At 40.3% G+C, this 142,209-nt stretch overlaps 10 protein-coding genes across 13 annotated transcripts; 3 read left to right on the forward strand and 7 right to left on the reverse strand.

Moving 5' to 3' along the window:
- The first annotated feature begins 1,710 nt into the window (after positions 1-1,710).
- Positions 1,711-4,599, forward strand: zbedx (zinc finger BED-type containing X). Its single transcript, XM_004558390.2, has 2 exons — positions 1,711-2,183; positions 2,490-4,599. Exons 1-2 carry the CDS (start codon positions 1,992-1,994, stop codon positions 4,200-4,202), a joined length of 1,905 nt encoding a protein of 634 aa, XP_004558447.1. The 5' UTR covers positions 1,711-1,991; the 3' UTR covers positions 4,203-4,599.
- A 1,194-nt stretch (positions 4,600-5,793) lies between these two features.
- Positions 5,794-9,903, reverse strand: aimp2 (aminoacyl tRNA synthetase complex interacting multifunctional protein 2). 2 transcript variants are annotated; one of them, XM_004558388.2, is made up of 4 exons: positions 9,649-9,903; positions 8,108-8,320; positions 7,562-7,796; positions 5,794-6,665 (listed from the first exon to the last, which is right to left on the reverse strand). In XM_004558388.2, the coding sequence occupies exons 1-4, from the start codon at positions 9,775-9,777 to the stop codon at positions 6,277-6,279; spliced, it is 966 nt and encodes a 321-aa protein (XP_004558445.1). In that variant the 5' UTR covers positions 9,778-9,903; the 3' UTR covers positions 5,794-6,276. The 2 variants fall into 2 exon arrangements, with proteins under 2 accessions (XP_004558445.1, XP_004558446.1); XM_004558389.2 differs by having other exon boundaries at positions 9,763-9,901.
- Positions 9,904-21,773: 11,870 nt separating this feature from the next.
- pvalb8 (parvalbumin 8) lies at positions 21,774-24,410 on the reverse strand. Its single transcript, XM_004558387.5, has 5 exons — positions 24,223-24,410; positions 23,658-23,725; positions 22,966-23,098; positions 22,318-22,427; positions 21,774-22,037 (listed from the first exon to the last, which is right to left on the reverse strand). Exons 2-5 carry the CDS (start codon positions 23,716-23,718, stop codon positions 22,012-22,014), a joined length of 330 nt encoding a protein of 109 aa, XP_004558444.1. The 5' UTR covers positions 23,719-23,725; positions 24,223-24,410; the 3' UTR covers positions 21,774-22,011.
- A 6,369-nt stretch (positions 24,411-30,779) lies between these two features.
- Positions 30,780-32,558, reverse strand: LOC101480798 (parvalbumin beta). Its single transcript, XM_004558386.4, has 5 exons — positions 32,413-32,558; positions 31,873-31,939; positions 31,646-31,778; positions 31,161-31,270; positions 30,780-31,044 (listed from the first exon to the last, which is right to left on the reverse strand). Exons 2-5 carry the CDS (start codon positions 31,931-31,933, stop codon positions 31,004-31,006), a joined length of 345 nt encoding a protein of 114 aa, XP_004558443.1. The 5' UTR covers positions 31,934-31,939; positions 32,413-32,558; the 3' UTR covers positions 30,780-31,003.
- A 1,520-nt stretch (positions 32,559-34,078) lies between these two features.
- Positions 34,079-36,452, reverse strand: LOC101480509 (parvalbumin beta). Its single transcript, XM_004558385.5, has 5 exons — positions 36,318-36,452; positions 35,449-35,517; positions 35,046-35,178; positions 34,619-34,728; positions 34,079-34,373 (listed from the first exon to the last, which is right to left on the reverse strand). The coding sequence occupies exons 2-5, from the start codon at positions 35,507-35,509 to the stop codon at positions 34,348-34,350; spliced, it is 330 nt and encodes a 109-aa protein (XP_004558442.1). The 5' UTR covers positions 35,510-35,517; positions 36,318-36,452; the 3' UTR covers positions 34,079-34,347.
- A 3,684-nt stretch (positions 36,453-40,136) lies between these two features.
- Positions 40,137-42,970, reverse strand: pvalb5 (parvalbumin 5). The gene is made up of 5 exons (XM_004558384.5): positions 42,815-42,970; positions 42,172-42,248; positions 41,131-41,263; positions 40,685-40,794; positions 40,137-40,426 (listed from the first exon to the last, which is right to left on the reverse strand). The coding sequence occupies exons 2-5, from the start codon at positions 42,230-42,232 to the stop codon at positions 40,404-40,406; spliced, it is 327 nt and encodes a 108-aa protein (XP_004558441.1). The 5' UTR covers positions 42,233-42,248; positions 42,815-42,970; the 3' UTR covers positions 40,137-40,403.
- A 958-nt stretch (positions 42,971-43,928) lies between these two features.
- On the forward strand, positions 43,929-77,066 carry lmtk2 (lemur tyrosine kinase 2). The gene is made up of 14 exons (XM_076883131.1): positions 43,929-44,443; positions 55,449-55,582; positions 55,797-55,950; positions 58,824-58,900; positions 59,659-59,774; positions 60,015-60,102; positions 65,041-65,171; positions 67,692-67,776; positions 68,345-68,466; positions 70,509-70,658; positions 70,795-73,828; positions 73,913-74,045; positions 74,123-74,378; positions 74,839-77,066. Exons 1-14 carry the CDS (start codon positions 44,341-44,343, stop codon positions 74,861-74,863), a joined length of 4,608 nt encoding a protein of 1,535 aa, XP_076739246.1. The 5' UTR covers positions 43,929-44,340; the 3' UTR covers positions 74,864-77,066.
- Positions 77,067-78,625: 1,559 nt separating this feature from the next.
- tecpr1b (tectonin beta-propeller repeat containing 1b) lies at positions 78,626-91,247 on the reverse strand. Of its 2 annotated transcripts, XM_004558380.3 has the most exons (26): positions 91,107-91,247; positions 90,815-90,914; positions 88,923-89,155; positions 88,645-88,827; positions 88,367-88,489; positions 88,141-88,263; positions 87,414-87,588; positions 86,742-86,842; positions 86,451-86,552; positions 85,432-85,559; positions 84,720-85,333; positions 84,504-84,619; positions 84,226-84,381; positions 83,974-84,123; positions 83,707-83,864; positions 83,342-83,469; positions 82,919-83,012; positions 82,698-82,794; positions 82,528-82,607; positions 82,389-82,445; positions 82,134-82,308; positions 81,913-82,048; positions 81,632-81,724; positions 81,436-81,542; positions 80,934-81,053; positions 78,626-79,632 (listed from the first exon to the last, which is right to left on the reverse strand). In XM_004558380.3, exons 3-26 carry the CDS (start codon positions 89,145-89,147, stop codon positions 79,492-79,494), a joined length of 3,582 nt encoding a protein of 1,193 aa, XP_004558437.3. In that variant the 5' UTR covers positions 89,148-89,155; positions 90,815-90,914; positions 91,107-91,247; the 3' UTR covers positions 78,626-79,491. The 2 variants fall into 2 exon arrangements, with proteins under 2 accessions (XP_004558437.3, XP_004558438.3); XM_004558381.3 differs by lacking the exons at positions 90,815-90,914; positions 91,107-91,247 and adding an exon at positions 90,403-90,485.
- Positions 91,248-96,416: 5,169 nt separating this feature from the next.
- bri3 (brain protein I3) lies at positions 96,417-101,544 on the forward strand. Its single transcript, XM_004558378.5, has 3 exons — positions 96,417-97,009; positions 98,000-98,108; positions 100,248-101,544. The coding sequence occupies exons 1-3, from the start codon at positions 96,859-96,861 to the stop codon at positions 100,378-100,380; spliced, it is 393 nt and encodes a 130-aa protein (XP_004558435.1). The 5' UTR covers positions 96,417-96,858; the 3' UTR covers positions 100,381-101,544.
- A 96-nt stretch (positions 101,545-101,640) lies between these two features.
- Positions 101,641-128,710, reverse strand: baiap2l1b (BAR/IMD domain containing adaptor protein 2 like 1b). Of its 2 annotated transcripts, none has more exons than XM_004558376.3 (14): positions 128,340-128,710; positions 126,272-126,347; positions 125,943-126,029; positions 120,052-120,113; positions 118,660-118,731; positions 117,676-117,810; positions 113,363-113,515; positions 112,996-113,151; positions 111,927-112,053; positions 110,718-110,934; positions 108,386-108,448; positions 107,313-107,532; positions 102,523-102,569; positions 101,641-102,436 (listed from the first exon to the last, which is right to left on the reverse strand). In XM_004558376.3, the coding sequence occupies exons 1-14, from the start codon at positions 128,388-128,390 to the stop codon at positions 102,364-102,366; spliced, it is 1,539 nt and encodes a 512-aa protein (XP_004558433.2). In that variant the 5' UTR covers positions 128,391-128,710; the 3' UTR covers positions 101,641-102,363. The 2 variants fall into 2 exon arrangements, with proteins under 2 accessions (XP_004558433.2, XP_004558434.2); XM_004558377.3 differs by having other exon boundaries at positions 111,939-112,053; positions 128,340-128,708.
- Between the last annotated feature and the right edge of the window lie 13,499 nt (positions 128,711-142,209).

Raw genomic sequence — 142,209 nt, forward strand, 5'->3', positions numbered from 1 at the left:
TGGATGGCTTGAACTGGCAAGATGCATAGGGCTTATGGGAATGAATGAATGAATGAATGAATGAATGAATGAATGAATGAATGAATGAATGAATGAATGAATGAATGAAACAACTCTTGATGGTGCTGAAATCAAGGCAGGTAAGGCAAGCGCTCACATTTGTTTTAATGAACAATTGTGTTCAGAATAGTTTATTCTCCATATTACACAAACTCGGTACAAGTGTGTCTTTACGTTCCCATATGCTGCTTAATGAATGAATGAAATCAACTTGGGAAAAGCACTGAATAAACTCTGTGGTCATTTCAAAAGACTTATGGCGACAATGGACTGCGCTGCATTATACAGAGAGGAGTTTGTGTTGTTATGCTCAGATAAACGAAAGAATAACAGAAACGCCAGTAAAGAGAGCCGTAACAAACAGCATATTGTCTGATTGTTTGGCCAGGTTGTATATAATTTCCATGTGTGCCAGCAGTGTGTATTATAAAGCAAATGAAGAGTATTTATTTGTGTCATGAGTTGTTTTATTTTATTATGTCACGAAAGTGCTCAATTTCTCTCTCTCTCTCTCTCTTTTTGTATAATGGCAACGTTTTCATTATGTATTGTGACCATGATTTGTGAAAAAATAAATAAATTTAAATTAGAAATTTAAAAATAAATAAATAAATAAAATGCCAACAAATGTTTTAAAAAAAGAAAAGAAAAGAAAAGAAAGTGCTCCATAACCTCGTTAAAACACAGAAAGAAAGTTGATGCATTCCTTAATTTAAAATGTAATGTTTCCTGCTTCTCAGTAAATTTAATACATTTTTTCTATGTTCTCTCAGGGATTAAAGATTTTATATTACATTAACATTACATAGCTGCACACCACAGCCAACTGTAAAGCTAACAATTCAAGTTCATTTATATAGAGCCAATTAGTAACAATAGTCCCCTGAATGTGGTTTATACTATTAGGTAAGACCCCGCAGTATTAGAGCCCCCCACCCCCCCAAGAATCGTGCAACCCTTCTTGGCAAGAGTTTTTTTTAACAGGAAGAAACCTCGAGCAGGACCAAGCTCAGGGAGGACGGCCACCTTTCCAGCTGCTGAAGGAATATGATAAAAACACTAATACAATAGAAAGAAAATGACACTAAAGTATAAACCTGTACAACAAAAATGTACAAATAAAAAAAAAAACAGAAAAGAAAAACTGACCGCTGTTTAGAAATATGCACCTAAAAACTGAAAGTGCGGTGTGGAAACGAATGGGACTCAGTTAAAAGTCAGAACAAAGCGGGCTCAATACCACTTCATACCTTTGCGTTAAATGATGCACGAACATCTGTCTGTCCGCTGAATCTGAACAACTTTAAAGGCTGTCCAGACTAAAACAATCCAACAGTTGTGCTTGTGTTACTGTCGTTTTAGCCTTTCAGATCCCCTGTGTGAAACTTGTGATAGGCTGTAAAAGGAAACTGTTCTAAGCTTCTCTTTTTCCCCCATTAATTTTCTTCGCATGGTTATTTTCTGTAACTGCTTGCTCATTTAATATATTCGGTCTTTGAAACAATGTCTCCATTGATTGCGTCGTTTGTCGTTTCTTACGTCTGCTGCCTGGTGGTGGCGCCAACTCGCAGAAACACAGAGGGGAAAAGGAACTGCTGGTGAAAGCGCCACAGTCAACGCAATCAAACGTACAAGGAGCGGACAGTGACGACACTCTGATGGGACTCGTTTGGGTATGGCGCATGCGTACTTCCGCCAGTGTTCCCATTCTTTGCCGTTGCTGCTCTCAGAGCGCATGTGGGGAAGCTAGCTGACGGTGTTGTCGTCTCCTTCTTCGTTTTCTGGGAAGCATCTGAACAAAGGCCTGCCCCTTTTTCATGAGGATTGCTCTACCGCCATCGTTACTTTACGTGTAATCACGATTACTAAATCGGATTACGATACTTTTATTATATTTCAAGGTACCAGTAACAACAGAGACAGAATTCGAAATGGATGCGGATCACCAAGAAACCAGCGGCGAGACCAAATCGGCCATTAATACTTGGCGTTATCGACACCATTTCACGTACAAGGCAGATCAAGGGAAAAATATCATCGTCCAGTGTAATCTGTGCTTGCCGAGGGTTAATCTGCTGTCCACGTCAAAAACCTCCACTTCAAATCTAAAGAAACATTTAGACGTAAGTCAGTCAGCCTAACAGCCCCGGTACAACTTCCCGTTCCAGTGTTTGTTAATGTTTAAAAGACTCAATGAATGAATAGCCACCCTCGTGATTAATAACGTTACATTGCAGCTGCATGCTACAGGCGCTGGAGGCTCGTAGTGCTCAACTTCTCTGGAAAGAAAAAAAACACAAACAGTCGCTTTACTCTGCAGAAGTGTTCTTAGGAGTGTTTTTCAGTGCAATTAAAGTTTATAAAATGTTGGGAAAGTCTGTTTAAAGAAAAAAAAAACAACTGCCATGAAATCTTTCTTTGTTTTCTAGAGAACACATTTAGGCTGTGAAGCCAGGCCTGATGCCAAGAGAGGACGGAAAAAAGAGGAATACAACGGTGAGGAAAGCAGACACTGCCAGCTCAAAAAGCTCAAAGCGGAAATCATCTCCAAATGCCTGACCCAGGCAAAGATCGATGATCTGATCTTCAACTTCATTGTGGAGGACTGCCAGTCATTTTATGTGCTGGAGCAGCCTGGCTTCAGGAAGCTGATTGCCGGTTTAACTGAAGGGCTCAAATCCATGGACAGGGTGACCCTGTTTACTAAGGTGGACCATGGATTCTCCAAGATGCGGGAAGAGTTGATGTCTAAGCTCAGCAGCGTCCAGTATGTGTGCACCACAGCGGACATCTGGACAGCCCACAACAGGAGCTTCTTTGGGATGACCTGTCACTGGATCGATATGGATTCTTTGGAGAGGAAATCCGCCGCCCTGGCTTTTGCACGGCTGCAGGGCAGGATCACGTATGACACCATCGCCGGCCGCATACACGACGTCCACGTGGCCTACAATATTGAGAGTAAAGTTCAGACAACAGTCACAGATAACGGCAGCCCCTTCATCAGTGTCTTCAGGGAGTTTGCGCTGGACAGCCAAGAAAGTGACGACGACATCGGTTTCTACGAGAACGTGAGCACCGTGCTCGAGGGTGAGCCGGAGCAGGACATGCTGCTGTTTCTGCCCACCGTGCAGCGCTGCGCGTCACACACCTTGGAGCAGATCGTCACTGATGACTTCTGGCAGGCTGTGTCACAGGGGCCCATGTGCCAGCTACATTACAGTGCCATGGCTAAAGTGTTTGCCATATGGAGCAAATGCCACCATCTCCAGGTCGGGATGGACGCGGCAGAGGAGATAGGGAAGATGGCACTCGTCGTCCCCACCGTTATACGCTGGAACGTAGAGTACTGTGCCGTGCAGAAGATTGTCTCTCTCAGCGAGCGGGAGCTGACGGAGCTCTGCGCTCGCCTCGAGGTCCCACGCTTTCAGCCGGAGGAGATGGCCTTCTTGAAGGAATATGTGACTGTGTTTCACCCGCTCGCATTTGCACTCGAACTTTTCCAGGCGGAGCAGAAATGCTACCTGGGCCTGGTCATCCCAACCGTACTCAGTCTGAAGAACAAGCTAAATGAGCAGAAGGATGCCGCAAAATACTTCGGCGATGCCATCAACGCCATTGTAATGGCTATCGACGTGCGGTTCCAGGAGCTGTTTGGCAGCACCGAAGCGAAGATTGCGACCGCGACCACTCCTCAGTTTCGCTTGTGGTGGATGGCGGCCTCCGAGAGGGAGGAGATGTGCGCCCTGCTGGCCTCGGAGGCGTCCCAGATGGATCCCTGCACCGTAACCGAGGCGAACACCAGCCGCAACCTGTCCACCATTGAATCTGAGGATGACTTCTTTAGCTACGGCTCAGTGAAACCGGCCGTCCAGATCCAGCAGCGGGGGGTGTTGGAGGAGATTCGCAAGTATGTAGAAGGAACGGGGAAGAGCCTCGAGTGTCTGCAGGACTTCCCAAGAGTGAAGCAGCTCTTCCTAAAATACAACACCACCCTGCCGTCCACGGCCCCCGTCCAGCGTCTCTTCAGCCAGAAGGGCAACCTGGTGACGTCACAGAGAAACTTTCTGACTGACGACTATTTCGAGCGCATTCAGCTTTTGAGATACAACAGCAACCTGTGCTCTCTGGTCAGCGAGTGAAGGGGTTACCGATGGCTGTCTCAGACTTTTAACCGACACAAAATCAAACCATATTGTTTTGAAGTCATCACAGGAGAACACTGAACAATATCTCATTTCAGGCACTTTAGCCCAAATGTTCTTTCTAATATTTATCCCCCCTGCCTGTTTTGGTTGGCAAAGCATATGTCTCCCACTCCAGAATGGCTTAATAAAACATCTGATTGACAATCATAGACACTGACACTCGGACTGACAAAAAGCATCTTTATCTGTGCTGTTGTTGTGATTTGATGTAGCCACGGGGTTAAACTGAAGTGATTTTTGTCTTTCAGTTTCAGTTTTTTTTCTACAGCTGTTCAGTAAGAATGCATCTCCTGTCTGTATTTTATATCATATATAAAGCGACAAGAAGAGACCCCCCCCCTCTCCTTTTGTTTGTTTGTGTCTCGCCTTTTTTCCCCCCCCTCTCATAAAAACCAATTGCAAGGCACAAGTAATTAGATTAGTTACAGAATGACATCAGCTGCCTTATTTACATGCAGCACCAAACGCGTTCGGCAAACACTCATTGCACTTTCAAATGCGTCCGGGTGTGTTTGTGTGCGAGGAAGATGCAAAGCAGTGGTGCACATTTCCCCAGTGTATTCTTTGCCATGTGCCCGGATGTCAGCTAAGAGCTTTCGTCTTGTCAGACAGCTGCCTGGAGACCAACAGGAGGCTGTCAGAGAATGCAAACACAGGCTCTGTCTGGACCCGAGCTGTCGAAGACCTGACATTTTTGAAAATGCAAAAACCAGCCCGCAGAGAGCCTGAAAAACCTTGGGATTTGCTTTCCCTTCGATATATTATTCCTAAATATATTCTCTGAGTGATTTTCCGTGAGTTTGCCTACAGCAGTCACAGAGGATTAAACGGACTTGAAAACTGAAAACCTATTTCTCTTCTGAATTGGGATTCTGTTCCATAGTGCAGCTTCTGATAGGGAGAAAAAACAGCTTACACAACTGATTGCAGAGAAAGAAGCTGGAGGAGTGTAGATTAAAGAGTAAAGCAACAATTCTTTGCTGCTGCAAAGTAAAATGAAACAGAAGTATCTGGAGTTGCACTGAGTTCAGGGGTCTTTGTTTATGGACTGTAGGAGGAAGCTGGGAGTACCTGTAGAGAACCCAGGAAGAGTGTGTAAATGTACTAAAGGCTCAATCACAGCTTCTGTATCGTTAATATGTGGTTGGATGACGCAAAATATGCACTGATCAATACAGGGTTTAGGGGCCCTAAAATGCAGTCCAGACACATGCATTTTAGGTTAGTTGCTGACTTTAAATTGGTAGTAGGTGTGAATCTATTCCTGTAGCAAAGAAGTGAGTTCTTGTGTGTGTTTTTTTCCGCCCTTTTGGTTCAGTGCACCTCTGTTTGACTGGATATGATAAACATCTGAATAAGCTTGATGAATGACATGCTAGAAAATTATCTTCTATCACTTAATGTCACTCCTGCCACCTGTTAGACACAGATGTGCACTTCAGTAAATGCCAGCCGTTTGTCTACTTGGAGTGAAATGGTTTTTGAAGTGATCAAACAGTGCAACAAATCAAACCTGGGCACAAAGTTTGAAGTAGAAAGTAGAAGTTTTAATGATTTCAGAAAAACAAAACACACAAATGGTACAAAGTATTACTTCTGAAAACAACAAGCAATACCCATCACCACACACATTTTTAACAGGGTCGTGTTAGGCACAAAGTGGGTGGAAGGTGTAGAGTGTGTGTGTGTGTGTGTTTGTCTAATAACCTCTGTTAGTATCACTGATTGAACCCATCACCAAACCCTTGTCCATACCATCTCCTTATTCTTCCTCCCTTGCAAAATGCAGCTTTAGGATCTCTCTATAGCATCATGGCAAAAATAAATACCGTTGAGTCACTTTACCCATCTGCCATAGTGCTTCTACTTCATCTGTGTCAGTTCAGTGTTACGCTAGAGCAAGGAAGGAAGCATCAGGAGGTGTTTCAGACATGGCGGGGATATATTTTATTATTCTAATGCCCTTCTCTCACTTTGCATCTGGTGTCTGGTCCTGGAACAGCCCAAGTCATTTCAGAAGGAGCTTGGCATGGCTGAAGTGGCCCAGGTTCTCGCAAGACTTGATCCAGCGCTGGACGTTAGCCGGAGATGAGGAGGCCGAGCCGCTCTGCAGCACGCAGCAGTAGCAGGCGACATCAGCCAGGGAGAACTCTGGTCCGGCTAGCCAGGGGTTGGAACCCAGAGTTGAGTTTAGGGCCCGCAGAACAGTGGATCGCTCTTTGACACTGCCCTCTGCCAGCTGGAAGAAAGCCGTATCCACCCAGCTGTCCACCAGGGTAGCAACAGCGGGGTCACTGGGATAGGGGGCAAGCAGCTTAAAGAGGAAGCGTGCTATGTTGCCCTCACCCTCAATGGGACACATGTTCTTGATGCTAAACTTCATCTGTGGTTTAGGAACTGTGGATGCAGAAGAGAAATGAGGTCATAACTTTTAGACAAATGGTGTCAATATAAAGATTAAAACATCTGCTTTTGTAGGGCATGGGTCTAAAAAGTGAAACCAACACTTAAGTGCCATAAACCCACATTCTTTCTAATGACCAGGAGGGGGCGGCTGTATAAAAAGATTCTATGAAAAGAGTCTGTGGGAACAAAACTCAACTACTCACTGGATCTTTGACCTCAGTAAACACTTTCCTGATAGATTTATGGGTACAATTTTTGTTTTAATAGGACATGCTTCTAATTTTTCTAGTTCAAGTAAAGAGTCAAATATACAAAACAGCAAAGTATGTTGATGGTAAGTCACAATATGGGCGTGCAGCATTCCCAGACTTCACTGCATTAGAAAACTGAGGTGTTTTTGATAATGAATTCATTATCTGCATCTCATAAATGACGCATTGCTTCCTAATTATACACTAAAGAATAAAGTAGCTGAACGCCTACTCAGAAGACTATGTCTGATTGCAGTTGTTTTTGTTTGTTTTAAAAATACCCTGACGTGGTTATGGTATGATAATTGGTTTCATAGTATTAGAAAAACTAGAATTCTATGAAACAAGCCACCCACATACTTTCACAAGACATTACATCCAAATTAAACTGTATCAGCACTGCCTTGCACCAGCACATTAAAGTGAGCAAGGACACAGGGCCATGTACAATGAACATATGACCACTACTGTTTTAGGTTCTTGACTTTCTAGAACTTCTAAGTAGGATTTCTAAACTGATTCTTTGGAAGAAACCAGAAAAACATCCTCAAGCATGTGTGACTGTTCAAATCTGACACTCAGAACAATCCATTATTATTATTATTATAATGTGCAAAAGTGCCCAGGTGACCTCACCATCTTTCCATATGAGGGTGAAGCCCAGCTGAAACATGTGGCGGGCGTAGCTGTCTGTGTGCCGTGGTCCGAGGCAGGACAGAAGCTGTGGTGGCACACTGGCAACAGAGGAGTGGACGTGGACAGTAGAGAGCACTCGATAGTGCTGACAGAGCAGGCTGTGGAGCACCAGCAAGGTCAGGGGTGGCTGCACCGGGTTGGCGTTTATGACGATATCACGGAGAGCACCGAGATCCTGGTCACATAAAGATAGGCTCTGCTATTATGACACCACTACAGCCTGCACATACAGCTAATATTCAGTCTATACCCTAAGGTAGGCTTAAAAGGTAAACTCAATTATAGCCAGGTTGAGCAGGTTAACAGTATAAAAACCTGGAATGACAGAGGAGATGTGATCAGGAAGATGGATAAGAGATTACTACTACTGGCAAGAAAAGGCAGTAACAGTAAAGCATTCAGTTAAAATTACTGCCAGTGAGTAGTTTGAAAGAAATGTTACCAGTAGCGACAAACAAAAGACAAAAAAAGATTTTTTTTTTATACCTTGCCCAGTACTGTGTCCAGGTCTGTGGTGTTTTTGAAGGTTGTGGAGCACTGGGAGGAGAGGCTGCTGCTGACTGTCAGGTCCAGATCGGCATCAGGGGTCATCACCGTCTTGGCCAAGCCCTCCACAGCTGCTTTCAGCTCATAGAGTTTTCTCATGATCTCATCCTGCCGGGCCTCCAGAGCTTTGACGGCTGGGTCCACCTCGCCATTCTGAAGCAACACAGAAAAAACAAAAAAACAACACTGAATCTGGCTTAAACCACCCAGTCACATGAATAACTAATGTAAAGCAAACAAATACTGGCGACTACCCCTTATCCTCCTATGAGGCACACCTATGGTACCAATTTGAAGCTCCTATGTCATTCCATGTAGTAATTACTAACAGCTGCTTTGACAAAAAAAAAAAAGTAGGAAAAAAATGGCCCATAATTTGCTATACTTTTAGTATGCTTAATTTGTTGTTTTTAAACTAAATTTTGATCAGTTTTACAATCAAAATGTTGTGGAGACTCAACTCTGCAGAGGTAAACAGAGCTGAGTGGTTACTCAGTCAGCTATTTTCAAGATACACAAAGACTACACATCTATCTGAAGTCTGACTACAAGTTTATATGTCTGGTTAATGCATAACACCAGAAATCTCTAAGGACAGATGAAGTTCAAATTCTCTTCATGGCCTCAATCTCATCACATAAACATCATTGAAATGTGCAAAGAAAACATGCTATACATTCATGAAAGCCATGCTGTGAGTCATGAATCAACAGAATCGTTTATGCTCCACTGCAGATGCTGAAAGTGAAAGCAAAAATATTACACTATCAAACCATGGGGGGTTTACAGCTGGTTCTATTGGCCATTTTGGATCTAAACTGGTCCAGCCACTGAAATAGCATGCCTCCATGATGATCAAACAAGAAAAATCTATAATTAACCAACAGTAAAATTAATTAAAATGAAAAATCTCTAATTAAGATGACTATTCAGTAACACGTAAATATGGGTTCAATATTACTTGCTGGTATATAGCTGCCTAGTTAAGTCTATAACGATGAGATAATTACATCTATGATAACATTAAGTTTGTAACCAAACGTGACTGCTGCAATTTCCCCAATACAGTGTCATGAACTTGCAGATGAAACAGTACGGTCGGTGCACCCCCACAAATGAAGAATGGTCTCAAATAAAGACACAATCCTGATCGATTACATTAAAAACAATGTCACAGACTGGAGACGACCTAACCGAACCGTTTCACTACTGCATGCCGTTTAATAATCTTGATGTAAAACAGCGGAGACACGCTGTAGTTGTTGCATCAGCCTAAAACTGAGATTACTCCCTGACAAGCTAAGTTAGCTAGCTCGGCTACAGACAGCTCCAGCTAATATCGCGTCCGAGAAGCGCAACTATGAATGGAAACAACGAACAGGGAGAGGAGCATAGCTCAAGCGAAAGAGTTAATAATCATAATCATAATAATAATGATAATAAAAAGAATAAAATTATAACTTCGAAATGTGATTAGTTACCTGAAGCGCGTGTTCGGGGGTGCAGCTTTTTCCTTGCTGCGCGTGGATATTTGGTACCTTGTACATGCAGGTGGGCAAATCAATCTTTATGTCACCCCCACAGATGGGCTTTACCTGGTACATGGGCATGGTGGTGGAAGACAGAGTGTCACAAAAGGCTAAAAACAAAAACCCGGACACACAAGTCTTGTTGACAGGCAGCAGCAGCGGCAGGGACTACCACAGCTCACGGTGACACGGGAAAGAGGCCGGGGTGACGTCATATCCGGTGAAATCAAAAAGACGTTTTATTTCCGTTTTCTAATTTTATTATTATTATTATTATTATTATTATTATTATTATTATTAGCCATTCATAAGCCAAATTTCCAGTTGTTATAATAAACTTCTGACAATGACTCTACAACTCAAAATTTCAAGCTATTTTCTCAGTTTCACGTTAATTTGTATTTACAATACAGGGAAAAAAGCTTACATATGTTTCAGCTTCTAACAATAGATAAATAAATAAGTCGAATTCAAAATTTCGACTTACTAAGTCAAACATATGAGAAAATAACATCAAAATTGTGAGATAACAACCCACCACTGAATTTTATTTATGAGGGGGTTTTTTTCAGGTTATTTTTCTTATGCTGGATTCCATGAAATAGAAACCAAAGAGCCACTTTCATTATTCATAAAACAAAATTTATATGACAATATTAGATCATGAAGAAAAAAGTTAATGAATTAATGTAGAAAATAATTTTAAGAAAAATCAAATATATATTTTAAAAAAGCTTATGTCAAATTAATTATAATCACTCCATAAAGAAAATATTTTAAAGGATTTTTCAACTACAGGCTTCAGCTGGTTTACTGCAAGGCCAGCCATAAATCTATACAAAACTTGCATTTATGTTAAAAAAAAACAAACAAACAAAAAAAAGCAAAACACTTCCCTAGTAAAACGAAGAGAGTCCAAATTACAATTTTCATCACACATTCAAAATCTGATTGCTTTTGCTGACAAATGTGGTAATTCAATCTTCTTACCAGCTGCACATATTATTCCAGAGAGGCTGCACTGATTCACAATGGAAAACCGTTATTCTAATTTTCAATATCATTTTCACAGAACACATAATTATTCACATCCAAATTAAATCTCAGATATGAGAATTCATTAGATGGGTAAATCTTATTTGGGATATTGAAGCTCGTCTCTTTCACCTAAGGAGGGAGAGAGAGATATATACTTTCTTCTCAGCACTTTAACCTCTTCAACATTAAATTCCTCCATAATACTGTTCTTTCTAAGGAACTAGGATAGATTATAAGTCTGTTGGTATAATTACTATCACATAAGTCAGTTCCTGCTATGCAGAGCTTTCTCAGACCAGGGGAAAACTATTATTGTTGAACTCAAAGAGGGTTGTATGGCTTTAATTAGAGCAGAAATTTCTCACAGGACACCTCATGTTGCAACAGACTGAGCTACATGCAAAAATCCTTTTAGCTCTTTATTCATCTTTGTGCAAAGGTTTATTTGATTGTTTTGCCAAGTAGTGGATGCCTTTAATTTTGTGTTCTGTTAAGATGATCTCACACTGCTTCAATAATGCTCCAGAAAGGACAGTCAGGGACTGATAATGTTCCATTGTGTGGTTTAATTTTAATTGCTGAAAAATGAAACAGTTCCCAATCAGATGCTTTCCAGACGTATTACCTGGCCATGTTTTTATCGCCACTGTTTAATTTTACAGAAGTACAGTTTACTCCTCTTTGAAAATCTTGTTAAATACATCAATGTTTGTCATGTGTACAGAAAATGGTTCATAAACAGGCATTTACTCTGTTTATCACTGGGATAAGTAGTCACAAATGACAAGATGTTTGACTGTTTGACATGATTGTATTAATCCTTTGAGAAACAGTTCTTTTGGCCAGTCTGCATTTATTTAAAACACTGTACCCATCCATATCAGAGAGCACAATACATCGGATATGTTCAAATGTCAGCTAAAAGATGGCTGAATGATAATCAGTTTTGTCACCATTGATTTAAAATTCTATGGTGCACATTTTTCTGCGTGAATAATTCAGTCAGTGTTAAGTTGGCTTAACAAACAAACAAACAAACAAACAAACAAACAAACAAACAAACAAACAAACAAACAAACAAACAAACAAACAAAAAAACAACAAAAAAAAACGGGTCAGGTACAAGGATTGGACCTAAAATGAGTGAAATGTCCAAAGAAAATACTTTGAAGGAGCTTCAGAAAGTATACTTGTAAAAAAAAATTACAAGAAATTCTGGCTCTTTGGAGACGAAATATGAAGAAATAATTAGTGGCTCAAGACTTTTGCATAGTTCTGAATACAAACAAAGGTGGTGATTAGAGGCAACAGTACCTGAAGAGTAGCTCTTCTTCTTCTACATCTAAGAGTTTTACATCAGTTGGGATTTCTTAATGTTTTTGAGTTGCATCATAGGCCCTTTCTGCATAGCCACCCACCATTCTTATTCTTTCCGTAATGCTTTCTGTACAGTTTTAACAAAAGTCCAAATGCTTTTAAATTTTCATGCTTTCTAAAGATCAGCTTCATTCTCTCTACTGATTCCCCACATTGATGCATATTTTGAAACATCCCCTCTTTTTCCCATCTCCCTTCGCCCCTCAAATCATATCTCTTCTTACATCTTTGTATTTTCTGCACAAGATACTGATTAGATTTAATGTTTGTGTTTCCCAAAAATGATAACAGTGTCTCGTGAAAACTGAACTCTTTAAGTGCATCGAGTTCTTAATCTGCTAATAAACATCTGTTCTTTCTTTTTGGATCCCCTGCTTCTTACCTCTTCTACTTTATTTTGTATCCCAGTAACTACTTCCATCTGTAGCCACTGAAAACTTCCTCAGTGTGCTGTGAAGACCATGTTTTCCTCAAATGTTGATGTTGAAGCAACGATGAATTATCAGACAGTATTTCAACAAGCTAAAAATGCTCCCGTTTTAGGTTTTGATAGACCTAGTGAGTTACTATAGGCCTGTATGAGTATTTTCCTTTCTCTTACTTCCACTATGAATTCGAATGTGACCAAATTCACTACAGATTGAAAACATCTGACGTTCTTTGAATCAATGCAGATGACTGGCAATCAATCCACTGTTGAACCTATTAGCTCTGTTTATATATTGTTTGACTCTGTGTATCATTTCTGTCTCCATCATTCCTTTACTTAGGTCTCATTTTATTGCTTAAATTGATGTTACAAAGTTCCAAGTATTTTCAAGCATCTCTACTGATGTTACATTGGTCAGATATTGCTTATTTAAGGTATTTGGTAATAAACATGACTATTATTCTAACCAAAATTGTTATTTAATCTTCTCAATAATCAGTAAATAATCTAGACTGTGCCACATCAGATTAAGTATATTAAATCCACTCGTTTTGATATGCAGTAGAGGGCGCCATGGTATAATTTCTCATAGAAGTTTACTGCAGGTGGTCAGTAGCCAACAGACTAGCTGCTCATAACGTTTTGACTCATTAGGCTACAGAAATATATGCTGCAGAAATATTGTTATGTAGGATATTTCTCTTGTGTTTCTGTTGTCTGATCCTCTAATTTTCTAGGTTTATTGTGCTTTTTTCAGTATTCATAAGTCCTTATTCAAGATAGTTTACACACTTTTTTTTTTGCAAGAGCAATGTGAAAAAGTATCTAAATCAGAGGATGGTTATACTAAGTAAAAAAAATGGGAGCAATGATTTATGCCAAACATTTCTTAACTTTTTAGCTTAAAAATGCATATTTAAAGCTAAAGCATCTATCTATCTATCTATCTATCTATCTATCTATCTATCTATCTATCTATCTATCTATCTATCTATCTATCTATCTATCTATCTATCTATCTATCTATCTATCTATCTATCTATCTATCTATCTATGGTGTAAATTTAATTCATCATTACAGTGATTTTACAGAAAGTTGAATGTATTTCAAAAATATGGTAACATTCTGTTAACAGCAAAGCATTCTGCAATTTGCAGAAGAACGAGAGGATGAGGCTGGGTAGAAAAATTTCTGGGCATCTCTGCCCATTATGTAGGACTTACTGTAGGGGAGACCGGGGATAGTTGTAACGTGGGTCAGTTGTAACACTTCCAGTTTCTCCAATCAGGGCTAAGTTTCAAATGATGTGACTCATCCTGTGCATGCCCAATTCAGTTCTGCTATCACATGTGAAAAATCAGCACATTTTGTCAAACACAGACAATTTAACATGAAAAAAAGTAATTTGTATGCCAAAAAGTAAGTTTTTCTACTTTATTTCAATTTGTAATAGCATTATCCGCTTTGCAGTTAAACTCATCAAACTTAAATGATGTTATTTGAATGTCTATGGGGATATATTCTGTGTAGGTCTTTAGTGCTAATGTTTTAGCCGTTGGCTGTAATGTTGGCTAGTTCATGGCTATAGGAGTCTGGGTCAGTTGTAACAGCAACAGTCTGGGTTAGTTGTAACAATAATGCAGATGTTACAACTTACCACACTATTACTTTAACTTATATTAAACAAGTTGGGGCAACGACATCAGCAGAGAGAGGTTCACTGGTCGCTTTTGTATATGCGGTTAATGCCATTGGCAACACAATTCCTCCACTGTTTGTGTTCCAACACATACATTATGCAGACCACTGTGTCAGAGATGGACCAGTAGGAAGCACTGGTAGTGGAAATAAGTCAGGATGGGTGCAAGAAACAGATTTCCTCATCTTTCTGAAGCACTCTGCAAACCACACCAAGCCATGATAAAAAGTAATGGGATTGCGATGCTGGTGAACAACTACATTTTTTCAGCTTCATTGTTATGTTCAAAATTGGTGCAAGAGTTGTAGGTTATAATGCCCACTGAGCCAATGAGGCCAAACTCAAGGAAGACCAACCAAAATTAATGAAATATTCAGTTGCAGAAAATTCCATAATTTGTCTTTTTTGGGGGGTTGGAATATGTTCAAAAGCTAGATTTCTGCATTCTGTCACACACACACAGCTACATAAATGGATGTAAGTGCATTCATGTGTTGAATAAACAAAGATTACATGTTAATGTTTTGTTAGTACCCTTATTTCATTGTGTTACATTTCACCCCAGGATATGTTACAACTAACCCAGACTATGGGGTTAATTGTAACATTTCACTCTTTGTGTTTGAGGCCATACCATGCAATGGGTAATTGTGCTGCAGAGAAAATAGCTGCACTATTTAATAGCAGAGACATGTAAATACTTTGCATTACATTTTGAATCCACTACCTTAAAAGAGCTCCAATTTACAGACAGAAATGTCAAAAATGTTACAACTATCCCCGGTCTCCCCTAATTCATTCATCTGCCTGTCCTTTCGCTATACCTCTTTGTTCTTTTAAACTCATTGTTGTTGATACTGCTACAGATCAGGACCTGGAGCTGGTGTGCTTTTCGTGTTAAGAAATGTATTGAAGAGATGCACTTTGAGACAAGTTTTTGATGTTTGCCATGTTTGTTTGTTTTTAAAATGTTGGTCACTCTCTCTATTTTGCTTCTTGAATTATTTTAGGGATCTAATGTTTCCTCACCAGTAGGATTGCAGCTGGCTTTGTTAGGGTTTTCCACTAATACACTGCATTTCCGTGGGAAATGCAATCATTGTTTTTAGGAAAACAATATTAAGACTGTTAATATGTCTGTAAATGTAAACATTATCTTTTAAATAAATGTCAACATTTAAAAAAAATGCTACAACACATATGGGACACTTATAGACATGATGAGTATTAAGTATTTGTTATGTCAGCTACTACATTTTCACAAAATAATTTACTGGGGAAATTACACTATTACTGTAAAAATCTGTTGTAAACGTTACAGTAAAACTAGATATATACTGTAAAAGCACAGAATTACGGTAAAAATTGCCTAAAACAAACTCGCTAAATGGATAGTGCAGAATTTAAACTATTATTTCTTTAAATGCTGTAACTAGAACATTGTACTGACAAAAATAAAAAATCCTCCTGTAAAATAAAATAGTATAAAACTGTCAAATAAATTATAGTATGGTGACTACATTTTGCAATATAGTCCTGGCAAAATGATAGGATTTTTACCGTTTTTCTTACAGACTATGTCTCTAGAAATCTTTAACTATTTGTTCAACATTTTTCATTTGTGAATATGTGAGTGCTATGTGTTGTTTCCTTTTTTGTATGTGTCTCATTCGACACCAGGACCTTTGTAATCTCGGGCTAAAAAAACAAAAAACACCCCAGCTTTATTTCTACAGCATCAAACGTGTGACACCAATCAAAATCAATTTGCCAAGTCTAGCCAGTGTCATTCGATCTCAGGTGATCTTTTGCGTCAGTCAAACCTAGCAATACAATCCATTACCAGGAAGCAGTCGAGGAGCCCACGACATTGACGCACACCAAGCTTCTCCTTTGACTTGTCCCCTTGCAGTCACCTTCTTCACTGTCACCTCTCTGTCAGAGGAATCTTCTTAGTACTGTTTCACACGTGAGCAGCATCCTTTCCTCTCCAGCCACTGCCCCCAGAGATGGTTAATGAAAAACAGCACGATTGAGTTTAATGTTGCAACTACTTGTTAATCCTGAATAATTCACTATTCACTGAAGTCTGACAACAGAGAGGGAAGAAGGGGTTGAGTGTTGAGGTGAAGGAGTGGGGTGGTGTTGATGCAAACCTGGCACTAATCCTGATGTAATAGTCAGATCTGATGGCCTATAAGACCTGAGCTCGAAATTGAGACTATAGTCTCTTCTTTTCAGAGGAGGAACTGAAACCTGACAGTTCACAGTGGTTTTTTAAGTCATGTTGAACAAGGGAGTCTGTCAGGCTGTAGATAGTATGAGATTAAGGTAGGTGCTATCATATACTTAGGCCCAGTCCTGCTGAGCAGCTGACAGTGTTAAACAACGAGGGAATGAAGAGTTGGCAATGATTGCTTTGAGATGCTTATAATAACAATTTATAAATGTAGTGCATGCTTCAGAATAAGGGTGCATTTAGGTCAAAGAACAAATTGATCATGTCATAGCATCAGTTCTCACATTAGGATACAGGATACATTTCAGTAAACTAAAGTTTAAAAACTCATGCTTGGTGGTCTTCCCCTCAAAAATCACATGAATTTAATTTAGTTTCACTCAGTGCTTTTCCCCATGGTTGTCCAGGTCCAAGCTGTGGTGAGTATGGCTGTGCGGAGAGGAGGATTTAACCAAGAATCACAGACTTTTAAAAGGACAAAATAATACAAAAGGATCAGCATATAAGCAATAATTTATGGGTGTATACAGTAAGCTGTAAAAAAGTATCCAAATTTCAGTTTCAGATGGAGACATAAGCACCGTCTGAGTTTCTGGATGTCTTTTTTTTTTTTTTTTTTTTTGAAGCTGATTGGTATCTACTGACACTTACGGATGTTGCAATGTGTTTACTAACCAAACTCCTACGCACGAGCGTTCTTTATTGGGCCTCTAGGTTTGTCCTGGATCACAGTCGTCACCTTATCTCATTGTGCCTTCTTACTTGAAAAGGTCTGCAAAGTACCTGTCTACTTCTTCATGACAGCCATTAATCAGTCTGAGGATGCGTCAGCACATGCAACAGCTGCTCGGTGGTTTAAACAGGGTGTGGCTTTTAGTTCAAATTGCACACTTGCCTTATTCTAGCTAACAGACACACACCTTAAACTATATTTTAAATATGATTAACATAACTGCCAACCAGTTATGTGAACTGTGTATGGAAATAAATTCGAAGAAACCACCTTCCTCTAAAGAAGCCTCACAGAGACATCATGAGTAGAGGCTTAGAAATAATGCTTGTTGGGGAACAGAGGCAATGCTGTCATCCCCTGCATTATGGATAGAGTTCCTCCACAGAGCTCACAAAGCCCGTTCAGTCATCCTAACACGGCGGTTAAATCTTTTACGATGCACCTCTTTGCACAAACTATCAGGTAGCAACATCTCTGATACCTTCAAGTTCTAAAAGACTGGGGATGAGTCAAAAATGCGGACAATATTTTTCACAGCAGAAGCTGGACATCCTGAAGATATTTGCAGGGTTTAGTGTCTCTGGTTTGCCCAAGTACATCAGGTTGTTTTCAGTTGAAGATGGGGTGCACATTAAAGTTTCACACAGACTTAATAAGTAAGGTGAGCCTGACACTCCTTTCTTGATATGAGTTTTTGGTGACAATGAAGCGAGGGCATCAATTATTGAGGTGCCATACAGACAAGCAGGCTAAGCCTATGTGTCCATCCCAAAGGGCTAATCCAGGCATAATGCCAGGTACAGTAGTAGCAGACACGCAACGGTTTAAACAGCTAAAGTAACTTTGCTTGCTTACTTTATTTCATCTGGCAGTTATGTCATCTGATTTTGTTTGGTATCTTAATCTTAACGTGTCAGTGGCATGATCATTTCCAGGATTTTTTAAAATTATATCACATTAAAACTGTTTTATATCAAACAACATTTTTTACTATTTTTACTTTTACATAAGTAAAAGCCACAAGTTTAGCATAAAGAACATAAAGTACTCATTATACAAAATGTATATCACTTTAATGTTGCAGCTGGAGAAGGTTTTACTTACTTATATGCTTATATGGTTATATGCTACTTAGGTGCTTGTGGTCAGCTGCTTGTTAAAGCAAATATCTAATCACCCAATCACATGGGTTCAACTAAGTCCATTTAAGCATGTAGTCATGGACAAGACGACCTGCTGAAGTTCAAAGTGAGCATCAGAATGAGGAAGAAGGGTGATTTTAATTATTTGTATAGTGCCAGATGGGCTGGTGTGAGTATTTCAGAGACCACTAATCTGGGATTTTCCCAAATAGCTGTTTCAGAGTTTAAAGAGAATGGTCCAAAAAAAAAAAAGAAAGTATCCAGGTAGAAGCAGTTCTCTGGGTGAAAATGCCCTGTTGATGTCAGAGGAGACCAGACTGGTTCAAGGTGGAAGGGAGCAGTAACAAGTAACTACATCTTTAAGCCAAAGTATGCAACAAAGCATTTCTGAATGCTCAAGACTTGAAGCAGATGGGCTACATCAGCATAAGACCATACCAGGTGCCCCTCCCATCAGCTAAGAACAGGAAACTGAGGCAAGAATTTGGACAGGTTCACCAAAATTGGACAATAGTAGATCAGAAATATGTTGTCTGATCTTATGCACCCAATTTCTGCTGTGACATTCAGATGAAATAGTCATTTGGCATAGACAACATCAGTTTCATGTTGCTTTAAATTATGTTTATTAGTTTGGTGTTTTGTGCTGTTTGCCCATCAACAGATCATGCAGCAAAAGGAGATTTAAATGTGTGTGCGATACATCTGAACATTAGTTTCAATGATAGTGCTGCCAAAAGAACATCAATCTGCTGCCGTTTGACATTTTTTCCTATTCTCCCCTCTCTCTCAGCAAAACACATCTCCATATTTTGCTTTTCATCCCTCTGCCCTTGAGTCCTCGTAATCTGCGTGTCACATTATCTTATAGTGCTGTCCCACACTAGCACATCCAGCAGTCAGCGTCTACCTGTTGGCTCACATTTCCTTCCTGTTTACCACTCGCAGCTCTTGACCTGCAGGGGTCACAGCTTTATTGTGTGTCCCTTGGCTTGTGTTACCTACTGGCTTCCCCAACCTTGTCCTGCAATCAGCCATCATAGTCTGCCCTCCATGCCACCCCCCGTCTGCAGAGATGAGAATTCAAATCTCATAACAGCAGCTAAGGGTAGCCTACATGATAATCTAATCAAGTGCTGTTGTGCTTGTACAGTGCTCGTGTCACAATACAGTATATCTGCTGATGTGTTTGCTTAACACACACAATTGTTCATTTATCCAGTTAAATTCCATATTGGAGTGATGTCAAGGTTATAGTTTTTTAAACTTTGCACAGTTTATAATACTTTTAAATGTTATGTTCAAAAATAAATTTAAAATGACCTTCTCCGATACAAAATTGTGAATAATCAGGCCCCGTCATGTCTTAAAGACCTCATAGGACAATATTATCCTATCAGAGCACTTCACTGTCAGGCTGCAGGAAAAGTTGTGGTTCCTATAGTTTTCAAAAGCCCATGTACTGTAGAGACATCCCCCAGTTTGGATTCAGGAGACAAACACCCTCTCTACTTTTGAAACTCATTTTTGATAAAGCTTATAGTTACGGGTAGATCAGATGACCTTGAACCCTCCCTTAGTTATGCCACAATAGACTTATGCTGCTGGGGGGCTTCTTAGAATGGGTTGGACATTTCTTCTTTACTCATCTGTTTTCACTCCCTGTGTGTTTATGCACCATTACTGCTTTCATTAGTTTATTATTAACATCTGGCTCGTTCTCACTTTTATCCTGTCTCTCTCTGCTCTCTTCTCTTTTCCCTCATCCCCAACCAGTCATAGCATTCTTCCTGTTAAAAGGGGGTTTTTCCTTACCACTGTTGCCAAGGGCTTCTTAATGTGGTTGTTGATGTTTCTTTCTAATATTGTAGTGTTTTTACCGTACATCATTCATGAGGCTACAGTCGCGAGTTGACAGTATACAAACAAAGCTGTATAAAACTGAATTGAATCCAGTGGTTGATTTCTTATTTCCTTCATGTGTATCAGTCTAACCTTCAAATGTTTCCCTTTAGCACACCTTTACCTTTTTGTACTACACATATGCCAAAAAAGTACTGCAGATTATCACATTTAATTCTGGACTTAACTATTTTGTTTATCTCGTTATGTTTTTTTCTTCTCTGCTCTGTACTGATTGGTCTTGCAAGTGTAGTTTTAAATTGCATGGCCTTTATTGGTTTATTCTGATACTGTGTTTATTCCTATTAAACTGTAAGTGTCCCTGACTTTAGAAGAACAGGTCTGTATGAGTCCAGTAGAGAAAGAAGGAATAAAAAGCATTTCGTCCCAAAAAAACCTGTGAATCATGCATCTAAATGTGTGACTGCACGACTACATTTGTGACTGTGACATCAAGCTAATGCCAGAGTAGGCCCCATACTGTGGTTCGGAGTGGCAGGTGTCTGCTCTAATAGTCAGGTTCCTCCTGTAATATACACATAATTAAAATGATACTAATGCGGAAGCCCTGAAAAAAAATTGCTACTCTGTATTTTGGCGCCGCTAGCGGGCCGGAGAATAGTGAGGTGGCTGTTAGTTTTAATCCCCCAAATCCTATAAGTGCAGAGAATGAAAAATCAGTGTGCTATTTAAAGTCTTCAGGGTGTAGGGGTTGTGATGATGGTTGTAAGGTGGCCAGAGTTCTGTCTGAGAGCTTGGCAGGTTGTCCCACATCTAAAGTGACTATTCTCATTACCCATTGGCTTCAAATGAACGTGCACCAATTAATTTGTTTAGCAAATTTCTGTGCTTATTTAAAACTGGTTGTTTTCTTGCTATCTGTGTCTAATCTCTTGATTTTAGCTGATGTATCGCATATTATGTGCAGCATGTGCAGTGTTTTGTTTGCCTAGCCTGAGCAGCACCAAGGTGTAGCTGGGTTTATTTGCAAAGCTGAGGTCAGGTGTCACCCAATCCAACCACGGTGACACTCAGGTGGTCATCAAGGACACCTCTTCTGGTTTCTCCCTGTGTTAGCTCTATGGTTCTAAAACTCTCTCTCTCTGTGACACACACACACACACACACACACACACACACACACACACACACACAAAACTACAGTGGTACTGTACATACAGTGTTTGTGTCAGTTCTCATATACCTGACACTGACACTGTCTGTCTCATTTACTGCTGTGATCAGGGTAAGTAAAGATTTAAAGGGCACCTCCAAACTGTAAATGAAATATTGTAAGTGGGTGTTTACGTGTGTTGTGTCCATACAGGTATGTGTATATGCAGTATAAATCCCCATACAATAAGAGTTAATTAGAGCTCTTCTTGTGCATGTAAAATATTTCAGTGCTTGAACTGCTGTTCTTGCAAATCTGCACTGTGACATCCCAAAGCAGAGGACATACTGAAACACACTGAGATCTGCACTTGTTTATAAATAATGAAAAGAAATGCATGACCTGGATTTATTCTTTTATTTTTCTCTGTAATTTGTTAATTTGCACATTTATTTGAACAATACAGCTTTAGACTCTATCTAGAAGAAAGCTACTTAAAAATAAGAGAAGAACATATCTTTGGACCATTCAGGCTTCATCTAACTAGCGGGACAAAGGTTGACTACAGTAAAAGCCCCTGAAGCAGTTGGATAAGGATGGCAGGAGGAAAAATCTAGATGGAGTCATGGAATCCAGCTGCTTAGGACAAGACCATGGCTTGGAACTCTGTTGAGGAAAAACATGGATCAGTAAGATGTAGCTCAGTGTAACAAAAATATTATTTATATATATATTAAAATATTATTTTCCGTGCAGCAACTATGGCAATCTTATACCAGAAGAGAGAAACAGTTTGATGGCACAGTTGTAATATCAAAGTTAACAGCTTGCAACTGACTCGAGTGTATAGCCAGTTATAAACCTAAAATCACAAATGTTCTAGAAAAACTGTGTGCAAGCATGCAAATTCAGGAATTATATGTCAAATAGGTATGAATTGCCTCACCATCTGCTCCAATCATACCGTCGCTATCATCATCAGCAGCACTCAGGAAAGCCTTGGTCTCCTTATCTGTCAGAACACGAGCCCCGGGACAAAACCTCTGGAGGAAAAACCTGGTAGGCACAAACAGGGACAAACACGATCCAAAGGTAGAGTCACTCCTCAATGACAAGTGGATAAAAGGCAAAGTAAGTGAAAATGTTGCTAATTTTAATGCAAGCGTAGGCCTATCACACTGGCTTCAGTCGTCAGCCTTAGATGCTGCTCTGTGTGGTATCCTGCAACCACAGCACCCACACTTTAAGACCTACCTTATATTAACATTGTCTCGTTGTGCTTTAGGTTTGCTTTTTGCGTCTGTCTTTTACTGAGGGTTGGTAAAAATATGTGACTGCTGTGCTGCATTGTTCAACTTGAATATATTTCCCAGAATATTATAAATTGCTCTTCCAGCTTTCACGTCAGCCTTCCAAAGTCTGATAGATTAATGCTGAGGCGCATCCTCTTCTCTAAATCTCTCATATCTCTAAACGAATAAGTGCACATGAATTTGATTTTGCTTTAAGGAAGCCAGTTGAACTGCTTCTTCTGTTAAATCCTGTCTGCACTAAAGGGGGGGGGGAAAAGTTTATGAACTCTCTTCTCACTCACTTGAGCTCTTCTTCCTCGATGAAGCCACTGGCATCGTTGTCCAGAATCCCAAAAACCTTCTTTATATCCTGAGGGCTCTTCTTGGTGAGGCCACATATCTGGAAAAACTTCTTAGCACAGAAGGAGTCTGGAGCTGGAGAAATAAATCACAGTGAGTTTGATGGATGACTCCAAAGTCTGCCTTCCATTCATTAAACTGACTTAAACAGGTAAATACTAATATATGAATGAGTAATGTCAGGTATTTTTCAATAAACTGGTATTAAAGCAAAGTTGTTATAATACCTGCAAAGCCTCAGACTATTTATGTGACTTTAAATTACAGACACATGATAACATACACCCAACAAGGTATTATTAAGTATGATATAAAACACGTAATCTTCTTATTTAGGGTACACATCATGAAGAAAATCACCGTTTCAAATGTTGTATCTTTATTTTATTTTTTGGACGCTGGGAGGCCAGTTACTGGGATCTTTACCTTTTATATTTTATATATTTTCTGTGCATTTATGTCAAGACTTTTTATGTCTTCCATTTATGGGCTTTACACATAGTTACTTGCACATATAAATATATATGTGTGTCCTTGTATTCTGTTTATGTTTTTATGTGTGTGTGCTTTTAAATGTAAATATATCAGGGGGAGAAAATCTCCATACTGTAAACATATTGGTGGAAAACGATACCTTGGCAGTCCTTGATAGCACTGTCGATGGCATCAGCAGAAAGGATAGATGAGAGCGACATTTTATTCCTGCAGGAGGAACAGCCATGGTGAATTATTAAGATTAAGCCAGGTGCAGTACAAACCTTCTAAGCTGACACTGACTGACAGACAGACTGGCAAACAGATGCCCAAGTGGAAACACTGTTACGGAGAAGTTACTGAAAAGTACGGCATGGAGTTAACGGAACAGCATCCTTACACAATGAAAGACTTCGATCTTAAAGAGTTGTAAAAAAAAAAAAAGCCCGTAAAACTGCGATAGGTTTTCTCTTTGCGACCTTTTTAAGCCACTCAAGCAGCCTACCACAAATTAAAAATGATCAAATGAACGTTACGCTTCTCGCTTTGCCCTTGTTTCCCCGCCACCTACGGCGAGAGTCAGTCACAACTTTTACGGACGCAATTATTTGCCCTGTCACTCAACTAGGCGACCACACAAAAATTAAAAAAAATTATCTCACACAAAACTTTTCAGTTTTTCTAAAAGCAGTTAACTTCCTGCCCGACTTGGCGCAGCAACTCACCGTGTTAAGGGGGTTCTCTCCCAGGTAGACGATCCAGCAGAGAGATGAGGTTATGTGGTGGCTGGTGTCCGTTAAGACGGATTTATATAGGTCTGATTGCCGTGACAATGGGGATTGCTTGGGTTACCCGTCTATGGATCAAATTCTAACTGCCCGCCCCTGATCCAGTTTCTCGGCTAACTAATTAACCTTTACTACTTATAACGCCCAGGCGCAGAGAGACCGGAACGTGAACGTCTGTAACGCCCTCGTAAATAGCATATTAATTTAAGAGCGCTTTCTTCCTCCCATCCTCCACTCCCTCCTTTTATCCCAGCGTCCCTCCTCTAACCTCCGGGATTATACAGTAAATGCTGCTTTTCTCCTTATCCTGCTGTTTCTGAGAGGGTCCCCATCCCACCCTCTCATGCACGTATCCTTTTACTTGCAGCACTCCCCAACCACCGTACTCCTCTGAAAATATGCTCTTTTTATGACATCTGAGTAAGTATGGGAATCCCAACGTTAAAAGTCTGTTTTGCTGTAGTCTTGCGCATGTCTTTTCGTATGTCATCTTAGCTTGTTTAAAGCAAAATAAGATTTCACGGAAAAGATGATTTCAGAGATCAACACCTGAACTTGCTCTGCAGATGATGCTCTGCAGTCTGTCCACATGTATGCCTCATGGGGTCATGCTAAATGGGGCTCACATCATCTCCAGTAATATCTAAAGCGACCTGAAACACATGCTCAGAAGTGAATGTCAGGGACGCCGGTACAGTGTCTCTGAACTGCTTTGTCAACTGTGCTCATTAAGGGACGGGCAGTCATCCCCCTTCTGCCACTATCCCGCGACAATGTAGGCACAGGGGCGTAATAATCAGGGGCCCAATGACAGGAGTGACCCATGCAAGCCATAAAAAGAGTTGTATTTGTCTTAAAAAATATTATTTCTAAAAAAAAGAAAGAAAGAAATGAAGTAAAACAAACTGTGGGAAGTCGGCTGTTAACACATATCTTTAAAAGAAATGTGAGCAGGGCACAACTATCAGATTAAGAATGATTTAGCTGTCAGCAGCTACTAAAGACAGTGAGCCAATGTCAGGTGTGACCCTATATCAGAATGACCCAGCACAACTTAACACCAAATGCATGAGTCTTTCAGAAACAGCCATAGAAGCAGCAGCAGCACATCCCTTTCCAAATGACATAACACAACATGAGCTCACATGGTGGCAACTAAAAGTTATTCCAAGCATTCATTTGTATTGACATCCATACCAAGGTACTGCAATTTTAGTATTGCTGTTTTGTAAACATAAACATGTTTAGACACTTGTTTAACCATTCATGATTACCAAGATAGTATGGTATGCCCTGATGATCTGGCTCAACCTCTCATGTACTTTAGTACCAAACAGGCTGAAAACAGTATGACAGCACGAGGCTGTAAGCAGGTTAATGGGTAAATATCAGTCCTATATACTTTATTCTTCTGGAGGTCTGCCTTTGTAGCAGATAGTGAGCGATAAGATGAGATAATGGCTCAGGGAAGTGAAGAGAGGGAGGAAAATGAAGGTTGCTCTGAGGGTAATGGGGAGGATGGGCACAGAGGAACATGGTTGAAAAACTGAGGGCAAGCAGAAAATGTTTTGCCCAAACACCTCACTAATCAGTAGAGAGGAACAATTTTTTGGAGACTGGCCAACAAGGGTGTAGAAAAAGCAGGTATAACCAAAAAGCAACCAAGATATGGAGGAGAAAACATTACCAAGTTATCTTCAGCATGCCGAGTCAGCCAAAAGGCTATTTAAATTGAGAGTGCACAAGCACTGCACATAAATGCTTCAGTAGTATCAATAAATAAGTACTTAAATAAAAATGAAAAACATAAACTTAAAAATGGTAAATGGTAAATGGCCTGTATTTGTATAGCGCTTTACTAGTCCCTAAGGACCCCAAAGCGCTTTACACATCCAGTCATCCACCCATTCACACACACATTCACACACTGGTGATGGCAAGCTACATTGTAGCCACAGCCACCCTGGGGCGCACTGACAGAGGCCTAAAAATAATCTAGTAATAAAATTATGCAAATGAAATTGTGACATAAAATAATAATGATAACAAATATTAATAATAAAAAAGACACGTAGGGGAAAATTTGTTAAAATTAGTCTGAACTTGAAAAAGTTGATGAGGAGAGCCATGTTTTCTGCTGGGATTTAAATAATGTAAGTGAGGTAGATGACCTAATCTGATGAGGGAGACAATTCCAGAGCTTTGGAATTGCCCCTGAGAAAGCCGAGGTAGGCGCTAAGAGCCAATCGGGATTCTGGAATTACTAAAAAATGCTGATCGCTGGAAGTGAGCGGCTTGAGACAAGGAATTTTAAAAAAATCTGTGTGACACGATAAAAGACCCACACACAGCGTTGTAGGTTCAGTGTTTTTATTGTCAGACTGTCTTCTGCTTCACAGGAAGAAGGGTTAGGGTTATAGAAGCAGCTTATTACCGGCAACATTAATGGTCAGTACAGATTGCTATATACAGTATACACAATAATTTGCTTAAAAAAAAAGATCTGTAATGAGGAAAGGAAGGGGGTCCACAGAGACAGTTAATACACCTTGCCCAGAGTTATTTGCTGCGCCCCTGGTGATGCATAATGTGCAGTGCTTCATTTATAAGAAAAAACAAACAAAAAACACAACAGCGGTAAGCACTAGTTTCATATCAATTACAGTTTAAGAGTTTATTTTTTGTGATTTGCTCAAAGCCAGAGCAGCACATTGGATTTTGTTTCCTGTACGATTTGTCCAGTTGCAAAACGACCAGGTCGGCTTGCCTTTCCGAGGACGTTTGTGTCCTGGTCTGACACACAGACTAATGCAAGGGTCATTAAGCACATCCCTGGGAGATTGGTCACTGCAGCAGGACACGGAAAAGAAGGTTATATCTCTCCATGAGATAAGGGGGAGGTGAAGTTGTACAGATGTAGCAACCAGCACCTGGGTGGTTTGGAGATGAACACTTACAATTTCAAAGCTATCAACGTGGACAGAAAAGCATCAGTTAAAACTCCAAACGACAAATTAATCGAAGATCCCACGGAGAGTTGAAGTCAAATCCCTGGATCCACAACCCTGAGTGCTAACTATTACATCATACAAAACAGTATCCGGCTTTTCCCGATTATTCCCAAGACCTTTGCAACCCGACACCGAGCCTCATTCTTAATTCTAGCCAAACGGTCACAATACCTCGAGGTCACTTTTCACGTTGAAGTTGGATTCTTAACGTACGCGTGCTTGAAGCACGGGGCGAATCTTGGCAGGGATGCGCTCCCTCGCGCATCAGCTGGCGAACGCGAACAGCAGGTAAAGTTGCACTGGAGAGGTATCGCGACATGTGCGTAAAGATCGCATTTAAACATTATTTAAAAGCACGAGGGTGTGAAACTGCTGTCAAATTTGTGGCCCGTGTACTGTGTTTGGTATGACAAAGTACTCCCTCCCCCACCACCTTCTTCCAAACCCAAAGAAAAACATTTTCAGTGGAGAGCGTCGCATTCCCAACATGTGCACAAAAATGATCAGACTTTTATTTGTTCAGACCTTCTTCTTTTTTTATCAAATAAATGAATAAAAACTGAGATGGAAAGGTTGATTTGGTAGATTTTTCATGTGTGGCAAATGAAAGATGTTGATTACATCAGGATGGGCAGGTAGTGATTCTCTGTGTAACATATTGTGTTCCCGTGTGTCGTATAATGCACGGGAAGTCTTAGTGTTTTTATTATATTATTTTAAATGCGTGGTGAACAAAGTTTATACACAGCATGCGCTCAGTGGCTCTTATTCACTTCTTTAGCAGCATCCTAAAAGCTTACCTCCGACGGTTTGTCACCGTCAGCCACCTAATCCAGTTGCCAACTTATTAATGGGGCCTTCTCCTCTCAACAAGTGATGTCCGACTGTCTGCAGTTAGGTTCTAGTGAAGCACAGAAAAGGTAAAGAGAAACTTAATCATCCACTGTGTGTGAAAACGAGACTCGGGACACCGGATTAAAAGCAGTGGTGCGATTTTATCAGCACCCGGTACATGATGTCATACGTCGTACTGATACCTGGCAGACTCTACAGTTACTGGGCAATTATTTATTTATTTACATTTTCTAATATTCTTTCGCGGAGCTAACACAGAGTCACAAACAAACATTTATAGGCTACTCACATTCACGCACTCATTAAATATAGCCAAAAAAAACGTTAATTTGCAGAAAGGCTCCAGCCGAAGGGTGGATTCGAACCAAGGACATTAGTCCTGTGAGCTAACGGTAATTTCTTTAACATCCTACTGCCCCTTGGGCGGGTCTTACGCAATGAAAGTTTACGAAACTACAAGAAAAAGAGGAAAAAATGCAATGCAAAAGGTCGGCTAAACAATGAAAACAACGTCAGTCGGTATTCGTTTTAAACGATGCTATTCTCCAATTAAGAACAAATCAAAAGTTCAATGTACGTTTCATTGCATTAAGCCAATATTTCCTTTAATTGATATATAACTGAAATATATTTATGTAGTACAATTTCACTTTCTAAAATGTGTAAATAAAAGTAGCCAGTAAATACTACAGCACTGCAACTGTAGTTGTTGCTATGTTGCCGCCCCAACCCCACTTTTTTAAATGCTTTGGCTTAGGTTGCTGAAAAAGAACGTATCCCATCTAGCGGCAGTAGGGTGGAACTACATGAACTGTGAACACTACATAGGCTGCACTTGTGTGCTCGCTGTGTGTGCAGTACGTGTTTTACTCACGGACATATACAGTAGCGGTTTTAGATACGGGCGACACGGCGGTTTCCCGGGGCGGCATCACGGGCATCGGCAAAAAAAAAAAAAAAAAAATTGCTCGTACTCATGCTGCCCCGACATCAGCCAGCGCATATTGGGAATGGCATAGGCACCGATCGGTTTTCTATCGTCCATTTGCTGGGAGTAAGGGCGCCTGCTGCTTGCGGCAGAGGGTGGAGGAGCGGGGCGGCGGGGGATTCTCTGGCTGGCTGGAGCAGCATCTAATAACCAGCTTGCAAAATAAAACAAAATAAAAACAAACCAACAAACACGAAAACACCAGCCATTATAATACAAATTTATAATTTGCAACGATGTTTTTTCGAAATTCTATACACGAAAAGTGAGCGCGAGAGCCCTCGATGCGCCTGCTCGCTGCTGAAGTCAAAGTAAACTTTATTGTCATCTCCGCTACATACAGTCCAGTATATAGAGAAACGAGGCTCCAGTTACAGCAGTGCAAGTAAACAAACAATAAATATAAGAAGAGTAAGAAAATAAATATACACTTTAGGACCAGGGGTAAAGGGATCAATAACAATTTAAAATTTATAATTTACAGTTTGATGATTTAAAGTCTCACACACAACCTGCCGAAAGGGGTGGGGGGCCGGCTGCTTCCAAATAGAGCACATTTCATTCATAATGATGTAAATCCAAGCCCATCATGTATTCATGACTTGAATTCTGGGTTGTGCGAAATCCCAGAAATACACCTTAGACAAAGTGAATCTGTGAACTAAGGTGTAGGTCTATTAGATTATGTTGTGGTGATCCTCGGGTTGGGGGATGGGTGTTCATACTGGAGTGCAAAATTAAAACCGATGGAAGATGGACAAGAAAAGTTCAAAGCCATCAGGTGCTCAGTTTAGAAAAAGAGAAAAGAGGAGGAGGAGAAACGAGCAAAAGATACAGGTAAGCAGATGTGTCATTGGATAATGGCAGGTCATCCGTTACTTAGAGGAAGAACCTTATATATATATATAGTATATACATTGGGTGAATGTGCAGTAGTAGCAGCAAGCAGGTGAATTCTGTACATTAATATGAATAGACATCTGACTATTTTACAGAATAGACAATATAAACATATTTAAAATTAAAGGAATTTGAAATGTACATTGTGCCTGGATTTAAGAGTGTCTGGAAGAGAGTCCTGTCTCAGTCAATTATAGATGATGTGAGAGGGTGGGTGTGTGTGTGTTTAGGGCCCGGATGGCTTGGGGATAGAAGGTGGTTGTCCTGGCACCATGATGCCAGATTCTTCACTTCGTCCATGTAGGCCGCCTTTATTAATCCCTAAGGAAATTATGTGGGTTACAGTTGCTCCAAGAAGAAATGGTAAAAAATAGTAACAGTAACAGACTAAACTCCAAACAATACATTATGTTACAGATTTTAATATTAATTAGTCATTGTCAGTTGTTGATTTGTGTTCTCATTGTATGACAAATTATGATGGCTGTTTGGTAGCCGTTTGCATACTATGCATACTCTCTCTCTCTCTTCATATGTGTGTGTTGGGTGGGGGGGGGGGGGGGGGGGGGGCAGAGGGAGTGTTCGCCAGGGCGCCAAACAGGCTAGGACCGCCACTGGATATATATATATATATATATATATATATATATATATATATATATATATATATATATATATACACGAAAGGCCTATTATTATTACACGAACATAATAATAATAATGGGAAGAGGAAACAATAACACCGTAGCAAAAGAATATTTATTCTTTTTGATCGATCGTTCCTGGAAAGAGCATCATCAAAGATTTTACAATAAGCAAAATTCGTATTTAAGACATGAACACAACCGAGCGGCATTTTCATCATTTTGGACAGGTGTTGCATAGAAGAAAACGTCTTTTAAGCAAATGTATAAAAATTAGGGTGACGAGATGGAGTTCGCTGTGGTCATTGTTGTTCCATCCATCACTTGGCACCATTATTTGTCTTAACCAAGACAACGAACTCTGCAAAAAGACAGAAGGAAAAACACCTGTGACATATCCGTTAGCAGGAAAAACAAAACATCCAAAGAGGAATTTCACTGTGGTGCACGTGAATTTTTTTAATTTATTTTTTATACCATCAGCGCCAATCTTGCCGTCACCGTCGGTGTCACCGGCACCGAGGAAAGCCTTGGTCTCGGCGTCGTTCAGGACGCGTGCACCTGACTTGAAGTTCTGGAGGAACAGCCTGCAGACAGAGGTGAGCAGTGAGTTCACAGACCCAAGTTCTCATTGGCTAAGACATGCAATCTGACTGCAGAGAGTACAGTTTGGATACAAGTCAACTAAGGCATAAAAAAGCTGTTTTCTTTAGCTAAATAAATAAAATCAAAGCAAAATATTCATTCAAAAAAACGACCCATACCTAACCGAAATATATCATTCTGGTTATATAAAACCAGTGCATGGGTTAAATATGGCTACACATAGCTTACTGTAGTCTACTGTTAGTGGCTGAATGGTTTTGTGCTTACAGCCTCCTGCCACTCATTATGATGCATCCAAGGTCAAATCAACAACAACAGCAAAACCCTAACAGCGCCTTTTGTATGAACTTTCTTACTTAAGCTCGTCCTCCTCAATGAAACCGCTCTTGTCCTGGTCAATGATGGCGAAGGCCTTCTTGATGTCATCTGCGGACTTGTCATGAAGGCCGCAGGACTTGAAGAACTTCTTGTGGTCGAATGTGCCGCCGTCTGAAAGTAGCGCAGGTTGTTACTGAAATTCGCACAAAGCAAGCGCAGCTGAACAAAAAAGAAGGTGAGTTGTGATCGCAGATGAGGGAATCACCTTTGCACGCATCCAGGGCTGCAGTGATGTTAGCCTCAACTAGTACACCTCCGAATGCCATTGTGAACTGGGAAAATAAAAATAAAATCCATTATTAAGCTTTTAAAGTTGGGCTTAATGTCCATAGGTGACCATCCCAGGTTATTATTATTATTTTATTATTATTAATAATATTATTATCTTTTAGAACATTGGCAGCATCTGAAGAATCACACATCTGTAAGTTTGCTTCTTGCCAAAAATAATCTGAGCCACTCCAAATATGAAAGGGCAAATTATTCATTGCGCCTCTTTCTGAAGCTGCAACTCTAAAGATGCGAGTACGTCTGATCAGTAATCCATGTGGCCAACGATGATGACGCTCCGGCAAGAAAGCGCAAAACTCATCTCCTTCTTCTGATGCTGCCTCGCAGTAAGGAGTCCCGATTTAAAGCGTAATTAACAATAAATTTAAAAAATAAATAAATGTAGTGTTTTCTCAAAGATGCCAGGTGATGATGTGGCTCCCGGGTTTCCCTTCTCCTTTCCATTCAAACTCACCTCTTGTGTCTTTGCTTTGTAGGCTACGAATGACACAGACAAGACCCGAGTCGACTGCAGTGACCATCACGGCGCTCCGGGTGAGCTTTTATATGATCACGCCATCGAAATCTGAAGCATAAGATAACTGACACCGAGAAGAGGGATGCGAAAATGCGTCCCCTTAGCCAGAGAGCCGTCTATTTTAAGTTTCACAAATGAAGACGCTTAAAAGGTGCGTTTGAAGAAGTCTTTCATGTCCACTCAAAGCTAAGAATAGGCCCCAGCACTGCTGAGGAGGACGAATTGGAAGTACTGCGGGCGGGGGCGGGGGACTGAGCATGCATGCATTAGAGCTGGCGTAAGTTGTACTAACTGGTTGTTTCTCCTCTTTTTGACGATTTAGAAGGCGTGGACTATTCACTGCAACAGTATGTGAAATATATTTGGCGACTTTGAGGGAAATTGTGGTTTTGATTTCTTAGCTGGAACAATGAAGGGTACTTCGTAAGATATATATGTATTTCACTCCTTTCAGATTCGCACAGATAGTCTGCCTGCCTAGCACATTGCTAAATACTTTTTAAAAACCCGTCTTACTTGTGCCGCATACGAATTCCAAATATCAGCCACGCCCGGTTTTACTGTCAAGTCCTTTTTGTTCCAAATATTTGTAAAAAGATTTATTAAATAACCAAATTAATTCAAGGGGACTCTCTGACTTTAGAAATATTCTTAAGTTTTCCTTAAAAATTCCATCTGCCATGTGTGATTACGATAGATATTCTAAACCCCTAAAGGCACAAGGGCATGCTCATGCTTTTAGACAAAGCATTAAAAATCAAAATGGGCAAAAAAAAAAGATAATCACAGTCAGCTACTCTTGCTGAAAGAATGTGTTTGACCTGTAGGAGGCAGCAAAGTTCTGTGGCGCAAGCCTGGCAATTGTGAGGAAACGGCAGACTGCTATCACTCAGACTATTTCTGATTCCCCTGCTGTTAGACAATAATAACCTTATGGCGTCATCTGATAGGCTTAAGGTTTACATAATGCTGAATTCTTAGCTTACATTGGGATCGTAATTTGACTTTAATATGGAAACTGAGCTGTTCAAAATTCCATTCCAGGCTTATGCATATAGAATATTTTCTTCCTCAAAATGAGGTACACACCAGGTGCTGATAGAAGTTAAATAATGTATTAAAGACCTTCGGCTGATGTAGATGTGCAACTGTACAGTGGGTTCAGTGTGTTAAAAGTTCCTGCTGATGCAACAGTGACTGTTAATAGAACTCCTGTTGCCACAGCACATCATTTAATTGACTATGCAGCAGTTGGTGGAGGAGGAGACCTTGGAAGAGACAGCGTGGCAGCTATCCATTGCAAACCTCCCTAAGATCCCAGAAGCATGTGAGCAAAGCCCCATGGGCCCATTCCCACAGCATTTCCCAGTCCATGGCCAGAGTCCAGCCACACTCCACTATCTCATTAACCAATTATCCAAACAAATGCTGGGCATGTTGTTTAGACCGTCACTCAACACCTCTGGAGTATTCAAACACCCTGGCAAATCAACAACTAATTTGAAACGGCCACTTCCTCAAACCATTGTGTTGGCATAGCTACGTCTGTGTGAATAGAGAGGGTTTTGGTTGACCATGCAAAAAACGACTGACCTGAACGAGATGACTTTACACCAAAAGAGTATTTATTCCTGGTTTTTCACTCTTCCTCAAAAAGTGCAGATGATGTTGTACAGTTTGCACAAGTCATTTTTTCAGAACATTTAACACATCTGAATAACAGTATCAGTAAAATATGTGCTCCATGTTGAGAAACAGTCCACAGGCAACTCATAAATAAGGTATAAAAAATATTCTTTCAGCTGATGATTAGTGAATCTTGCAAGGAGTTCACAGTTCCATGAAAAGAAATGGATCTTGGTCAATGGAAATTTATGCCTTTACAAGGGCAGCAAACTCTGTGAAAGTAGAATAGAACTGCCATTAGTATTGGGAACAAAGTGGATTCAGGTTAGTGGTATAGTTTAAACTGACAGGAGCCATTCTCTGACTAAGGGTATGTCAATGGATGTTAAAAAAATTAAGCTTGTTTCTAACATCTGATTCATGTAGGCTCTGCGGGTAACACTTCATATATATGATGTGTTCTGCTAAACTGAAAGATCTGTAGGAAAGTGCACCATGCTCCACAAAGAACCCTCACCATCAATTCCGATCTTGCCATCACCATCACTGTCACCAGCGGAGAGGAAAGCCTTGGTCTCCTTGTCAGTGAGTGCTCTGGCACTAGCAGAGAAGTTCTGCAGGAACAGCCTGGCGTGTGGACAATAAAAAGCAGCAGTTATTATTTATTATTTTCTTGTGAACCCTTTGGTTTTCTATGTTTTCATGTGTGAGATTTTAAGACTTAAATTGATGTGTCAACCAAATGATCCATAAGAAAGTCATCAACAGCTTCTTTTTGGGGGCTTCCTTAGCAATAGTTACTATATTATTTGGCTTGTAGACTAAAGCCCAAGTCTATAAATAAATGACACAAATCACACTGATAAGATCGTGAATACTCTGGACCACTTAGGCTTGCAAGTATGAGATTCCAGCATTAAGTGTGAACTGCTGGAATTACTTACTTCAGCTCCTCCTCCTCAATGAAGCCGCTGTTGTCCTGGTCAATGATTTTGAAGGCGTTCTTCACATCATCGGCAGTTTTTGCAGCCAGGCCGCTGGCCTTGAAGAACTTCTTGTAGTCGAAGGAGTCAGCAGCTAGAACACACATTTTAACTCAATTAGCGCCCAGCAAGTCTGCGCAAGCACAAGTCAGGACTTCATTGTTGATGCAATACGATAACTGTGACTGTTTATACGACACAATGTGAAACTGAGACTTTACTGCTTTCTGACTGAAGCCAAGTTGCATCACTTGTTGGTGTTTTGAATCAAATAGCAGTAAAATGTTCAACAAAGTTACATGAATAATGAAAAACTAGAACAGCTTGTTCACTGTCTGATGAAATAATGATAATGAATGCTCACCTGCGCAGCCATCCAGAGCTGCTTTCACTTCAGCATCATTGAGGACACCAGCAAAGGCCATTTTTTAATCTTAGAGAGGGAAAAAAGACAAGATAACTGGATTAGTATGGTCATTATAAGTCCTATGCAGTGGTCATACTATTGGATTATAGATCATTTTTCAATTCTCCAACTTAACTGGACAATTTGACCTATTTTGTTTTGACTACATTACAGTGAACCTAACTATATGATGTGAGTAATCATAAATAAAACACAGGAAGGGTCAAATCAGACATTAGTGGTCAAAAGCTTAAACAAGGATTAATCCACAATAAAGCAAAGCCCCCTTTTACTTTATGTTGGTCACGAATCAACTCTTTTCCTTAATCCAAAGTCTACCATGCAGCTCTACCCGTCCCGATTAATATAAACAACTACTCTTAAGAGCTGCTCTTCGCCTCCGGATGTTTAATCACAACACGGCACTGACTGTGTATCCCAAAGCGTTTTGCTGCTATGGCACGAAATAGATGATGCTTCCACCGAGAGACCAAATCACGGCAACATGAATCACTGACACAAATAAACAAAGCACCAGTGACGTCAAGCGCGCCAATAACCCTAGGTGTGTTATCATAGCATTTCTTTTATCCCGTTAAAAGAGATAATGTAAATAACAATATTCATCCACAAACGGCGCTCTTCTGAAATCTTTTGGCCTCCTTTGCGCGCTAATTGAATTATCCTGTGGTCCATGAAGTTGTTGGCTATGTTTGTTCCAATTCTCTCTATAGTTTATAGTCCACGTGGATCTCCTTGTCTGAATCCCCTTTTCCCCCTTCCAGTGTAGAAGTCGGTGTGGCGTTCGTCCGCATCCCCGCACTCACCTTTGCGCTGAGTTGAGGCGAGTGAAAACCTAGGCGGACTCGAGTGAATGCCACGAATCCCCTTTCCCTCTCTCTTATATATCCTTGAGCAACACCATTTACAGACCTTTGAGTCCCAGTATCAGGTACCAAGATCCATGGGTTTCGAAAAAATGTGTCTAGTAGTCCAGACCTATTTTTAGGTGAACAAATGAGGATGCTACCATGTGTGAGTGAGGCCTATAGCTAGACATGTGTAACTCGAGCATGCCCGCTGCTACCCGACTTCACTGGTCATGTTGCACCTATATGATTTATTGCCAGCATGCTGATTTTGATTCAGAACGTTTCCTCTACGAGCATAAATTAAAGGAACTGATACATGTGAGGGTGCAGGTCATCCTTATTTTGATTTGTGAGAACCATGTAAAGGAACACCAGCCAATTCAACTTCCTACTTTAAACAGGATAACCTTTATTAACGTCACTATAAGCCTTCACTATGAAGAGAAGACCACTGGAAAGGACTGCCTTTTAAAACACCTTTATTTTTGATTTCCATGTCAATATGATCACAGAGCCATTTTCTCCTATGCCTTTTAGACTTCTGATAGTGTTTATTTCTACCGTGTTTTCTCTGGCATCATATACTCCAATCACATGCTATATAAACCCACAGTGAGTCCATACAGTCCATTAACAGAGCTGTTTTATGATAAATCTTTCCAGCAATATTTAATACTCGTGGTTGTAGAGTGGCTGTGGCTCTTGGGCGACTTATAACTAGATTTACACAAATTCCAGGTTATTTTACATAAATGCAATCTTTTTTCCTTATATTATTAAGAGTTTCTTATTTATTGGTGTCAGGCTTTCTATTCTTGCCTCTGAAGTTGCAACACCAGGCAAGATGGTCTCAGATGATAGACATGTGCAGCTTCTGCCTATATGCTGTCCTGTAACATTAACTAGCTATACCTAGTGTATAAGCTACAGCACAGTATACACAAGGTTCATCTGAACTCTTCATGAAGTGTTGAGTTTCAAACTAAACCACCACCTTATCAGGGTTGAGACTTTGAGGCCTATTTTTTTACATGCTGTATGATTGCAAGCATGACAGTTTTCCATGCTATCCTCAGTAGTCACACCAGCATGTGTCTGTGAATAACATCCTTATAAAGCTTAAACCAAAGACTGCTGATCTCAGTCTGGTAGTTCTGTGTAGTCAGTCTTTCTTTTCTTTTCTTTCTGTCTGGTCAAACTGAACTCGTGCTAGTGAGTCTACAGCAGTGACTCAAAATGAGGATATTCTTAACTGTCAGAACCATGGTAGTGGTCTTTGGTTAGATCCCAGTTTTAGGCAAGCAGTTTTAAGTAAAAGCATTGGAAGAAGCAACTTTATCATAAATATTTCATGTTTAATGGAAATACTGGATATCAGTTTAATAAAGTAAAACAGTGGCTCTCTCAGAACCTGCATTATACACACTATTAGGCACACCTTGCTAATACTGGGTTGGACTGCAGAGATATTGGTCCATATTGATATGATAGCATTGCACAGCTGCTGCACATTTGTCTGTTTCACATCCATGATGCAATTCTCTTCATTCACCTTTTTGGATTTTCTCTAAATCTCAATGGGGATGCGGTGACCATTTGAGTAGAGTGAAATCATTGTCATGTTAAAGGAGCCAGTTTCAGATGACAGCAACAGTACTGGCAAGCAGGCTGTGGTGTTTCAACTGATCCTCAGAAAATATCCCCCACAGATTTACACCACCACAACCACTGCTACAAGGAAGGATGGATTCATGTTTTCGTGGCTAATGCCAAATTCTGACAGTATACCATCTAAATGTTACGACACAACTCATCAGACTAGGCAACCTTTTTCCAAACTTCTGTTGTCCAGTTTTGGTAAGCCTGTGTGAATCGTAGCCTCAGTTTCCTGTTTTAGGTGACAGGAGCGGCTCCTCTGTGGTCTTCTGCTTCATCTGCTTCAAGGTTTATGTTCAGAGATGCTCTTCTGCATACTCTGCTGTAGGTTTTTCTGTTGCCTTGCTATCAACTTAAAGCAGTTTGGTCATTTTCCTCTGAAGTCTGACATCAATAAAGCATTTTTACCCAGAGAAGCGCTGCTCACTGGATATTTTTTAGGTCCATGCTCTGTAAAGTCTAGAGATTGTTGCATGGTAAAGTAGATCAGCAGTAGAATTGTTATTTTTAAATATTTTTTTCATTTTCATTTTGGTTTGACTTTTTATTTTTAATTCTGTTTAGTCTAACTTACTGCCCAGATTTGTTTCCCCTTTGAGTTGTTTTTTATTTGAAGATTTTTTTGTTTTTGTTTAGTTTTTTTTATTAGTTTCAATGTTAGTTCTAGATAGTTTCATATTTTTAGTTGATCTTAGTTAGTTTTCCAAGTTCACAAAATAACTTAGAATGATTAATTTTCAACCTATGGCAGTTTCAAAAGTTTTGCCTTTTATTTTTCTCAACTAGTTCCCCTCTTGCAAAACACTTAGCCCTATACTGTTTGGATCAAATAATATAACGGTGACAAATTCACCCTCTCAAGCAGCAGGTAGCTGGTTTGATTCCGACCAGAGACACATAAACCTCTTTGGGATTGTGACAGGGTGTCCGGCATCAAACTGCAAACTCAAACATGCAGAGCGACCCTTTGTGATGAGGGAGACAGCAGAATAAGAACCCTAAATTTCATATATTTCATTTCAATTTTAACCTGAAATTTGGTTACTTTTCTCAAAGTGATCCAAAATATATAAAAATAAAAATGTTTAAAATTGTATGTTGTTCATGGAACATGGGGAAGCTCTAAACAGTATAAATGTGTATAAGGTGCACAAAAGGATGAGAGATGGTGCTCGGTCACAGGATGTGAACTAGAGGAGTGGGGTTTCTGAGCGTTAGTACTATCAGCTTACAGCACGAAGGTTCCTGGTTGAAATCCTGTCTGCAAAGTTTGCATGTTTGACCAACTCCATTGCAATTGGGAGGGGCTGTCTCCTACAGTTCAAATTACTTTGAGCAGTCAGTAAGGCCAGAAAAGTGCTATTTGAATCCAAATACATTGTGTAACTGCCCCTTGTTGGTTGTGCTTCAAGTATCCAGAATGTAAGAAAATAATGAAAATAATTATTCATTATTTTCATTATTCTCATAATCACATTAGAATGCAGCAAACTGAGATTAAAACACAGATCAGAAGAGGGTTGGAGAGTCATAAGATTATAAAGTCATAAAGAGCAAATCCTCCACACACAACATTTCCTTCCACTGCTTTAAATGCACAGGCTAGTTTGCAATACGCAAGTTTTGTGCTCTAAGTGATAATTAATATTGAACTAATGTTGATTAGTAATTGTAATATATATACATATATATATATATATCATATTATAAATCCCAAGAGTTCAGATATTTTGCCATTTTCACTTTTAATAAAGCATAAAACATAATAAAGCAGTGCTACATCTTCTTGACTGAGGTAAAACGCAACATGATATTTTGTGAAAATAGATGTTTTTTTTCTTCTTCTTCTCCCTGACCTCTGAAATATTACCAATTTAGTATTATTTATTAAAGCATTAACATAACAGCAGAATGCAATTCATACATTCTAAATAGATTGTTGTAGATAATTATTATGAAGCAATTTTTGACTCAGTTCTAAACCTGACCTGAGCTATGTGAAGTCATTGAATATGAATGAATAGTATGTAATGCTTAATGCATCTATTTGCATCTATTTAAGTTTACATGTATATATATATATATATATATATAAAAAAAAGACAAGCAAAGAGTAAGTTTACTTCTTTAATTGTTCACATTTATTGATTCAAGGTACCTGATTGATTAAACACAAACATGTTTAACATCCAACTTTGGTCATCTGTCTACTAAACATCTTATACACGTTGCATCACATGAACAGGGAGAGCAGCAGGCAGGTACAGATTTTGTGAGGTTTTTGGTCTTTGCATGAAACAATCCAGAAAGTCAAGATCTCCATTGCAAATCCATTATTCAGAACAAGGGTAGACAGCCTCGGTCGTATGTGTATGTAGTTTCTCTTTACTTCAGGAGATCACAGAACTCTGTGTGGGGGAAAAACAGAGACAGCCAAAAGTTGAATTGTGGTTGTCATGCAGCATTACAGTTAAGCAAGGTGACTCAACAAACAAGAAATCTTTTGTTTTCTTTTTTTTTTAACTTGTTGGAGAGCAGAAGTTTATTTGCATCAGTTTTTTTTAAAGACTAGAATTTCAGCACTAAGTGGTGGACAGCTCCTCAGCACAAATTGCTCTGATTTCACATCTGCTAACAGCTCTTCTAGATGTTTTACAAACACTCACCTTCTATTCCAATCTTGCCATCACCGTCTTTATCCCCAGACGCCATCAGAGCTTTGGTTTCAGCCACAGTCAGCTCTCTGGCCCCCGGAGAGAAATTCTGAAGAAATAGTCTGAAGGGTAGACATAAAAAACAAACAAACATAGAAGCAGTAAGTTCAGACTGTATCTCTGCTGATGCCTTTTCTTCACCTCTAAGCCTTTTTCAGTTGTCCCTGTCCTCCTCACTCACTCAATTCATGTATCAGTCAATTCATGCAAAGCGGAAAGGCTGCTCCATTCATACAGTGACCTCTGCCTGAGGCCCATCATGAGGGACAGTTACGACAAACTGCAGATGTAACACACATGCACAAACAAACACACACACTCCATCTGTACCACCATGTGCTCCTGCTCAAGTCTTTCAGCCACACACACACGTACACACACATGCACTCCATCCTTACTTGAGCTCCTCCTCTTCGATGTATCCACTCTTGTCTTGGTCCAGGACTGTAAACACTTTTCTCCTGTCTGCTTCAGATAAGCCAGTCAGTCCAACTTGTTCAAAGAATGACTTGAAGTTGAATGTGCCTGGAGCTACGTTGGACCACGTACACACACACACCAAACACACATAGTTGAGAGAGGAAGAGAAACAGACACATGGGAATAAGAGGTCAATCACACAATGACAAGAAAGAAAGAAAGAACGACGGGAGACTGAATAGACATGTCGCATTAACTCATTCGCTCAGATGACTTTCATTCTTCAACCAATGACATTTACCAATATACACCCTGTGGCACATCACCGTCTTATACCATTACAGGCTATGTCATTATGCCATTAAAGCAGGCAAAGCACAATGAATATGGCCCATAGGTCTAATGCAAATGTTAAAAGCCTTTTATTTACAGTCATAGTGGAATTCTTCTGGTACAAGCTACCTTCAAATAATTTCAAAGGACTTTTCTGAAAAAGACTTGCACACAGTGCAGTGGAGTTTAAAACTTCTGATTAATAAAACAAAAATCTTCTTAATGCTATTTTGCCTAAAACATTACTAACAGGCGGGTTTGGTTGAATTAAGGGTATGAAAGCACTGACATTTGATTTTCATCAGATCAGTCGAGCTTTGTCTGCCTCGTCATGAGGACATAATTTCTAGAGATAAATATTTAAGTAATTTTGGATGTGAGGACTTTACAGCTTGTGTGATTTGGTGTTCTATGTGTTAATGCTCAACACAACCACTTTGGAAACTACTCTCCTGCCACATGGCTGCCTGGTTACCTGCAGGTACCCTGTCCCCACTGTGAAAATCACATGATACAGATATGCCCTGTGGGAGTGGGTTTAATAAGCACCTCTGTGTGTGCTGTGTATATGTGAATGGACCTATATTCCCTTGCTGTAAAGTACGTGTTCTTATGTTCACAATTAGATGCTTGCAAAGTGTGTATTTTTCTTGGATGTAAGTTTTAGTGTGCGCTGTCTGACTCACCTTGACAAGCCTGGACTGCAGCCTGTATGTCCTCGTTGCTCAACATCCCTGCAAATGCCATGGTCCTCTGTGGCTGCCTGAGGGATACACATACACATGCATGGAAGAAATGCAAAGTGACACTAAATTGAACTGCTGAGGGCGTTTTCTGCCGCCAGATAGCTGCAACTGTCAAAGAAAAGCAGGACTTGTGGATAGGTTAAGCATTATCATCACCTACGTGGGCATTTTTCTGATCAGCACAGTCAAAAAGAGAGCTGAGTGGGACCTTTTATCAGCAGGGCAGGGCTGTACCATTTTAACAATAAAGTAAAATTATTATAGCTATAAACAGCATAGGCTCCACAGTAGGAAAAATGTTCATTGTGTGGTATCATTTTAGCATCGTATGTGAATTGGATTATGGTTTTCTAATGTTAAACACATTCATTTTTCCACAAAGGAAGTTGCAGGTAACTGAAAAGGTAATCACAAATAGGTCCGAACATTTTATTTTTTTTGTCTTCCTACATTTAAACATTTATATCCCCCCTCTCTTAAAGCTAGAGGACTAAAGATTCACAAAACAGTGACACACAGCTATCAGCACACAAAGAATTTGCAGAAAAACTGCACTTGAATTTGCAGAAAAAGTGGTACTCACCGTGCTTTGGGTGAGGTTTGGAGATCTCCGTTGCTCTTGCTTTGTGCTTGTAAGCCACCAACACTCTCTTACAGCTTCGTGATCCTGAGTGCAAGAAGCAACCTGACGTATCTGTCCTCAAACCAAGGGAGATTTCCTTCACGCCACCGACTGCCTCCTCCCCCTTCATCAGTTAATCAGAGCAGATAATTTTCCCATTCATACTGTTTTGTGAACTTGCATCCATGACCAAAGCACAGTAAGAACATATTCACATCCCAACACATCTGATCCTCATAAACATGCATTTTTCTGCAATTTATCTATTTTATTACCACAGTTGCTATGTTGGTGCTGTAGTATTGTAGTACATTTGTAGGGAAATTAATAAGGATTATACAATCAGATACACTCAAGTGAAAATGGTAGTTGTCCTTGATTTTATTACACCTATGTGGCAAGTTTTAAAACATGCAATGAAGTCAGTCTTAACAGAGCATGTGATTTTTATGCGTTCTTGAGCACAACATGCTGAATTAAAAAAAATGAATTAAAATACAGGCGAGATTGTATTACAAATAATTTCATACCAGTATTCCAAGTAATACGCAAAATAACATATATAACCCATCCTATGGATTACATAGGAATTACAGGTTTACAGCAATATCTACATGCATTTAGTCTTGATGCCGTTTTGGGGACAGATTTTTTTTAGGCTATTTCTATGTTTGGTTTTCCATGTAAATCTAACAACGAGCCATATTTATATGAAATTCATACTCACAATAAAACAAAAACAACGAATAAAACCACACATACCCATAATAAAGGTCCTAAAGGTAGCATCACTCGTCAAATACATTCATAAATTTTTGTAGTTTATAACTTGCCGTAAACACAGATATAAACATTTTATATAGAGAGGTCTTCTTTCATAACCACTTTTACGTGCCTCACATGGTTGGCGACTGACTGAATGCAGAAAGCTTTCTTCAGCTTTGATACAAATCACTGGATTTAACTGACTGAGAATAAAGCTCGAACCCGATTGGCTGTGGGAGTTCAACGCGACGGAATTGTCCCTTGTAATTGGTTTAGGCTGCTGTCAATTCCTTGAAGTTTCACGGCCCACTTTCAGTGACGTCACGGTGTACAGGAACATGGCGCTTTGGAGGAGAGGTTCTTCATGATAGTCAGGGGCTATAACGATTGAAATTCCCATTGTGTTCATTTAGACAACACTAAAGTACAGACACTAAATATGAGAGGCCGCGAAAGGTGACCGCCCCCTCTGTCTCCATGGATACCCGACCACTGCGTGTGGTAGCGGCGTTTGCTGTCGTCAGCTGAAACTCTTAGCATCGATAGCTAAAGCTAGTTAGCTGGCGAATAGCCAGACGCAAAAACAGACAAAATGTGCTCGTTTATGTAGCCTAGACTAACGCGAAGCTGCTATTCAATGTTTAAAACACTTAAGCCTTTTTTTAAAATCAGCCATTTATTTGATTTCACGTAGCTAACATTTTGTTAGCTAAGCTATAAGGATGGAGAACCGCCGTGTATATGTTTTGTTGCTGAGCTTTGGGATTTTTCTATCGGCTTTGGGACTGTCTGAAGGCGCCCCTCTTCAGTATGGTCAGAAATCAGGTAAGGCAACCGATTCACAGGTAAAGTGTGTTGTGTTTGTCCACATGAGAGGATGTTTTGCTGAAATTGGTAGCTGGTGCTAATACGAAGCTAAAAGCTAACAACACACTAGCTTGAACTGTATTTCCGGTTATCCAGACAGGAGTGTTTTCAATGGACGGGTTGTCATACTTGTTTGTTTGGTTGATCACAGAGTTATCAGAATATCGGTTCTGGTCTTTCCGTAGTTTGTTTAATAATGATGAATAACTGCAGGTCATTGTCACGACTCGGCCAAATGGCACAGTGATCAACACAGACGTTTCCTTTAACTATTCTCGGAAAAACACTAATTTATTGCTGCAGGTTTATTTCTGATTAATATTTAACAGCAGAAACCAGTGATGTGTGTGTTGTTGCTTCCTGGTACATAGATGTTAACCTTTTACTGGGATTGGTCTAGGTGTTGATGTAAACAAGTTTAAGGCACAACAAGGTGGATGGTGGCCTACCCGCATGGAAATAATGTTTCTGGTTCTAAAGTGAACCTTGATTAACTTGCTTCGATGACTACAGTGTAATATTTCACCCAAATAAAGAGTCCTGTTATGGTTGGGGCCTCATGAATTGTATGTGTTCTTTGAAGAAAAGTTGCTATCTTATTAAAAAATTAAAAACACTTAATGTAGTAATTAAGAGAGTCTCCTGTTCAGGACACAGCTGTAAAAACGGAAGAAAACTGTGTTATTAGGTTACTAATGTGACTATTTCATATTTGCACAGTCACAAATCACCAAAGAAATACAAATGTGAAACAATCATCTTCTTAAATAATCAGTTGAGATGGAATATTCAAGATTCCATAATACTTTGAGCAGTCATTAAACGTTACAGTGCTATGAAAAAAATATTTGCCCCCTTCCTGATTTGTTTTTTCTTTTTGCATATTTTTCACACTTAAATGTTTCAGGTCACCAAATAAAATAACTGAAATAAATAGAAAATATTTTGCAATTGTTAAATTTGGTTTTTCATTTATTAAGGGAAAAGTTTACCTAACCTACAAGGAGCTATGTGAAAAACTAATTGTCTCCCAAACCTTATAACTGGCTGTGTCACTTTTGGCAGCAGAAAATTAAATAACTGGCAATGAGTTTTTAGCATTGTTGTGGAAATTTGGCCCACTCTTTGCTAAATTGTTTTAATTCAGCTACATTAGAAGGTCTTTGAGCATGAACAGCCTGTTTAAGGTCATGCAAATGGCTCTCAATCAGTTTTAAATCTGGACTTTAAATAGGTTACTCCAAAACCATCACCACCTCCTTTTTTTTTCTTGAACTATTCAGAGGTGGACTTGCTGATGTGTTTGAGGTCTTTGTCCCGTCTAAAGTGTGCTTGAGCTTCAGGGCACATATTGTAGGCCAAATTCATGCTTGCATCAATCACAGCAAGCTGCCCTGAAACAGCAAACCAGCCCTAGACCATCACACTACAACCACCATGTTTGAGTCTTAGTATAATGTTTTTTTTATGAAATGCTGTGTTTGATTTACACCAGATGTTACAGGATGCAAAATTTTCAAAAACATCACCTTCTTTTTGGCAAATGTGAAATAATCTTTTGTTTTATTTTTGGTCAGCAATGGTTTTTGCCTCAGAACTCTTTCATGCATGCCATTTGTGCCCATTCTCTTTCTTATTGTTGAATCATGAACTCGAACCTTAGCTGAGCCAAGTGAAGCCTGCACTTTTTTAGATGTTGTTCTAGGTTTTTTTGTAACCTACTGGATGAGTTGTTGATGCGCTCTTGCACTAATTTTGGTAGGCTGGACACTCATCAAAAGGTTCACCACCATTCCAAGTTTTCCATTTGTGGATAATGGATCTCACCATAGTTCACTGGAGTCCAAAACATTAGAAATGGCTTTCTAACCCTTCCTGATAAATGTCAGTGTTTTGTGTCTCATCTGTTGTTGAGCTTCTTTAGATCTTTGCTTGATGTGTTACATTTTGAGATCTTTTAACCTACTTCATGTTGTCAGACAGGTTTTGTTTAAGTGATTTCATTCAACAGGTCTGGCAGTAATCAGGCCTGGGTGTGGCTAATGAAATTGAACATGGCTATCTGAAGAAAAAAATGTGGTTAGTCACAGATATGGTTTTTTTTTTCTTTCACATAGGGCCAAGTAAACCTGGATAGTTTTATTGCCTTAATAACAAAAAAAAATCATAATTTAAAAACTGTATTTTGAATTATCTAAGGTCATCTTTGTCTAAAATTAAAATTTGATCTGACACATGTTAATGTGAGAAATGCACCCCCCCCCCCCCAAAAAAAAAAAAAGAAAAAGAAAAAAAAGAAAATAGAAATCAGCAGTAGCTGTAATACTTTTGCCACAAAGCTACGAGAAGCTTCTTCAACTGAAGAAGCTTCTCGGATGAGAGGTGAAACGTCTTCAAGCAACTTAAAGAAGTCCAGACGCTTTTCTTTGCAAGCTCCTTTGACAACATGTTTCCTAGCACATTACCAACACTCGCTGGTAATGTGTAACTATAACAGATTCCAGTCTTATCACTACAAGTTAATGATTAGCAACAGCGTTGTTTGCTTAATCATAACGAATAGCACAGGAAAGTACAGTGTAAGATGAAATATAGTCCATATTTTTATTATTTTATTACACAGCAACCTGTCCTTTGGTCCATTTTCCTAGTCTACTTATATCTGTGTGTACACATGATATAATAATTCTTGATTATTTGATTGTTCAAAGTTTTGACTTTAAGTTTCTGATTGTTAATGAGATTGTTCTTATGAATATGACTTGGGCTTGCCAATCTGCAAGGGATATTCCGTTTACACATGACAAACAGGGGTAAAAATAGGTTGTTAAGCTTTAACCAAAATGTCAATGTTTAAATTGTAGGGCATAGCCAGGTGATATTTGTTTGATTAGTCTACAAGTCATTAACCTTTCACTACTCTGCTCAGTGACTACCACTACAGACTGTTGGACTGTTGGAGATGCTTGTAATAAGCAAGTTTATCCTTTAGCAGTTGTTTATTTTCTAAATGGTGGAAATCAAATTTAGTTTTGTCCCTAACCAGACAGAGATAAGTATTAGCCTATTTTAGGTGCCTCTGTTTTTTCGTTTGATTCATGATATTCTCAGACTGAAGAACCTTAAACTAACCCAAAGCTTTTAGCCACAGTGCCATTTGCCATTTTGTGTGTAACTAAAAGTAGACATCCACTGTTGTGCACACCGGTCGGTGGGTGAAATCTGTAAAAAATGGGTCAACTCCTCCTCTCCCTGAATGCCTGCTGAAATATGCAGTTTAACTGAAATAGGAGGTGACAGCTCCCTGCTGTATTGGTCCCAAAAACCAGTTGAGTCATTTGGTGGGGCCTGCCAAGTCATAATATGAACCTATGACTCAAATAAAGCCTAATGGAGGAGAACTGATCCCATGTAGCGCTGCCGTGACCCAGCTCCTGTTTTTTTGTATCTGGCTGCTGCTGTAGCCTCTCTGGGAGCCCTGCACTGCCTGGAACCCTGTTGTTTTGCTGAACCAGGTAGTGGGTATGTGTCAAAAAGCTGCCCGCAATTACAGCTGAATGTTTTTCACAGGATTGGTGTGAGCTTTGGAGTTATTAAAGCCATTTGTTCCAATGATTTATCCCACTACTCATTTTAATTGCTGTAATTTAAATAGAAAGGGGCATTGGCTGAAAAATAGCCAGATGTGACATAATTTAGTGCCGACTGAAACAGGGCTGTTAAGTCCAAGCTTATCATTAGCTTGGTTTTGCTTTAAAGTTGTTAGAGGTCATTGCTGGTCTAGAGAATATTATAAAACCCTTAAGAACTGGATTGCCTCATTTTTAGATCCAGATTAGTATAGTAATGGCTTGCTGTGTGGTTTGAGAAAAGTAAATATAGGGCAAAGCTACTTTGATTTCCCTCTGAAACATATTTGCTTTGGCATTGTGGAAAACCCCAGTAAGAAAACACTCTGTCTCAGTACAAGATTCTCATCTGGGGGGCAGTACGGATGACTGGTTTGAAGGCTGACACAGTAACAGCACAAAAATGCATTTGGTGGATTCATATAATTTTTAGGGATGTTGGCCTAAACCATGCAGTGATGTGCATCTGTTCACCTTTTTAAAACCATGCCTTTTTAGCACGGAGTCCTCAGCCAGAATTGTCTGGGTCAGGTTTTTGCCTTTACTTGCCTTGTTAATGGGTCATTTGCTTTTCACATAAGAATATCAATCTTGACATTGCTATTGCATAAATGGACTTAAAGGCTTATAGTTTTATATAATATGAATCATTTATCTCTGGCATTACCTATAGAGTTTGCTTACAGGTTTGAGTTGCATGTGTTTATAAGGAAATATTATGTTTAATTCTTGTTTTATTCACTTAACATTTTTGATTGTTAAAAAGTTTCAGTCTGGTTGGACGTTCAAGACTTAACAATCCCTCTTCATTGTTCTGTTGATGGTGATGATAATTGCAAGGTAAAGAACCCTTACATTTAACAGCTGTGAGTACACATGCCATTTATAGCTACATTCACTGGTCCAATACACTACAGAGCTATTTAATCTTTAATTTCTCCTCTCATCAATATTTTACTGGATACAGTTTCTCTGTTGCAGTCTTAAGCACAGAGGTTTGTGGAAGTAATCCTTTAGAAAGAGCACTTCATAATGGTGGTCTTGCTGTTGTTGCTAATTTATTTGCATCATAATATATCATCAACTATCATTGACTTACAAAGATCTTCGTGATATCTATCACTGGCGATTCAAATTGTAACTGTGCACAGTTCTCAGTGAAAGAGGCCACAGAATTCAGTTTACCTGCACCAGTTTTGGGGTTGTAGTTCAGTATTTTCTGCCCAGCAGGGAAAACATTAGGCATTCAGACATTAGTGAAAAGAAGCAGAGTGCATGAAGGACTTTCATTATGATCATAAGTAAAGAGAACAGATTAAGCCATCTTTTCTATTTCTGTCAGTGACTGCTTGGTGTTCTGTGGCCGACACTGAATCTCAATCATGGCTGACACTCTGTATCATATCTAATATTCCTCAGGGAGTTGGAGGGATTGCTGCTCCATCTTCTCTACTCTCTGACAACCTATGCTGTGTGGATATACCCCCCCTCCCCCGTCTCAGATTAGAACTTACTAAATAGTTAGACCACTGTACAGCCTCATGTGCCAAGCTCTTGCCTTAAGTTTATTTCAACAAAATAATTTGTTACCTGCCACTGTTTTGCCTGAAATTGCAAACCTGTCAACCTAGAAATGATATGGCACCCACATTTGTTTTTCTGATTTTTTTTTCAAGAGAGTTATGTGCAAACTAAATACTCATACAGTCAGAGAAACAGGAACAAACCTTTCTCTTGGTAAATAAATATAATCTCAAATGATGAGTGTGATAGGTGTTAGTGGTTCAAATCATCATTCTGTTGATTACCCTTGGTGTTTCATTGAGGAAGAACACCAGAATTTAATTCACAGTTATATTTATTTTCAATTTCTTGTGTCATACTGCCTAAGCATAAAATTGATGTGTCAAAAACGGCTAACAATTACAACAGTTTCCATGCTGACGGAGCAAGGGCAGATCACAATTTCATGTTTGTGAAATCCTCTGACATTCTAAACATGCACATGAACTGTGACACCTGTTCAACTTAATTTCCTCCCAAAATTGGGCCCATGTTTACAGTTCAAATTTTAAAACGGAATGCAGTGTTAAATGTTGAACCTGAAAATGTGCTGGATTGGATGTTGGATTTCTCATTTGACTTACATTTGTTTTTACTGTGGTAACTGACCTATAGTGAAGTCAGATAGCACCCAAAGTCTTTCACTATGGTGCTATGCTGTTTAAATGTCTGTAGGGGTGGGTGATATAGCCAGATGAACCTTTTGTAACTAGAGATGGCACGATACCACTTTTTTATGTCCGATACCGATACCGATATCATAAATTTGGATATCTGCCGATACCGATATGAATCCGATATAGTGTTTTTTAGTCAACAAAACTGTTTTTTAAATATCTTGCTGCATTTTGTATAAGTTCATACTCAAGTTTAAAACAACAACTACACTAAAGCTATTCTGTTATACCTGTATGCAAAAAAAAAAAAATTTCATAGTTCAGCAATACTGATCAATCTAATAAACTTGAACCTACACCATCCTCCCTATTCTGGTATTTTAAAGAGTACTTAGCATAAATATTAAGCAACCTAACTAATAGGGTTCCAACTCCCAGCAACAACAAAAATAAATAAATAAAAAATAGGGAACCACCCCTCACGCTCCACCTCATGATGCTTAATCGACGTAATCAACCTTAATTTGATGCAGTGTGAAAAAAAAGGCACAGAAATCAATTATTTTTCAAGAAATATTAAATAGATTCAACATCTTTCTTCAACAAAATTGCAGACTGCACAGATGGTACCTTCCCAAAGGAAAAAGTACTATAGCTTACTAGGGTATTTATATTAGACTTAATAGTCACTATATACAGTAATTGACTTCTATTCATTTTACATCAAATTAAAACTTTGGGTGTCAGATAATTATTTATTAAAAGCTAGACATTTTAAATGAGAATAAGAAAGAAAAGTATGTCTTTGTGCCCCCTTTTCCCTGTTAATGCCCTATCGGCCCCCCTGGCTAAACTTTGCTAGATCCGCCCCTGCACAGTTACCAGCGTCAGCTACGTAGAAAAAGATCCTCGAGTAGAAAGTAATATTAAATACATTCTAACAACAGCTGATCAAGCTTAAACGTGCTGCTGTTGTTCAGCCGCTGGTTTCCTCTTTCTGGTGCAAAGTGGGCCAAAAACAAACAAGAGACACTGACTCGCACAGAAAAGCCGATCAGCTGATCATTAAGCAGTTTCATCATTGAAGTAGCAGCAAGAAGAGGCAGTCGCTTGTTAAGCTTAACGCAGGAATGCTTTACAAACATTCAGAGATGGACTTACACACTTGCTTTACTTCTCTCGGGATAACTTTGTCGGAGATGAAATGCCGGGTTGCTAGCGAAGCTCCAAATGCTATCCAGACCACCGACAGGTCCCGCATGCCACAGCCGCTCTATCACGTGATGCATACTGCTAACGTTCTGAGGTGAGTTATGGCGTGTTGCAAGTTTTGTGAGGTGCTTTCGTGATATTTAATGGATCGGATTACATTTTTAATTTTTCTCCGATATCCGATCCAGTAATTTAGGTCAGTATCGGACCGATACGTAATATCGGATCGGTCCATCTCTATTTGTAACCTGTGATGTAGCGTATACTTAGGGTACAGATTGTTAATGTCACAACATTCCATATATGCAGAATCTGCAAATATCCATTATGCATGTTTCCAGCACCTTTTTGAATCTCTGTTATAGAAAATTGAGAGAGTTCTGAAAGCAGTGTACCTACTAATTATTTTTTACTATGTAGATAAGCTAGCTAAAGTCTGATTTTTCATTTATTCCAAATCGGTTCAGGTGTGTGTTGCAATCATACTCACATGTTGGTGTGAAAGCCTGAGACACCTAGATGTGAGTTTGTCATCTGGATGTATTAGTCACCCAATTTCATCTGTCAGAAATTTTGTAGCCAGAAGGAGACTCAGTAGGTGTATACTGTCCTTCTAGCAGACACAATGTACCTGACAAGCCGCAACCAGTGGGACGCTGAATAAACATTGACGGGAGGCTAGGAAGAAGTGTCTCGCACAAATTCCCACTGCTCTCAACTCTCACGGGCCACACTGAGGTAGATTGTAGGTGGATGTGATTAGGGCTGGGCCATATTATACCGTTCACGGTAATACCGGTATAATGTTAGGCAACGATAGGAAAATGAAATATCGCGATAGAATGGGAGTAAAACGCGCATGCCAGTGCCTTTGTTTTCATACGCACATGGCCGATTGTTGAGTGAAACAGATGAACCAGAATTGGTTTGTAAAAATGGTGCAACTTCAGTGATGTGGAACTGGTTTGGTGTTTGTCCGTCAGATACACAACAAAGCACATTTTTTTGCAGAACATGCAAGTGGCCGTTGTTATTGTCATATTTGTCGGACTAAGATGCTCTTAAATCTGGGAGTAATCTGGGTCCTAAACTCCGTATTCTTCAGGTCAAACAACACTGCAGCATCACTTAGAGTTAAAAACTGTCTAAATTCTTTCATCTTTAATAAAACGATCAGCATTGCTGCTTTACCAGGTGTAACTATAAAGTTTAACTTCCAGGCATCCATGAAAACAAAAGTTATTACATTTAACGGAGTTAGAAGTTAGCAGGAAGCTAGCGGAAGTTAGCTCGCTAGTTTCGCTAGTTACCTAAGCATGATATAGCATGTTCTGATGGAGAGATTTCTGAAAAAAATCAAACGTACAGCTCTGCTATCACTTCCAACATAAATGAAGACAGGAAACTAAACAGCAGTGACGTTTGTAGGGTTACTGAAGTTGGGCTAGCTGGTATATAATGATGTGCTACGTGATCGCTAGCGACACAGCTATGTTAGCATAACATAAACAGTGAAGCTGGAGGACGAACACTAACACTTTTCCACTTATAAAAGTTAACGTGAAGGTTCTTCATGATTAGAGACAAATGCAATCGCATGGCAGGATGCTGTAAACGGACCAAACTTCAGTCAGGAGAACAACTGAGATAATCCATCCACAATACGAGGTTAGTCATTAATATACTGCAACAACATGGGAATAGAGCAGCTGCCAGAGAATTCAACATTAATGAATCAATGGTACAGAAGTGGAGGAAGCAAGAAGAATGAGTTTAATAAAGTTTGATTTATCTGACTGCTTTGTTTCGCTTAATGTGCCTTATAATCCCGTGCACCTTATGGTGCGAAAAATACGTACTGCACACTGCAGTTTAATGTTGCAAAGCACCTCTTTTTAACTTCAGTGGATATTATACATGGTTATGCTCAGGATATGTCAGCCCATTTCTACTGGAAATGCCTTTTGGTTAAACTTTCAGCAAGGAATTTGCATTTGCACTGTTACATTTTTATAAAGCTTTAATGTACATAAAAACCAGCTTCTTGTTTAAGTGAAAATAAATGGAAGGTTGTCTTTTTGCGCTAGTAATGTTGTGGAGTTGTATTTTGTCTCGCATCAATTATATCGTCGGTTATATCGTTATCGCAAATTTTCAAATATATATCGTGATAAATATTTTTGGCCATATCGCCCTGCTCTAGCTGTGATTACGTTCAAGTTATAAAAATAAATGCATTAGACTTTGGTGAATTTGTTACCTCATAATGAAACAAATTGATTCAGCAAGTCCTTTCTGTGTGAACTGAAAGTTGTCATCCATAAAAGATGATTCAAGCTGCAAGTGAGAGAGATTGACTTTAACGTCTTCTGACTGTTCACTGGCATTGGCAGTAAGACAAGAAATGCAATGACCAGTAGTCATACCATTCAAAGGAACAGTTAGAAATGAGCAGTGACATGTCGGAAATAAGGTGGGTATGAGTCACGCACACCCTAACAAAAGAATGCGCTTTTGGCAGAAATGCAGTGAACATACAGGTGTTCTTGAAATACAAAGAGTATAGGTGGTGTTATGTTGTCTAGCAGCATGTCCAACCTTACAAACAGCAATGAGAATTGGTTGGTTGGACAAATATAGGTGATAGGTGGTTGGCGAGAAACACCTAATACATAATTATGAATGGTAAATAGCAATACATGGTGTGTCTTTTTTGTAGTGCTGAGGTACGGTTGTACACAGGCACCGATTGAGTTCCCATCAGTTTCTCTAGCCTGTTGTTCAGGCTAAACCAGGGCAAATATCAAAGTTATTTTGGTCAGCTTTGTCTTTTTTTTTTTTAAAACATGTATATGCACAGACATTGGAGATCCAACTTACAGACCGGTGAAACCAGTGTACTTTTATTGTCAGGCCCAACCCTGGATTTGTACAAGGAAGGGCATCTGGCTTGAAAAGGACATCAACTTTGCGAAATCAGACATGCAGGTCATCAGATTTCCAGATCAGTCAGGGCCCGGGTTAACTACAGCTTATTAGATTTTAAATTAAAGGAACATAGCTTTTCATTCAAGTAGTTTTCCATATTCTTTATTCATAATTCACTTGAATATACTTAAACAAATTTAGACTTGCTGAAAGGTGGAATAATCTCATTACAACAAAACAGAATCAGTCTCAATAATCTGTTTATCTTGATGTTTCTTTTTTATTAATCTGTGGAAGCTAAAATTGTAATTGCAGTTAAAATTTGATAATGCACAGCCCTGCACATACATGCCGTATATAGTGCCCTCCGTCATCCTTTTGTCTCCTGTAGTATCAGCTTGTACAATTTGGTTAACTAAATCTGAGGCTCATGTGGTTTGGCATTAGTATAGCGAGTGAGCTGCAGCTGAGCAGCACAGTGGGTGGGTTGTGAGGATGCTGTCAGCCCTGACACTTGAACTGCTGGGCCAGCAGCATCCTCACTTGAGCAGATCTACACCCGCTGTCACGACTGCTGCACTATCAGCTGGTGATTGGCCAGCAGACACCCCCACAACTGCTTCTCTGAATACCTGATAAGGGATAGAGGTCATCTGAGAAGTCACACTTATTGCCACAACATTTTGGGAGAAGTGGTGAATCACATGCACAATGGTACAGATTGTTTTTTCTTCTCACTGCAGTGGAGTTGCAAGAGAAAGACAGTAATGATATGAAGAGGTTGTAGTGTAGTGCACTGTGCAGTTTATTTTTGTTGTCAAGCTCTAATGTACCTTTGTGGGTGGCTTTAGAAGTACTGGTACACTTCTCATGTGTTGTACTGCTGTCAAACACACTTATGCTAACCTAACACAGCTGTCATGTTTCTTCTTTATTCCCTTCTAATTTATTTTTGAATTCCAGAGATAGATGTGAATGATTCAGCACATTTTCTTTCTGTTTTTGTCATTTCAGGTGAAGGCACGAGGGACACTTTGTCTGTCTCTATCTACCTGTCCCTGGTGGTGTCTTTGATGGTGATTGTGTCCTTGGTGGTGGTGCTAGTGAACTGTGTGACCTGCTGCAAGGAAAGGGAGATCAACTTCAAGGTGAGAGTTTTGGCTGGCAGGTAGCCAGACACAAGTGAGTTTCATTTCCTTCATGCAGACTTGACTTGATGAAAACACAGTGGGTGAATGTATAATGTAATGGGCTGTGTGTAAATTTAGTCTAAAAGAGAGTCAGCGTTTTTTGTTTGGGTTTTTTTTTTTGTTGTCATGCCGTCAACAAATTTATACATGGCATATGTTTGTGTGGACGTAGGAGTTTGAAGATCACTTTGATGATGAGATCGACTTCACTCCGCCAGCAGAGGACACCCCTTCTATGCAGTCCCCAGCTGAGGTCTATACCCTTGCTGTGTCTCCTGTGCCCCTGCCTGGCCCGCCACACCTCCAACCTCCTGCCCGCATCACAGGTCTGATACATACACATTCACAGAATCATGTTGTATAAATAAACTTGGCACAAACACTAAGGAAATGTGTGTATCTTCCATGATTTCTTTGTTGTAACAGTGCTTTTAGGCAATAAGTCTTATAGTGTTGGAAAGCCTGGTTATTTCCCTTAAATAGTGCCACAAGGAAAATGCATTTGTGGGTTGAGCAGCAGAGTTGAGTTTATGGGTTGCGCCCATGAGAAGCTTACAAAATCTTTTCTCCCAGTGCCAGACTGTTTGTTCTGCTATTGATGGTTTGGTTTGGTTTGGTTTAGTTTAATTTACTGGACTGGATGATTGAAGTCTGAAGAAACTGCCAATGGCTGGCAGTGAATGAGTTAATAATTTATTTGTCTAATAAACGGGGGCCTCAGTAGCTTGTGGGTGAATGATGCACAGCCACAACAGCAGTACTCAACTCTGCTGCTCAACCCACAAATGCATTTTATTTACAAATTTTACACCATTTAAGCAGAAATAAACAGGCCTTCCAACGGTAGTTAAAACAAAGAAATGATCAAACACAAATTTCCTTACTTTTGTGTGCTTAGCTTATGTCATGAAATACGGTTGTCCATTAAAATATGTTTGTTTGCACTTTGTAGTAAAAAAATGTTCTATTAACACCAGAGGTGGTGGAAATCCACCTGTAGACTGTTTGGTCCCCACCATTAAATAAATATTGAGGGTAGAAATATTAGTACCCCAAAACGTTCTCTGTGGAAAAAACTAAACAAAAATGGGATTTCTTTGGCAAATGTGATCACTGTGTCACAACAGTTCACATAAATTTGAGAACAGTACAGGGATGGAAGGGTGTATCTTAAAAAAGTTGTCACATTTTTTATTGAAAATGTCATACCTAGTACCCATAAACAGTGACTATGAAATACTTGTTCAGGGCTCTAGACTAACTTTTTTGCCATGGGCGTACCGGTACGCCTAACTTTAAAAAGTTAGGCGTACTGGCACAAAAGTTAGGCGCACACACATTTTATAATAATTTATATAATATAATGTGTTTTTCTGGGTACACTGTGCTTTTTCAGCATTCAAAGATTGATGACACCGTGTCAGAGCACTGGCTATGAATTTCAGAAGGATCAGGCCTTAACTTAACGAAAAGTTAGCAATAGTTCTTTTCCTAGTACAGCTACATCCACTTCTGTTGTGCCTAGGCTGCTCACTAGGGCTGGGTATCATCACTGATTTCTATAATCCATTTGATTCCGGTTTTCAAAGTCCCGATTCGATTCAACTTAGCCTCAGACAGTCAGAAATATTATAATTCTGATCATTTATCAGTACTGACTTCATCAGAATTGTGAACATCACAGCAGATGCCTTTGTGTGAAAGTAACTGAGAATAAAACACAGAAAAACATGAAGGAGATTTTCCTGGTCTGGCTTTTTATAGCAGATAACCTTAAAAATATTCTACAATGTTCTGCATATAAAGTTAAAATTTCTTCAGTATTGAATAACAGAAAAATAGGCTTTCTTGTCCGAGGTCATTTAAGTGAAAAAAGAAAAAGAAAAGAAGACAGCAGCCACAGCGCTGTAAACAACGGTAGACTGGTGGGTAATAAGCGAATGAATAGTACAGAAAACAGAGATTTGAGACGGGAAACTGTTCTTGAAGTACAGAGAGAGAGAGAGCTGTGCATGAAGTGTGATTTTAATAGTCGTGGAAGCAAAACAGCAAAATTCATGACGACATTGATCAAATGTGAAGCGCAGTTTGCTGCTTCTTTTGCTGCTGGCTCGGTGAATTTTGGTTGGAGAGAGACAAAACCTGCAGCTCAGAATCAGCGCAAAAAGACGTAAACACAGCGCGGACCGGACGCATCAGGATCGCTGAGCTCCGACAGCGTGTCCGTCTACGGGCCGTCGGGCGAGAAAGCCGAGAAAGACAAAGCTGATTCTGATGCGTCGAGTCCGTTCTGTGTTTACGTCTTTGTGTGGAGTCCGTGTACCTGCTCTCATCTGCTTTTTGGTTGTTGTTGAAATGGTTTTGTGAGCTTTAATCTGAGAATCTGGCATTTCTGGCAAAACACAATTATATTTAAAAGTCAATTCAGGATTTAATGAATTGATATCGCTTTATTCAAGCTACTCACCTCCCACTTCCACCTGCACTTTCAACTGGACCACGGCCAATCAGAGAGGTCCCGCCCCTTAATATCTCTGATTGGTTTAGTCCACGATAGGGGCATAATGTCTGTCTGTTGTTGACCACAGGGAAGGTTGCAGATTTTTTTTTTTTTTATTGTTACACGAACAGTTGGTTGCACAGGTGCAACCAAATTTTTATTTATTTTTTTAGTCGCACCACTGAAAAATTTGGTCGCATTTGCGACCAAATTGGTCGCACTCTAGAGCCCTGTTGTTCATATCCACACACGGTATGTTAAACTAGTTAGTAACTTAATGTAAAGAAGTTGATGTACTTTCTGTTTAGGTGTAGTTAGCTACACATGCTGCATACAGTGCTTAGTGCTAGTCATTAGACAGTTTTTTTTTTTTTTTTAATTTTTGTTATTTTAATGCAGTTTTATTGTTGTTGTAATTTCAATGTGTTTGTCTGAAACAGGTTTCTCTTGTAAATGAGACATTGAGCCTTAATGGGACTACCTGTATAAATAAAGGTTAAGTTAAAAAATTAAATATTTCAGATAGTTTGTTAAGAAGACCATCTCTGACTCAACTATGTGACAACACAATTTCTCAATTTAATTTCACTGTAGTGTTTTCTATTTTGAAGTTGTTGTTTTATTAAGTGGTTCAGATGTAACTTGTGATGCGTCGGTTGGGGCAGTCTTAATAACAGTGATGGGTATTTGGTGTCACAGAGGGATCAACAGGCTTCCAGGTCGTGCGCCACAGTCTGAGCTACATCCAAGAGATCGGCAACGGCTGGTTTGGCCAGGTAAGATAGTTTTTCTTTAATTATCTTCTTCACAAAATTGCATCCACACAAAAGACAAAGAGCTAAATACTCATCTGAAAAATTCATTTAACAAGATGGCAAGCTGTCACTTGTGATTTAATCATTGAATCACAAGTGACAATCATTAATCAATATCGCTACAACCAGTGACTACAGTGGCTTGCAAAAGTATTCGGCCCCCTTGAACTTTTCCACATTTTGTCACATTACAGCCACAAACATGCATCAATTTTATTGGAATTCCACGTGAAAGACCAACACAAAGTGCTGTACACGTGAGAAGTGGAATGAAAATCATACATGATTCCAAACATTTTTTACAAATAAATAACTGCAAAGTCGGGTGTGCGTAATTATTCAGCCCCCTGAGTCAATACTTTGTAGAACCACCTTTTGCTGCAATTACAGCTGCCAGTCTTTTAGGGTTTGTCTCTACCAGCTTTGCACATCTAGAGACTGAAATTCTTGCCCATTCTTCTTTGCAAAACAGCTCCAGCTCAGTCAGATTAGATTGCGAATACTTTTGCAAGCCACTGTAGTATATTGTGTCAAGTAATCCTTACCTCTCAAGGAAAAAAAGGACACCTTTTCCTCTGTTAATCAAATCTTTTTCTTTTTCTCTGCAGTTAGTGGTGCTCCTTGAAATCTTAGAAAAAAACATCTAGACTTGGGTGGTGGTGATGAATCTTTGTTTTCTTTTTGTTTAGCGTGACGTGTTCTTTCTGTTGTATTAACAGGTCCTGTTGAGTGATATCTACACAGACCCAGGGACAAGAGTGGTGGTCAAGGAGTTGAAAGCTAATGCAAGTGCCAAGGAGCAGAATGACTTCCTGCAGCAAGGGGATCCATACAGGTAAAAACTGATGTTTCTCTCTTTGAGAGCACCCCATTTGCAGAGAGCTGTTATTGTTTTTCAGAAGGCTATGGTTAGGGTCATCAACTTATCAAAGACTGTTTTGTTTACTGCACCCGGAGCATCTTTCCTCTTACTTATTGCATTAGTTATTACAATGTATAGTTTGCTTATTTTTAACTTTTTTGGTAACCTGATGGTCATCAAATCAATGACCTGTTATGTCAATTTGGTTTTCAGAGTTTTGCAGCACCCAAACATACTCCACTGCCTTGGACAGTGTGTTGAGGCAATTCCCTTCCTACTGGTTTTTGAATACTGTGAAATGGTAAGTAACTATATGCTTTTTAAAATACACCAGTACAGGTATTATGTCAATAATACCATATGTACATGGGAATTAAATTAGGCTGTTGTCAATCTACCATCTACAGTCCTTGTCCAAGAATTTTCAGTGATTGTGAAGTGGCTGTGCTTATGGTGTTTTAGCCACCACTCACCTAGAAATTTGTATTCATTGAGGAAATTGAGGAGTTTGAGAATTAGCTCATACACAGGTATTTAAAAGATAGTACTCAAAAACTGTTTATCAACTTGTGATATGTGAGAGATGCTCAAATTTCGCAAGAAACTGGTTCTTAGCAACTACTAAATATAGTAGTGAGACTACCCGGTCTAGGTGTGTCTTTAGTCACCAGACCTACTCTGGAGTGATAAGACCAGATAGAGACACTATTATGAACTTGGCAAACTGAGCTTTTTTTCTGCGATATGACACATTGCACTTGTGATTTGGATAACTATATCAGGGATATTCCTGGCAACTAATTTCTTAGTTGCCTAACAGATTGTTCTAAAACTAAGAAACTCAGATATTAATGTAAATTTAATTTAATGGGCATTGTCAAAATCCATATTCTGCTTAAATGCATGGTACTTTGCGTTATGCACTATGAACCTGTGTTATACTCCAAACAGATAAGAAAGACGAAAAACACTTAAACTAACCGGCTCAAACTGGCTTCTTTCGATGTGTAGGAGCTCTACTCTGAGCCCCTCCTGAATGACTGAACTCCTTACAATATCGCTAAGGGAGAGCCCATCCACGTTTTGGAGAAAGCTGAGTTCCGCCGCTTGTATCTATGATCTCATTCTAGTAGTTTTAACATAAAGATCAGGCCTAGATTAACACATTTATAGTATTTCTCAACAACGATGGCAGATGACTGTATAACATTTAGGACACAATAATTTATTGGCATTGGAGATCAATTACAATTTGAACAAATGGCTTAAATGACTACTATGTCTGGTACCAACTAGTGACAACAGTGACTATTAGACGTGTAAGCGACTAGTCGCACACATCCCTAAACTACACATTTTATGGCTCATTAAAGTACCTTAATTACCTCGTCAGCATGCACTTTTTATGACGGTTGTAACTGCTGAAGGCCAGTGTATGGTGCTTTGTAAGGGTTTGTTTGCAGAGCTCTCTGCCTATACCAAAGAATTATGGGAATTCACCTGACACAGAGGGTATGGAGACACTATTTTGTGCACTCCTCCATCAAGTCAGTGGAGCATTACCTCTGGCTGATTGAATGCTGACTGGTTGGAAACATGTTAAACAGCAAAGAAGCACAGACAGTGGCTGCTGTGGATAGTTGTAATTAATTTATGTTACTACAATATAAAGACATTTGTTGTACACTTTGATCTCGGTTTCTTCTGCAGCCAGTAGTTTTGATTATGGTGCACTATTTTTTTTCATGCTGCCCCCTAAAGTGGCAGCAGACATGAGGCAGACATTTGTCTACCTGCTCAGCATCAGCACTATACCAAGCTGGAGAGTTCATGCACTCATTACTTTACCAAATGATTATTGAAGATAATTTTTTTCTATGTTTTAAACTTAAGATAATATGTATATGTTGTTGAATAAGTTAAGTTGTTGCCAGTTTTCTTTTATAAATATGGTAAAGATAATGGTTTAAACCCAAAAAATAAAAATAATTACTTAAAAAGCCCAAACCATCCACTCAAAGCCAAGAAAATGAATGATCTAATCATAATGAAGTCACTCAGACTACATTATGGCAGCTGATTTATTCACTCTTCTCCTTTATTTATTCTGGATGGGTTGAGTTCTGACTGAGGGAAAGCTCTCTTCTCCTGCCTCCTCCTTCTCCGGCCCGAGTTACATAGTTACTCTAAGCTAGAGACCTCTCACATTCCCACCTCGCCCAGCAAAGCAACAGGCTCCATTTACGCTCCTCTGGTGTCAGATCCCCCAGTTGCTGTGTTTGTGCATTTTTATTGCTGGCACCTTGTGTGTGTGTGTGTTAGCGGCTGTTGAGTGCAGTAAACTAAGCTCTTTCTAAAGAAACCTATGGGTGCACGCTGATGAATGCAAAAAGCCAAGAGTGCTGTCTAAAAATATAAACCACCCTGTCATTTCTATTTGATTTATTTAGCAGGACAAATCTTGACTTTGACTTTGAAGTTGTGTTGGAGAAAACTTCAAAGTTGATATATTTTATATATTATATATTATATATTTTAATGTTTATATAATTTTTTTAATTTTAATGTTAGTAATGTTAGGCCTGTCTGTAAATGTAGAGTTTGTACCCAGGTAAGGCGTAAGGTAACACTGCTTGGAGCAACTTTCTCCTTGCTTCCCAGTTCTCTGACATGTCCCTCAGTGTCCAGTTCAACTTATCTTGCCAGGGATTGCGTAACCTCACTAGACTGGGGTATTGTCAGCTGCCCAGACCTGGCAGATGACCTGGCATTGTGGTTTTTCCCAGCCAACTCTCGTAATGGCTCTGACAGGACATGGAAGTGAGTCAAGGTGAATGACTTATTATGAATGCGTGCAAGCTATTAGGGAGGATGGCATGATGAAGAGCAAGTCCTGTTTGTTGAAGGCGATAATGTGTGAGGGTAGCACGACTGAGTGATGTGTATGCTCACTATCCCTTGCTAGATAAAAGTTTTGAGGCCTTTATCCAAGTACGGTTCGGGTCTCGTCTTATCAGTGTGATAAGCAAGATGAGCAAAATAAGCTGCTGACACTTGCTTCATAAAGAAACAAGTGTCGAAGTGCTTGTGTTGCATGTAAAGTAAGGGATGACTTGCTGATGGCGTCTTCCTACTTGAGGCCGTGTCAATCATCTGCTACATGTCGAAACATGAAATGTGACACTGCAGCTGCCCAGCGGACAAGGTGAATCCCAAAAAGCCAATGTACTGTGACGTTCCCTCTGGCAGGCTTTTGATTGATGGCGGTTTTTATGTTTTGTATCACCCATGCCAGTAATCCTGACTGAAAGCATTTTAGACATCAAAATACATCCAGCAACTGGTACATGGGCTGCAGAATGTCACATTCTGTAGTGTTAGTGAAAGCTTCAACTGCGTAGATTTTCTGCCTAGTGATTGGCCAAGATGTTTGTTGAGACTTTTCTAGTTCAAGGTCTCAGACAAGTGGAAGTTCTTCTTTTTAGATTTCAGAATTCACCTTTGTCCTTTTTTAACTGTTACAGCAGCAATCGCTGTGATTGCTTTTTCTCTTTGTAATACTGTAAAGAAGTTACACCATCACCCTGTGAGCAAGGTTACGTTGTTGTTGCCCATTCTCACAACTGCTTTTATTGAAAATCAATTATTTTTTAAACTTGAACCGATTTAACAAAGGTGCCTATCCTTGGCCTGCTGTGGTTCTAATATCCAGTCGCAGAATTCAGCAGTAGAAAGCACTTAAAATAGCTTTTTTCTTTTCCCCACCACTGTTAACTTGATCGTGTGATTACTGAGTTAGGCACGAATCTGTGTTGGAACCTTTACATATCCTTGTTATAAACAGGCCAGACACCAGACTTAATTGTTTTGGCCTTTCACGGTGAATGTCATTTCATTAACAGCGCTGGATCCCCATGAACCCAAACCTAATCACCTGCTTCACATAAAGATAGGCACGCAGTATCACTTACCATATATTGAATATAGCTCTTCAGTGAACACCCCTTCTCAGAGCTATGTGTCTGTCTGTGTCTGTGTGTGTGTGTGTATGTGTTTGTGTGGAATAAGCAAACAAATAGTGCTTACGTAAGACGACTGATCTAAGCTGCTTGCACTGAAATGGCTCAAGGAAAAGTAAACCCTTTGTAAACACACACCCAGACTTGCATGCTCAGTAAATGCATGGGATTTGACATTTTTATTAAAGCATTATTAGCATTATCAGTGGATTCTAAATACACTAGCATTATTTTTAAAAGAAACATTTGTTTAATCTACATCAATTCCCCTGACAGTTTGATTTGTCAGAATCACTACTTCATGACTTTTTGCTGTGAAACTTAATGAGAACTGAGTAAACTAACAATCCTTGGTCTTTACTAAAATTCTATAACAATACAGTTCAAAAATAAGAAAATTGCAGATTGCCCCTTGTGAATGGTTGAAGGTTAATTGTTTTTTTTTTTTTGCCTGACTTGTCTTCGCTTTTAAAACTTTCAGTTATCGGCAGTTATAAATACCAATAGATTGGGAAGTGGCTAAAATTAGCCACTAAGATTGTCCTGGCAATAAATTAGTCAGGCTCTAATCATGCTGTTACTCTTTGATGGCCACCTTTGCTAAAAGATGTTTGTAACAGGGTTCATTCAGAAAAACCTTTGCTCACATAGTTCATCATCTAGTTAATGGTTAGCAAAGCTCTAGTATACAGTGCAGTATTTAGTTGCTGAACAGTCTGAAAAGTTTTGGTTAAAGTGTTCACAGCAACTCCCTGTTGACTGTGTTTTGAAACTGCACTCATCTGAGATCCAGCTCCATCACAGAGACCCCTGCAGGACTGTCACTCTGATAACTTACAGCATTTTGTGTCCTCTATCAAGTTCATGTCTGTGTTTATTGTTTAGAGGGGACTTCAGTCTGAACCCCATCAGGCAAATTTATTTCGCTGGTCTGAACTGGATTCTTTTGTACCCATATACCTGTGACACAGCAATACTCATTAAACCGCCTTACCCTTATTTATTTTTCTCACATGTCAGCAGTGAGAAGTGCTGAGAAGTCAGGAAGAAGAAGGGGACTTTGCTGCCCCTGTGTGGCGATGTCTCCACATTGCATTTAATTATTGCCACTTGATAAATTCTTCCCATTGCTAGAATACATACGAGGTTCTGCTGCATTTGTTGAATGTTTATTCCTGATACTAATGAGCGAATGTGTTTATCTGTGTGTGCCTCTGCAGGGGGATTTGCGGGGCTATCTTTCTCAGCAGGACTGGATGTTCAGAAATGCTGAGTTGCTGCAGCTGCAGAGGATCGCCTGTGAAATTGCTGCTGGTGTCACTCACCTTCACAAACACAACTTCCTGCACAGGTAGCACTTCAGAGCTGCAACACTTTTAGCTACCTTTCAGTTTTGATCCACTAAGCTAAACGTTGTGCTTTTCCTTCCACTCAATACAGCTGGTGTTTCAGGAAATGCTTTTCTGTCTAGTGGTCACTGACAACTAGACAGAAAAGATTGTATTGACTGTATAATCAAATTGTGTGCTCCAGTTGTATTTTAATGTTAAAAAAGATAAGTAGAAATGTTGGTGATTTTTATTTAATGAATGTACTTGACTAACATGTTTATTCTGAAATCCCAATATACTAAAATCACACCAAGTATGTGCTCTTATTCGTTTTAATGTTTGTCCTATAGATACATTTTACTAGGTGCGTACCACCAAGTATCTCTTGGCGAGTACTTAGTCATTAGCATTCCATAATATTATTATAAAGACAAGGGTAAACTAATAGTTTTACTTTTGTGCTGACTGCCCAGCCACTCTAAGGAGTACCAGTGGTGTCCAAAAATGGTGTGCACAGCAGAGAAGGCTGCGTTTCATTTTCACCCCAGTCTGTACTGGACATCTGGCTGCCAGCCAGCAGGGGGGTACAAGGGGTGTTGGGAACTTGGGGAACATACGATGCTCAGCTCATCAGCTCTATTTTGCCTGCTCAGAATAAGCTCAGGGGGTTCCAATTACACAGCTCCCATGCATTGCCACAGTGTCAGCTGTCCGCTGCCAAAGGGATATGATGATTCTGCTTTTTGCGTGTAAGTGGATAGCCTCATATTGGGCGTTGTGTTTTAATCCTTGTTACTACTCAACTAGAGTTCTACAAGCCTGTTCTCATGTGAACTAATTTATTCTGCAATCGTAAAAATGTTTCTGTGGCACTTTTAACCACAGAATATAAATTTAAAAAAAAAAAAGTACCACCAACTGAACAACACTGCACACAGACACATGCTGGCAGAAATGACAGAGAGGATGGTTATGTAGCAATACCATGTGCTGTACACGCCGTATCCAAAGCTGAAACCTCAGCTTCGTAATGCAAGGGTGAAATTGGACCCGTTGCAGTACAGTATGTAATTTATTCTGTGTGCCATGAATAGATTCCCAATAGGAAGACGTGGACAGGGGTGTTTAAGCCATTATAAGACATTTTTGTGCTTTTTCATTAGGGTTTACCAGGATTTTGATTGTATTATTCTACTACAAAAGTGTTAATGTGTTAATGATTGTGTTAATGTTTAATAAGATCACCTTTTCATAATATAAAAGAGGAAAAATGTAATCTAATCCAGTGCCAAATCACAGGAGTGATCATCTTAAAATGCTTTATATTGTATAGTAAGGTAGGTAGGGTTTCTATCTAACAGCTTGCACTGTTTATTTTCCTGTAATCCGCGGCGTGTTATGCTATGTTTTCCTCCTGTGTTAGTCGAAGCATCCTAAAGGATCAAATACCCTTTGCCTGAACAGTTACAGTGCTATCTTTGACTGCAGGTTTTATTTGCTGCTGCATTTACATTGTATCTGATATTTTGGGGTTTTTTTTGAGAGTGGGGAGCAAAGTTATTTTCATGCATTTTCTATAAAAGATCTTTGTCAGTTGTTCTTGGACTCTGCATTTATTGACTAGATTAGGTTACTAGATTATATTATTCTTTCTGTGTTAACAATGACAGTTCAATACAAAGACATATTAGTTATGTTGCTTTTTCTGCTGGCAACCATGATACCAAATTGCGCAAGTGTCTGTATGGATGGTAAGGTATGGAAGCGATCACTGCTGTGGCCTGCATTAACCTTGTAGGGTTAAGATATTGGACTTGCTTCCTCACTGCTGTGTTACTGTATGTTGGGCTGTCAGCCAGCAGCAGAGGACAGGGGACAGGAGAGTTTAAAATACAGCTCCATTTATCTTACAGGGGTTTCAGTGGGTCTGACAGTAGCTGGGCCATGTGCATGCAAAAATACTTGTGTCAGCAGGGTTTGTCATTGAGTGGGTAAAAAGGCCTTGGAGCTTGTGGACAGGGAATGCTGCAGGGCTAGAGGGAAACCAAAGCCTGCCTCTTCAGTCAGTGTGAATGAACTACCATATGGCTTTTTAATGAGCAGACTGAGTCTCAAGAGCTTGTGACGCCCTCCCCTGGCAGACTAACAAAAAGTCTGCACAGCCTGTGGTTCCCTCCAGAAATCATATCCTGCTGTTGGATGCACAGTCAGGAATAGTCCCCACAGCTTGTTGCAGTGTGAAAGACAGAAAAAATAAGAAAGACCCTGTTCTAATTTCCTCTAAATGTTTTAAGTGTTTTGTGATCCTTGCCAAACTTTCCTCACTTGATTCTTGTTGATTGTTTTGCACACTCCTTTTTTATACTTCTAAATGGTAATGCCAGCATAGGCTAAACAAAACCGAATAAGCTAAATAATTTCATTAGTGATGGTCTCGGTCTTTCTTCCAAATCTGTGAATGCTGTAGCAGTTGTGAATTTGTCTTGAATGTCTTCACCACTCAAAATGTAATGCTCATGTCTGTGTTTATGCTCCTGTAGTGATCTAGCACTGAGGAACTGCTACCTGACTGCAGACCTCACAGTCAAAGTGGGAGACTATGGCATTGGACCCTGCAGATATAAAGTAAGGAGAAACCTTAAGTGAGATGCATAAAAGTGTTAAAAGTGCAAAGAATAAAGCATTATATGAATGGATGAATACGCATGAAGTGATTTGAGTAGTTAGTAAGTAGGCAAGCACTGTTTAAATGCAAGTCAGTTTTATTTATGTTTAAGTCTGGCCATGTTTTTTGGCTGAAGTCAGTGCTTGTGCAACCAGTTGCAAATGAACAGACTGAAAATAAACAGACTTTATCAGAGGCTGTACATGTTTCCTTTGATCAACGATATATTTCACTGAAGAATTAATACTGTCCTCTCATATAACATGACATGCTGCATATGTGAGGAAGCTCTGTCTGCTGCATTCCTTTAATACTGCTGATCTGTCAGTTTGGCTGTCTGAATTTAATACTCATGATATAAGGTCACCCACTAGATCTATTTCTGTAAAGAAAGAGGGAGGCAGTGCAAGAGTGAACCACCTCAATGAGAGCTAATAAACGTTTTATTTAGGTCATATTTCTGCAGTATTTCTTGGAAAAAATTTTAAAAATTGTGTAACAGATTGTTTTTAAATTGTGCTACCATAGGAAGATTACATCATCACAGAGGATGATGTGTATGCACCCCTTCGTTGGTTGGCCCCTGAGCTGGTAGGCGAGCGCCATGGTGGCGTAATTACTATGGAACAGACCAAGCCAAGCAATGTGTGGTATGTACCAGATTTCAGCCCTGCACTGACACTAGAGGGCATTTCAAAAACTGACTCACACATCCAGGCTCACTTGCTGTCATTAGAGAAGAGAAACTGTATTAATGTGTTATAACAGGTATTCTAAGTAGAGCCAAATCCACAATAGCTCAAATATACATACATGTAATTGGAACATGATTTATTTTTGGAATACAACAAAGTAAAGTATCATAGTAAATGATTACTTACAGTTTTGCTAATGTTCAGCAGATTAAAACAACAATCCTGACAGTTCACCAACTGTACATCTCTCCTCACAGTATTCTTTTTGAGCCCCTCCATGACTTCACAGTTACTACTGCCTGTTTTAGTCAGGACAATCTTACAAATGACTTGTAATTATATTTTAGTTATATTTAGTAGTTATATAAGTTATATTTTCTTTATTGAATAAAGGTTACATTAAAAACTAAGTCTATTATGGGTGGCTGTAGCTCAGGTGGCAGAGCAGGTCAGCCACTAATCAGAAGGTCGGTGGTTCGATCCCAGGCTGCCTCCTGACTGCATGCCAAATATCCTTGGGCAAGATACTAACCCTGTGTTTGCCTACTGGTGGTGGTCAGAGGGCCCGGTGGCGCCAGTGTCCGGCAGCCTCACCTCTGTCAGTGCGCCCCAGGGCAGCTTTGGCTACAATGTAGCTTGCCATCGCCGGTGTGTGAATGTGTGTGTGAATGGGTGAATGACTGAATGTAGTGTGAAGCGCTTTGGGGTCCTTAGGGACTAGAAAAGCGCTATACAAATGCAGGCCATTTACCATTTACCATATTATCCAAGTACCTAATTTGCCACTGAATACAACTATGTTGACATTCTAAACGTTTCCTGAGGTAAAGAGAAAGTTAGTATTTATTATGTAATCCCACAGCTACACTGAATCTACAGCAAATACAATTTCCAACCACTTTATTAGGTACTATTTAAGGCAGTTATCTAATCAGCCAATCACATGGCAACAGCACAATGCATTTAGTCATGTAGACATGGTCAAGACAACTTGTTGTTTCATCAAGTTCAAACCGAGCATCAGAATCGGGAAGAAAGTGACCTTGAACATGTTCGTTGGTCCCAGATGTCCTGCTCTGAGTATTTTGGAAACTGCTGATTTTCCCACACAGTCTTCTCAAGTGTTTACAGAGAATGTTCTAAAAAAAAAAAGAGAAAATATTGGAAGGCAACAATAATTTAAATAACCACTCATGACAACAGAGGTATTCAGTTGAGCCTTTCGGAATACACAACACATTGAACTTTGAAGCAGGACTACAGCGGCACAAGACCACACTGCATGAATCTGGTGTAAATGTCTCTGCATCCATCCTGGCTTGTATCAAAGATCAAGGTGGTGTAATGGTGTCAACGATATTTTTGGAATACTTTGTGTGCCAACCAAGTATTGTTTAAAGGCTGCAGCCTACCTCAGTATTGTTGTTGATCATCTCCATCCGTTTTGCATCATGGATGTGCAGCCGACAAATCTGCATGGTAGCATCACACAGTTCTGAGGGCAAAAGGGGGTCAAACCAGGTACTAGCAAGTGTCTGGTGAATGTATGGATCGTGTGTAGCAGAACATATCTTTTACTCTGGACACATAAGCAGTGCACGTTTTGTGTAGGGATTTGTGAAGCACAGTCCAAACATGATAAGCTTTCACTGTGAGATTAAGTTGTCTTTAGCTACTTTAGCAACTCAACACAGCGCTACAAAATCTATTTACCAATTTTGTGTGAAACTGGTAAATAACTACCTATAGACAACAGTTGACTGTGTAAAGTTACTGAAGTTACATTGTCTGGTACCTTACTGACAAAAATAATGCTGATGCTGGTATATGTAATAAAATACAAGCACTTTATGATCCATTTCTGTGTAAACTTGGCTGTGTTGTGGAGTCATATAGAAAATTCATCTAGTTTCAAAGCAGATACCTGTGGCACATATGCATTGCTTATCCTTCTAGTACAACTTTTTTTTTTTTTTTTAATCCTCAATTGTCCGTAGGGCATTGGGGGTCACATTATGGGAGCTCTTTGAGAATGCTGCTCAGCCGTACCCACATCTGTCTGACCGAGAAGTTCTCAACCATGTGATCAAGGAGCAGCAAGTCAAGCTGTTCAAGCCACAACTGGAACTTCCCTACTCTGATAGATGGTGAGTCCCCGGAAGATGGCTATTTAAGCAGCTTGCATTAAAATTGTTAAATTTAAAACTAATGACATTGCTAAAATTATTAGGCTGTTAGCAATATAAAGTGTCTAATTTTTTTTATTTTTTTCTGTAACTGTAGGTATGAAATTTTGCAGTTCTGTTGGCTGTCTCCAGACAAGCGGGCCACAGCAGAGGAAGTACACCGTCTCCTCATCTATCTGCGTATGCAAGGCCAGAAGGACATAGAAGAAGATTTCGAGCAACGCTGGGATGCACTGAAGCCTAACCCCACTATGCGGCAGACCACTGTTAGCCATTCCTCCTTCCCAATCTTGGAACAGTTTGCTGATGATGCCCTGAGACAAGAAATAGATGAAATTCTGACTGTGACTGAAACAAGCAAAGGTCTCAGCTTTGAGTATGTTTGGGAAGCGGCTAAGCATGACCACTATGATGGTAACCATGGACGTTCAGGCGTAGACACAACACTAAACTACCACAGCATGTTCTTTCCTGTTTCCAGTGAAGATATTCAGGCTCATTTCCCTGATCCTTCAACTAGCGCAGCAGGAGGAGAAAGTGGGAACACTCCAGGATTTCCTGGGATCTTACCGGTGTTTGATGCTCAAAAGCCATCTAATGGGAATGAATATTATATCCAACTAGAAGAGCAAGGGGAGAGCACTGTTGGGGAGGACGGGAATAGAGAACCAGATATGGGCTTTGGTTCAAGCGGGCAAGATTTTGTTGTGCTCCAAGATGTGCGGCTAGATGAGTCAAGCACAGATGCTGACTTTTTCCACCAAAGTATTGACTCAAAGGATTCATATTTACCAGACAGCCACATCTGGTCGTCTCTTGAAAATGACAGTCCGTACCACACCAACATTTTTACAGAAGACGGGTCAAAACAAGAAGACTCGCCTTCCTGGAGGCAGAATTTTATGGAGCTTCCAGACCGCAGCGGAAACCCTTTCCTTGAAGGGGGAACTTTAGAGGGTGAAGCAGTGAATAGAGATGGAAGCTATGGGGATGCTTTTTTAGGGGAACCCACTAAGGTGGTGAATTCTGTGGAAGCAAAGGATGAAAACATGAATGGAAAAAATCTTTTGAGTACTGAAAAACTAGCAGATAATTTTATGTTTCTTAAAGATCAAACCCTAATGAAGGAGGGTGCTAGTTTCTTAAGCCCACAACCAAATTTTCTTTTACCTGGTTTAGCCCACGAACCAGAGGAAGCATTCAAAATGAATTCTTGGGATAAGCTTGACTCGTTAGGCAGCTTAAACACAGCAGACACTTATTTTAAATCGGCAGCAAGTAGCACATCCTCAAGACACGAACTTCTAGACTCTCCAAGTAACAGTTTGGGGGAGTTTTGTCAGTCTCTAGAAAATGAGACACTGGTGCCTTCCATTACAGTGGTCACAGAAGATGACACAAGCAACCAGCTGCCAGCTAGAAATTGTTCTTCCACAGAAGACCTTGGTCTGTTGCAATCCTCAAACAGAGGTGTAGACTCTGGTTTTGATTCTACCTCAGAGAGGTTTGAGGTTCTCATCAGTCACACTGATGACCACACCACTGCAATATCTGACAGTGCCAATACAGATTCTTTGTGCACAGATGCCAAAATTCCCAGCCTTGAAGATGACCTTGGAACCTCAAAGGATGACACTCAGCCCATAGAAAGTAAAATGCCTGAACCCCTGCCAGCTCAAGTATTACCTTCAGATAATGGACACAGTGAAGACCTAACAAGTAATGATTTGTTGAGCGAGCTAATTGAGGATGCAGATATACAAATGGAAACCACTCTGTCTGATCATGAAGAATCATTTATGGATACCAATGGGCATCCTCATGATAGAGCTTCTCTTCTGGTGTCGGGTCCATCTTTGGACCAGATCAGCCAGGACAGTTTATTGGAAGACAGTATGTCCACCACTGTTCCAACTGTAGAGAACTTTGCTGAAACACCAGACTCATTAGACTCATTTGACATACACAGGCTTGGAGAGCAAGGAGATGAACTGAATGCTCAAATTGCTCAACACAAACTCCAACCTCCATACAGGATATCAGATAGTGGTTATGAGACTGAGAACCTGGAGTCTCCTGAGTGGAACTCTCAGCCAAATGTCCAAGATTCCTCTCCTGTAAAAAATGGCTTGAGTGTTACCAAAGAAGAAGAGGAGACAGAAGAGCTCACAACTGCGGCAAATCTGGTTCCGCCGAAAATCATAATCTCCGAAGTAGAGGGTGTGCTAGATACTCGCAGTGAAGATCCCAGTGAGGAAGATCAGCCAGATAATGAAGGTCCTGCTGAGGAACCAATTATGGGAAGTAATTACAGAGACTCTGCATACTTTTCTGACAATGAATCAGAACCTGAAAAGAAGTCTGAAGAAATAACTGCAGGTGGTTCTGTTGAAGACACGTGGCTGAGGAACTCCACTGATGAGGTTCCCGAGGCTTCTGGAGCTCCTGCACTGGAGGCTTACAAGGAAAAAGATATTGACTCTTTATTTTCTCTACCTGCTGAATCACAAGCCAAGGATGTTAAGGAGATGGGTTCAGTAGCAGATTCAGGTATCAGAGAAAATGGTGAAAACCAGGTGGTCGAGTCTACCAGCAGCTCCAATGAAGATGGAATTAAACCAGAGGTTTTCAAGGACACTGCATTTACTGATCACCTGGACCCCTCTGAAGGCCCAGAAACCTCAATACTTCCTTCTATTGCCCCAGCTAAGCCAGCAACAGAGAGTGTAGTTCACGCTAAACTCACCAGAACCGACACCAGTGATGGTCATAAAATAAAGGAGCCGGATGTGGAGGGGCGTTACCTGGGGAGGCGGGATGGGTCGGGCTTAGATGGGCAAGAAGATGGCGTAGATGCAGACGAGGAGGACGAGAACAGCGACGACTCGGATGACGACATGCGCGCGTACCAGCTGCACAGCTCTAGCTCAGAAAGCGAGGATGAAACCGTGCACCCGGTGCCAGTTGTTATCTCGGACGACAGCAGGGCGAAGAACCTGAAGAGCTTGTTAAAACCCACATCTCTGAACATCGGAGCATCATCTTTCACGTTTCCTGCAAGGTTTGGTGCGGATAACTCCAAAAGAGCCGTGTCTTTCTTTGATGATGTCACTGTCTACCTGTTTGACCAGGTAAAATTTTAGTCTGTGATCTTCATTTTCTTAGTTTGCGGGGGCAACTGGTAATATGTGTTAACTGAATTAAATCTTATTTAGGAGACGCCCACCAAGGAACTGGGTGACCACTCCTTGGATTCAAACAGTCGGGTACCACAGTTCAGCAGTTCCACGCCTGCTGCCAGCTACCTGAACCGCTTTGCCAACTCTGAGAGCTCAACAGATGAAGAAGGTAATGCCACAAGTCAGCAATAAAAGCCTCTATTTGCACAAAGCATATGTCTTGATTCACTGACTAAATCTTTACAGGTGGTGGTTTTGAGTGGGATGATGACTTCTCCTCACCCGCACCCGCCTTCCTGTCCAAGACGGGTAAAGACACGGTATCCAAGGCAAGGTCCTCATCTGCAGCGTCGTTTTCCTCTCCGGCCCCTGCAGTGGGGTCCATGCTAGATACCAGCTGGACCAGCTCTTCAAGCTACTCCCGTTTTTCCATCTCACCGGCCAGCATTGCCAGCTTTTCCCTTACCCATCTTACCGACTCTGATATTGAACAAGGAGGCAAGTAGAGCAGGCCAAACTGGTATACAGTCTTGAATGGATAGCTCAGTATTTTAGGAAGAAAATGTCCATGTCTGTGCAGTAAATACAAAACTTTAATGAAACCTTCCTCACTCAAACCTGAGTCTTCTCCTGATCTTTCACATATTAGACCCATTTGTAAACCACTACACTGTACAGCTACAGTGTGCCATGTGTATGCATCAAATTCACAAACTTAGGAGGTGTGCATTCTTACTGAGCCCAGCTATTCTTGAATTGCAGTCTTGGTTCTAAGTTAAGCTAACCAATCTGATTCCATTGCGTTCCTAATTTTATTATATGTATGCAAGTGTCTGAATATATTAAGATTATGTTTAATTTGATGTCCACCACTGTCATCAGAGTTTACATGAACAATAAAATGGTTGTGTTTTCAGGGGTTTTACCAGATGACTAAACTTGTCTTTGTTCACACCAGGAAGCAGCGAGGACGGGGAGAAAGACTAGGGTGCTAAATGAAGGGACCGTTTATCTTCACACTACTGTGGAATGAAGCTACTCTCGCTCTTTTTTTTATTTTTTATTTTTTTTGGGAGAACAGCTGAATAAGGACAACAGACAACGCAGTTTGTGGGGACAAACTGCAGATGCTTCTCTCAGGCAGAACTATTCTCAGCGGCGTGGCCATGAGAACAAAAGGCTGTAAACGGACATTAGGCAAATAAGACGGACGAGGCCCAGTCCCAGTCTGAGCCACATCACCTCTCCAGCTCCATCTGTGTGTGTGCGTGCGTGTTTGTATGATTTTTAGTTCAGTGCAATTAAAATGTTTTGGGGAGGGAAAACAAACTAACTGACGTAGCTTCTAAATGTTTGCTTTAATGCCTCATCATGCGCATTCCAGGTGTTTGGCTGCTTCTTTTTGTTGTGTGTAAGTGCACTCCTTTTCTAGGACTTTTGCTTCACCAAAAAAAAAAAAAAAAAAAAATTATTTAATTAAAGAAAATCAACCCACTGGGCTGGTAAACGTATCACTACAGCCAAACAAGAATAAGCTCTTTGATTTCACACACACCTAAAACTGACAGCTTAATTTGTTCACTTTGCTCCTTCATGTCATGTGATTATTTCCGTGATTGCCTTTTATTTGAAAAACTTCCTGTTAAGTATAATCACAGTCTCCTTTTTGGAGAGGAAGCCATGTGTGTTGTCTTTCTGTAGCAGCATTTGAATTAACGGGTTGTAACTGCTGTAGGTGCAATCCATGCATAGGATGACTGGAACACTACACTACAGAGGCGACACACTGTATTGTCCTTTATGTTTTAAAGGAACATGTATAGTAAGCGTAGTCGAAGTTTGGAGAAATGTCGGTAAGAATTGTGGGATTGTCATATCAGTCGTTAAAGAGGCGACCCAGCTGTAAGACAGTTGTGATGAATAACTTAAAACAAGTTGTTGTTGCTTTTCTTTTGTAAAGCTTTATTTTATCCTTGCGAATGTGCAGGAAGTCGCTTTGATGGTTGTCTCGATTACTTTGTCACTGGGTCTCATTCCAGTGCCTGATGACGCTGAAAGACAAAGAGGCTGCACCCCTCGATTGATGATCGCTACAAAAAGTTTAGTGGTATGATGTTTAAAAAAAAAAAAAAAAAGAAGCTATTTTTAAATGTAAGGATGAAGAAAATGTCATGAGCTGTTTGTAATCAAATGTGCAATGAATTTCATAAATTGGTTTGAATCAGAGTTTGTAGGACAAGCTGACGAGCGTGTGCAGGGACTTTAAGCTTTCACAGCAACTTACTACTAGAACAACGACAACAACGACAAGAAACTCAATGCTGCTGCTTTTATAAACCCGAGCGTTGTGGGCGGAGTTGTTTGCTTTTTTCTTTTTTCAGCTTTGTGTCAAACTTCACTATTTCAGATTGCATTTCCATCTTAAATGACCCTTTCTGTTCAGCTTCTGCCTCTGAGTCTTATCATTTGCGGGGCCGTACGTACAGGGATGTGCATTCGTCGCGATCACTTTCTGTATAGAAGCGCAATGCAAATGGTTATAGATGAAGACAGACTTTGCCTCACATTTTTATGTACAGCTTTAAAATCTCTTATTTGAAACTGTAGGGTATACAGTTAAGGCTTTCCTTTCCTTTCCTTGAATATTTTGTCGCTGATGATGAGATGAGAAGCTGTACTTCACCCGTAATAGCTACATGTCCGTCTCACCTGCCCCATACAGACGACACTGTATCCCAGACAATGTTATCCTCTGTTTAAAAACCAGCAGCCTGTGCTTCAGTTAAACTTGAACATCTATTTAAGGAAATCTTCTTTTATTTCACTACAGTATACATTTGCTTAATCTTGCACATTTGAGAAATGTAACTTAATGTTGAACTGTACTGATGTGTATATAAATGTTAATTTTTCTTTTTGTCTGTAAATGATGGGAAATTATGTAATTGAGTTCTAGGTATGAGGTTTCATTTTGTAACTTAAACTGAGTTGAATCAGAGGAACATATCACAGTCATCAGCTACAAGCAGTTAAATTAAGACAAACAAGCAGACGTGAAGTCATTCTGTCCTTTAAACTTGTAGAATTAAAAAAAAATATTTTTACTTCATATTGATCATGCTTAGTGTGATTAAAATGTTTATAATTACACTGTTTAATATGAAAATAAATGCAAATGACTTCTAATAAAGGTTTGTGGCTCGTTCTGTTTTCAGTTGATAATCATGCAGGAGATTAACACGTTTAATTGGACTGAACACGAGTTGGTGTATGAGGCTCAGGGCAGGCTGCACGGGTAATCTTAAGGCCTCGAGTAGGTTAAGATGTCAAAATGCACAGTGCCACATTTGGCAAAAACTAAACAAAGCAAATCAGCAAAAATACCTCATCCCTGCTGTTGGTGTACAGGACCTGTCACCAACTCCACCATGAACTCCCCTGTATGCCAAAGTGCTCTAGAGACGAATGCAAGCAGTCTGTTTGTTGGCTAAAGCTCGGTCCATGTAACAGATCAATGATCTCAGGGGTGGCAGAATGACCTAGTCAGCTTTTCAACATGAGCAACGAATGATCGCAAACATCACTTAAACTGAAGCAACGCTGTAAAGAAGAGTGGGGTGAAAATTCCTCCACAGCAATGTGAGAGAGACTGATAGTCACTTATTGTTGCTAAAGCTGGTTCTAGAAGCTACTAAATCCTTCAGTGTACTTAAAGGTTTTTTTTTTTACAGGACTGAATACAGAACTGTGAAACAAGTTTCAGGGAACTTAGAAATGTGTTGGTGAACTCATGTGGATGTGGCTTTCCAAATCATCCCTGCTGTGTTGTGAGAGTGGCTGTGTAGTATAATATAATGTTAATGTTCATTGTGTAAGCACAGGTGTAAACTGTAAAGCTGAAAATATCAACTATCCGATTATGACCTTCCGTGTTATTCAGTGCAGAAAAAAGCAGGATTTCCCACTGCAGCGAGTGCCACTCCCTTCAAGAACCAGAACAGTTCTGCTTTCCATGACCGTTTAATCAAGCTGTCAGTTGAGGATTTATTTTTCTCAAACTACAGACGGATCAGTGTTCTTGCTGCACAGGGTTTAGAGCCAGCCCCAGTTTAAGCTGGGGGGTGAAGATACACACTGCTGTATTACATTTTCAACATCCCACGTTGAGTAGCCTTTTGAAGTTTAGAGCAAAAATACTTTTGTGTGTGTGTGCGCATCTATTTTGGGATTATAGACTAAAAAATTCTTTCAAATATACTCAGTTCAGAGCAGATTAAAATGGCCTATATGTGACAAAGGTCTTTTTTTTAAATGCAGGAACATCCTGTGATCAGTGCTGGAAGGTCAGGGATTTGTGCTGCTGCTGAAACATCCACCAATCAAAACTGCAGATTGTGTCTCGGATGTTTGAGATTCACTGCAGTGTGATACGTCTGCAGGACTTCACAGCAGACAGCTTTTGCCTTTAATCACTCATTTTAACATTTGTGATTGTCTAATGAAATTTTTTTTTTCACAGCTCGTTTCAGCACTTGTGTAACTTTACAAATATATGGCGGGTTAACCTATATGCACATACAGAGGGAGGAATTCAGGAAACATCCTGTGCACACCTCTGTAACAATATATGAAATTCTTTGGCGGATGAGAAACACTCAGTACATAAAAAAGAGAATAAAATAGCAAAGACGTGGAAAGGGTCAAACTTCCAAAGCCAGCTTCTGTGAAATTATGTCAAACCACAAAACGGTATTTCCAGACGTTTATTTCACATTTCAATGCCCCGGTAAGATCAATGCACAGCCGTGGTGACATTCAGACCTGCTGCAGTGTTACGGTCATAGCAGTTATCTAGATGTGTGTATATATCTATATCTATCTATAGAGATATAGATAGATATATATAGATCTCTATCAACAGGAAGAGCTTCTCATTTTATTGCAGAAGGATAGAAAGGTATTGCCTGGCTGTAAAAAGCAATATATTTTTCCCCACACAAAGTGAACGTATCAAATTTTTTTTGCCAGTCATAAATACACTCCATTGCAAACATGTAATGGTCCAAAGTAAACGGAGAAACACAACTCAACAAACGCATCATAAATAAATGATAACACATTCAAATGTACATGACAGGCAACTCAAAACACAAAAACAAATAGAACAAGAGTCTACAAACCGATAACAGCTTAGGCTACTCTGGGATTGTTTGAAGTTCATTTGGTAACCAAGCCTTAGCCCTTCATCATATCCCACCTTCTTAGGTTTTATCAGGCTGCTGTGGAGAAGAATTAAAAGCTATTGCTAGATCCTGTGACATCCAGTAGCCAAAGCTTAGTAAGAGCAACAACATGCGCTCACTTTTTTCTCTGTTTTGTCATCAGTGAATACTGACATGATTTCTGCCCGGGAAACAAGCCAGCGAGTAACATTCATCCATCGATCAAGTTTCAAATCCAGCCAGTCCAAACCCATGGGTGTGATTGTGCATGTCCCTTTACACGAAGGGATAGGAGTTCGTTGAAATGGTCTGAGGAGAGATGCTGTGTATAGATCCAGGCACAAACAGGGCTGAGGAAAAAGAACGAGAAGGAAACGGGAGACAGAGAGAGAGCTACACGCTTGTGGCGCTGCCGTTCGCTTGAGTCGGACGCTGCGGGTGGACCAGGCTGCGCGATGGGCCGGCGAGAGGAGGGTGAGGGCCTCGAGGAGCCTCTGCTGAGTTCCCCCTCACACTGATGTGCTCCCACCCTCCCTGGAAGTCAAACATACGCAAATGATAAGAAATACTAGAAAAAGCTTAAACAGCTTTAACTGTTTTTGAATACTTGCATGTGATTAGCAGCACCTGCCTGCTACTTCCGCACTTGATTCCTATAGAAGAGGTAAAGTTGGACTTTTCCAGAGTTCTTCTGTATTTTGGTTTAGATTTTGTTAAATAAATGAAAACACTGTAATTTGTTGTTGTATTTACCTTATTTTAAGACCTTGTATCTACCAGATAGATTTATTATATTGTGAATATGTACATCTTTAGAACTGAAAGCGGGTGTTACTTCATATTACGCTGACTGTATATATTTTGCTGGTTTTTAAAGTGCAGTTAATTTTAACCTAATTATTAGACAATTAAAAAATAGCTTTACTTCAAATCTTAATGCTAAGTTTGAAAGGTGCCTTTTGCCAATAGCCTGAATTCTTCAATTCAAGTAAGGAGAACATGATGGCCCTGCCTAAAGCTTCTGCTTATGTTGATTTAAGGCTTGATTCATAGTCCTGTGTTGGATCCCTGCAGAGCTTCTCTCTCGGTGTCACTGTTTGCATACAGAATATACTTCTCCATCAGTGTGTCTGCCAGCACGAGTGAACCTGAGCTGATCATCTTGCACTCTGCGCTAATAAATAGGGAATAAGATTTAGTTTACACTGGCAAAATACTGGCTGTTGCGCGAGCTCTGTTAAGCATTTGTTTGACAGAGCTATTACCCCTCTGCTAATCATTACACTGTGTTTACTCTGCATTTGATTTTTATTGGCAATCATACCTACAGCGTAGATTTATCACAGTACTATTAATCAAGCTTGAGTGGTTTATGCTCTCTTATGAGAGCCACTTTCCCTGTATGATTTCACAGAGCTACATTGAGGTTAAAAAATATGTGAAAGTCATCCTTTTGGTTGTTTCTTCACTACAGCACCGCATGAGTATCGATCTGCAGATGAAAATTGTTAAAAAATTCATTCTTCTACTGAGATCACTCCTGATCAGGCTTCAGTGAGCAGTAGACTAATCAGCTGAAGGGGCTGGATGCATCTCACATGTCCTGTGTCAGAGTTTTGCTGGATTTTTTTTTTTTTTTTTTACTGTTTCTTACCACAGGAGTCCCAGTTTCCTCAAAGTTTTTAGGGACACACTGCACACTATGCTGTGATAATAGCTTTTTGGGAATCGTTTTTTTGGTGCTGGGATACAATATAATAATATCTTTGGCATCTTTCAGTTTCAACTGAAGAAATGGGAACAGTTTTTGCAACAGGTATCAACTAGGAGCTCACCCCTATCCCATAGTCCCAGGACAGGCCCTTGGGCTGCATGGGTCCCACGCTCGTCCTGTGGCAGACGGCTCCGGGAGTCTCAGCAGGGAAACCTGGAACTCCGTCTGCTATGATCCACACCTGGAGAAAACAGCATCGCTGACACAAACTCCAGCCTTACAACATGCAAATGTAGTTATTGATGGATAGACTTCTTGTTTTAAGCCTTCGCTTGAGTTTATTTAGTGTTTATTACACTCAGCTAAGTCTCTGGGGTGACGGGGCTTTTCAGACTTTGGTAACTGAATGCTAAAAACATATCTGTTTAGATGGGCAACTGGGCGATATGAATGCAACAGGTCTGCTATTATGTAAAGTTAATTTGAATTCTCTTAATGCTTTGAACTCCAGTTTTACTATAAATGCAGTTTCTTTTTTTATTCCTTTTAATGTCTTTTAGATTCTGTTTTACTTTTAATTCCATTACAGCTTGTTTGCTTCTGGAAACTGTGGTAACACTGACCTGGTCCAGCGGCCCCACAGAAACCTTGGAGGCATTGTTGGAGATGAGCTCCCAGGCAGAGCCCTGTGGGTAGCTGGGGGTGAGGCCCTGTCTGTACCACAGGTTACCTAAATGACATTGACAGAAGGTATTGCCATTTAACTCATGTTCTCGCATTTTAATAGACATTGGTCCAATAAAATATAATATTGCTCACTGTTTTCATCCACAGCAAAGACAGAGGTCCGCCCAACAGAAAGCTGTCTGAGGGTCTGTCTCAGGGGGGAGGGGATGTGGTACCAGCACTCTCCTGCAGAGAGACAAAAGCTCTTGAAAAATAGACAAAGTCTGGCTCTCTTTGGTTTCTCGCTGTTATATTAGTCGATGCATGCACTCACATCATAAATCATTTAACTTTATTCTCTTTTCCTCCAGAACACATTACAACTTTATGACTTATGTATATGATTCATTATGAGATTTATAAATTTAACTGACCTGCAGGGTTTTGTGGGGATACTGATCCTCTGTAGAAGACAGCTCCATCCTTGGCAATGGCCCATACCTGATTGGCTCCACCGATAGAGATGGACTTAAAGGGCTGGTCAGTGCCCACGTGGAGCCACGAGCTGCCCTATGTGGTCAGACCCAGTGAGGTTAGAGATGGTTAGAAGTGTGAAGTAACTACCTATAAAACAGATCCTCAGCACGTTTCTCACCGCAGGGTTTTGGAGGCTGACTCCCAACCGACACAAGACATCTCCCTTGTCGCTGAGGGCCCAGACAGGGACCTGCTCCATTTTGCTCTGGGCCAGGCATGGCATCAGTGAGATGTCACTCAGGCGGATGGGTGGGACCTGATTCCATGGAGCTTGCAATGTGATCTTACACTTCCTGGGTGTGGATATGTTATTGTTAAGATGCTGCAAAAACTGAGCGCTACAAAATCCCAGCAATGCGAATTGTGCGCTCACCTAGTCCATCGTCTGCGTCTAACAAAGTCTTTCATGGTTTTGTGGCCATGAAATGTCCTGTAGAAAACAGATGAGTCAATAAAAGGGAAGGACTTCTTTCGAGACACCCTAATAAAAACAAATAAAAAAGCTTACGTACGTGGGAAAGTCTGCAGCATACTGCCAGCCTTCTTTGTCCGTTCCTCCGGGGACGCTGTAGTCCACGGCCCACTCTGACACCTGAAACAAATGTTCATGGCAGAGAATGCCAGTGAGTCAAAAAAAAAAAATGAATATTTCGGAGGAACCAATCCCTCGGATTCTACCTACCCAGGACCACTGAGGGGAGGGCGGGTATGTGCTGCCTTTGATGCACTCCTTCAGGCCGCTTTCATCGCTCCACATAGGGCGGTCTGTAGGAAGCCCTCTGGAGGAGTAAATCACAAAGGAATGGTGTAAGGTGGCGAGAACAGCTGCAAAGCTTAAAATAAAGTGCAAAGACTTAAAAACTGTAAAAGATGGGGTGGGGTGTGTGCGGGGGGCAACCCTACTTGTCTGTATATCCAGTCATAGGGTTCCATCTTTGATTCTCATACACATGCACGCTCCTGACGTCGGTCTGCTGGTGCATCTGAACGGCACCTTCTGCAGAAACGAAGAAACATTAAACTTTCATGCAAACAAGGGAATGAATATTTATGCATGTGTATCTGTGTGTGCTTCTACAGTGGCAACAGATGGAAGAGACTTTAAACTATGCTCAAGCAGTTGCACATCGAACTAGAACATGCGAGCAAGAAAAGAGCAGACTGTTGTTTTTTTTTTAGATATTTACATGTTAGTATTTTATTTATTTGGTAACAATCAGTTAGCTGGAAAAAGTTTGGCTTTGCTAAATAAGAACATGTTTTTATTTTGAAGTACTCCTTGTATAGGTGTGGGGACATGGGTAATCGTCTACAGGACATGTTTACCCGGGTTGGGCTGTTGCTCACAGCGCCCACTGTAGACCCAGGCGGTGCCGTCCCACCCGATGCCCCACACCAGCCCCAGACTGTTAGACTCTACACAGCGCAGGTGGCCGTGGATCTGGCACCAAAACCTGTAGCACCATACAGCGGAAGCACCCAGCGTTAGCTCCAGTATAGTTAGCACAGACTGAAAGTGATTAGATGCTCAAATGCTACCCACTTTAACCAGACAGAGATGTATGTTAGCATGTTAGTGAGGCAGTGATTTAAAATAAAAACAGAGTAATGAGAAACCAGGTCAAGACAGTGAGAAAGAATGAAAAGACATGAAAAAGCAGACAGAATCCACTGCTCGGTATCATTCTCACATGAGGTCACAGGCCATGGCATGCGCAGGGGCCTCCAGCGAGAGGGACGGCTCGTGGACCATGATGTCTCCCTTTGATGTGGTGGACCACAGGGCCTGTTTGGACGGGAGACCTGTGATCCCTCGACACTCACAGCAACAGTCAGACAACAAGCACAACTGAAGACACAAAGCAGATCCAGAAACAATGGAGAATCTGATCAGCCTCACTGAAAAATAACAGATGGGAACAACTGTCAAACTGCTTAATGATGCATAAAGCTGTTACCCAATCACTCATATCCTTTTCGCTTTGTGCTGCCAGGACCAGAGGCCACCTCTGTTTGGTCCTTTCGGCAGTGTACACAGCAAAGGCATAGTGGCAGTCCCTGAGCACCGGAACCAGCGCCGTCACTTCATTTATAAACACATGAAGGTACTGAGACACAGAGAATGAACAGAGAGTGACCGAGAGACATCTATCTGTGCTTTCTGACACTTCTTATGAGACTTTAACCGGTCGCAGCTTAACACAACCGACCTTTTTCTCATCATACTGTGTGTAGTAAACAAAGAAAATGCTGTCCTTTTTGCCATCTGACTTGGTGGACTGCTCGAGAGCAACGCCCACATCGATCCAGCGCTGAGGTTTCCAGTCTCTCCACCAGCGCAGTGTGCCCTTACGCACCCACACCGACTGATGAGAGAAAAGGAGGCACAGATGTAGACACGGACACAGCCGAGGGTGTGCCATGAATATAATGAATCCAACACTTAGAGGAGCATGTTAAGAGACATGCCAAATATAAGCTGTCTTACGTTGCTTCTTTCCAGCGGTTTCTTGCTGATCTCCTCTCTGTGTTCCTGCTGCTGTGGCTGTTTGCTCCAGGCGGCTGACTGGACTGGAGTCAGTGACAGAGAGGTGGTGAGAGGACCTGATGGACAGAGATACAGCTCACACAATCATTCAGAGACATAAAATGGAGCAAAAACACAATATCACAATATAAGTATTGTGACTGGTTGTCCATATACCTGCAGGACTAAGCCAGCTAATCTGTGAACTCGCATCCATGTCGCAACCTCCACCGGAAATCCAAGCCCACACTGGTCCTTCCTCTTCCCCCACTCCCCGAGAGCTCTCCAGAGTCCCCAGGGCATAAGTGGCAGCCGCACTGCCATCGCCCGCTGAGGGCCCTGCCGTTTGTGCACCTCGAGCCGCCTCTGCCCCCTCCAGGTCCACGTTCATCCAGGGGACATCGTGCCCTCCGGCATCAGGGGTTTGGAGTACTGGGGCCGGAGGTGGCTCCTCACGCTCTTCCTGCGGCATCTCTGTGATGGACGGTTGCAGCGCGGAGGTTCTGTCACGATCGGACACCAGGCTGTTGATGAAGCTGTCACTGGCAGGAATAAAAGGCTTGGGGGCATTCGTTTGGGGGGCTAAAGGAGCATCTTCTTTTTCCTGTGGAGGCGTAGGTGAGTCAGAGCCCCCTAAGGGGACTACAGAGGGTGCTTCTGCTTCTAAGAGGGGGGTGTTAGAAGTGCTGTTTTGAGGGTCGGCAGGACCCAACTCTGAGTCTGAATCAGTGCAGCTCAGAACGGAGCCCTGTGATGCCTCAGTCAACTGCCCGTTGAACTCACAGTCATCCCTGTTAAACAACACACATGCAAACACACACGCAATACTAAGCTTGAATGTGCACTGTACTTGCCAATTAAAATATGCAGTTAATTTATTTATGCACACCTGGGCGGAATAACCTCTTTACTATTGCCCCATTGGGCAGAAACAGGGATCCAGCCATTTCCACTTGGCTCAGATGGGGTGACACCTATTCTAAAATACAGGCCGCGGTCCTCACCGACCGCCCACACCTAACAGGAGAACAGAGAAAAAAAGCAAAACAAATGCTGTAACATAAAAAATAAAAGACGGCCATTGATGTACATGCAATATTTACTTATTGAGTTATTAAATAGTTTTCACTCTCAGTAATCGCAGGAAAGTATTCACTCCTCAATAACACATCAGAAGCTCTAGCAGGACACAGGCAAGTACTACTTTATAAGGCCATATACTGTAACACTGGCTCCTGCCACCTCACACAAGCCATTCCCATAATTGCAACCCTGAAATATGAAATATGGGATACGATGACAATGGCTTGGCCAGCTTCTAATTAGGGAGTCTTCCCCTATGTGAGGCGAGTAGGAATATAGTCTGGGGATATATAAGGCTGGGCCTGCTGGGACATTGGCTGGAACGTCTGGCTGTGCTCTTGTTACAGGACTACAGGCAAGAGAAGGAGGGGGACATGGGTGAGACCGAAAGGGAGGAGGTGCGAGATATGGGTTTGCAGAGCTAGCGAAGTCTTCAGCAGTAAGGCACAGGATCGAAAGCTTTCTGCCTCACCCTAAGACCTGATCTGGTTTGTCCTGAAACCAGATCCAGAGTGACAGTAACGCGAAGCAGACAGAGGTGGTAGCAGTCAGAAGTACAGAAGCTGTGCAGAGCAGGCACCATCTGCAGTAGAGTTTAAAAGACCCAAGCAGCAAGAAAGATCGAAGAAAATCTTATCCTTAATAGTTAAATTTCACCCACAGGCCCACTTCAGTGGCAACAGCTAACCTATTAAATCCACATTCTAAGCATTTGAGGAATATCTTTTCATATAAGCAGTATTATATTATAAAGTCGACTCGTTCAGCTGTTTATTCAAACTGATGATCCGCTGATGAAATGTTTCAGCTCTAAGCTGTCCTAACCTGGTCATTCAGTCCTACGTCCACCATCATCATCTCCCCTCCGATGCTGATCCAGCCAGAGCCACAGGGGTTGTGGGAGTTCACGCCACGCCTGAACCACACCTGGATTCACGCACCGACGTTGGGATCATTACTCAAAAATGTATTTTAGTGCAGTAGCAGTAATTCAGTAATACAGTTTACTTCTTTTTAAATCAAAGCATTTGTTTCATTTCAGTCTCAAGAAAATTGCAGTGACGCTGTCAGTGGGCTACAATGCCCTAACATAACTGCAACTGACTAATAACCCACCTTGTAGTCCTTAGTGACCACCCAGACCACACTGACTCCTACAGCCACGTGAAGCGCTTCAATTTCCTTTCCCGGTGATTCCACCTCGAGCCACGACGTGCCTGACAGAAGAAGAAGAAAATGCTTTACAAACGCAGCACAAAGGCAAGCCTTCCTCATAATGAGGACGCCGTCATTACTGAGAAGCTTCCTGTTGAGTTCTCAAATCATCTAAACATGAACAAACCAGATGTGATGTTGATTTTTATCTTTAAAAGGGAGTGAGTCTTCCTAATTCGATACACACTCATATTTTTAAGTTTTTAAAAAAAAAATGTTTACAATTTTTTGCCACTTTCATGCCTTTAAACCTTTACTTTTGATACCGACCAGTACTACATGTTGTATGTTTACTAAGACTGACAGTTGGAAATGCAATGAATTTCACTTACTACTTTCTAGATATGTCATATATCAGTGGGACTGTGTTATAATACTTTTACAAAAATGATCATAGCATTTAAACTGCATTATTAATGACTTTCAGAGCAGCTACATAATGATTCCTAACTGAAAGAGTCCCAAAATCACTGAGTGATTCTGTATGAGAGATTGTTGAAGTAAAGAAAAGGGGACCAGAGTGAGACATAATGGAAAATTGTTGAGTAAATGTGAGCTACAATGACAGCTCACCAGTGGGACTGTCCAGGCTCAGGCCAGTTCGCACCAGCAGGTTCCCATCCCAGAGCAAAGCCCACAGCAGGTCTCCAGGACCAGCTGATATCTGAGCCACCTCCTTGGGCACTTCAACTTCTTCCCAGCTGGTCCCTTCTGGCACACGAGGGTGGATACCCTCTCTGAACCACACCTGCAGGGTAAAGGTAACATCAGCAGATCATCATCTGACACACCCCTTCATTTAAAAAGACAGATCCATACCATGTTAGGTGGCTGAGCTCATTCTGGGATAGATAATAGAGCATCAATTTTAACTTGATTAATCATCAAGTTAGTCACGATTTAACTGGTTCATGAGAAGCCTCGTGGTCAAGGACCATATGAAACTATATGAAGTCATGCTGCCCTCTTGCGGCTAAACCTTAGAAGTGGCCTATGCTCAGCATGAGAGGATCCTGTTGCAACAGAATACATCATTAATCTTGAACTGTTTGATCTCATGAGATTTAAATGTGTTTGCGAATGTGCTTGATTAAAGCTTCCACAGCATTGTATTGAGGTTGTTGGTGGAGAAGCTTTACACTTCCCTGAACAACAGCAGAATGTTTTTAGAGCTCTTTAAACTTTTCAGGAATTTTCTGCACTGCCATAACCTCTTTTTTAAATCTTATGGTACGGTTATTCATTTTAATACACATTTATTATGATTACAGTAAATGGGTCCTACACACACATTGCTCACCTGTCCCTGTTGAGACACACTCCAGAGGTAGGGATACCTTCCGGACTGGTCGCTCATCTCCCAGCCACCACAGCTGATGTCACAGAGCGGCAGTGGAGGTTTCCTGGGATTGTCCAAGGGGATCTGCAGAGGAAGACAAGGCTACTGTGGTAATTCTTTTGCTTTGTCTCATAGTGAAAGTAACATGATCATATAGAAATACAGAATAAATGGAGACTTTTGAAACCTTTGCCCAAGTGCCCTGTGCTATGTATCTTCTGTAGCGGATCCACCGTCTACGACGGACACAAGAATTCCACTTTTTGTCAGGGGAGAAGTTGGCTGGGAAGTCAACAGCATACTCCCAGCCCTACAGAGTCCAAGGTAGTGAGCATGTGATTAGAACTGGAAGTATTTGTTTTAAATATGAATTAAATATTATGAGAAACAGAAGAACAGAGGAAAGACAGGAGGATGTAAACAATGGGTTTGTATGTGTTCACGAGGAGCTGAGTTATTTCTCACCCCAGTCTGGCTGGGTTCTCCTCCACAGGTGTGATCCACATACCAGTCTCCCTCCCACTCCCAGCTGCGGGAGGGCAGCTGGAAGCTGTGGAGTGGCTGGGGATTCATTCCGGTCACATCGCTCCATGGCCAACGGTCGGTGGGCAGCAGTGTGTCAGTAAAGCCATCCACTGGGTTCCACCTCTGAAAAAACAAACATTAAAAAAAAAACACAAATTTAGCATTAATCATAAACAGCATCTCCATTTACAGCGTTAAAATATACAACCTTGTCCCACCTGGTTTTCATAGGTCTCCTCCCGGTAGCGGATCGGGGTCTCACTGGGCATCATATTGAGGTAAACATGGTGGTCACAGCCGATGCCCCAGCAGCGCCCCTTCCCTGCAGAGACACGTTTGAGCTCTAGCAGCGAGTCATCAGCACGTTCCCAGCGCTGGCCGGCTGTAGAAAGGCTGTACACTCTGCCGTACACGTCCACAGCCCACAGAAGTGTTATTGGCATGATGGTTCCTGAACAGGAACAAGAGGACAACACTCATCATTCCAAGCTGTGCCTTATATATTGTAAAACTCTCTGCTCATAGCATCGAAAAGCATCCCTCACAAATCACAAATGACTGCATTATTAAAAGTGTTTTATTTAAAAAAAAAAAAATCATCAATAAATAAATAAGTGTCTAACATATTTTCAGGAGTTTTAGGTTTATATCTGTTACTCAAAAATAATAACATGCAGTTAGGTCTGTAAGTTTTTGGGCAATTACATATTTGTTGTAGTTTTGCCCCTGTATACCAACACTGTGGATTTAAATCAAGTAATCAAGATGTGATTGAAGTGCAGACTTTTTATTTGAATTCAAGGCATTTAACAAAATTAGGAATTAGAGTAATTTTTATAGATAGTCCCTCATTTTCAAGGGCTCAGTAGTAAGGAGACAATGCTCAATGCCAGATGAAAAACATGAGCAGATAAACGATCTGGAGTTGATTTGAACCTGCTGTTTGAAATCTCAATATGAGGTCCAAAGAGATGCAAGTTTAGGCCATTGTTAGATTAAACAATGGATTAAAAGAAGAAAAAAGAAAAAAGATAAACCAATCAGAGTGATAGTAAACATTTTAGAATTGCCAAAATCAACAATCTGCTCCGTTCTTAAAAACTGGCCAGTCCTGAAAGGCCACAGATGATGGATGAAGTGGATGATGACAGAATTATTTCCATGGTAAAGAAAAACGACTTCACAACATCTAACCAAGTCTAACCAGTTTAAAACAGGGTGCACAACACTGGTTCCACTCCTGAACAAGGAAGCCAGATTAGACTTTGCCAGAAAAGAGGGCAGTGCTTCAAAGTGCAAATTAATACTAGTGGAAAATAAATATATTTACTTATATTCTTAAATGGTCACTTGACCTCAACCCAACAGAGCAGCTTGTCGGTCACTGAAGACAAAACTAAATGCAGAAAGACAAACAAACCAGCAGCGACTGAAGGAATCTGCAGTAAAGGCCTGCCAGAGCATCTCACAGGAGGAAACAAGGTATTTGGAGGTCAAGCAGTCATTGGCTGTAAAGGTTTTTCACCCAAGTGTTAAAAAACAGTCCTTATTAGTTTGTCCAGTTACGTCTGAGCCTCTGAAAATTGTGTACTATGTAGGGTATAAAAAAGCTGTATGTCCTAAACAGTTAATGCATTAATTTTACAGTGTAGAGTTTCAGCTGATTTAAAGCTGCACAGTCGTAATTGCTAGAGTTACCTGATGGTAAACAAAAACGTAATGGAGCCAACTAAACAGACTCAACTTTATCTTCTGTAAAAACAAACAAACAAACAAAAACGAGGAAGTCGACTTTTATATTGAAAAGTTTGACCGGAAGTCTTCCTTTTATGTTGGCTGGCTGGCTTGACCCTTGTGTTATCAACTGATACTAATCCGCTACAGTATACTATGTCAAGGCTATCCATTGAGCCGGGCCCTTTTGTTTGCCTCTCGCATAAACAGAAGTAAACAGAAGGAGCTCATCACATCAGCGTTTTTATTAACCTGCAGTTGTCCAGGCTGAACTTGTTATAGATGACAGACAGCAGTAAAGCTTTACGCAATCACACACAGGAGCTCCAGTAAATCCAGGATCAGAAACACTGCACGGGCTACCGCAGCAGCCTACCTGAATATTGGTATCCGATCCGCGGTCGTCAAGGGAATATCCACAGGCGCGTCATGACATCAGGTGCAGCAGCCGATGCCTGTCATCTCTGAGGCCCATGCTGGGACACATTCAAACCCCCATGTTATTAACAACAGACGGGATGTAACGCCTGCTATGCAGCATGATAACACAGTTGATATCTACTAAGATGTGCCGCAAAGTCGGGTATAAGCTGTTTACATCCTCAGGGAACAGGCAGCAGTCAGCTGGCGTCCCCCCCACAAAAAAAACCGTTCCAACTGTTACTTACGCATGAGGCTCCGTCACGCAGCAGCACCTCTGGGGAGAACAAATAAAGTCATCCATGCACACAGTAGTATTAAATTCACATTCTGGACCACAGGAATCCTCCGTGCAGCTTCCACTCCGCAACAGGAAATGGAGGAAGTGCTGCTATGATTGGTTGAAGCTCGGCAGGAGCGTGGGATCTCTTTCTCCCATTGGTCGAACACCAGAGCCCATGATATATTTTTTTCCGACCGCTGCAGCTGATCAGCAGGCATTTTTTAATAATTTATTCAGCGCCAGATGAATTATTGAAGCGCGAGCTTGATTACAGTTTGGAATATTTCGCCACAAACTCGAGTAACAAAAAATAACTTAACTTTTGAACCCGATGGGATATGTTAAAACCGGCTCAGCACCTTGGACAGGCGCACTTTGATCCACCTGATCTTCAGGAAACAGTAGAAGCTTTAGACAAAGTGGATGGCCAACCCTGGGACAGGCTCAACTCTGCACGATTTCAAAGACGTCCTCCTTTCTGGTTGTAAGAATGCTGAACAACACAGGGGCGTCTTTGGATGGAAAGGAAACCTGCAGAGCGTCAGTATTCCTGCCTGTGCCACCAACTTTGGACTGATCTACCGTCAGTGTTACAGACAGTCTTTACATCCGCCAACACCAGAGTAAAAATAGTCCCCTAAGTTCTACATTCAAAACATTACCGAATTGAGGTTGTAATATATCACAATTATCAAGCAACTGAAAAACTTTTTTCTTTCTTTGAATTACCTCAGTGGTTCCCAACCTGTGGATTGGGCCCACTGTGAGGAGACACAGGACAAAACTAAGGGATGTTAAGATGAGTAGGAAAAACTGAGAAAGAATATATTCATTTTGTGTGTGTGCATGTGTTGTTGTTGTTGTTTATGTGAAAGTACTGATTTATTATTCAAACATACCTGAAAATAACTCATAGACTGAATCTGATAAATTAACAATTAATTAAAAGTAGCAACATTCTTTGCATGTACAGTTGTGGCCAAAAGTTTTGAGAATTACATAAATATTGGAAATTGGAAACGTTGCTGCTTAAGTTTTTATAATAGCAATTTACATATACTACAGAATGTTATGAAGAGTGATCAGATGAATTGCATACTCCTTCTTTGCCATGAAAATTAACTTAATCCCAATAAAACCTTTCCACTGCATTTCATTGCTGTCATCAAAGGACCCGCTGAGATCATTTCAGTAATCGTCTTGTTAACTCAGGTGAGAATGTTGACGAGCACAAGGAGGCTGGAGATCATTATGTCAGGCTGATTGGGTTAGAATGGCAGACCTGACATGTTAAAAGAAGGGTGATGCTTGAAATCATTGTTCTTCCATTGTTAACCATGGTGACCTGCAAAGAACCGCGTGCAGCCATCATTGCGTTGCATAAAAATGGCTTCACAGGCAAGGATATTGTGGCTACTAAGATTGCACCTAAATCAACAATTTATAGGATCATCAAGAACTTCAAGGAAAGAGGTTCAATTCTTGTTAAGAAGACTTCAGGGTGTCCAACAAAATCCAGCAAGCGCCAGGATCGTCTCCTACAGAGGATTCAGCTGCGGGATCGGAATGCCACCAGTGCAGAGCTTGCTCAGGAATGGCAGCAAGCAGGTGTGAGCGCACCTGCACGCACAGTGAGGCGAAGACTGTTGGAAGATGGCCTGGTGTCAAGAAGGGCAGCAAAGAAGCCACTTCTCTCCAAAAAAAAAAGGGACAGATTGATCTTCTGCAGAAAGTATGGTGAATAGACTGCTGAGGACTGGGGCAAAGTCATATTCTCCAATGAAGCCTCTTTCCGATTGTTTGGGGCATCTGGAAAAAGGCTTGTCCGGATAAGAAAAGATGAACACTACCATCAGTCCTGTGTCATGCCAAAAGTAAAGCATCCTGAGACCATTCATGTGTGGGGTTGCTTCTCATCCAAGGGAGTGGGCTCACTCACACTTTTGCCCCAAAACACAGCCATGAATAAAGAATGGTACCAAAACACCCTCCAACAGCAACTTCTTCCAACAATCCAACAACAGTTTGGTGAAGAACAATGCATTTACCAGCACGGTGGAGCACTGTGCCATAAGGCAAAAGTGATAACTACGTGGCTCGGGGAACAAAACGTTGAAATTTTGGGTCCATGGCCTGGAAACTCCCCAGATCTTAATCCCATTGAGAACTTGTGGTCAATCCTCAAGAGGTGGGTGGACAAACAAAAACCCACTAATTCTGACAAACTCCAGGAAGTGATCATGACAGAATGGGTTGCTATCAGTCAGGATTTGGCCCAGAAGTTGATTGAGAGCATGCCCAGTCGAATTGCAGAGGTCCCGAAAAAGAAGGGCCAACACTGCAAATACTGACTCTTTGCATAAATGTCATGTAATTGTCGATAAAAGCCTTTGAAATGTATGAAGTGCTTGTAATTATATTTCAGTACATCACAGAAACAACTGAAACAAAGATCTAAAAGCAGTTTAGCAGAAAACATTGTGAAAACTAATATTTGTGTCATTCTCAACTTTTGGCCGCGAATGTATTTTGGAACTAGTAAATGTGCCCATCTCTAAAGCACTTTGGGTATTTTGTTTTTAAAAATGTGCAACAAACTATAAATAAAATAGACATGACAGTGAACACAGAAAGGTTCAGACATTTTTCATAGTGCATGTTTGAGGTTTAGAGGATAGAAACAAGCATATCGATCCTATCGTGTTAGTATCAATCTGATACCAGTGCTGGTATTGGTATTAGTGATATTTAGGTTGATATGCCCACCTTTAATTAGCCTGGTACAAACAACAGCAACACACAGACAAATCACAAACACTGTAAGATTAACTGTACTAACAGCTCTTCCAAGCAGTGTCTGCCAATTTTTGATGGACGATTAACCTTTTGTGGTGTTTGGGTCTGTTTGGCTTTGTCTCCTTAGTTTTTCCTCTTCCTGCATACTGTTTCCTGCATGAGGTTCAAACACTGTTACATTATAAACACCAAAACATGTCTGTGTCCACATTCCAACACATTTTCTCTCTGTTTTTGGTGAAACACTATATTTCCTCACACTCTACTGCAGCTGAAAATCAGGGGTAGGGAACCACAAACAAATAGCTTGCTAGGGTGACTCCTTACTGATTAGTTAGCAAGTTAGCAAAGAGATCCTCTGCTCAGAGAACTGCAGTAATTTTTGAGGAGAGACAAGATTTGGAAGATGATGAAGAGTTTTCACAAGTCCTTTTGTCTTTTTTGGATAAGACAGTGCAGACAGATGTGTCTGGCCTACTCACAATGGCCTTAAAATATGAATGAAAAATGAAGTTTGAGTTTTGATAAATTAGCAGGTTAAATGTGTTACATTCAGATATATTCATAGATGCTAATCTGGAAGTGCTTCTAAGCCTTCATCTGGTCAACTTGACTGTTTTATTAGACCGGACATGGTCAGAGTTGCTTTCCCCTCACCATCATTGTCAACAGCTTTCTTTGCTAATTTGTTGCATGAGTTTATAACTGATAAATCACTGAAACTGGTTTACTTGCTAATGCTAGCTGTGTTTCCACACAGAGTGCAGATTCCAACTGATATTAGAGCACTGAAAGCAGAGCCATCGGCAGCTTGCCTTGAACATTGCTCTCCCACAGGTTTACCATGAAAGAACAGAGGTTTATCCAATGCGCATGCGGAAACCACCAGACAAAAGCTTCTGGCCTCTCAGCTTTCCCAGCTCCAGTCATTGTTACCAGAAGATGGACACCACTGAAAATCAGAGAGGGCTACAGTTCCCTATGAGTAGAAAACAAGCCAGATTTCAACGACAATGGCCACAAGATGGCAGTAGAGTATAGACATAAACAGGCAAAGAGCTTCATGGAGGTGAGGTGCTGAGGAGCTGAGATGAAAGGAGGGAGTTTGCTTTATTAATGCATTTCTTTTAAAGATTTGCCCTGACATAGAGGACTCAAGTGCAAGAAGTATACATGTAACACACACACACACAAACACACACACACACAGTTTAATGGGGTCAATTTCTAGTCAATTTCTAATTCACTTCAAAGAAGTAAAGGCCTGTAGTGACCCCACACCTGCTTAATTTATATTTGGTCCATCCATATCCTGATTATGATTGACTCTTCCTTTGTTTTTGCTTTTCTCCATACTTGGTCACAAAACACAAGTAGCCCTCTTGTTCATAAATGTACTCGGGCAGAGTTAAATTCCAAATTATAAACCAATTAAAAATAAACAGCTGTTATGTATCTTTACATAAATGTCAAGGATGTACTGTGCAGCAGGCAGAGGTAGGACCCAAACATAGGACTCAGAGACAAGGGAATTAACTTAAGAAGGCATTTGCTGTGACACTGAACTCTATAAGAGGTACAAAGAAACACTAAAAGAAACAAACAAAGGAGAACTTCCGCTGAGATGAGAGAAAAAACTAATGTTAAGACAAGACCGATTAACCACAAGAGGAGACTAGACACTGATGGAGAGAAACTCAGAAATCACAAAGAGCTGAAGACTAACTAAAACATACTTAATACAAGGCGTAAAAATAACCATGAATATGAGAAGCACTGAAAATTCAAAAATAAACAGCATTCTGCCCACAAACTAGAAAACACTGGGTCATAGACCCCGTACCATAACAATAAATTATTATATGTGTGCTGATTCAGTAACACAGGAATGTGCACCATGGGCAACATAACAAAAGTATAAATACCACCCAAGAGTTGATGTTCCCATATAATATATTGATGCCCTTTGCTTACCAGGCATATGGTCACATGTGGCACCCACAATGCTAAACTTCAGGCTTCGAAACCCATTCTCAAAACTATCCTTTGCTACTTCCATATTGAATTTTCTTGCAATAACATTTTAGCACATACATTTTTTTTTAATAATCTGCTGATTATGACTGATTGCCATTGCCAGGAATTTGCTAGATCGTTTAGATTTCTTCAGCACTCCTGTCCTCTGATTAAAGATGTGAACTCAATATTATGCAACGCTAGGTACTAATAAGGGCAGCAGTTATGTAAGTCACGGAGTAAACAGGTCTGGCTCAGACTCTGAGGCATGGAAACAACAGCCAATATGATGCAAACCATCCCTGAATTATGAGCAGAATATCACCAAATATCAACTGGTACCAGCAGATAATCGCTCTCTTTCTGTCAGTAAACTGCAGGCACTGCAGTGAGCTGCATGCAGCAACACACACACGGCCTTTTATTTTTTTTATGCGCTGTCGCTTTAAGAAGCCTTTCACTGCGCAGAGGCGCTACAGCAGCTCATCACATGATTCTTCTCTTGTGACAATCCGAACAGACAGGAAAAGCCTTTCCGACTTCCCGCTGAGTTTTGCTGAGCTGCGATGACAGATGACTGTTGTTTTGGTATCAGAGGACCAACTTTAAGGAGGGAAATGGAGTTGAGTTAACCATTACCAGTCACACTCAGATCATTCCCGTCTCTGAACTGGACGTTTGGGGTTGTTGCGCCGCCCGGGGGACAAAGTTGGCGCATGGAGAGGGACGAAGTTTCATTTTTGCGCAGCGTATTTTCTTTTATTTTGTCGCCACTGAGTGCTAGCGAACCTCCCGTAGCAACGAACGCCAAGTAGTTCGGTTTCGACCCCCTTTGTGTGCATGTTTGTGTGGCTGATTTGAGGTCAGACAACGAGACAAGTTGAGGACACGTTACGTCGGGCGAGATGGTGGACAGCAAACCTCTTCTCCAGGACAGACCGCCCGCCTACAACGCCGTCCCGGGTGCTTACGACTACGGCCCGCAGCAGCAGCAGCACAACTATGGGGCCATCGCCGCTGCGGCCCCGCCGCCCTACGCGTACCCCGCTGGTCAAGGCAAGTAGTCCCAAGTATTTCCGTCGTTTCCACGGTTAAAGCGCACACCGGAAAGTAAAGTAACTAACAAAATGTTAACCCACTTCCTTTTATGGTTAAATGAAGTCTATTGTGGGCCTTTATATTCTATAAGTCTTTGTGCGCCACAGAGGTTTTTGGCTATAAAGGGAACTTTTCGTGAAACGTGAGAGACTTCGAGTTTCGTCAAAGACTAACCAGTTTCCTTCACAAGGCGCTCCAATGTTGCGCATGCGCTCTATGCGAAAAGATCTGGGTTAACCTGACTTTTTTCTCTCTTGTTTAAATTAGACAATATCCAGATTTAAAGGAGTAATAATAAACAAATGCTGAGCTGCACAACTAGTCAGCAAATCACCTTCGATTGATCATTTTTTTTCTTAATTTATTTGGAATCAAAATCATCTAAAGATGTGAAAGTTTTGACATCCAGAAATAATTCTTCTAGAGAGGAGGAGCTATGCTGTTGTATGTCTTTGTACTGCGTGACTGCTGTACATGAAGTACAGGCACTCATCACCTGACTGTGATTGTATAAGGGCGGCATTCGAGGAAGCAATCCTGTGCTTAAATCAAGTTCTTGTAATTGCACGAAGCTTCCTGTTTACTGAACCACATGTGTTTGGTCTTCTCAACAGAGAAACTAGTCTGTCTTTTAAGCTTTATGGCACAGTTATCATAAATCAGCGATGTGTGTGTGTCTGTGTTTAGTTAAGCTTCAGTTTTCTCTGAATGGCAAACACTTCTGAGAATTCTGGGTATTGTGTCAAAGGTCATTGTCTCACTTTGTGGTCTGCAAAGTAAACATGGCTGAAGAGCGAAATCAGCAGCCCTCCAGTTAACACTCCTGTTGGTGCTCAGGGCAGTTTTATTGCAGTCTACGTCAGTAATATCTGATTGTGTTGTTCGTGGTAATAAACACGGCCTTTGACCTGCATGTGACTTGTCTCACCTGCTTCTTTTAATCTGCAGGTTACCCAGCAGCCCAGATGCCCCCTGCTGTATCCCAGCAGCCTTACCCTGGGACTTACGCCATCATCCAACCCTCTGTAGTGGTGGTGGGAGGCTGCCCTGCTTGCAGGTGAGGACACGGACGTGTTAGAGCGTGGATAAGGGAGATCTGATAAAAGCTGCTGTGTTGCTGGGTGAGATTCCTAGTTGTACACTGAGGAAGAAGACAGTAAAAAAAACCAGCTGGTCCACTGATTATTCCCCAGATTAGCATGTGGAGTGTCATGTGCTCACCGTGGTTAACCTGGTTTCTGAGAACGGTTCTTTTTGAGGCTCAGTTATGGTCTGAATGCGCACGTCTTAAAACGTGTTTATCCCGGCGTGCGGTTATTTTGCATTTCTATTTTCACTGGTCTGACACATCTCCCACCAGGCCTGAAGTCTTATCTAACTTTAAGAAGATATGACTTTCAGTTACGGCTGACGGTTTTATGTTGTTTTCACTGTGACTGAGAGTCAGGTGACTTCAGCCTCAGACATGTGATGGAGGCAAAGGTGACTGAAGCGCACAGTTCACATGAATATCAAATGGAAATGAGATGGACTCTGAATTTGAATAATAAAATGTACTGTATTTCATTTCTAGGGACTTAATTGTATAGTTTTAAACTTCTCAAGTTCAACAGGATTATTTATAAATTATTACTAAAATGAGAACGCAGAGGTTTCTGAAAGCTGTTGTTACCAGTCTGTTACGGGAAGTGAGATCCACACATTTATTAAACATAATCTAGAAAAAGGAGAACAAAATAAAATTGGGTACTAACCTAAAACCAGCATGTGACTGAAATTAGAAATGACTGCAGCACAACCAAAAGAGGTGGCTATCTTGAAGGGAAAGCAGCTCATATAAGCTCCAAAAACAGGCAAAGTCATTTTCTTTTAATAGATAAATTCTTAAGTTTCTGACTCATTTGAATGATTAGCAAATCAAATTCAAATCAGAATATTGCAAATAATAATAAAAAAGCAGTTCTGATGTGTTTTTTCTCAGCTTTCTCAGCTCTGCAACTTAGTGGAAGATGAAGTAATGTATTCATATTTCAAGGAGATTGTGGTGTTGATTGACTTAAGTAGCTAAAAATGCCATAAATACTTAACAATAACTAATTTTCTTCTTCACTTTTTTTTTTTTTCTATTGAAAGTTTCTCCACTTCCTAAAATCAGAATGACGCACAGCTGTGCGGCACTTTATCATTTAAAAGTCGACATACAACCAAACGTATTTAGTCTGCCAGCAGTATGTCGGACATTCGGAAGACTTTGAAAAACACTGGCGCAGTTTTAGTCAGCATTTGTGGCCATGTTGCTGGGGTCAGCGACGGCCCGTTTCCTGGTAGCAGTGTCCAAATAAGTTGTGCAAACACCCATGACATGGCACATCGCGCGAGAGGTCAAACGGAAATGCAAGTTACTTTATTTTAGGAGCAATATAAAGGTTAAACACAGTTCACTGTCGCAGCAGGATCCAGAATTAAGAGGGAGAGAAAGGTCTGTTTTTATTTAACTGAATCTGAGACTCTGAGAAGCTACTTCGGAAAGCACATGCTTTCATTTCTTCAGAGACTAGCTGAACGCGCTGCAGGGCCTCCAGCTGATTTACTGGCCCCACTGGTCGGTGCAGTGCAGTCACGGGACCAGCTCGGTGTTTACTGTCACTCTGCATAAAAGCTCTTCTGCTTTCCCGTTTCTTCTATTTTTATAGATTGTCAATCTTTGTTTCTTCTTTTTTTCTTGTTATAAATCAAAGAGTCTAATAAGGGACGGCAATCTGACACTTTCTGTCTGATTGTTTGTTTCTAAGATTTTCCTTTGAGTTTATTAGTTATAATGTTGAACCAGATGAGTAAAGAGCTTCTGTTTCAAGAATGAGGTCAGACGCCAACTGAACAGTTTCCTCTTGATGACCGTTTAGCCCAAAACATCAGGCGTTGCTCGTACGAGAGGTAATTGGCGAGAGACGAGAGTTCTGAAAAATGTTGTTTGACGCATGTGATGAAGGTCAGAACTCATCAGAAAATCCTCACAGAGGATAAAAAAATCAGATCGAGGCGTAGGTGTAGACTTGGCTGATGAGATAAATAAAATATTTTAAAGGCTGGAATCACTGCTTTGGCTCTTAATGTATGTTGTAGATAAATAAACAGAGGTCCCATCCAAACAGTCCTCACTAATGCTTTCTGGTGTGTGTGTGTGTCTGTGTTACAGAGTTGGTGTCCTCGAGGATGACTTCACTTGCCTGGGGATCCTGTGTGCCATCTTCTTCTTCCCCTTGGGTATCCTCTTCTGCTTTGCACTGCGTCAGAGAAGGTGTCCCAATTGTGGCGCCACCTTTGGCTAGGGGGACCAAACTACAGCTCTCACACGCTTCCCATGCATATACATACACAGAGATAATCTGGGATTTTCATTTTGTTTTCTTATCCTTTGTTAATATTGCACATTGCTGTTATGCCATTATGTTATATAAATATATGTATACGACAAATGACGTAGATATTACCATGATTTTCTATTAGAGGCATGTGTAGAAATGTGTTTTCATCCGCGAGCTGAGGATCTACTCTGACATGTGTCCAGCTGTTGTCAGTGCCTTCACTACATGCTGAGTGATCATTCGATTCCATCAGTCATGATTTCTTTCGATGATTTCGCTCTTTATCTGAGGATCTGAGCAGATTCCTTTGTTTTGCCAAGTCACATTTAATCAAGGCATATGTAGTTTTTGTTTTTGCCTGGCCCTTTTTTTGTGGGTTAACCTTGTGCTTAGTTCACATTGCACTCGAGATCTTTGATGAATTAGCTTTTTGTTTTTCTAGGAAGTTCTTTTGTTCCTTATTTGTATCACGTGGAATGACACAGAACATGTTAGAGATGAATATAAATCCCTGGATATAAAGTGTTCCAGCTGAAACCCGAATCAGTGGACTTGAATTAGTTTTGTCTGTTTCTGTTTGTTGATATCATTTCTTGGGGCCATATTTGCACTGAACGTTTGTTTTCTTTTTTTTTTTTTTCCTTTTCTGCTGAGTTGCGCTCTCCAGGGCCAATGCAGACCTCAGGTAGATATAATCTGAAATGCCCATGACTTTACAACCTCAATTGCGCAAGACTTCTTACTTTAAGAGGACACTCAAAGTCAAAGTGAAGACTACTCCTTTAAGAGTTACTTCAAGGAAGCATGCTGAATTTAAAAAACCGAAGCAATCTATCAATGTGTATAACATCTGGATTTTCCCTCCGCGACAAGTCAACGTGCACCATTCCTCCCAGCCAGACAATCAAGAATGTTCACGTCTCTGTATCTGCAGTATCACCCTGTCTACGTCTTCCATCGCAGCAAGATGTTATAAAACTGTCCCCCGACAGAAGAAAAGGATCTATAACTGGATGGGAGGGATTTAAACAAATATATCTTGCTTTAGAAAACACACTACGCACGCTGTAATGATTGAGGTTCTTACTTTTTATATGTTATTGTAATTAAAAATGAATACTATCTATATTTTGGACTTCTTGCCTTCTTTTCCCCTCCCAGATAAATGAATGCAGATGAAAAAGCATTTAAAGTCACTTTTTTTCAGATCAACAAACAACAAACTGAAGAAATAGATCTTTATTTCCATACAGCAATTTCTGTTAAAGGGTGTAAATGGGTCAGGGGGAAAAGTGCACACACTGATGGTTTTATGTGTAGTCAATGAAGCACTGACATCACAGATAATGTACGATGAGGTGATTGTAACATCTTGTATGGACAGTTTGAAGAATGCAACATTTCGCAGTAAGTATGAATGTGTTGTTAAGGCAGAAGTGCGGTCTCCACGCTCCCGTAGTTAAGCTAGATGGCTAAGGACAAAGCATCTTTTGTGCAAATGTATATACACAAGAGTAGTCACTGTACCACATCGTATCAATATTAAGCATAAACAATCATCTGGACCCGAGGTTGAAATGCAGAGGTCCTGTACAGTACTTTCTTCCACCGTCCTATGGCAACAAATGATCTCTTAACAGTCATTTCTGTCAATGAACAAGCAACAACATAATTCCACTACTCTCTTTGACCGTTTTTATTCATTCATATCTTATGTGCAGGTCAGAATGTGGCAAGTATTTAACACCACAGAAGGGCAAAAATAGACATAGAAAATATATATGTTTCATAAATATATGTGGATCTGTTCAGTAAACAAAATGGTCCCAAAGTACTTCCATATCAGAGTTTATTTTCATCCAGATCAGAAGCTGCTGGACAGTAAGATGACACAGGAAGTTTGACAAGGGTTTGTGGGAGTTGAGTGTGGGTGGAAATGTGGACAGATCAGATGACTGGCGCGGAGCGGTCGTTGGTGACAGTTGGACGGAGCCTGACTGTGGCGAAAGGGTTCCCTCCCCTGTGAAAAATGCAGCAGATGATGATGAGTTTACGTCCGAGTGACAGAAAAGCAAATCATCTCGCTCATGTTCTTATGCGACTTACGCGAGGAAAGCTGGCGGGGGTCTTGCGGTGCCATTAGGCTGACTCGCCTGTGGAGGAGAAACAGACATGTATACTGTCACATGCGAATCACGAGCCCAACCAAACACAAAACCGTGACACATTTGCACTTTTAATGCCTCGGCGATTTATCGCCACGTTTGTATTTACACTCGTTTGATTTCTAGGGGAATTTAACACATTTTCCACAGCTGAAGGATTGAACACACTGTACTGAAAACAATTTAATGCCTCATGTCACAAGACGGTGTATGGAACCTGGATCTGCTGGAAATTCAAGTCTGTAGCACAATGAACCGTGCTAAGTTTTCTTATGACAAGCCATGGTGAATGCAAGTGTCTTAACAGGTGCTCTGTGCCTGGAAGGGTTCACCCATAAACTCCTTTAACAGATTTATAGCTGAATCATTACTCGGATCTAATAAAAATTTGGATCCTTATTAGATACTAACATTTTTCGTAACATCACAAAACTCTTGGTTGCACATTTGTGACTTTGCATGAAAACAAACAACAAAAAAGTCATGATGATCACATTGGCAGTATAGAGAAAATGTACCTGAACCCCAGCTGCACAAATATTGTAAACACAAATGTTTATATGTTTTTAATAAGTTAAATGTGGTGACACATTTACTTACACTGCAGTTTGGAAAAAACAAAACGAAACCAAAACCTTTAAACAAAACTCCATGTTGGGTGAACAATTATGGGAATAACTACCTATTTTGTTGGCCCTGGAAGTGCCCTCTAAAATATACACAACAAAAATAATATATTTTCCATAGCCCCGAAAAGTGATAGGTTGTTTTAATAAATAAGATCATGTTACACTACACAATTTACTGCTCACTATAAAGTAAAGGTAGCAGTAGTAATTGAGTTATTGTTTTACACAATAGTGGTTTTATAAACTGTAGCTTGCTTTTGTTAGTCTTCCTGGTAACATCCACTGTCCCGGATTTAACGTGCCTTCTGGCCTTCAATCTGCAGTACTCAACAGACTCCGCAAGAGGTCAGTAGTGGACCGATTGAGCGACATTGCTGACCAGGGCGCTTCAGTCTTGACACTACCCATCTCATTTCCACAGAGGCCCAGCAGTTTCATAACTTGGTTACCTGGACTTCAAAAAGCCTTTATTTAAAAGAAAAGTAATAATTTATCCTCTAAATAAGATTCTGTGGAACTTCCCTTAAACCAGGTCCTGGATTAAGGTTTAATATATCCAGCACTAACACAGAGTCACAATATGCTAGCAGACAACACAGAGTTCAGTCAGCTATGAGTATCGACTTCCCTGATACTCTTACAGTTCAACTTTCTCTGTAGATCTCAATCTTTCAGATCATATTCTCGCTTTTTCTGCATCTACACTCTATTCATTACTATTAGTTGTCATCTTATCTCTCCCACACCCAAACAAACCAGTGAGGGTGCTTTTTTTAAACTGATAATGACAGAACATTCCAGAAATCCCACCTCCCCCTACATCTCTTGTCTTTTTCTCTCACCTTTCCTTGTCTAGACCAACCAACATCATTTAAAGACAGGCTTTGCTGATACAGACTCCAACCAGTTTGTTGACATCAAGCAAAAGAAAGAATGTGGAAATACAATCAGGCTTTAAGCCATGGTGCTATGTAAAAAAAAAAAAAAAAAAAAAAAAAAAAAAAAAAGAATTATGAACTAGCAGAGAGAAAAAAAATAACCCAAGAAAAACATCTAGTTTATACCAACAGTGCCAAGAAATTTATTCAGAGGTAATTACCTGAGATAACCACACAGACTGATGCAGTATGCATCATTATGGCAATAATATTCATGAATGTTCCAGCCCCAAGTTGCTAACTAACTTTACACGCATGCATAAACATGTGCGCACACCAACACACAACCTCAGCCGCCCACTTTTTCGCCGAGTATTATAATCTGCTGTAGCTGTAGAGAACTTTTTCCCATACGCGTGTCTATTCTGGGATCCTGCATATGTCTGTGTTTTAAAAAGTTATGGCAAGGGTTCGTGAGTCACTAGGAAGGAATAAACTTCCCTGGAAGTGAACCCTGTTTATCCTGGAACTGGTGGGAGACATGTAAAGCAGGAAGGAAAGGCACGAGGATGAAAAGATAAAGAGACAGATATGTGAGTGAAAGAATGAAGGAATTGACAATGAGGGATAGTGGATATCAGGTTCACCCAGAGTGGAATTCCACCATAATGCAGAGCCAGGATGTAGACTGATACAACTGACAATGGACACACACTAACATTTGGTCCCACTAGTGTAAGTCAGCCTGAGGCCCTGACCAGAGTGACTGGTTAATAATAAATGCAGGCAAGGAGGAGAAGAGTATCTCCATTTGCCACCTGACCTTTAAGTGGGTCAAACATCAACCTAACAGAATAGCCACGGCGACTGTGTTTATTTTGTTTGTGTTTTGTTTGCTTGCCTCATCTTCCATGTCCAGTTGTGGTCAGAAGTTACACACTCATCATGCGCATTAATGTCATGAACATTTTAGGCTTTTAATGATTTCTTTCAGCTGCTGGAACTGGTGGAATAGTTGTACAACATATTTGACAACTTTAAAAACAAGAGTTGGGTGAAAAAAAGCTGGGGTTTATTTTGGATCATCTCTAATCAACAGGCTCAAATCTATACATACACCCACTTCATCTTTTAATAAGTGATGGTGAAAGTTCTATGATAACTTGACATGGTTAAGGCGTATTAAGTTAGGGATTATGATTGACTACAACTGTTGTGTCTTTGGAGCATTACAAGAATTTGTTTGACAGCACTCATTAGATTGACCAATACTTGGAACAATGGGAAAAGCTAAGGACATCAAAACTGACTGAGAGGGTGCCGACCACGAAAGAAGCCTCTGCTCCAAAATCAAAAGCTTCAGGCTTGACTACCCACATGGACAAGCCAAATACTTCTGCAAAATGTTTTTATGATCAAAATTGAGCTATGTGGCCACAATAACAAATCTAAGATATCTGCACTTTGTGCTTCCAGAAAGACCTTCCCAATGGTTAAGGTCAGATAACTTATGGATGATGCATAAATGATGGGTCTTTGCCAGGAAATCAGTCTAAATAAATGCTACAAAGAAGAGTGGAAAAATATCTAATATCAGAATTATACAACCAAACACTTTTGATGGTCATTTTTAGAAAATCAAAAACACAAAACAAAGAAACCCAAGAAATGTGTTCACAGGTTTGAACTTAAGTCACTGCAGTTCTATTCTGAAGGGACGACGCAATAAGAAATCTTGTGAAATTGGTCACACAAGTAAAGTCAAGACGTTTAGGACCTTTGAAAACAAGCTACAGTTAAGGTTAAAGTAAACATGACTGAGTGTGAATATTCAATACATGTTGAGCAGATATTTTTCTGTGTATGTGCAGGTTTGAATTCTATGTTTTGCATTGTAAACAAACGTGAATGTGCAGGAAAAGAAATATGTGCAAAGTCTATATCCAACTGTGGCTGACCAATATGAAAGGTTAAGTGCACAATTTATCTTGACAAGCAATGTCAGAGAGGTGTAGTAAAGATGGTTGTAGAGCATATACAGAGCTTGTGTAAGTCATTGTGCAGACGGGTCATGCGCATTTAACCCGTACATACCACAATGCATTTACATCCAACCAGCAGACGGGAACAAAAAGGCCTTCCTAGAACCAAACCACAATTTGCCTGCCATTTTGCATGGCATGCAAATGTAAGAACATTGGCAAGGTAAGAAATAAAAAACTCTCAGAGATGGATGAAATAATATTAATATTTTAAAAAACATTGTCTGCATACAAAAGCTTCTGGCAAAGAATGGCATGTGTGCACCATCACCCTAGATGATAAAACCTAATTTTCAATTCAATGTGAATGCCTCTTACTAGAGCAGCCTCACCCAGAGACCCATCATCACCACCCTGGAGATTATCCTAACAATAACAATCATTACAGCTGTGTTCTGCTCACCCACAAAAAACAGTGAAGGTGAGTCGTGGGACTAAAACTTTGGACACAAAGTCAGTTTTTAGACTCAGTATTTACTTTATTTTCTCAGAACACCAAGGTGCATATTCAAAATGCATTTCAGGTTGTGGATATTTTTAGCATCTATTACTACTTATCCTGTTTAGACTTATGCTGTGAGAGGATGTGCATCAGAACCTACATTTGCAGTAACTAAATAAACTTTATACATGTGTCTCTCAACCCGGAAATAGGAAAGTCTAATTTTTTTAATTTTATTTTGCTGGCACACATACGTTGTCTTAAAAATAAGACTAAATATTACGAAAATAATCCCATACTTTACACTTTTTGAAAAGCTCAAAAGTGTAAAACTGTCCTCGAGTCCTAACAATTAAATTTTTTTTCCCTTCATTGTCTACATCAGTCGACACTCGCACTATATTAAAGTGTGGTCAGGTTTCCAGGACACACATGAAAAGCTCATCTGACACCACCTACATACACACGCACTGTCACTGGCAGTAAAAACAGTTGAGGGTACAGCAGCCTTTATGCAGCAGGTATAAGGTGAGATGTAGCCTCATAGTGCCAGTCATATCACAACATGATGACAGTATGCTGGCAGAAAAAAGCTGGTCAAACTCTTCGCAGACCTGATCTAAGATCAAATCAGTTGCTTTTTTAAGTCACGCCTTAAGTCTACCAGACTCTGTGTTTCTCTTTTTAAAACACCAACATGTCAGACAAAGAAGAGCGCACAAACCAAATCGCCAACTGACCGTGCTGTGATCAGACGAGGAGGCTACAGAGGGCGTGGGGGAGTGATGGTGATTGCTATTTGTGGTGATGGTGCCGGCAGACGAGGTGTTGTGGTTTGTGCTGCGTTGCGGAATGTTGCTGTAATCTGCTGGGGGGAGAACCATGGTTGCCTCGTCTGTTTCTGTGTCCTGGTGGTGGAGGTTAACCACACTTCTGCTGCGGTACGGGGCGGCGGGCTCACTGGAGAGGAAGAGGAGGGCAGTATAAGAGATGGTAAAAGAAAGATGGTCAAAGAAATGAAGTAGCTACATAATAAAACTCATCACAAGTGAGTCTCCAGGCATATGTGAGGTATTGCATTTTAATTTTTAGTGGCTGCATCATGGGTTAGGGTTACCAGCTTAAATGTTGACGTTAAGCGATACAGATTGAATGTGGCTAATTGAAATTCCTAATATGGACAAAAGAAGAGGGATGCAGATGTCTGTGTGTTCTGTCCCCAGGTTCTGGTTATAGTTTAAATTTTCACTTTCCGGGAGTGGTGGTAGTAGTTGGCTGGCAGCCTCTCTGTGGGAGGTGCCGCACATTAAGATCTAATAAATTAATCCAACAGGGATTAGTCTCTTTGAAGAAAAAGCCTGGAGTCGACTCTGAACCTTTTCTCGCTCTCTTTCATCAGCAGCAAAATCTATTCATCAGCAAACAGCATCCTGTTTCCTGATATTTTGCTGGGCTCGCGTGAAAAGTATCATTTTTGATTCATTAAATAAAAGAAAGGAAAGAAAAAGGGCTCCACATGAATCATTTGATCACAAATTACTTAAATTTTATCAGAGGCTTTGAAACATTTATTACGTCAGGAACAACACAAGCGTCATTTAAATAAATAAATGAATAAATAACAGAAATAAAAATGAAGACAGAATGCTTAACAGCAGGACTCAAAGGTTAAGGAATGGGAAAATCCTCACAGAACTGTAAAGATTATCATGTCAAGAGGGCCAACTAGAGGAAATACTTCCAACAATAGAGCTGGCTGCAATATGACACCTGCAGGTCTGTGTGTGTTAGCTGGAATGTGGCTTCTCCTTACCTGTTGTTATTCACGAGTGTCTCAGTGAGAGCACGGCAGTAAGATGAAGGGAACCAGCCCCTCCTAAAAGAAAGAAACACAGCAGGCAACTTAGAGAGGATTGCATCAGCGGTCGTTATCAGCTCAATTGAAGGACTCTCCAAGTGATCGGTGAAGAGCCTGCATGCACTGCCCTCTCCTGAGCGGCTCTCTCCATCTCTTATCGAGAAGATACAGAAACCAGATAAAGGAGCAGGATCCGTTGCAGTTGCCTTTACTGTTGTATACACAGTCTGAATGTATGCCTAAGGCGACTATGCCAGCAAACAGGTTGAATCTGTCACTTGTTATTTGCAAAGAGGGAGAGCATTAAAGGTTGCAACTTCAATCACAGTTTTGGTTTATTTTGAAGGAGTTCATCTTTGACAATAAAGATTTCAGGCTGGAACAGGTTATTTTCCATCAAAGGAAACCGATGACGCAAATGAAGAAAAGATCTTGTGGACAAAGTCTTCTATTGAACCCGTCAAGGTGGAACATAGAGTTTGTGCGGAAAGAATTTGATTTTCACTGATTTAATAAAATGAGTCACGACTGAGCCAGAATTTCAGAGACCTGTGAGGTTTCAGTGGCAACAGTTCGAGCCCCCTCACACACACACACACACACAGATGTCTAAATGAAACCTGACTCCAAAGAATATAATGAAAGACTAAAAAATTTATTATTGCAAAATTAATTTCTAGACGCTATGCTAAAAATTTCTTACCTTAATAATAAAAAATTGATTACTTTAGTTCTGAAACACATTTGAAAAAAAAGCTTGTCCCTATCCCAAGTTCAGACCAAGGACTCCTCGTCATTGTACTATTATGCAGAAAGATTGCTCCTAATCAGTATTTGATCAATCTGCCCCTCCCTCTGTGTGGATGGATGTTAATATTTGCACTAACTTGAAGAATAGGTATTTCCTCAGTGTACTTGCAATAGGAAAAAAAAAAAAAAAGTAAAGAGTCAGGACCTACTGGAAAATGAATTTCACCCAGTCACACTGAATAACTGCTTTTGTTTATTTAAGGAAAAGTTTCCACAGAGAACCCGTGCTTGTTTCAACCATAACTGTTAACGCTAGCAACTGAGACTACTTGATTTCAGTCAAGGACAGTTTACAAGTACCGATTGTCAAGAGTGTACACTACTAGCTGTTCCTGGAAAAGAAAGCTCAACTCTAATGATTGTGACTGGATAATTTATTTAGGAATCATGCCAATAAAATGCACACACAGAAGTCAAATGTCATTATTTGACAAATGTTGCTCTATTATCCGTAGATTTTTCACTCCCTGGAATTAAATTTCTCAGTCCTGCTGGAATTCAATCTCTCAGTCCATCAATAGAGTCCATATCTGAAACAGTCCTGGTGAGTTGCTGGGATACAGTATCAAAGCAGATATGAGACAAAGGCAGAAGCCCAGCGAGAGAACCAAAAGAATCAAAGCCGAACCTCCTGTGGAACATGAAGCCCATCTTGTCTGACGCTGTGCTCTGATAAACATGACGATATACACTTTTTAAGCCTTTAGGCGCTTCAGCTTGCCCCACCTGCAGCAGCGAGGCATCAAGACCAAAGTTTTACTTTGTGTTAGCCTCATTTTTGAAAGCTACTCAGAAATGATTCTTTTATGCCCTTGATCAATCTTTCTGGGTATATTTGTAATGTAATTTCCCTTGAAAGCAATAAAGATCAAACCGGATGAATGATTAAAATTCAAAAACACATTTTCAAGGGCTTCAGATCAAATACTTGTCTAAAAAGTCACGAACGAGAGATCTGGGGAGAGTGGACTTGGTTGGTGCCTATCTGTGTGGGGGAGCAGGTGGCACTCTGAACTTCTCCCTCCACCTCACTCCAGTCTGCTATCGTACATCCCACCCTCAGGCCAGATTTTACTTTGATTTCCTTATCAGTGACTTCTCCAGCACAGGCATCACTTGACAAGCCTGGAGCTGTGTGTGCTCATACATGGTCAGCCTAGCAATCAGGCGAGGGACCATCTGGCCAGTTAAGACAGAATTCCACCTCCTATTAATCACCTGATTCATGGGAATATGGCATGAATTTTTGACAGAGGCAGTATGAAGAAGGTGATGATGATACAGAGTTCTTGTTATGATTTAAAGACATTTAAAGCCAGCTGAATTACATCTCAATAATGACTGCATGTGTCACAGATCTAATCGGGCCCCTATGTACAGCACAGTGTGTGCACAAGCCTTCCCCCATTTCTGTGATTATAATTTTTCATATCACATATCTGGTCTGTATAAATTCATCACACGTAGTTAGACTCACTTTCCATTCTTCTCCATTTCACCATACATCCATCCGTCTCTCTCATCAGGGATGAGCAGGACAATGACGTCTCCCTCATCAAAGCTCAGCAGCGTGCTATTGTTGCCCGCAGTATGGGGAAAGATGGTGCGCACACGTGGTCTCTTCACCATATTGTTGAGCCCTGTGGCGACAGATACAGACCTGGCGAGATTGCTGTCCTCGCCGTTCCCGTGGTCTGGGAGAGAGGAAGGAAGTTAAAAAAAAAAAAAAAAAAAAAAAAGCAGAAAGCAGTGTTAACACAAGGCACGATTAAGAATATAAAGCCTTGCTAACGTGGTCACAGTAGCTGCTATGGTTACTGACCTTGCCTAATAGTACTCAACAAAAAGTGCAACTGAAACTAAAGAAACTAAAATTACAGCTGCTGGATTTAGACATAATCTAATGTACAAGATAAACTTAAAGCATGACCTGATAGATAAAAAAGTAACTGTGACAGAAAATGTCTCTAGCAGATTAGCTGTTGACATATTTTACTCTGAACAACAAATGTCAACCTCATGGTCATAATTCAGGAGAAGTAAGAGGGCTGGCAAAGTCAGTAGGATTGATTCTCTGGGAACCCGGCACATAAAGTCGTGATAAATTATCCATTGGCTGTTGAGGTATTTCAGTGTAGGGGCAACTGACCGAAACATCAATTCAATTCAATTTATATAGCGCCAAATCACAACAGCAGTCGCCTCAAGGCGCTTAATATTGTACAGTAGATCGTACAATAAATACAGAGAAAAACCCAACAATCATATGACCCCCTATGAGCAAGCACTTTGGCGACAGTGGGAAGGAAAAACTCCCTTTTAACAGGAAGAAACCTCCAGCAGAACCAGGCTCAGGGAGGGGCGGCCATCTGCTGCGACCGGTTGGGGTGAGAGAAGGAAGACAGGATAAAAGACATGCTGTGGAAGAGAGACAGATTAATAACAGATGATTCAATGCAGAGAGGTCTATTAACACATTTATTTCATGCAGCTCATCATGGAATAACATTTTCTAGCGCAGAGAAGCAAATATCATCATTCCATGCAGCATAAAGGAGACACACATTTTAGGAACAAACAGATGGTTCTTGCATTACACCTGCAAAAACCATCTGTTTGAAAAGCACAAACGTGAGGACACAAAAGCACAGAGCAAAGTGCTAAATGAAAACAACTGTCAAAATACCTGCCGCAATACCTGTGCTGTTGCTTGAAGGAGGGGTTACAGCGGTGGGGTTGTTGTCCTGGTTGAACATATTAACCAAACGGCTGGGCTCAGCTTTCTTAGGTGGTGCCGGGGGAGTAGATATGTTCTGCCACAGTGCAATGAATGAAAACATTAGCGATATGGTGGCTGTATTTGTGAAACCAGTATGTTACTTATTTCCTTTAAAAAAAAAAAAATTAAATAAAAGATAAAAAAAAAAATAAAAAATGATTTTTTTGTCAAAACATGCAGGTAGTAGCAGCCTCAGTAACAGCTAAACAAATGACCAAGAATTACTACCCTAAGCAGTTAAAAATGTCGGGTCTAACAGACAAATGTTTATCATCCAACAACTCCGCCAAGGCAAAAGTCGAGGTCTGCGATCACTGCCATTATCATTATTATATGTTTTTTTAAGCAAGATTACATAAGTTGCCAAGGTGGAAAGGTGAAGTGTAGGCAGATGAAGAACCCATTAAACTCTGCGGCTGATCTGGATAATATTTTTTAAAATTGCAAAAACTGTCCTTGGAAGATACTCTGAGTATCCTTATGATTTAGTCTGAACATAGAAAGATAAATATGATTAAATATTCAGTGTCAGCACGGTAGCCTCAGTATATAAGGTACTTCTATAACCTTGACATCAAAACATCCTACACCCTGGGAGCCCCATCACCAAGCATGGCATATTCATTGCAGAGGCTACCTGCATATATGAGTTATCAATTTTTTGATGTTTGTTTTTTTTCCCTGTTACTTTTCCACATTTGACAGCAATGCTTTAAAAAAAACAAAACAAAAAAACCCCCAACCTTGTACATAACAGGTTAAATCTTGTCAAGATTGGTAAGCAGACCTACAGAGAGACACTCGGAAATCGTCTCTCTGAGGTAAGTTTCCATTACGTAGTAATGATATTTTATCTAAACAGTACTAAAAAACAAACAAACAAACAAACAAAAAAAAAAAAAAACATAGTACAGTATGAAAGACAGCAACACATGTAGCACAAGAACAAGTCTTAGGATTGTCACTTTGATCATACCACACTGTGTCGTGACGGGGACGGGGAGGGCAGTGGTGTGATGGGAACTGGCTTACGCAGCCCTTCAATCATTGACAAAACACTCTCGGGCATATTGGTGGCATCTTTGCACTGGTCCTGCCAGGTGCTCAGCTTTTCCGACAGTATGTCTCTGGCCTATCCAGCAGTCGTGGAAATAAGAAAAGATATTAAAAGAAAACATGAGTAATCAGTAGAAGGAGTGCAACATTTCTATCACTATGGCAACGTGATACATTGAGACTCTAGAGATTGTGGGTTTCGGAATAAATTCTTCTGGCTGAACCAGCAATATAATATGACTAGAGTTTGATTGCTTCCAGCATAATAAGAGCAGGACTTTGTCTACCTTGTCATGGAAGGAAGCGAACTGATAGGATAATATGCAGTGTTTGTCCACAAGGAAGCAGAAGCGCCTCTTCTCCTCCAGCAGAGCCTCCTTACAGCCATCGGCGACGAACAACTGCATGTCCATCTGTCGGCTTGCCAACGTTTCTAGACACTGCAAACATGCATGCAAGTGGACATTAAAAACCATAGACAACATTCAAATTGTTTTGTGTACAAATGCACATCTAGGCAAACATAACTGAAAAGATAAGCTTTGAACAGATCAGATTCAGCAGGTCTGAACTGTGTTGTGCCTTCCAAACAACCACCTTGAATAAATCAAGGTCTTATCTCGCTATGCACATGGTTTACAGCCATTTAGACACAGTCATTGTTGAGACACAAAGAAAAAACCCAACAAGGGCAAAATGTATAAAAAGACCAGGGTTCCTTTGCCATTATTCTAATCTGTGTTGTGCAGAGGACAAGTATTATTAGTTTAGATCTTATTTTATTGACAGCCTGTGCTGTATTTGATGTTTAGTGAAAGGGCAGAACAGTAGGGAGGGCTGCATTATCTACACTGACAGTCTGGGATCATAAAAAGGTCAGAAAGCTACTGAAAGGATTTGATGTGTCCACGTATGTGGGATCCATGCAAATGAACCAGATATTCAGATATAAATATTCAGTTTCACTTTCACTACTCTAGTAAATGCTGATATCACTGAAATGTAATGAAGTGAACGGTGTTAGAACAACAATCTGAATGAAACAGCTTCTTTTAATATTGCCTTCATTTCCTGACTTCTTCATGCGCCTTAATTTATCTCTTTTTTTTTTGGGGGGGGGGGGGGTGTCAAAATTTGTGGGAGACATTTCTCATCCAACTGACTGGAAGTGTCACACCTCTAACGGCTGTTAATGCATTGCACACACCCTCTCTATTCAGCTCTTACAGCTCTGTCCTTGGTTGATAAATCCTCAAATGGCCGAAGGCTTTATTTACCACAAACCTGTGCCGGGTACAGTGCATTTGTAATCCATGTTATTCCCAAAAATATTCTGCACGTAGAAAAGTGGTCACTATTTGGTAACACTGTACCAGTAAGTTAAAATGCACAATAACATGACCTCATAATTAAAAACAACAATACTGCCTATTTAAAAAAAACAAAAAACAAAAAAATCCACACAAAAAGGCAAATGAATACAATTTCTTCTGGTTATCTAGACCATGAACGAATATGGGGCAATACCGTTTTGCCCTTTCTAAACAGAGTCGCCGGTCTTCCTGACCAAATGAAAATCTTCCTGTTTGTTTATGCTTTCGTGACAGGCACAAACGCATCTATTTAGATCTGTTAATTTCCTCCATCGATACCAGAAATCCTGATAACAGGCTTACCTTTGTGTCTGTATTTCAACAAACAATCATATGCAAATTTCAGAAGCAAATACTCACACCTACACAAATAAGTGCAGAAATAAAACTCTTACTAAAACTGTTCTTGTTACTGACCAGTTGTTCACTTATCATTTCTCTGTGCCTCAGTTTTGTTTCAATCAAACCCTGTGAGGGCACATTTTAATGCAGCCGCGTAAGTTTTTAATCTTTTAGTATCATAATGAAGGATATAATAAAACATAATGAAGCACAGCTAGAAAACTGTAATGGAGACCACACAAACACAAATGCATTAACTGACTTCTTTAGTACATTTTGGGGATTTCTGAAAAGCACCTGCATATATTTCTACAGTACAGACAGATTATTATACAAATCTGCAGTATTTTGTGAGCGCCATTTTCTGTTGCTTCTACATTGTGGTTTTTCTGACACGTGTTACCTGTGCATGTCAGAAAAACTGCAATGCACAGTCTTTTCTAGGTGAGAAAAATAGAGTGAGCAGTACAACCCACATGATCCACAACACTGTTTTCAACAAACTGATTAACACTGCAAAAAAAAAAAAAAAAAAAAAAAAAAAAAAAAAAAAAAAAAAAGCAGAAACACTAAATTCAGTGGGATGAATTGAAGTATTAATAACTCCACTACAGCCCGTTTGCTAAATTGCTGTTTAAAAATACAAAAGGACTTAAGGGCAGCACAGAGAAGGAGAAAAACAGAGAGTGAATATAGGGAAAAAGTAAAAGGGGAGTGTAAAATGCAGTTTCGACACACACCCTGTTAATCACTTTACATCTGTCAACACCATAGTCACCCTGTTGCTATGGACAAGCTATGTTTATCCGGAGAACTACAAGGTGAGGGAGGTGAGAGGATCGCAGAGGATCGCAACAGAGATAACCAAACAAAAAAAAGAAAAAAAAAAAAAAAAAAAAAAATTACACACCTCCCCAACAGATGATTCTGACTTTCTGCTCTTTGAGGTTTAAGAGGCTTTGATACAAATCCCAATCTTTGCTATCCTTGTGTACAGAAAGTAAAATGTGCAGCAACTTTTTTTTGGGAGAGCCTTTTAATTAGGTGTCTGACAGCACTCCCAGTTCATTTATTTATTCATTTTTAATTTTATCTTCTCCGTCTTCTGTCAGATCCTTCCCTGCCTTTGAAGAATCTTTGGTGTCTGGTGAATCATCTGCTCCTGTAAGCTCCTGTCTCCAAGTCCTGACACACTGTCTGCATGCCAGCCCAACTTGGTGTCTGTTGGATCTCTAAATCGCATACCTGGCTTTAAATCAGATAAGTAGGCACAAGACTTGCGACTTGATGGGAAGGTGAGAGAGCAGTAAGGTGAAAAGGAAAGAGGAAATGGAGCACAGTAAAGTGAGAGACAAAGGAATGAGAAAACAAAAGAATGAATGAGGTGACAGAAGAATTTATAATAAGGGAGAAGAGGAAGCAAGCCTGAAATTTCTATAAAGCCACAGGGCACGTGGAGTTCATCATCAACCGTGTTCACACAGAAGCTTGGCTCTAAAACTAAAGCTGTAATTTCTTAGATAATTTAACTTGCTCTGACATTTCATGGTGAAAGCAAAAATCCAGGGCTGTAACTAACTTGTTTAAAATGTAATACAAATGTGAATCAATGTCCTTGGCAACTTCACTGAGCTTCGTGACTCTATCGAATGTGTTTTGACTAAAAGTCCGTAACCTAACCCCAAGGACATTTGGCTTACTATGATTTTTGACAGAAAAACATCAAATACAGTTCCTAAAAGAGACTACAGTACGATTCAAGCTCATATATCTTGTAAAAATAAATAAATAAAATGCACAACTTCTTGTGCTTCTCTCTCTCTCCTTTATAATAAAGAAAATAATTCTGGGCAATGACAAGTCAAGTGTAGGCAGAGGTAGAAGCTAAAGCCGAAAATAAAATCAAGTATTTATGTTAGTGCACTCCTCTATTAAAGTGTGAAACTCCTTTTAAGGTCTCTTTCTCTTTCTTCCTTTAACTATGCAGTTTATCAGCCTTCAGTAAAGTAGACCTTGTTGACAAAACACACAAATCTTTAAATATGCAAAAGACACACACACACACACACACACACACACACACACACACACACACACACGAATAAGCTGCCTGGCAGGATCAGTGGTAGGCAGGTTATGCAAGACTTTAAGTTGGTATGCTCATAGGCCGAGGGAACTCTGAGGTTTAACTCATTTGCACTTTCCACTTAGCAGCGTCACTGCCAGGGTGTGGTTGCACCATGTAATAACAGAGTTAACCTGTTATAATGACTTCATATTCCACAGTGATTAATCGAGATCAATGACGTAAAGCACCTGAGGTAACTGTGACACACAGATCACGGATAAGTACCAACAGATAAATAGTCATAATTTAAAAAGACAATAAAAGCACACTTTTAAACATTTTGGCCCTTGTAAAACATTAAATACATAACAAGACAAAAAAGTGCAATAAAGTCTCCACTTCTCAAAGAGTGGCCTGGTTAACTTTAGCGTTTCCTAATCAAATGTCACTTCTATAGCCTGAAGAGTTAGTGCTTGCTTGCTTTCTTGTTTGTGCACGTGTTTGGCAACTTTTATAATTTGACATGCGGGTAGAACAAGATGGTGTAAGGGGACCTTGTGCGGGTGTATTCTTGAAGAAAATAAAAGAAGCCAAAAACCCCAAACAAACAAGGAGCTTCTGCACAACTGCACAGACCAGATGCTTCACATATTGCCAGTAACTTTTGCTACTCTGGCTGCAAGTTTCAGGTGTCAAGGTTTGTGAATGAGGCTCGTTATATGAACACGCCCACGTGTGTCAAAGAAAGCGCATGTGTGTACGATGTGTCATGTGTCTGTAGGAGTTGTTGTTTTTTGTTTTTTTAAGTTCGTCTCACCTCGCTTTCCTTGTTCTCGTACTTGTTCGCATTCTTGCCTTGGCTCTTTCTCCTCAGCTTCTTCAGGTCTGCCTGGGACTTCTCCAGAGAATCTTGCTTCATCTTGTGCTCCATCTGGTATCTTTTAAATGTGGCCTAGATCAGAAGAATGATTCATGTAAATGCTGCAACACCAACCTGATGCGATTTGTCAGAACCATCTTGGGTAGCAGAAATAAGGAGAAACTGTGAACTTTAAGAATAACTGGATGAATCATTTGAAATTTAAAAATGGTGGTGAAAACTGCCAAAATATATCCACAGTCCAGTTTTCAGTATATGCTGGATATATTAAAAAAAAAAAATCTTCCAGTACAAAGTCATGTTTCACACTATGCAGTAAACTACGCAAGCTGATTTGCAATGTAAACCGTTTCCTAAAACGTCTGTGATGATGTGTTAGGCTGGATCCATCTACTATATGGCACTAGTGCAAAGTGAACATCAGAGAGGAATAACTTTGTTTTATTATAAATAAAATGTAAAGTGTGCATACAGCTACCTCTGCACAGTCATGTAGATCCATTTACAGACTCAGAGTACCAAACATCACTCTGAAAGGGCACAGACTTGCTGTACTGCAGAAAATAGGCCCTTCTTTGTCCTGTGTTGTGCTGATAATAACCCTTTCAGTAGGACATATGCCCAATTCAAAGAGTCACAAAAAAATTCCTGCATTATTGCACAGAACGAGATTATAGTTCATCAAGTGCATAAAAAGGATTGCTTTTCATATTTTTCAACTCAACACGGTTTAAAAACCATCATCTACGTCCTCCTTACCTGCTGATCCTGTATTAAAAACCAATTCAAAGGCTTTTATTTTTGAGTCTCCCTCACTTCATGTAGTTGCTGAATAAAAATGTAAAATGTAGCACAAAAGCCAGTGATAACAAAAACAAACCCAAACTTAGTTGTGCGCGCACACAGAAAAAAACTACTCACTGTCATGTATTTGACATCCATGTCAGTCTTTCTCTCCAGCTCAGCTATTATGTCTCTGTGGAACCTCTTAAACTTCAGGTGAAGAGGAGGAGGAAGGACAAGAGAGAAGAGAGGATAGGAAGACACACTGGTTATTATAAACTTGATGGGTGGATGGAGGGCTACAGTTTGTCAAGCTTTGCTGTCAGCAGAAAACAAGGAAAAATGCTGCAAGTCTCATGGAGAAAAATGGAGAATGATCATTTAAAGTGTATCGGTGTGGGGGCGAGAACCAAGTCCAAGGTTGCGGTTATGAATGAGTCAGATACAAAGCGTGGGAATGCCCACAGTCTTCTCTCAGATGCTCTCCAGCTCTCTCCCTCTCATTAGTGTGAGGGAGTCAAAGCGCTCCCCTTGTTGTGATGCAGTGTCTGCACCCACACGCAGCAGATCAATGATGTGGAAGACCCCATCACTGAAAACATAGATCAGACTGACTCTCTGACCTGAATTAATGCTGTGAGTCATAAACTCGCGTCCATTAACAACTGAGCCCACCCACTGATGCCGTTTGCAACAATGTCTCAGAAGAGTGCCTCCCAACTTTTCTGCGTCATGTTCATGTTTTCTGGTTTACTTTCAGGCACTAGCATCATTTATTTGCACAAAACTTGTGCAACATTCAATAAAAATAATGCGCCCAACATGTTGTGATCTTTTTAAAAGGTCTTAAACATCTAAATTTTAAGAATGCTTGTGTTGTAGTGAAATATGATACATAAAATTCTGCTAATTATTTTCACTTAAAATATCTGATATTTGCAAGTTCCAACAAAGCGATGGCGTCTTTTTCCATGCTACCTAAACACAAAGTGAACTGAAATTTTGCAACATTTACATAATAAACATTTACAACATGTTCTTCAAAACTGAACAAAAGATTAATAAAGTAGTCCGTGCAACCGTTTTGTGGTGTTAGTGTGCTAAGAGCGTACACAATGCTCATACTTAATTAATCAAACTGTAACTGCCCCAGCTGGTACAGGACAGGACATGTTAGGACCTGCTTGTTCTCAGCAACGAGATAAAGCCCCAGCTGCTCCTACAACCCAAAGCCATTTGTTTTCCTTCTGTATCTAATGTTTCATGTTTTTCTTGCTCATGATGCTACTTCAGTTGTTGTAGGTGGGTAGGAAGATAAGGTGGTGTCTATCAACAGCAGCAGAAGGATGAAAAGAACCGTTTGCTGACAGCACACCACTAAATGCCGGTTAGTGAATTCCACCTCAGTCTGAGAAACAGGTTCAGAGAGTGAGACAAGCATGCGTTTGGGAGAGGCAATACAATTAAAAATCAATTCGATAACGTAAAACAAAACATGTATACATTTGCAAAAACATATTCAAGACTCACGTTTTCCTCCAGCTCAAGATGAACGTTCCTGTGGACCTCTGAGATTTCTGTCAGTACTACACCTGCCAGGTGCAAAAAAAGGAGGGGGAAAGATGTCACACAGGTTAATGTTATAAGATGGAAAGTTTTGTCTCGACTGTACAGAAAATCATTATCTAAAGATATTCCACTAAAGTGCAAAATGATAGCCATAATGCACAGCACAGACTATAGCCTATAAGCCTGACAGTATCTGCAATATTTCTTTAACCAAAAATGTAACCAGCTACAGATGTGATGTAGGATTTCCTTCACTGGTATGAAAGCAAACTATATGGAGCCTGGACCAAACGGGACCACTTGCTGCTCAGGAAATCAAAAAGAACTCAGATGGCAGGCTGCCACAAATCATAACCTGTTTTTCCTAAAAACAATCAAATTAGGATTACAGAGCACAATGCAGAGCATAATAACTACATGCTTGTAGCGCCAAGCCAAAGTACAGCAGTTTCATTTTAAGTCCCCACATCCCAGAGATAAAAATTGTACTACCTCTTCTTCTATTAGACAAGTTTGAAATTTTTAGGTGTTATTCCTTACTTTTTTAAATTACTTTTAAAAGTAAATTGGTGGTTTCAAGTAACAAATAAGCAAAGTATTGGCAGCTCCACTGAAGACTGATTTCCCTTCAACTTCTTTGCATTCAAATAGTACTGCTTAGTACCCAAAGCCAAGCATTATGCAAAACTAATAGCAGTAACTCTACTAACAAGAAAGGCTACAAACGGTCTTGAGTCTGGTTTGCCGTTTACACACAAGCACTGAGGTGTGACTTTTCTAGATATTATTGATTGTAGGTGCACGTGGTCTTTAACCTGCCAGCTCACTGAAACCGAGTCTGTGCCTATTTTGTGCCCACGAGACTGGTCTACCCAGGCAGGTCCCAGCTCGTCTAACTCAAATGGAGTATCTCACGCAGGCTTTTTTTCTGCTGTGCAAGATGTGAGAAAAAAGGACAACTGAAGATAATTTCTGCACTTCATTCTTATGACACTGTCAAGAGTTCACATGCAAAAGAAGGCTTTTGTAACATACTGCCTTCTGGATAATACTGCTCACAGACTGAAATCTGCATGGGTGTGTGTGTTTGGCTGGTGCAGTCCTTTGATAATCACCATTTTCAACACCTCTTAGATGATGGGTAGACACAGAATAACAATGTGTGTGTATAAATTTGTCTTGGGCCAATTAATAACTTGTGTTTACACAGATGGTCACTCTGGTTGTTTAGCCAGCATTCTTTGTCATCTTCTTTCTGCAATAACGTCAAAACAGATAAACTAATTTGTTTAGAAAATGAATCATCTGTGTGCAGTCTCATGAACACAACTTATTCGTAAGACATCCTTAGTTTACATCCAACAGCAATTTAAATTCAAGATAATGCTCAGCATATGTCGGGTATATTTTCTGCTTGTAGCATAGATGTGGGATACATCAGTGGATTTGCCAACACAAGATTACAAGACGTTCAACAAATGCACGCTGCATCTTCTCCCACACTGAGCATTTTCCCATGGGTGCTGATTCCCATGCAGCTGCAGCCAACAAATACAGCTGTACCGCACATAAGTATTGATAATGATGTAACCAGCCATCAGTGGCTTCTGCTTCAGGATACAAACACCTCCAGTTTGTGTGTTACAAACAGACAAGCCAAATCATCATAGAATAAATACTTTACTCATCAAGTCCTCATCTAGATTTGTTATTTGTTTGGTTTACAGAGCAGTAGACCCATACTGAAGCACATGGATAAATAGGAAAAACAGCCTGCACACCAAGGTTTGAAAAATAAAAAATTGCTGTCGTCTTTCAACTGTGTTCTGATGTGCACAAATGCACTGCGCAAATCCTTGACAGCCTTTCAATATGCCTGCAGACACTCTGACCTGTACATTCATCAGTATGTAAACACTGCCCTTCCCTGCTCCATCTTTCCACACCTTGCCTGCTCCACCTTGCCTCACAGTGAGACTGGCTGCTGCAGTTCAAACAGCTCGGCAGATAAAGACTCCGCTCATCCCAGTAAATCTGCCCTTTGACAGAGCAGAATAAAAGAGGCTGAGGGGTAGTGCAGGCAGGGTAAGGGTGGGAGAAAAATATGTTGAGGAGATAAATAGTGAGGCAGAAAAAAGGTACTACAATAAGTATAAGAGAAGAAATGACAATGTAGTAGTGCTGGATATGGCAATACACAGTAAAAGAAAGAAAAAGAGTTTAGAAAGGCTATGCTAGATTTAAAATAAAACAGGGCCCAAGACTGGCCCAACCTTAAACTCCCCTCTTTTTACAGTAAGAATAATCTTAAAAATGTCAACAGGTGTGGTATTGAGTCAAACACCAGACAGACTGGTTTATATGTAAGGCGTATAAGTCGAGTCATAAACATACCTCAAAAACAAAATTCAGAAAATGATGTCACGTAAATGTTTCATATTAATAACTGCATAAAGATTGCATCAGTTTCTTTCCAGCAGTTCTCACTCATTTGTTTATTGTTGCACAGACCACACAAAACGTTGCTCGGCAACAGGTGCACTCTTTTGAGCAAGGTGTGAGGGCAATAGTGTATCATTATGAGGATAACTCTAAAAGCAATGTGCCATTATTACCCAACCAGAACCACAGAGATAAACCCAGCCAACTCAACCACCATCGATTTAAATAAATCCCCTTTCGTCTCTGATGAGATACAATTGTTTTATGTCCCACATGACAGTGAACAGTGTCTTTCGTAATTGCATATGTTGAGACAGATAGGCAATGTCTGTGTTTGTAGAAAGGCTCTGAAGACGGAGCACTTTATTGCATTTTCCCAGAAGCCTGCAAAAAAAAAAAAAAAAAAAAAAAAAAAAAAAAAAAAAGACCCACAGTTCTTCCACCGTTTTTGACTGTGGACAAAATAATCCTGGCATCTATGAGAGCCACCTGACAGCATGCAAACATGCTTGGATTATGTAAAGTGGGCCTGGTGCCATTTGAACACTAGTCACTGTGTGTCTGTGTCCACGAAACATCTATAAATACCCTTTTTGCTGCAAAAGGACAAGATAGGATGAGATTAAATTCTTTGGGGACAATGAAATGCAGCACAGTCAAGATATCTTACAGGCTGTTTGCTGTTCCAATTTTTAGGCAGCAGTTTTGTGGTTCTTTTCACTGTTCCCTGTGCATTTCTGTTTCTAGCATCAAGACTAGAAGTACAACGAGAAGATGTAAAGAGCAAATTCTAAGCACGTTCTAATCCTATTGCATCCAAACAACCTGGTCTGTACATGTTAATTCCTGCTCTTTGTTTGACCAAACGTCAGAAACCTGAGCGTTCGAATGAGAAAAAAGAAAAAAAAAAAAAAAGAGGTTGACATTTGAACTCTGGCAGAAGTGGAGGGAGAGATAAAGGAAAGGGGCGAGAGAACGAGGTGCACCGGTGCTCTAATGCCTCGCGAGAGTATCTGGTTTCTGGTTATCTGTCACTGGAGCTCATGTTTCTTACAGAGCAGCTTCACTACAAGCATGAGCAGCCTCGTGATGAAGATGTGTAGACTTTAACGCCACATTTCTTGTAGAAGATGTCTCCACAATTATTACAACTTAAAACAATGTCTTAGGAACCTGACAGCAACTCACGACACAAATTGAAGATCCTGACTATTTATAGAGGCGTGCAGCACAGACTCCAAGTACAATGCATTTGGGTCTTCAAGCCTGGTTCATTAAACTAGATGAACACCCACCGCTCTACATAATCCAGCATAATGACTCAGAATAAACTGATCCGTCGTGAGATCACACAATGCCACACAGGAGGAAATTAGTGGGTATGTTACTTTGAATTAAAGGGAGGATTGTTTTTTTTTTAATGAATCGTTTAATCACCCGTCTATAGGCCCGAAACATCAAAATCAGAAATAAAATGGGTAATTTGAGAACATTAAAACTATTGATTTGAGTATTTAATCTTGAAAACTGAGTTTATTACAACAGTTTTTGACTGATTAATTGGCCAATCATAGCTGGGATCCTACCAACTGATTATGGTTGCAAGAAAATGCATGTGTACAATGTGGCGAGATCACAGATGGTCTTAAATTGCAGTATACACATGCTCAGTCTGTACACAGTATAATCTATCGTATGTTGACAGGCTCATCGTTATAGATGAACCAACCAAAATGTTTTATATCAATATTGTATTTTTGCAATTCTAAACCAGCCTTAAGGATGCAAACTTCAGAAGGACCTGTTGTCACAATATTTTATGGTAAAAATGTGCCACTGTGAATTCAAGGAGGCTATTGAGGATTCAAAGGCTTACTTTTCTAGCCACTTGCCAAGTGTGCACAGGGTGTTTCTTTTTTTGGGTGGAGTATCACTTTAACTGTGCCAGGAAACTGACACCAGGTGGCACTTCCCATTGTGCTGCTAAATTTAATTAGCAGTTTTGCTACTAATCAGCAGGGGAGATGAGAGGCGTACAGTGGTTAAATCAAAGTGTGACACTAGTGACAATGACTTAGGATGCCAGACTTCTTTGGACTACAAATTAGCTCAGGGGAACTGAAGCCTGGGGAGTTAGAGAAGAACGAACATAGGACGATGAACAAACAGTGTATTCCCAAGTCTATCACACTCAAATACATAAAAATCACAAGAACGGTGCTGGAATTAATCAGTGGGTAACTTCTGATGTGTTCGAGCTAGAGCACTGCCTGGGTTTAGTTTTTTAGTGATAAAGAGAGGTTCAAACATTACCCTGCTCTCTTTCATCATGAAACAAACCAGGGAATAGCTGTTGTTCTGTTCATTTATTTTTTTCTAAATTAATTTTAGTTATATTGCACAAAGTGTCTTGTGGATATCTTTTGCAAACCTCTGATTTCTTATGAGGCTTTGCAGGTGTAGAGTCAAGGCTGTGCTTCATCGTCTTATGAGATGGGGCTGAGAAGGATTTAGACCAGCGACTGAGGGGCATACATATTAACTTCCTTTAGCTTGCGATTACTGGGTCATCTCATTGACTTGTGAATAAATTAATGATCCATTTCTCACACTGATGTCAGATGCACTTTAGAACTGGCAAATCCTGCTAAATTGAAAATATGCTCCCGATCAGCAAGGTCAGGAAAATTTAATTTAAGACTTAAATTCACTTTGTTAAAACTTCAAACCTAATATTTCTAAAATGGCAACTGCCACGGAATGAATTCAGCTCCTGTGTTCCTCACAATTATCCCATGTTTACACACATATTTAGAATGAAGCCGGTGATAAACATCTGATCATTTCGTGAATAAATCTACAGACATAACAAATGCAATGGAGTGAAGCTTGTGAGCTACTTTAGGAAGTCAACTCGAGATGCACTGCATTATTCACGTGTAACATGCCTCACTCTCCTCCCGTCATATACCCAACACACCCTCTCAATTCAGCTTTGTCTTGTTAAGCTGAAGAATTTCCCATCTTTTCCCCAGACCTACAACACTTCCTGCTCTTTCACCCAAACCTGCATCTACCCTGTATACTCAGAGAGGCCACTTTCCTATTGCTCCCACAAATCTGTGTGCAACACATACCAAATGACATTGACTGTTGCAGAAAAAAAAATATCATTCAACTGAGGTTTTCCATCAACTTTAATTAAACAACAATCTGCTCTGGCTGAGGATCAGTAAATCATCCTTAAACTATTATTAGAAATGAAAAGACTGCCTTGGGAATAAAATACAACTGAATAAATTAGAAAGAAGAAAGTTTTTTGAGAAAAAGGGAGCTGCCTCCACAGTCTGCAGATTTCCCCCAGTTTATCCCAGTGGAGAATCACAGGACAGATCAACTTGGAAACTTACCCAATTCTCTGGAGACAGGAGAAACTGCAGCATTCTCCCCAATCTTAGTCAGTGCATCAAAATACAACTTTCCTGCCAGGGTCATTGCTGGGAAAATGATAAAATTGTCATTAATTTTTGTCACAGTAGCCCCTAATACCCTCTGAACACCACAGAGTAACAAATAGCCACATTATTATCCAACCTGTCCGATCCTTCCTCCAAAATGGCTAACTTGTCCTTCCAGTTAGCCATTTTTCATTTCTTAGCCAACTCTAACTTAATATATAAACTCTGAATCTTTTTTTAATGTAATAGCAAAAACAAAGGGGGAAAAAAAAAAAGCTCACCTGCTACGGATTTCTCATAGTTCTTGCCCAGGTTGACCAGGTTCCTCAGTCCTGGGTTGAACTGTTCCATTACGGTCTAAAGGGGTTGAGAGAGAAAAAGGATTCAATGTGACTGTCAAACTGACAGAGTGACATTAGACGTAAATAACGAGGCAAAGAATGAATGAATGCAGTCACACTAGAGCCTGACGACAGTTTAAAGGAATCTATAACCATGTCCTTCAGGCACACATTCGCATGCATACAGATAATGTCTACAAATTATGTCACAGAGGCCAAAAATTGCTTCTGTGGAAACTTAAGACAGGAAGCACAAAAACAACAAAGAAATAATAAATACGAATAAGAATGCACAATCGATTAAACAACGTGGGCATGAAAAGACACAGGCTAATCTGATATAAGTGGGGTCTCTAGTGATCGCCATCCTTTAATCAACATCGTGGAGTGGAACTAATTATGTCTTGGAAAAAGATTTACTAATTTTCTGAGCTCCATTTTACAGATGTCAAGTCCAACCCTCTGATTAGTACAGAATAGGACAGGTCTTGGCTAACATGCACACACACGCAAAACCTCCTTAGGACACCCATGGCAAACAATGTTTCATGAGTCTTGCATTGTTCAGCCACTTGTACGTCAGACATTTGTCAGCAGCATACTGACATAATGTGTAAGTAACAGCTCCCTGCTGATACAGGCATTCATAAGAAATGACTCAGTAACCTTTCCTTTAATTTTCAGCATCTAATAATGCTGTAAGAGAAGAACTTGTTCTTCCATTGCTGAAAATCACACTGCATTTTAAAAGTCCATGAAACATGTAAACAGCCAAATCGTGTTCATTTTCAACAAAAAACAAACACAACTTGCCACTAAGTATTTAAACAGACTATTTTGGGAGCCTGTCTTGCTTATTATCAATGAGCCTGAGGTGATGGCTGCCAAGGAGCTTGCTGTATAATCTTACCACACAAAACACACAGCCAGTTAAATTATTAAACCTGGAGTCTTTTTCCTGCATTTCACCACGCCAATGAGCTGTGGGGGTAGACCCTGGAGGAGGCCGGTGGATAAGAACTGTTTAAAAAGGATAAATGCGTGAGAGAAAGCTTCTTGCCTTCTTTTCCTCCTCCTGCTTTGAACACAGTCACCTTTACTCTGTCACCTGTGGCGTGCACACTGCAGAGGACCATTAAGTCAGAAAGCCTGGTGGGATTTTGGTGAGTCCCACTCACGTTCAGGTAAACGTTTCATTTTCATTGGTTAGGCTTCTCTTTGAAACCCAATTAAATCATAGACTCAACAAAAAAAAAAACCCAGCTGATTACTTATTAAAATTGCTTTAAAGGGAGCAGTTTCCCCACAATCCAAGATAAGGAGGAGTGGTAAATACCAATTCACTTGAAAAGCTCCCGCTTCAGTAAATAAATTAAAGTTAATTAGGCTACTGGTTGGCACGGAACTACAGAACAGCCCAAATGATGCTGATCAACCACGGCAGCAATTTAATGGGAAAAGAGGGAAAAGGAAATGCCACTCCCAGGGTGGGGCTATTCTCTCAAAACCAGTGATTCAACTCACTAATAGGCAGTTACAAGCTCTCGGGAAGCTTCTAAACTAAAATAAAAAGTGCTGACAAAAATGCAGTGAACTCATTAACAGTGCAGGCTGAGATGCTGAGTAAACCAAGAACACACTTAAAGCTCAGGGATCCTGAAAGAGCAAGACCCCAGGGTAGGATAATCAAGTGTGATAATAGTCTTTTTTCTGCTGTAACACTGTCACTTACTTGTGATAGTGCCCATAAGCTAAACATATATCACCCTATATATTCTGCTGTGTTTTCAAAAAGAAGGTAAACTACTTAAAGGCGAATGTCCACACGACAAGTAAACTTTACTGCTAAAAAAAAAAAAAAAAAAAACCTCACGAGGACCATGAATAACACCTGTTAGACAACAGGTTGGTAAAAGTCAACCTGTAAACTTGAACCCGAGTTTAAGGAGGCACTTCTTCCCTCTCGCACCTGTTGGGTTTCCCACCTTCATAGGAAAGCAGCGCTTACCTTGTATGTACTTTCAGCGAGCTTGTTCACCTCCTCCGCGTTCCTCGACATGTTTAATGTAGTTCCCTCGCGACGGCCGACAAAGAAAATATTATATTTTTAATTATGAATTGACTTATTTGTACACCGATGCCAAACACCCCCTCCCCAAAAAACAGGTCCAAGTGGGAGCGGTGACCAAACCTACGCAGACATAAAATTCCTCATAGCCAGCAGGAGACGTAGGGACGCACGCACAGCAACAAAAAAGGGAAAAGTAACTCCTGTGGTGGAGACTCGAGCTATCTGTTGCTGCTGCCACTCTTCGTGTGAGCACACACTCAGGGGGTGAAAATAAGCTGAGCTGTCAAACTTATTGTAGGTGGTTAGTTCAAAAAAGGGGAGGGGAACCTGTGGAGGTAGATGGGAGTTAAGCAAACGAGAATACAACTTCCGCTTTGACTTGATTTCAAAATAAAAGCGGCTGGGTGAAATGTCCACTGCAGGATTGTTCAGACTAGCGTGAAAACAGGTGCTCTAGATGTGAAAAGTTCGATTTAATTGAAAGCCACACAGTGGCATTGATGTTTTTAGCTGTCTGGGGGTCTTATCGATTCATTTCCGCTTCAATATTAACCCTCTAATAAGGCTTTTATCTTTTAAGGATTTCTTCCATAATTGATCTGTATATGTTTAACTTGACACTTAGTGTAGAAGAAAGGTGGACAATAGAATAAATACCTGAAGACGGGCGCTCCCTGGAGGCAACTGTTCCATAATGCGGAACATAGCATACACCCCCCCCCCCCCCCCCCCCCCCCTTTTTTTTTTTTTAAGAACATGAAGAGTCCAAAAACAAAACAGAACAAGGAAATTAGATGTTTGGGTTTGGGATTAGTGAAACTAGTGAAACCGAATGGAGCGCTAATGTAAGTGGAAACCAAATTCATCAGCTCATAGTAGTTGGATTCAAAATTACACCTGCTTCAACGTGAATCTATTGCGTGGAGATTTGCTCGTTTGCAAGTTTGCTTTTAGTGTTACAGTTTATAATAGGCATAAGCGATGTGATAACCTGAAAACGAACAAAACAAAACAAAGAACAATCTCTGACACTTTGACATTCATGTTGCAGAAGCAGCTCTAGTGACACTTGATGCCTTAAGCAAGTAACAGCCAGCTGCATTTTTTATTTTTTTGCTCCGCTCTACATTTATATTCCCCCAAAGTACCAAGGAAAACAGCTCTTGTAACTCTAACACTAGAAGGTAACTCAAAAAACAAACAAACCCAAAAGAAATAATGCATCAATGCGGAAGTTCCCTAATTTACCACTAGATGTCTCTCACTGTCAGCTGATTTTCTCTCAGTCTGAGAGAAGTTTCATAACCTTGGAGACATTAAATCAACACGCGTCAACACGACGTGCATGTATTTATAGATTCCTGCAATTTCTTGCTATTTTGATTTTATTCCCTTATAGCCTACTGTTTTTTTTACCTCCTTTTTTCTGTTTTATGGTGACAGCTGAGGTTCTTTTACATTCCGTGATAGCTGAACTTCCAACAAATCAAACAGAGCAACGACAAATATCATGTGTCAGCGGTGGAAGAAAATATGCAAAGACACTTTTATTTTATTTTATTTTATTTTATTTTTGTGCATGTCATTTGATTTCAAAACTTTGGAAAGCTCCATGAAATCATGGGGAGCTACAAAAAGAGCTGAATGTAAAATGAGATTGTACCCTCAGGCTCCAAACACATACCACTGCTCTCAGCCCTCAAAACACTCTTAAGTGACACATACAACATAATTGGTCTCTGAAGCCACCATGTGAGTGCCTCTCTCTCTCTCTCTCTCTCTCTCTCGCTGCTATCTACTGCATTGTGGCGATTCTGACAACCTCCCACTGAGTTATGTTCCTGTAGGCAGCAATCAATATGTAATGCTAAATAAAGGAATATGGGGGTCAATTATAACCAGTCACTCACATTTCACAAGGTGATGCAAGTTCACGATGTAGTGTTTTTTAAGCACACACATAATTCAGAATATTAAGAATACTAGAGTTAGAATAAGGGCGAAGATAAACTAGATAATCCAGTGTGATCACGGGGGGGAAAAAAATCAGGATTTTGCACACTGTTTTCTCAGAAGTATTCCTGTTTCTGCAATGTCTAATTAATACCCCGCTCACCTGTCTTTTCCTTTTTCCATGAGTGATTGCTCAGATGACTAAATCAATCACAGAGCAAACTGTCAACCAATATAAAGAAATTAACGGGGAGAAAAAAGAGAACGGGAAAGTTAAATCGAGACAAGATGAAGCATAAGATAAGCACGATGCATTAATATCTTAATCGGTCTCGCTTTACAATGCATTTACTGTTAAAAATAATAAATAATAATGGAGAAAAAGAAGAAAATTCATGGTATGTTCTGCATGCACTGTACTCTCTGGCTTCGTGTTGTCCAGGCTATTGGTGACCTCTCGCTCATTGTCTCTTTTGTGTATGTGCTTTCAAGGACAGCTCTTCATCCCTTTCCACAGAATACCTAAGTGCACCAAGGCATTCAAAAGACAGCTTGCTTATGCTGCGCCAGCAAGGCCACCTCCTTTTCAGGCTCGCCATATTTCTCCCAGCAGAGCTTCACAGAAGCGGTGGGCAGACAATAGAAATGGTTTAAGAATTTGCTTTTTGCCCTTGAAGACGGCACATGCTTCGGCACTTTACAACCTCACAAGTCTAATCAGCAGCAACCTGCGTATCTCGTTTTCAGAAACTCTTTATTCTATGCTTTTTTAAATTGACGTCAATCATGCCGTTTCTCTAAATTAGTGAATGGATGGAATAAAACCAAGGATCAAGATATAGAGCTTCTCAGTATACTCATCAGTTACAACTAACACCAAGGCCCACTGTGCAAGAAGACTCTAATTTATTGATGGAGCTGCAGTTCAGGAGCTCATTATTTTCACCAAGCAAGATTAAAATTGAGTCTTAATCTGCTGGGTAAACTGAGAACCAACCCTCCCCCAAAACCGATAATTAATGTGTAAAACCATTCTTTTAAAACAGCAGCATGACCATGAAAAGTTTTTTGTTTAAAGTAGCACAACAGGCTCCTGCTGCGCATTACTGGAAGATCTTTAACACCATCTGGCAAGAAAGCTGAAGAAATACAGCAGCTCATTACATGTACAATCTCCTTTTAGAGTCTCGGCGCTCTTGGTTCAAATCACTGGTAACCTCAGCACGTTTACAAGAACTGGAATTTTAACACATTTATTTTTGGTTGCGGTCTGCCGAGTTATTCCCAGAAAAAAGTTGTGAAAAACTTTGGTGGAAAATAAAACTTAAAGAGAAGATGTGCTGACGCCCAGAGGAAGCTGCAGTGCTTGAGTAGGAGAAAAACTTCATATGTGGAAACAGATTATTAAACGAGGATATTTATAAGGGTCAAAACTATTTAACTCTGACTCAAAACTTTCTTTTCAAGGAGATGTAGTCAGACCGAATGTCCGTTTTCTTATTCCTCGGTGATGGAAGCACATTTCCGACACTTATTCTTATTCTGAAGCGATAAAAACTGAGTTTATATGAGGGCAAACCGCTGCCTCACAAAATCCGCTGAGTCATCCATTCGCGTATTCTCCAATATTATACAGAGTGAGTCAGGGGCATATTTGATGTGCAGCAGACAGCACATAAGAGACAGGGAGATTCTTGTGACGGCTGCTAATTGAACACTGCGGCCTTTGCCATGTTATTTTTCACTCCTGTCCAACTGCATCTGTCTCAGGACCAGAGTCAGATCACTGGACTTCTGAAATTATCTCACAACACAGAATCATGCACTCACCAGCGCTAAATACACAAGTAAACAGGCCCATGCGCCTGAGGGTACACAGCAGTGAGTGTTTGCTCCTGATGATATTGCGGTCAGCAGTGTGTGAAAATTTAATAACTGAGTAGATGTCAGGCGCCACATCTCACTGGATCAACCTTGTTGGGGGGAAACTGAGATCCCCTGCCATGTATGAGCTCTCTATGCTTCACTGGCAACCACAAAATATTTACAAACTGCAAATACAACGGCCAAGATCCCTTCACCAGCTACAACTGCTCTTTTTACCTGTCGCAGGGATGTTTCTGCGCTCTTTTGCTCAACACCGTTAAGCATTTTGACATTCGACTGACTGGAATCAAGCTGTGACCATGTTTGAAGTTGAACTAGAAGTCTCGGTGCAGTGTGCTTGTGTATGTGATCGCGATCAGTCATTGTCGCACAGAAGAGGATTGATTGGAGATGAATAATGTTCGTCATGGGGGCAGCTAACAGGCCATGTGGCGTTTAGAATTGGGAAACCCAGTTTGAGTCTGTGACAAATTTATCACTTTCTCTGCACCTGTTGTTTGAACTGCAAGTCTGTGGGTTGCTCAGCATAATTTTGAACTTGTCATAAATTACAAATGAACAACTTTCCCCGCATGTAGAAACGCACCCGCGTTCAGTTCTCCATAAACTGCTGCCTGGACCCTCATGCGGTGATTTTCCCCTTTTAAAATTGTAAGCACTTACTATCTTTAAACTCAACTCCATGCCTGGTGGCAGCAGGCATTAACATGAGCATTGATCCCGTAATCATTGTGTTTATGCCAAACTCCTTGTGGAATCCAGACATTTTTGATCACAGCAAACATCTCAAAGCTGCAAAAGCTCGTAATGCAGCACTGAGACATCTCGCCTACGAGTCTTGTCTGAATGAGACAAGAGCTGTCATTTTTAGCTACAAAGCTCTGTGCTCAGGGACCTTCATTCAGTCTGTTTGAAGGCTCTTTACACACAAACACAGGGACACGCACGCACTAATTGCTGCCTCTGTCATCTTGATGACTTCCCTAAATATTCAAGGTTTGCATCTGGGTTAATTACACCTTCCTAATCCCTGCGAATCTACCGCATGGTTCAAATCGGCCTCTATGGCAGACAAGAAAGGCTTTGTACTGTTTATGTAATATAACCAGCTAAATGTGTCACTTTTTAAAATTTTTTTCTTTCAGTAAATACAATGCACAGGGCACAGGCAGCTCATGCCTTATGCAAGCGTGGCACAATTTTTCAGAGTGAACAACTCTTGAATGTGCTTTATTTTCTGTTTAAGTAGCAGATTTAACTTGTATTGCAGGCCTTGAGGAGATTTGTGGAAGTGTCTCATAGAGTGAATTCAACTTATTAGAGCCAAGAAGTGGCCATGATGTCTTATTCAGTGCTGAGCTGCATGAACCTACGGGCAGATTGAAGACTGATCAAGCATTTTGCTTACAGAAGGTAAAAAAGGGGGGTTAAAGGTGCGCATGCCTGTGCATTTTTCTGTGGCTGATTAAACATAGATGTCTAACTGACCTTTTATCTTGAACATATTTACACAGGCTTTAAAACCCTCCTTGAAATCTTTGCAATGTGTAGAGCAGTGGAAATTTTGCAATGTTCTCTATGCCTTTGAGTGGCACGCCATGTGGCTATAATCCATGAATCCCATGGGTGCTTCTGAAGCATGCGACAGAGATGTGATGGTGTCTACAGCTGAGTTATTCTTTTTAAATGATGAGGATATCTTTGCTTTCCCGCCGCAAGGAGGGAATGGATTACAGCGAAGGCTAAATTGTTATTTCAAACAAAATTTCACAATATATGCTTCAGTGTCTTTGAAACACCCCCCTTTTTATGAGGATAAGCTTCGAAAATTGAAATAAGATGAGAGATGTACAATCCAATTTTAAATTCAGGGATAGATTTGCCAGACCTTTAGCTTTGCCTATGTCAAACAAGGTGGGAAAGTGGGACAAACAGCTAGCTCTGTTCAACAGTGTCAGAATATGCACCTTCAAGCCTCCCTAATTAACACTGTATATTTTGTTCATTCAATCAATAAAAGTGCAAAACTCATACTTTCCTGTTTTATGAGATGTTTATCTTCAGAAAAAGCAAAAACTGAAAAGGTTCTGCTAAAAAATAGTCTAAAATTTGACATCTGGAAGACGGTAAATTGTCAGTTTAACATTATATTTATGTATGGATTGATTGCAAACCATATGCCCTGCCAGTTAGTGAGATTGGAGCTGCTGTTATGTGGATTTTGTTGCTGTCTTAAAGAGAGCCAGGCCTGATGCTACACAATAATTTTCAGTTTTTCTTGTAAGCTAACTCGAAGCAGGTTCAGATCCATGCTGAGGATGGCGTTTTGACAGTAATATTCAATGGCATCTTTTGCTGAAATATCACATAATTCCTCTAAATTCAGAGGGTTTTTTTTGTCATCCACTTTTCTTCAAGCTTGCCAGAGCCATAAATTGACATTCTTTAAAAGAAAAAGGTTTTGCACCAACGTCTTAAGCTCATAAAGTATATATTCACATTCATATCCATCCAGACTGATTACATCAGGACCTTAAAATGCTGTTAGCAAGGGAAAAAAGATTGCTTCGGTTGTCCATAGCCTCGTGACGAATGACTTGTATGGACGTAGCCTGCTATCAATTATGCATAATTTACTGCAGTTAATGCAAACAACCTTGAAACTTTTGTGGGGCGTTGGCAAAATTAGTCAGTCTAAGCTTTCATTGCAATCAATCATAGCCACTGTTACTCAGGTGAACGATGGGCTGCTTGGAACAAACCAAGACTCTGCCAAGTGTCTGCCAGCCCCTAAATCTCCTCCAGCTTTGCATATGAATGGCATTTTAGTGTCTTTCTCACAGAATGTATAACTTTTTAATTATGCACTGACATTACCTGCTATTCATGATGCATTTTTCCTCAAAAACCGAATTTTGTAACAAGAAACAAAGCTAAGTTATAATCAAATACGTAGTTTCTCTCCCTGGATTCGGTGTATTGCCTCTTGGACTTGCCGTATTAGTCTTATTCTGTAATTCGTGCTTGTTCTCAGGTAATTCTCATTAGCCGTACATCTGTGCATGGCTCAAGTTTATTTTAAAATGAATAAAGGGTACTGGCGTTGCTGAAAATCCCACAGTGACAAACATCTTACAGAGTGGGCATGCAATCACTGACTAATCAGTCCAATCCATTCATTAACAAGGCAGGCTGTGTTTAAGCACACATAAACACAATGCAAGCCAGGCACATTTCTTCAGGCTGCATCAGCTTTAACCTTACCCAGCATCCTCACATCCATGTGGGATCAGCAGGACGAACATATGGGTAAAGAGTGATGATACTTACCTTGGCAGTGAGGCTGTTGATCTCAGCTGCCTCACTCTTATAGTATCATAATCATTCCCCTCACACTATTCTCTGACACACAGATGCTTATTTTTCATTCTCTCAGTTACTCTGCAGATCCCATCCTCTCCCTCAGTGCTAGAAGCTCAGACATTGAGCTAAAGCTATTGTTTTTTTGGGGTTTTTTTTTCAACTATCCACTGAAACACACTCAACCATGTTCCTCTCTCCTCGTCTGTCTCATCCACCCAAAGCCTCTTGTCTGTCTTTTGTTCAGACTAAAGCAACAAACCGGAGTTTGCAGCTGGATCCGAAGCATAATGGGCTTACTTTCAACCAGTGAGAACAAGAAGTTCAGATATTTAAAAAAAAAAGCAAGCAGCTCTATATATAGAACCTGCATGGATTTACGTCCACAGTAAATAAATAAAAATGTTTTTTTTTCCTTCCTAGATCCTTTTACTGATGAAAGCCACATGATCTGCTCATGTCAGGAGAGAGCAGGGCTTAATAACAAAAGCAAGAGTACGCATGTGTGTGTGTGTGTCAGTGTGTATGTGTGTGTGTGTGTGTGTGTGTGTGTGTGTGTGTGTGTGTGTGTGTGTGCACAGTCCTTTTGCTGAAGGGAGGATGGGTTCATCTGTTGGGTAGGAAATGTTGGCTGGTGGTGATTTTGTTAGCAGCGGTGGAATGATCTAGATAATACACTTATCCACGCCCCCTCTGGGGGTAGGAGAGCCACTGACATCTGATTAGATTCCACAAAGATAAAAGGATCATGAAGAGTCACATGTTTAGTCTATTATTACTGGGTGACTTTGTGAATCTATCTTATGAATCAACATCAGATAATAAAGTGATGACTAACTGTATTTAATCTTCAGTCAAGAAGTGATGATTGGTTTACCGCACTTGTGTTTCTACCTTGAACGACTTACTGGAAATGAGGTGACTGTTATTTTAACACATTCCCGACTTAGAGCTTTCTTTCATAATTACTCTTGTTACCTTTCAAGAATTTTGTCTTTGATGCCAGGAGTGTCACAAATAGACATATGTGAGTTTAGGCCATTAATGAATACTTAAAAAAAAGTATTTTCTTAAAATACTGGATATTTTGTGTATGTGTTAGGAGACTGGTGCAATATTTGTTATCTAGGGAAACAAGCCTTTTTCTTTCTTTCCGAAATTTACACAAAACTATTAATACCTTTTTATGTGATTACACTACTGTGCAAAAGTCAAAAAAGGCATCTCAAGGCATCCCTCATTTCTTTATTTTTTATTAATAAATGGGTAGAAGATGCTGCAGTTTATTGAATCATCTGCAAATATAAAAAAGAAACAGTATACAAAGCAAAAATGGAGTTTGTAGAATCCTAACAAGCTTGAAAGTCAATATTTGGTATGACCACCTTTGTTCTTTGTTTTTGTGATGTATTTAAATATTCTTCCAGTTCCTTACGGTGGTAACATAGTGTAATGGTTTACACTATGGCTTAGTTTTCTAACAAGAAAAAAGATTCCTGGTTTGATTCTGAGACACAAAATCCCTTTGGGGTTGTGTCAGGAAGAGCGTCTAGTGTGAAAACTGCCAAATCCAACATGCAGTGTTTACAGCTGTGGTGACCCCTCTGTGAGTAAAGGAGCAGTTAAAAGTAGCTTTCAGTCTTCAGGAATAGTTCTCCAGGCTTCTTGTAAGAAATTCAAAGCTCTTCTTTGGATGTTGGCTGCCTTTTGTTCTGTTCTCTGTCAAGATGATCCCACACTGCTTCAATAATATTGAGGTCCAGGCTCTGCGGAGACCAATCCATGACTGATAGTGTTCCTATCCTACTGTGTGCTTTTTCCATCCAGGTGTTATTTTACTACATTGGCAGTGTGTTTGGGATAATTGCCATACTAAAAAATTGTATTGCATGATGAACCTGATGGTATTTTTCTGTCTTTGTATTTCAATGATTTTTGACACCACCATCACCACCACAACACCACTGGCTGACGTATAGCCTCAAACCATGACAGAGCCTCCACCTTATTTTGCTGCTTAGAGAAAAAAGGTTGACTTTTTCTGAAAGTGTCAAAATCAACGTACCAGCACCTTTAAAGCGAAGTCTTTTTTGTTTCTGTATAAAAAAAAAAAACAGCCTAAAGCAACACAATATGCTTTTCAACGGACAACCCTCTCTCAGTTTTGATTATATTTCCACATACCTGAATTAGATTTAGGCGTGAAACTAGATTTTTGGGATTACATTTAGAGGAAATGTAACATTCAGCAACAATTTTGTTTCTTTAAAACACAGCTGGTGTTGATAGTATGTGTACAAAGTGCTCATTACATATGTATCATTATGTAAAACATCATATATAACAAGTCACTGTGGGGTTTGTTATGTAAAGAAAGAAACAGTGATTTGACATTTTACTGATGTACCATTACCGATGCATGTACACATTTGTAACAGCTCAAACATTTCTTCTTCCATTAATTGTTGGCAGAAAAAAAGAAAAAAGAAAAAAGAATGCTACAGAAATTACTGAAGAAGTCACTTGGATGAGAGATGAAACGTAACTCCCACTGAAAACGCTACATCCAGATGAACAGAATCAACTTTTTGGGATACAGAAATGACACTTCCTTCAAAATCTATTTGATGCTGTAGTTTAGTTTCAGAGAACTTTAATTTCCAGGAGACAGACTAAAGGTGAAATATGTGGCTGACTACCACCTCCTACCTCCACACAGGAAGGAAAAACGAAGAAAAAGTCTCACTTTAAAGCCACGGACTCTTCAGTCATAATACCATTGTGAATATGTCAATTTAGGTGCCGCAAGATCTTTTTTCTGCTCTGGTTACAGCTGGGCAGAACCAAAGCATCTCATGCCCCCCACCTCCCCATTTCACCTACTGACTAAGCTGCCTACTGACAGGAGGTTCATGTTTATTGTGCAGGAATGAATATAGTATTGATCGTCTGATCTTAATCTCAGCAAAAGTGCATGTAAATATACCTCTCAGAAAGCTGAACCATTTTAACCATGAATCATATGTTGTTCCTCCAAAATAAGAGAAGCCTATGTGGCAGCGCTAACTCTAGAATAGTGTGGAGCTAAGTCTTTTCCAAAGAAAGACTGTTAATGAAATGAAAACCAGCAGGTGACCATATTTCATTGTAAATGTTAGAGGGACACGAGGGCTGTTTTAAAGTCAATGTGTTTATTTGTTGCAGGGAAACACACAGGTGTTTTGGAGCAAGTAAAAAGGCAATTTTAGTGATGCACAATAAGAGAGTTATTGCTGCAAAGCTTTGCTGCTTCTTGCAAGACAGATAGACAAGTGTTGAGTTACAATTTGCCGTCCACACAGCCTGAGGGAGAGATTTCAGCTCTTTCTCTGTCTCTATCTCTTTTTTAACTGGCAGAAAAAAACCCCCACATATTAAAGCCTGTGTTTAATATTTTTCTTAATAAAGTCAATGCAGAAATCTTATATTGTTAGCAATGTAAATAGTCTCTGTAGGAATACATATCAACCCCAGAAATGAGGACAAAGTGTGTGATTAGACAAGGCATTAAGAATAGATGTGCTGAGGTTAAACACTTTATATTCTGGCTCACAGTCGGCAAACTGTGAGCCTTGTAATCTGAGCATGAAGACGTGTCAGATTTATGATTTTCTACTCTGTTTGAAAATACCCTGTACTGCTTAACAGAATAAAGATGATTTGATATCTCCATCTAGAATCTGCAGGATCTTTGATCTTCAGAGAGGGGGCATTGCAAACTGTCATGCAGCAGCTGTTTCCTCTCCTGTGCTGATTAATTTGTTCATCCCTCCCTCATGCCATCGCCGTCTTTGCTCTTTTTTATTCTTATTCCCCCAAAACAACATTTACTGTGCTCATCTCTGGGTGCTGTGCATAAATAGCACCAAAAGGTACAGCAGGGTGGTTTAATCTTTTCTTGAAATCTGCAAAAAGACAAACTACAAACAAACAACAAAAACTTCAAGTGATCTAATAGTAACTCATTTAGAGGAGGCTACATGTTGTCTTGGACAACCAAAAAGAGAATATACATGTGAATCTTTTAAAATAGTTGCCAAACAGAACCAGAGATGGGAACAGAATGCAACATTTTTGATGCATAATTTTATAAAGGCGGTGATACAACCCGAAGGGAGTTTGTGGCTCCCACTAATAGTCTGTGACATCCAAGAAAACAGCAGTTTTCAAATGCCTTGGAAAGCCTCGCCTTCTGCACAGGCTTTTCTTCTATAAGGCTTTAATTACTGAGCCAAAGGACTTCTCTGGTCTCAATTCTGAAACTTGTTTATCTCACAGCCTTTACATCGCTCGTTCTTCCGGGCTCCACTGGGATACTGCGTGCATGAGAGGGTGCTAGCAGCACATTGGCACTTTAATTCTACCCCCATCTCCGCATACATCTCCTGAATTCTTCCAGTGACAATCAAATTTGATTTTAATTACATATTTTCACACACTTCGACACAACCTTTGGCTATGTTGGGGAAAGCCTGCTGATCTGGGGCACTGAGAGGAGAATACACGGATGCGAAGAGTGGTCTAATAAAAATGTACCAGGTGAATTTTTCACTGTCACTCTATCCAGTCAAATCTAATAGTTAAATAGAGAAGAAGGCAACAGCACTGAATTGTTAATTTGTTTTTAGTGATGTAGTGCTACCATTACATCTGCAGCAGCTGTTGAAATCGTTTCTTCATGAACCCTCCAGGGCTGCGCTGCTTGGAAATCTCCCTTCCAAACTCTACAGCAGTGGGTGAAAAACTTAATAAGTGGAACAAATTTACTCTCCAGACCTAGCATGGCACCAAAGCTCTCTGTCACAGGCCCACATACACTGACACACAAACACATACACTGTTTATCCTGTTGAATCATGCTGCTGTCAGTGAAACAGATGATAGCCGTAAAATTCAAAGATGATGCTTTGAGCTTAATTCCCCTTTCAGTTAGATTTCATTAGTGCCATGTAACACCTTCTGCAAGATAATTTGTCTCATACACAACAATCAAAAACCTGTGGAATAACGTCAGAAATTAAAGGGAGAGGTTGGATGAGAAAGCAGGAATCAGTTTGTCAGAAGTACCCACACTGGAATAGTGACTTCTTTCTCTACATTTAGGTGGTTTAAGGTGTGGTTCCAGAACTTGGAACAAGAGCTTAGCCTCTAGGGCAGACGCCAGGATAGACAACATCCAAACCAAGTTTTCCTGTTTTGTCTGTGGATGATCCAGATATTAATCCAGATACAGTATTGTGCGGAAGTCTTGGTAAATGGTAAATGGACTGATTCTTATATAGCGCTTTTCTACTCTCACGGAGTACTCAAAGCGCTCTATACAACATGCCTCATTCACCCAATCACACCCATTCTCACAAGCACTTTATCTACACTTAGTGCTTTCTAACAACATTCATACACATTCATACTCCGATGGATGCATCGGAGAGGAAGTTGGGGTTAGTATCTTGCCCAAGGATACTTGACATGCAGACTGGAGGAGCCAAGGATTGAATCACCGACCTTCCGATCAGTAGGTGACCTGCTCTACCTCCTGAGCTACAGCCAAGTCTTAAACTGCCATTTATGCCTTTCTATTTTTCCAAGGACCAAGACTTTCCTGTAATTTATTTAAAATGGTCTGTCTGAAAGTATTTAAAAGTTTTTCTTTGGCTGGTTTTTCACTCATTTTCATTTCAGTCCTTGTGTCTGACCAATTTAGGATCAGGTGCAATGACTGGACAAATCCATGTATCTGATTCTAGTACAGCAGACCTGTAGGGTCAGGTACAGGTACAAATATTTTTTAGGCACACCTAAAAAAATATCTAAAGCCATGACCTTAAGAAAAAAAGGGGCCAAATCCAACAACAGCTGCCTTGAGGCTCATATTGTAAGGTAAAGAGGAAAAACCAAACAATCAAATGACTCCCCTTTGAGCAAGCACTTGGTGACAGTGGGAAGGAAAAACTCCGTCCAGCAGAACCAGGGTTAGGGAGGGGGAGCTATCTGCTGTGATCAACTGGGGGTGAGGGGAGAAATACAGGGCAAAAATCACACTGTAGTCTGAGAGCAAAGCGCTTTGTTGGTGTGATACAGAACTATGGGGTCTTTAGCACAAAATAGGGCTCGATTATTCAAGACCTTGTATGTGATGAGAAGGATTTTAAATTTGATTCTGAAATTAACAGGAGCTAATGAAGAGAGGCCAATATATAGGTGAAATTTGCTTTCCTTCTAGTCCTTGTCAGTACTCTCACTGCAGGATTTTGGATCAACTGAAGGCTTTTCAGGAAGTTTTTAGCACAGCCCTATATAAAAGAATTACAATAGTGCTGTCTACAAGTAATGTATTAACAAGTTTTACAGCATCACTCTGAGACAAGATGTTTTTACATTTAGAGACATTGTGCAAATGCAACAAAACAGTCCTACATATTTCTTTAGTATGCACACTGAAGGATATCGCTCTCATAAAATGTTATGGTCAACAGTATCGAACGCTGCACTGTCTCACGGGACAAGCACAGAGATGAGTCCACTGTCAGAGACCATAGGAATCAATCACTTGTAACCTTCTGTGTTT

Source organism: Maylandia zebra, linkage group LG4 (assembly GCF_041146795.1).
Source record: "Maylandia zebra isolate NMK-2024a linkage group LG4, Mzebra_GT3a, whole genome shotgun sequence".
In the NCBI taxonomy this organism is placed as follows: Eukaryota; Metazoa; Chordata; class Actinopteri; order Cichliformes; family Cichlidae; genus Maylandia; species Maylandia zebra.

Coding starts and splice junctions, on each gene's coding strand:
- zbedx (XM_004558390.2), top strand. CDS start 1,992: ATGGATGCGGATCACCAAGAAACCAGCGGCGAGACCAAATCGGCCATT. Junction 2,184..2,489: donor ATCTAAAGAAACATTTAGAC/GTAAGTCAGTCA, acceptor TTTGTTTTCTAG/AGAACACATTTAGGCTGTGA.
- aimp2 (XM_004558388.2), bottom strand. CDS start 9,777: ATGCCCATGTACCAGGTAAAGCCCATCTGTGGGGGTGACATAAAGATT. Junction 8,321..9,648: donor CCCCCGAACACGCGCTTCAG/GTAACTAATCAC, acceptor GTGTTGCTTCAG/AATGGCGAGGTGGACCCAGC. Junction 6,666..7,561: donor CACCCTCATATGGAAAGATG/GTGAGGTCACCT, acceptor CTGCATCCACAG/TTCCTAAACCACAGATGAAG.
- pvalb8 (XM_004558387.5), bottom strand. CDS start 23,718: ATGTCGCTCTCATCTATCCTTTCTGCTGATGCCATCGACAGTGCTATC. Junction 22,428..22,965: donor ATCGAGGAAGAAGAGCTCAA/GTGAGTGAGAAG, acceptor TGTGCCTACCAG/GTTTTTCCTCCAGAGGTTTT. Junction 22,038..22,317: donor CGGTATGATTGGAGCAGATG/GTGAGGCAATTC, acceptor TTTCCTCAACAG/AGTTCCAAGCCATGGTCTTG.
- LOC101480798 (XM_004558386.4), bottom strand. CDS start 31,933: ATGGCATTCGGAGGTGTACTAGTTGAGGCTAACATCACTGCAGCCCTG. Junction 31,779..31,872: donor AGCCCTGGATGCGTGCAAAG/GTGATTCCCTCA, acceptor CGCTACTTTCAG/ACGGCGGCACATTCGACCAC. Junction 31,271..31,645: donor ATTGAGGAGGACGAGCTTAA/GTAAGAAAGTTC, acceptor CTCTGTCTGCAG/GCTGTTCCTCCAGAACTTCA.
- LOC101480509 (XM_004558385.5), bottom strand. CDS start 35,509: ATGGCCTTTGCTGGTGTCCTCAATGATGCTGAAGTGAAAGCAGCTCTG. Junction 34,729..35,045: donor ATTGAGGAGGAGGAGCTGAA/GTAAGTAATTCC, acceptor TCCACACGCCAG/GCTGTTCCTGCAGAACTTCT. Junction 34,374..34,618: donor TGGCAAGATCGGAATTGATG/GTGAGGGTTCTT, acceptor CTACTTTCACAG/AGTTTGCTGCCCTTGTAAAG.
- pvalb5 (XM_004558384.5), bottom strand. CDS start 42,232: ATGGCATTTGCAGGGATGTTGAGCAACGAGGACATACAGGCTGCAGTC. Junction 41,264..42,171: donor TGCAGTCCAGGCTTGTCAAG/GTGAGTCAGACA, acceptor GGTCCAACGTAG/CTCCAGGCACATTCAACTTC. Junction 40,795..41,130: donor ATCGAAGAGGAGGAGCTCAA/GTAAGGATGGAG, acceptor TCTACCCTTCAG/ACTATTTCTTCAGAATTTCT.
- lmtk2 (XM_076883131.1), top strand. CDS start 44,341: ATGGAGAACCGCCGTGTATATGTTTTGTTGCTGAGCTTTGGGATTTTT. Junction 59,775..60,014: donor CAGCAAGGGGATCCATACAG/GTAAAAACTGAT, acceptor TTTGGTTTTCAG/AGTTTTGCAGCACCCAAACA. Junction 73,829..73,912: donor CTGTCTACCTGTTTGACCAG/GTAAAATTTTAG, acceptor AATCTTATTTAG/GAGACGCCCACCAAGGAACT.
- tecpr1b (XM_004558380.3), bottom strand. CDS start 89,147: ATGCCAATAACACTTCTGTGGGCTGTGGACGTGTACGGCAGAGTGTAC. Junction 83,013..83,341: donor TGAGCAACAGCCCAACCCGG/GTAAACATGTCC, acceptor TCGTTTCTGCAG/AAGGTGCCGTTCAGATGCAC. Junction 81,543..81,631: donor CTTTGCTGTGGATGAAAACA/GTGAGCAATATT, acceptor AATGTCATTTAG/GTAACCTGTGGTACAGACAG.
- bri3 (XM_004558378.5), top strand. CDS start 96,859: ATGGTGGACAGCAAACCTCTTCTCCAGGACAGACCGCCCGCCTACAAC. Junction 97,010..97,999: donor CGCGTACCCCGCTGGTCAAG/GCAAGTAGTCCC, acceptor TTTAATCTGCAG/GTTACCCAGCAGCCCAGATG. Junction 98,109..100,247: donor GGAGGCTGCCCTGCTTGCAG/GTGAGGACACGG, acceptor TCTGTGTTACAG/AGTTGGTGTCCTCGAGGATG.
- baiap2l1b (XM_004558376.3), bottom strand. CDS start 128,390: ATGTCGAGGAACGCGGAGGAGGTGAACAAGCTCGCTGAAAGTACATAC. Junction 112,054..112,995: donor CCCCGTCACGACACAGTGTG/GTATGATCAAAG, acceptor GCACTGTGGCAG/AACATATCTACTCCCCCGGC. Junction 102,570..107,312: donor CCTCGTCTGATCACAGCACG/GTCAGTTGGCGA, acceptor TCTCCTCCACAG/GCGAGTCAGCCTAATGGCAC.